Genomic DNA, 140,322 nt, shown 5'->3' on the forward strand with positions numbered 1-140,322 from the left:
CCCCCAGCCAATAGCTGAGCCTTTCATATGCATTTTCTCAGATTTCTGACACTGCAATTAGTAGCAGCAGACTGTAAGCTTCTCTAGACTTGAAAGCAACCTAATTTCTTCTGCATGATATTCTGATCCTCCTCTGCCCTGCTGATTCTCCTATCTTTCCATAAGTATCAAATTCTACCAGAAGACACCACTGTTTCTGTTCATGAAAACATTAGACCAGTCCTTAGATTCATCCCTAAGAAACATCTCTAGACCCTTAAGCCTGGTCAGTACATTCTTGTGAAATATTCTCTGCTGTCATTTCCTCTTGAGCTAGTTTTTTACCTTAATTTCAGCTCTACTGACTTCCAAATACTTCAGTTCCACTGGTTTCTCAGTGGCATCCTATCAAAATTGTATTTGAAGCATAAATAGATCTTCCACATCTCTTTTGTCTAGAAAAACAGCTGTCTTCTCAAAGAAAGATATCAGATTCATCTGTCATGATCTGCCAAGGGCAAAACTCATGTTTCATTGTATGACCTTTTCCATTTACCTCTGCTAATTTGTCCATCCTTCATAAGTTGCCCAAAAGCTTTAAATATTGCTGAGGTCAGACGTGGCCAAGTGCATGCCCAGAGAACCATTATCACCCTTATTCACTAGAGATCCTAACTTTGTTAATCTCTAATCAGGTGTTATTCACAGTTTGAAAGATGCATCAAAGCTCCATGCCAGATGCTTGTCATTTGCATGCAAGCCTTTCAGAGTTTGGAAATGCAAATTACCCACACTGACCACATTCAGCATTTGAAGTCTGCTTCCACCCTGATGTGATCACTGACTGCCTGGTACCTAATGCTCTCTCTCAGCTGGTCATCTAAAGAGGGAGAACATGCTGCTTCAAACTGAAAAGCAAATTGGGAAGGGTCAGAGTGGGAATGAGATGGCAGCAGCCTCCAGTGGCTTATGCCCAGAGGGTGCAAGATGCTCAGAGCCTCTTCCAGGTGGCATCAGGGCTGCTTTCCCTACAGGCATCACCCACAGGTTTGGTCTAGGGCTTTCAGGAGCTCCAGCACAGAAGGAGATGTTTTATTTTATTCCCTGCATTAAGAATGTTTGTGCAGCTGGCAGATGGGTAACTGTTGTGGTAAAAGGTTGTGCTAGAAATAAAGTAGGTTAGGAGTAGTAGATCAAATTAAGAGAAAAACATGCTAGTAGCTTGGCTGAGGAACAAATGAGGACAGCATGTAGCATCGACAGTTAAAATTAAACACACTGTCCTCATTTGTCCCTTCACTACCCAAGCAGGTTTCTTACATGTTGCTGCCAGATTATTTTCTATGCACACACGGAAAGCAAGTCCATAAAGTATCCGTGCAGTAATCCATCTCTCCAGAAGCTGTGTCATCAGTAGATGTCCTCGGGACACTGACTCTGTGCAGGGATTAGGTGGATGGGTATAAAAGAGGTATCTGGCACTCTGCTGAGGATATCAGAACATGACTTTATTTTACGGCTTTTTTCCCCCCTCAGAACTAGAAATCCTGTTGAGAAAAGAAACAGATTCTGATGCTTGTTCAGTGCCCGCAAAAATCTGTGTTTCTATTTGCATAGATAAGGACTCTCTTTTTTAAGTTTAAGAGCTCCCTAATGTGCATTTTTTAAAAAGTCTTTTCCTCTCCACATCCAAACCAATTTGACACAATGGAGCAGGGTGAAGGTGTTCAGATACCATTGTCTGAGTTGATACCCTGACATTCTATGAATGCCTTCTGTCATCATATCAGTGCCTATGACCACTCATTTTCCCCATCTCACAATCAGTCTGAACCCAGAGTAAGAGTTCAAGTTAACATGTTTCCCACACGGTTGAGCTAATCACTACTCTACCAAAATGACTCTGTGGACTTCCAGCCTCCCTCAGCTGCTCCTTAGGGGGCTCTGGGTCCAGTGAGAATACCCTGGATGCCCCAAGGTGCCTCAAACAGCTCATGCATCTGTCTATATTCCAGCAACTAAATCTCACTTTTGCCTATGCAGTTTGCAGAAATGCATGGCTCACTGTGTGGCATTTTCCTCCAGGCTGTGCTGGCTGCCTTTACTCCATTTATTCTGGCTGAAATGGGATTGCTGAGCTCCTGCTTGGCACAGAACAATTGGTGTCTTCTCCATCTGACTGCTAATCATTAGACAATCCAGGCTGGATCAGCAGGTTGCCTCCTGTGGAACACAGCAGATGATACCATTAAACCATGTTTGCCCCATCTCCAGACAGCACTGGACGCAGAGGTTTGACACTGCTGATGATCATGGTGTGGTTTAGATGTGCTACTAGTCACCACAGATTATCCTGTGCCAGCAAGACTGAGTTTATGCTTAGATGTCATCTTCAGACACACTCACTCAGGTCTCAGACACATTTACTGAAGCCCCTAAGTGTGACATTACCAGGAAAGGCTAGGAGAAAATTCAACAAGAGGTCACCCGAGTCACTCTCTATAAATCACCATCAGATCTGTGATTTCTGACATAGCACTTTACAGAAATAGAGAAGGCTGTTGAAAGGCAGATGCATGCGTACACAAAATCAGTATATTAAAAGGTAAAAGACCCATTTGACAGATAGTGAGCATGAGAAAATGAAAAGCAAATGGGATGCTAAAATATTTTATGCTACATACTCATCACAAAGAAAGGGAGTTGTGTTTTTAATGAGCAAAGATGTATCATTTCACTTACTGAGCCTTCCAGCTGATGATAAAGAGACTTGCTTTAGAGCAGCAGGATTAAACAAGGTGCAGATATGGGTTATAAATTGCTATGTACCAAATGTGAACAGATTGCCCTTAAATGTCATTCTTATGTAAATAAATCAATCCTAGTTGAAAAGAACAGCATGGAAGGAGGTGAAAGAAAAAGCAGTGTACCTGCCTCCCCTTATGCCTCATAAAGGATCCAGCTTTGCTAAGAGATCAGCTCCAGGCTTTATTCACCAGTGAGGTTATTCATAAGGCCTCAGCATGTGCATCATCCCTTTGTGGTGCTGAGGGAAACTGGACAACAACAGACTCTGCTAAAGCCTGACGCAGCCCATGCAAAGCTTCTTTAGCCTCCTGCAGCTGAGCTTGGAGGTACCCTGGCCCACCTCGAGCCCCCAGGAGGAAAGACTTCTGTCTTATCCCACAAGCATTCACAGCACAGCCTTTGCCCTGACTTAGGACCCCAGCAAGCCCTTCAGCCCTTCACGTGAGTGAGGCACCAAACCCTGCAGGCTTCAAATCAAGAAGACCTTTTCTTCTGTGGGGCTCTTCACCTCAACTCATGAGAATTCAGCACTACTAAAGGAAGCAAGAAACAAGACAGTGGCAGCCTGAAGACCCAGAAAGTGATGAAAGCAGATTATCCTCTCTTTGTTTCCATTGTCTGAAATGCAGATCCTGCCTTGTGACCAGCTCACAGCAGTTCTGCTGCCGTGGGGGAGCTGACATGAGGAAATGCTAGCCCCAAAAGGTTGCAGAGAACCACTGAAGTGATAGCAGAAACTCAGCCTTGAAGAAATGAGATTTGCAACAAGGCAGTTTCCCCCCACAGCCTTTGTGCCCTCTTTGAGGAAGTAAAGAGGAGTAAGGAGTGCACGCTGGCCACCTGAGGCCTTACATCTGCTGGGTACCGCGCCACCATTGAGGGACCACAGCTGCCAGTCCATGGATCAAAATGGCTGGGAAATCTCTGTTCAAGGCACTGCCAGGAGCAGGGAGCACCATCAGGAGTCAGCTGCAAAAGACAGAGAGATTGCTAGGGCAAGGAAAGACACTGCAGGGAAAGAAGGTGGTCTCTCCTCAGCATCCCTTCCAGCACACATTTGGAGGACAGGGGAGTAAGAGGATGAGGCTAGTCCAGGATCACTCTTTTTGAGCAAAATGCAAAAGGGATTACAAAGGACTGAGAAACTCAGAGAGTAGGTGCCAGAAAAACCTAATGTATCCAGAGATCAGGAAGGCACAGAGCCTCAATGCTTTATCCAGGAAGTCTAATGCTTACTATGTTTCATTAAAATAAGCTATTGTATAAAAGGAGGATTAGAGGGCAGTAAAAGCATACCTATCTTTAAAATTGGCATTAGTGATGATCCTGGGAATTACAGACCAGTGAGCCTTACTCTGAACTAGGCAAATTAGCTGAAAAGATAATTAAAACTCAAAGAATAAAACATCTAGATGACAGTGGTGATATAACAGGAACAAACCAACACTGCTTCAGCAAAAGTATTCATGCCTCACACAACTTCTAGAATGCTTTGTGCATGTCAGCAAAACGGCAGATAAAGGAAAAGTGAGGTGGTTTATTTGGACTATCAAAAACCCTCCATCTCATTCCTCAAGCTGACTGGCAGTATTTGAAAGAAAAGCAGTCAAAAGCAAGATGTAAGCAGCTATTGAAGATCAAAAACAGGTTCAAAGAACTGCTGAAACACAATCAGTGGTCAATCTGGTGAGTGATTTCACAGGTAGCAGCAGCTGTATGGGCAATAGAATTAACAAATGATCACAGCCCAAGGAGTCTTTAGCATTCTCCTCCTCCCTTTGTGTAGCTCTATTACAAGAGCACCTCTGCCACCTCTCCAAGATCACGCAAAAGTGTCTGTGTTCACCTGTCCTGGAGGAAACCATGGAAAGCCAGTTGAGCCTGTGTTATCAGTCTACCTTTCTTCCATGAATTTTATACTACTCAAAGGACAGGAAAAGGGGGAGTCTCAAATCCTCACTTCCTGGTGGCATACCAGCATCTGAGCATCTCAGCTTGTCTCATCCCTCTATAGATTTTCAAACCACATGATTACAGAAAGAGAAGCTGGAAGTTGCATTTGCTAAGCATTTTAAAAGCCCAGATAAAAGGAAATTCAGCAACAACCAAAAAAAGTATTTACAGCAACGTAACTTTGAAGCCAACTCATTTTGGAGCTGCCTCTTGCCTTGTGATGTGTTAGAGGGACCACAGCTGGGATAGTGCAGGGCTCTTAATGACAGACACAAGTGGAGCACAGCAAGCAGTGCTGATGGGAATCATCTTTCCTGCCAGATGTGGTACCCCAAAGGGTGTCCACAAGGCAAATGCCCTCTGGGCTGTGTGTTGTCAAGGTCAACACAGCATTTGGGTGCATAAAGAATGAGATACAAACAACAAAAACTGATAGACCCAGATTAGCTCTGTTGGTGGAAACTGCTACTAAAAACACCAAGGTTGTTGGTTCAATCCCATATGAGCTATTCACTTAAAAGTTGAACTTGATGATCCTCGTGGAACTTGGGATTAGTTCCAACTCAGAATATTCTGTGATTCTGCGATAATGGCCTGTGCCTGCTCTGCCACTGTGTCACCCAAGTGCAGCCCTATTTGACTCTGGGATTGAAGTATGGGACACACGAGGGTGAGTCCCATCTTCTGGCTTTGTCTATGACAGCTCTGCAAAATGACACAGTAGGAAACAAAGAGCGTAGCAAAAATGATGAGAAGACAGTAGAGCCTTCTGATGGGGAGAGATAGGGAGATTGAGGTGGTGTAATATAGAAAGAAGATGAATGCAAGGGATGGGAAAAATAGGTAGAAAATAACCCCAGACAGGCAGAAGTAAATTGTTCCCTCATATAGACTGCCCAATAATACCAGAAGAGAGGACATGCAATTAGAATGAAAGGCAATGAATTTTGAACTGATAAAAGGAAAAACTATTTTTAGACAATGAATACTTAACCTGTAAAGTTCACTGCCATGTGATTTTACTGAGGACGGAGGCTTAGCAGCATTCAGAAGAGAAAAAGCCATTGATATGAATAATGAAAATATTCACCGTTACACTTGACAGAATAAAATCTCTCTGGAAAGAATTTTAACTCCTCCAGGCCCAGTGAGAAGCTCTGCTGCTTGACTAGGAGGGGAAAGGGGAGATGTCTCCTGGGCATGTTTTCTGTTCTAAATTGTGGATATCCACCACAGTGGCTGTCACCTTCTCTAAAACTCTCAGTGCTGGAAAGAGAGAGAGGACCAAAATGAGTCAGAGAGACACCAGAGATGCTCTTGTATGATAATTCCAGCAGTCTGGTAGAAGGGATTTTAGTTGCTTTTCATTTCCATCCTTGCATTGTTCAACCATCTGCCAGTTCCCAAGGCCAAAGAAGCAGCTTAATATCTCCATAGGAAAGGAGAATTCAGCCTACTTTCTGCCAGATGAGACTATTGTTTTAGCTCTTGCAAATCCAACCAAAGGATCTCTCCTTGGCAGAAGAGTTGGCTGGTTTTCAGCTAATCATCTTGACATCATCCATAACTTCAGTATTTTCATAGAAAGACCAGTTATAAAATAATTATGCCAACCTGAAGCTGGAGAGTAAATACTTAGGAGCTAGTTTTTCTTTAAGGGATTTACAGAGGAGACTGGCCTTGTCTCAGTGCCATTTTACATTCAGTATTTACCCCTCACTCAGAAGAGCTCAGCTTCACTTACTACTGGCCACTGAGATCAGCACTGATGGTTCCCCATGAGGCATGTTGCATTATCCCTTCTTCCCAGAAGAAGAAAGTGTGGCAGAGGAATGTGGTTTGCCATCTGTCCCAAGGAGAAAATTTGTAACCAATCTCTTAGGCCTTCATTCTGCGGCCACCTTCCCCTGCCCAGGAGTGATAACATTAACTCTTCTCTCTGTGGACTATCTTCATCCCAAGACTACAAAAGATTTCATTAAGATTGCCTCAGCAGCCCAACACACCAAGGAAGCAGGTAGGTGAAAACCATCTCCATTTGGACTTGAAAAATTAACATGTGAATTAAGCAGCCTGTGTGAGCACAAAATACAAACACTTAAAACATCCCTGCAGGGCCTATAAGGCACAATTATTGCTCGGTGAGTAGCTAAGAGCCTTGCAATACATCAACCAGGCAACCCTCCAGCTGCCTGCTTCCCCTTGCTAGGCCTGCTCAGAGCATGCTGCCAGAGCCAGCCACTGTGCAGGCACAGCTGGGAGAAACTCTGCTGCTGCTGTGCCTGAAATGCCTTAGCTCAGCTCGGCGGGTACAGGCACAGCCAAGACATGGCAAGCCCACATCTGGCTTCTTCTTCTCTCCCCAGAGAAGGCCTAGGGAATGACATCAGCCTTGGTGTTCAGCCAGGTGGCTCCTGTTGGGATTTGGGCTTGATCATCCCAAGCACACCACAAGGAGCTGAACCCATTTCCCCTTGGGTCAAGAACTCTAAGAAACATCCTGAAACTGGCTCAGTCCCACCAAAGCCCATCTAGCCACCAGAAGCCTATCCAATTTCCTCCTGAACATAAGTGTAGTTTAAGCATACACAACATCCTGTAGCAAGGACTTCTACTGCTTAACTACATGTTGTGTGAAGAACACATGGTTTCTCTTTTGAACCTCCTAGTTGTCAGCACAGCTTGATGAGCTCCTGGATCTTGCATTGGACAAGTGATAAATGAAAAGCTGGTGAGAGGAGAGGCTGCCTTTCAGGCAGTGTTTCCTGCCCTCAAGGGAGGATTGCAGAGGCTGAAGTGGATGCACGAGTCCTAAAGGAAGGCTGTGTTAGTTGTGACTTTCTCTCCCCCTATCAGAAAGCCAAGGTGCTTAATCCAGGGCTCTGTGAGTCCAGGAGAGGTACCAGTCAGCTTGACCTTGCAGGTCAGGTGAGTGGCAGATGCTTGCTCACTCTCATGCACCATGCACAACTGCACTCAGTAGCCCTTGCTCCCAGGTATTTTTGAGAGATACCCCAAGTCACATCTCACAGCTACCCCCAGGGAATAAATCAAATCTATGTGATACTAGAGGGAAAAAATAGGAAAGAATTGAGAGCAGAATGCACAGCAAATAGTAAGCAACTGTTTATGATGGAGTGCTACCAAAATACTGGAAGCGATGCTGAACTTAGCATCAAAGAACAGTACAGTCTATACCAGGCATGAGGAACAGTCTGGCACCCATGGGGGTTGTGATAAATTTTCCCCCAGGAAATTATTAATCTGTCTGAAGAAAAAGGAAGAAGGAGATAAAAAAGTTCTTCCTATGGAGGATAAAGTGGATTTTTATTACCCATGCAGCAAGGTATCAGGACTGTTTTTGTGAATTACTTTAGGTGATTATACACATGGCTAAGTAGGATGAAGTCAGAAGATGGTTGATCGTCTTCTGGGAAGACATGAATTAAAGGGATTTTAGAAGATGAATAAAGAACTCCAGATAAGGCTGTAATGGATCAGAGGATACTGCAGCCATGCTGTTGCTACATTAGGGTAAGAGCTGCCTGGGGGAGGCTTTTCAGCAGCAATTAACCCATAGTCAGTCAACCTTTTTCAAACTGTAGCAAAGGCATGGTGTCAGTGAACTGCTTACAGATTGTGCCTGTCAGACCTTGAAATGCCTCTTCTTCACTTTCTTGTGTAGCCCCAGACAAAGGCAACCAGCTGAAACCTCCAGAAAGCCTGTGATTTTTCTGCAGCAATACTGAGAAAGAGCACTGCCTGCTCCTCTCCCTCCACCTTGCCTTGCAATTGATTTGGCAGTTCTTAAGGTCCCCGATCCCAAAGGCTGTTGGATTCTTTAGTGGCTGCAGCCAGGCAAGAGACAGCTCCCGGTTTCTGACACCTATACTTTACAGTCTAGGATGTGAAATAAGCTTGCCAAACTCATTTCACACAGTAGCTGCCATGCATTCACCAGGCCTTAATAACAATAATTGACAAATATTTTTCTAAGTAGAAAATACACTCTTCCAAGAGAATCTCTTCTCACTTGAATAAAGTAGAGGACAGCGAGCCTTTTCCCTGGATGAAAAGTCACCTTTACTGAACTTAGATAAGACTGCAAAAAAGTAAAATAAATAACTTCCCATCTTCCTCCTGTGTTCAAAATCCCACTGCCCTTCATAGCAGGGTTTATGTTACATCTTAAGCATACTGGAGCAGAACCCCTGGAGAACAGCTCCTGCAGAAGCAATGCTCATTAAAAAGGCAGGAGGGAAACACCAAGTCTGTCACTGCAGAGGCAAGAAAACCAAGAATAAAATGCTGGGAATATTTCTGCACAAATCATCCCAGCTGGCAGTGAGGAAACAGAGCTTAGTGGAGAGGAGCGGGAGAGTGGACTTCAGTGGCTAATGTGCGCGACTGTTTCCACAGCTGGACACAATAGAAGGGACCAGCATGAAGTTCTACAGCCTGTTTTATGCAGGTGAGATGAGCTACTGGCTTGCCAGGCTTAAAAATTACTGGCTATGCCTGTAAAGCTCTGAAAGAACAATCTCCAATGTGGCCACAAAAGAGTCATTGCCTGTGACCCATCCACACATCCCTCTCACACTCAGGCTGAAGTACAGGCTGAGTCAAACTCAGGCACACCCAATCCCACTAAAGAGCAGTGCCTGGTGACCTGGAGAATAAAGTCCTTCTCCCAGAACTCTTCCAATTAAAAGCACTCCTTTTGGTGTCTTTGCTGGGTACAACAAGGGAAATTTGACTTGCTTTTCTTCTGTTGAATGTGCTGAGTTTGTAGGCCAGTAAACAGAAGCATGTTGGCAAGTCATAATCTTCTTATGTGAAAAGCTTGCACAAACAAACCCTGGAGAGGCATCAGCTATCCAGTGACAGGGGGGCATCTTCACTTCCTCACTCCTCTTTTCTTCTTTGACCCTCAGCAGAAGATTCCAAAGCATTCTGGTAGGTACTCAGTTCAGCCTGCCTCTTAACAGACAAAAGTTTTTCTCAGTTCTGCTTCTGTCTTTCTGCCAGAGCAGGGCAGACAGAGCTACTGCAGTTCAAGCTGAGAGGCAAACAGCAAGGGTCAGGATTTCCTGCAGTCCTGCAAGCTGCTTCTGCAAACCCTGCAATGGCTGCAGATTGACCTGTCCTGTGTTCCCACATTGGCCTGCTCTGAGTGAACAGGGCTGGTTGTTTTACACACACACAGGTACAGACACCCCCACTGTGCCTCCAACCTAGTTACCTGCTGTTTAGTGTTCTCCTGGGCTCATGTAGGAAATGCCTTGTCCTTCTTCCTCAGTTTCCCCAGGCATAAAAAATTACATTTTTGTTGTGTTTTCCCAGGGAGTTGCAACCCACTACTAATTAATGCCTGCAAAATGCTTTCAAGCGCCTCAAAGGGAAGGTGCAAAAGAAGGACTAAATATCATTAACAGCTTTATTTTACACACAGCACAAAATTAATGAGGGATTGGCTTCTCATGAACTGCAACTACCATCCTGCTGAGTAAATTTTTCTTTCATGGCAGGTATTGTGCACACTGTGTTCCTGGAGCACTCCCATACGGAATATTAACCTCTGAACTGAACTGCTACCAGCTCCTGGTGTCTGCTGTCTTACCAAACCTGCTGATCTGCCATGCACAGCTTTTCCCTTCACTTCCCTGGAGGTGCCTGGGCTGCTGGTGACAGGAGATGGAGACTAGAGCGGGAGAGTCAGGAGACATTTCAAAGGGGTGAGGTGTCTGCTTCCAGGCTGCTAATAAAGGGCACAGGAAAGCAGAAATTAGCTAATACCAGTCTCTGAACTGAATTGTTCTGAGGGTTTCTCCAACAAGCTTATCCAGAGTGTTTCTGTTACCACTTTGCCACTGTCAGGGCTTTCAAATGACAGCCTGGGGTCCCTGCTGCTTTCAGGGCTCGCAGCCACTCAGGGACTGTGAGAGAAGTCATAAAAACACTGTTCTTGCTAATTTAAAAATCAGATCTCCTGTTGAGCATTTTTGAAGCTGGAAGGAGCATTGCCTCAATGCAGTTCATGGAATGGATCTTCGCTGGTGTACCTGCTGCCTTCATATGCCAAACATACGTCTGGTGGGGAAAAAGCATTTCCCTCAGCAGAGACAAGGACACAGAAGGTCCCAACCAAACCCTAGGCTCCTCCAGGCACCTGGCACTGGGTGTTAGGGACTCCTGCAGCCAGGCTCTGCAGCACCCTGTGTTCCACAGGGATCCTCTGCCCCTGTGCTGGGGAAGCACAGAGCCAAGGGGTTCAAGCCACTGATGTCCCTGTCTGTCTTTCACCCTGCCATCAGGTCACCTGCATTCTCCACTACCCCCTACAGTCCCTCAGGAGAGCCAGGGAAAAGCAGCCAGGTTCAACATAGAATTAGGGCTGCCAAAAGCTGGATTTTCTATCACACTCTCTTTCTTGCCCACACACTGGGTTACCAGTGGACACAGAGCTCTTGGAAGAGGGTGAAGAAGTGTCATGAAACAGAGCGAACAGAGCTGTCAGCTGACAGGGCTACCCAAAGTCAGGACAGCCTGCACATAAAGTGCTGCCTTCAGCACACTCCTATGGGAAGTGTAGGAAATGCATGTGGGAAATTCCAGGAGAAATGGGATCTCTTCCCAGGCTCCTTGTCTCTAGTTCTCTAAAAGCTCTGCTGCTCTTCTGCTGGCAGAGACCTTTAGAGTCCGAAATGTGAAACAGGGGAACAGCATGTTTTCTCAGCGAGGGAACCACATGACCTCCATCTTCAAATTGCCCTGAATGGGAAGAAACTCACATCACAGAAGCAAAGTGGCCGAAGTGCTCTGGGACCTCACATTTTCATGGTACTTCAACATCTTCAGCCCCAGCATGGGTCCTTCTTTAAAGGAATTTATATCAACCTTAACAGATCAGAGACTGGTGCTCCAGGCCAAGATCTCAACATGTTCCAGTAAGACACAGGTCAGTTTATCCACAAAGCCTTCAAAAGAGCATCTGCCAGTGCAAGTGAGGCATGGTGTTTGCCGGGCTGCATGTCAGACAAGAGGAAGAACTCCCTTCTTGAGTTAAACTGCAGGGATGAACATGTGTGGAAAACACCCAAGACCTCCCAAGACCTGGGAGCAAAATGTGGCTAAGCCATGTTTGTCAGTCTTAGCAGCAGCTGGGACACAAAACAGCTTTGTCGGCCTACTTGTTTCCTCTTTCCTGGTTGTGAAATCGAGGAACAGTGGAGTTCTTTTGTAAAGTTATCAAAAAGCATTCAAATCCCACCTGCATGTGCCACACACAGTTCAAATTCCAAATTAGAAAATAAAATTAGCAAAGAAAATGCAAACCTTGTGCTGTGGCCCCTTTCCCCCATGCCCTGGTCTCCCTTCTAGCTGCCAATCCCACATCCACAGCCAAGGCAATGGCTGTGAGACACAACCTGCAGCAGCACAGACCAGCTGTATCTGGCCTCATCTCCATGTGCAAGCTGCCCAGGTTCAGAGCCATCAGAAGAGCATGAAGGTGCCATATTTTTCCTGGGAGAGGAATCAGCCCAACCAGGACAGCTGCTTTATCCCTAATAAGTGAGGCTGGAGAATCAGTTTTCCAGCTGCTCTAACTGGAAAAGACAGATGACACTTAAAGCTTTTCTCAGGTCTGAGACAAAAGCAGATAATGTCAGATGAAGGATGAGATGGAGAAAATGATGCTGATGTTTCACTTCTTTACATTCATCAGACAGACAGTCTGAGAGGAGAAGGTAATAAGGTTATTAGTCTGCTTCACACAGCTACAGCCTCTGCGGTGCCCAGAAGGAAAACGTCACAGCAAAGGGAAGTCCCTTTTCACACCAGCATCCTGATGGTTGAAATGTCACCCTTGAAACAAGGCAGGAACACATCAAACTGTTCCTGAACCGCCTCCCAGATGAGTTAAAAAGTCTCTTGGTCTGTATCCACATTGGTCTGCCAGAGCAGCCTCCAGAACCAGCAACAAAAAGGATGCTCCTGCATTCCTCCAGCACAGCTTGTAGATAGGACCCCACCCAAACTTCAGACTGTGTTTAACCTGTATGCACAGGTTCACCTGGTCAGAATTCCTGGTAGGAATTACCATAATTGAACACACTTTGACTGGGCTAAAAAATATACTGTCAACCTGGTGGGTTGCTGAGAGGCTAGAATGGGCTCTCAGCAAGGGGGCTGTATCTCATCCAGGTGGGGGTTCAATTCCTGTTCCCATAGTCAGGCCCAAGGGAGAGCAACATTGCCTAGCACAGCCCACAGACAAGGGACAGGAAGACAACTAAAGCTTTGTGTTTCAGAAACACAGTCTTTGGGATTCACCCAGGACTAGTTTATCATCTCATGAGGGAAAGGGAAAACACGCAGCTCTCAGCACTGATTTCAGGAAGATGCCTATCTAGGGTGTTCCAGCCTGCAATCTTGCTTGTTGAAGAGAGAGGGTTGGGGACATTCCTCCATAGGTTGCTTTGATGCTCCCACTTCAGGAGCCTCCAAAAGCTGAAGGGGGTGCAAAGCATGTCTAAATGGGAACACTATTGCATTGCCAGGAAAAGGAAGGAAGTGGGAGCCTGAGCCTCACGGAAACACAGCCGTCCCTTCCTAGCAATTTCACAAGAATTGTCTTCATGCTGTGTAGGAATCACCCCTGCAGCAATTGACAGGGAGAATTTCAATCAGAAATACATCTCCTGTAAGGACTGCTTTGGGGTCCAAACAGAGAAAGCAACCTGCAATCTACTTCATATTGCTGAGCAATAATAGGACTAGGTAAGATGAAAAGCAGATAGAAAGAAAGTGAATAAGGCTCCAGCCACTGGGGAGAGTGGAAACAATCAGAACAGTGACTGCCACAATTCAAGATGATGGTGTTTCAACCAGCTCTGCACTAATCAGAGCCCCAGCTCTCTCTCTCCTCCAAATCTACCTCAAGACATTCAAAGAGTAAGCAAACTCCTGACCACAGATTAGATTTAAAACCACTCTGTCTGCAGCTTATCTCAACAAATAAAACACCAGGAGCTGGCCTGAGTGCATGACTCCACTCAGTTCTTTCTTCAGATGGCTTGTGCAGAGCTGCTTTCACTCTCCCTAGAGGATTAGCACCCAGTGTACTCACAGCCTGATGGATAAGGTGATATCTGACCATTGCTCTGTGTAGTGCTTAAACCAGACACACAGCAAGCTGGTCAGGCTGTTGCTGCCAGCTGATGAGGGGGAAATGAAGGGAACATCTGCAGGGAAGAAGAGAAACAAGTGGGTCACCATGCACATCCCACCTCTTCTCACCACGTGGAAACAGCAAACCTCTGTATCCCCAGGCTTGCCCTTTCGGGGCTGGCCTTGGCTCTGCCACTCATTCCTGCCTTCCTGCCAGGATATGCCCAGCTCTGGTGTCACCTCCACCAGCTGTTTACACTACAGGGAAGCCTGGAGCTGCCCCTCAGCAGGTCAGCCAGGGGCAGCATCACCCAGCCAGCTCCACCCAGGCACGTTCCAAAAGCTGCCTGGCAGACAGACTCTTGCCCTGGAATGAAGCCCAAAGGACACTGCAGCCAATGCAGGGCAGCAAAACCTGATTTTCTCAGGCTGTCAAAGTAGAGGAAGCACTTTTTTATGATCTCTGCACTAAATGGAGATATTCTGAAACTGCTTTTATTCCCCAGATCCCTGCCCCAGTAAGTTCAAGGTTCAAAGGGACAGCCTGGAGGGAAAACAAACCATAGCTAGGTTGAAGAAAGGCTGGAACATATCAAGTGAAGTAACATAGTAATGGCTTCATAGTGCCCAGAAGGATTTCTGACCAAAACAGAAGAAACACAGGGCAACTTTAAGGGCCTGGAGTATCCCATGAGGAGAGGAGCAGCATCCTGCTCTCCTCACTATGTGCTTTTCATTATTCTTCCCCAACAGGCACAGCACTTAACATGGGGTCCTCTTGAAGACAGAGCACTGGCCAGATTGGACTTCCCCTCTGCTGTAGAACATCTGTTCTTCCTAAAGAACTTCAGGAGGCCACAGACACCTCTGTGAAGGGAGCAAAAGGCACTGCAAAACTTCAGAAAGTTTTACATAGCTGTGAAACCATTTCCCAGGAAGCTGTATTTGTGCCATCTTTTTATTTTTCAAGCCTGTTCCTGTTCTCTTTTTTTTCCCCCCTCAGTAGCAGCAGCAGTGTACTTAGCCTGGTAAATAATGCATACTGCTCTCGCTGCTATGCAGATAGACAAAGGCAGGTAGTGTATAAAAGAATAAAATTGTACAGCGAATTGCAGTGTAATAGCTGTAATTTAGTGCCCTGTGGGCGATCCAGAGATTCAGAAAGTATCAGAGACCCATGCTCAGTGCTGACTGACAAGGTGACTGGAGATATAGCACAGTGTTTGACCTTTGGATTGTTTCCAACCTAAGCAGAGCCATAAAAAATTCAGGAGACCATGCTGTCTTCCAGCAAAATGGTTTGTGGGGTGGATAAATAGATGGATTTTGTGTGAACACACACACAGTATATTTATGTGGGTGCACAGAGATAATTAAAGAACCACTGATCAAGAGCCAGACTACTTATATAACAGAAATGGCTGGGGAAGCTGGGGGTGTATCAGGGTTGTTTTTTATTGTCTGCTTGCAAGAATGAAAGCAAGTCTTCATTAGGGCGCCAGCTGGATCCCAGCTCAGGAAATCTCAATTGATTACACATGCAGGCTAGCAGCTAATGATGTGTGCGTGTGTCTGTCTGTCTGATTTCAGCTCTTTGGTCATCTCAGACTTGGGGGCATTCAGATTTCTTTCCAGGTTCCCATTTCTGGAGCATTTGTCTCCACCAATCACCCAGTAAGTCATTTGAGAGAGCAGAAATGATAGCAGGAGAAATAATGCTATTTTCAGACTCCCTACTAGCCTCTTGATCACAGGCAGTGAGCCGCATGTTCCCTTGGAGCTCAGCAAAGACCTGGAAGGATCTAATCACCCTCTTTCTACCTAAACAAGACAAGAGCATGCAGGGATGCACAGGGCTGTCACCTCCCATTTGCAGACATCTTCGTGTAGGAGCAAACTTCTCTATTCTCCCTCCACAGGGAGCTCAAAGCACCCCCTGTCCTTACAAGCCTCTCGCCCGTTACCCAGGGAAAAAGAGAAGCAAAGGGTCAACTCATGTTCACCCAGCAGTACAGGGGCCTGATGACCACCAGGATGAACAAGAAGGGCTTTGAAGCAGGAGGGTGCTGGGAAGGACAGTGCTTAGCATAAATATTAGGCACTTTCTTTTCAAAAAACATCTCACTGTCCAGAAAACCACAGGACACACGAGAGGACGAGTCCCTCACTGTCCCTGCAGATGAAGATGGACTCAGTCTGACTGCACAGCAAGGTGCATGAGCCAGGGAATACATTTACATGGCTGTCCTCTCTCATAACAACTGACAGCTCTGTTAGGACTGGCCACAGCACTCAGCAGCCTCTCTGCCACATGACAGGCCTGCAGAATATGGGAAGAGGTACAGATTTGGTTTCTCCTGCCTCTGTCAGCAAGACTACAGAATCCTTGAACACTTCACTACTCTAACAGCACCTGGAACCTTGTAGGACAAGTTCCTCATGGGATCTGAACAGAGAGTATGGTGCTTTTGACAAACAGCAGATGTGATTCAGCTTTCTCATGCCTTTTACAGCACTGTCAGCTGAAACCAGAGATCTTAATGCCCCTGGGACAAGGAGATGGGGGAATGCCACACATAAAATTGAGTCAAAAAGTCAAGATGGGAGCAGAAGAGGATTTGCCACCCATGCATTATCTCCTAACAGACAGGCAAGGAAGTAGAGCAGGTGAGAACGGGGTGACTAGGGCAGGAATGGAGACACTGTGCACCAGATGACTGAGCTAGAAACCAGACACCCAGCACAGGACCACAAATGCAGTGTGTAAGCTCTGCATCACCACCAGGCCAATCTTGCCACCCTAAATCTCTGCAGCCTACTTGCCAAGTAAGTACTTTCTGGTTCCCTGAAGCCTATTCAAGGGTATAAATCTCCAAGAAAGGGCTCAGGTTCTGAACATAGCTGAGGGACCCCAAGTTAAAAACATTGTTATAAAGCCAAGTCACCTAATTTTGAACTGGCAGGGGAGCTCAGGGGGTTCTCCTCAAGAGACTCTTCAAGATCCCTAAAGCACATCAGAAACAAACTTGTCTGGGACTGTGATGGCCACGTTTTCCCTCCCCTGATACCTGGCAAATGTTAGAAGTGGGGCGCATTGTTTTACTCAGCCATGCCCTGATTCAGAGATACACAGCTCCCCATGACTTTCCAGGCAACCCGCAGGACCCTGTGCTGCCTCTGCATCACGCTGCCTGTCCCTGTGATGGATGCACCTCTGCTGGCTGCAGAATAAACTCAGGCACATTGGTTGTGGCCCCAATAACACAGCACTTCATAAAGCTGCTTGGGTCTCTCTCACTATTCTCAGATATTTATAAGGGACCCATCCCCACAATATATCTGACCACTTCACACTCAAGCAGATTTTTTTTTCTTGTAACTGCGCTGTTATCCTTGCTCAATAGATAGAAACCATGCCTACACAATTTCTTAGATCCTCAAGATGATGCAGTGTGGTTTGGTGAGGACAGAAATACTCTCATAAAGCATAGAACAAAAATTACTGGGACAGGCCCAAAAGAATGCCTCCAAACTGGTACCTGGCATAAGAACAGCTGGGCTGACATGTGCTGGGGTAATGGGCAGAGACTAAAGCAGAAGGCAATCTCCAATTTCAGTAATCCATTTGGGCAAATCTGTACCTCTGTTTCCAGGTCTGCAGAGTGGGACACATCCACTCGACCCATGGAACCCTCTTAGATCACATCTCTAAAAGCCATTGCTCCAGTTCTCCTGCTTCCTCCCCATTAACACACCACAAGTTGGAGTTCAGTTTCATTCAGCATCAAAGCAAGATCTGTGATTACACGCTGTGCCTGGCTCTGTGAAAAGCAGGACTCCATCTGTTCCCACCACAATTACTGCACTGCATGGACAGACGTGATCTTGCATGAGGCAACCCCTCAGAGCCCCTCATGTTTGACCGAGTTGTATATGACACAGGCTTTCATCCAAACAGAATCTATTGATGAGGGCAGGCATTAGCTTGAACTACCGAATCCCTTCTTGGTCCAACTCTGCATTTCACTGATGCCAGTTTTGTCTCCGGTAGGTTGTTTTGATTAATTTCATTTAATTAATTCTATCATCTCAAGCTGTTCCCAGAATGTGTGTGAAGCCCATCAAGGTAGAAGCAGAGAACATGATGCACATAAACTGAAGATGCAGTCCATTGGATTCTCAATATTTATCTTCCCAGAGGAAGAAAATATCCCACACTACAGGAGCATCTTTCAGACATCTGAAATCAGACAGTGCTTTTTGTTGCTCTTCTGCTCCCTGGTGGCATTTCATTCTACTGTCTTTGCCGGTAGGGGCAGACATGTCTGCACTGGAATTTTTGTCCCCTGGTCATCATTTCAAAGAAGCAATTTCATCCCTGCTTATAGAGCTTGGGGAGAAGGCAGGGAATTTATATGTTGGTGCTACAAGAGGGAGGTGGGGGAATAATTAAGCTCCATAGTCCAGTTCTAGCTCACGGCACCTCTCAGCTTGTTGTCTGCCTTGTTTGCACTTAGGGTTTTTTTTCCCTCAGGAGGTCAACACACAACCTCTTCCCCAGAGAAATCTTCTACTTATTCCAATGTGTTAGGAGTCATCATGTCCCAGGGATTCCCCATTCCTGGCTGCCTTCAGCATCAAGATGCTTCCCTCCAACACTTCATAGGTGCAAGTATACAGACAGAGGCCAGCTCACCCTGCCTGCTCTCACCTCTGCTTTTCTCTGCAGAGAGGCTTCTCCATCAACACAGCACAGTGATCTCCTTCCTTCTGTGCTCCCAGCGGCCAGCTGCATGCGGTACAGCGGGGCTGGGAGGGGAGAGGAGACATAGCATTGGGCTGGAGCTGGACATGCACTATGCTGGGGGACAACTGTTCTCAGAAGGTTCCTGGAAGGTCCCCTCCTGTCTCATGGTCCATTGAGACATTGCCTAACAAGCTGGGGAAGGATGTGCTTGGGACACAAAGGGCTGCTCCCCATGGTACAGCCAGAGGCTGTAAGAGGTCAGGTCCCTGATTCAGTGCTAGCCCAGCTACTTCATTGCTGTGAAGATTGGGTCAGATACTGCCTTACATCAATAAAGTGAGACATCTGGCCTCAGCTTCCTCTCAGACTTGTCAGAGGACTGATTCATTTGTCCTTACAAAGCACAGTGAATCTTGCAGATGGAGAATGCAAAAAGAGGTAGGAAGGTAGTAAATCAGGAGTGCCCAGGAACATGTGTCCTAGATACATCCTGTAAACCAGCACCAAATGGCTCACATCCATATTATTAAACTCTCTTCACCTCTGAAACCATGACCTCATTGAACAGCCCACTGGGAATGGTCCTCTGCCTATAACTCCCAAATCATGCCTGGAAATTGTCTGAGACAGTCCTAGTGGGACCAAATAAAAGCATGCCAGGGGTATGCTGACACTGAAATCTGATTATTGAGTTTGTATTCTAGGAACGTTTCCTGATGTTGCTTAATTTACTAGTAAAGACTTAATTACTAGTGAAGACTTAATGTCTGTTCTATTAAATTACCCTCAAAGTCAGCACTGCCCTGATAAAAATCAGCAAGTATTCCTAAACCTTCCTGAAAACTTTGATTCTTCAGTCATTACTTTCCCATCTCCTCAATAAATGTGGGAAAAAATATTAAATAATCAATTTGTTATTACTTAAAGATAATCAGGTAATACGAAAAAAAACACCAGAGAAAAAAACCAAGAACAAATAATGTAAACTGTTTGGCTTTGTCACAGTAACCGAAATAGTAGAGAGAGCAAGCCCAGCAATGCAGACTATCCTGGTGTGTAGTAAGGCTTTTTGAAACAATATTTGTCACAGGTATGCACTCTGAAACTAGCTACCAGTAGTTTGTCATCAGATCAGGAGGACTTACAAAGAACAAATCTATCAACTGTTTTCCCCAGGGACTTGGATAATCAAATAAAGTACGTTTATAAAATGTATAGTTGGCCTCTGGAAGATCATGCAAGACAGAAGGCACAATAGGGGAAAAAACATTTTGGCAAAATGGAGAAATAGCTCACATTCAGCTGGCTAAAATTTCATAAAACTGATGCAAAATACTGAACTGAGAAGGGGAAGAAATTAAATACACCAATAAAGAAATGGGTAACACCTACCTACACTTCAGCACTGAGGAAACATTGAGGAGTTACAGGGCTGTGAACCAAATATGAATTGCCGTTGTGAAAGTATTGTATTAAAAGACAAATCTCCTTCTTAGTAGGCTGCATTAGTAGGGCATACTGCCTATAAGACAAAGGGGATAATTTTTGCTTTCTCAATACATCCAAGTTAGATTGGATTAGTCTAGGTCTGGATGGGAGAAAAGTAAAAACAGTATAAAAGGTGCAAAATACATAGGATTGAAAGAAGAGGACTGAGTCGAACAGGAAGAAAACAGAAGAGGGCATATGATAATGAACCTCAAATACATAAGGTTGTTAGAAGTTGCTGATCAATTGCTCCCCATGTGTGCTGAGAATAGGTCAACATGCAACAAGCTCAATTAGTTTACAGAGAGGAGACAAACCTTCCTGAAAACTTTGATTCTGCCAGTCAATGAGCAGAGTAACAGGTGCTGAGGAGGTGTCAGCATTCCTGCTGTGTTATGCACAGGTACGGAAAACACCTGCTTGGGTGGCATCAGTGTATCTGATCCTGCCTCTGGACACGTAGTGCAGTGTCTCCTGAATGTTCCTTTAAGGCTGACAGTTGCATATTTTTAGTTTCTAACACCACTTTGTCACTCATTTTGGCTGCAAGGATGCAGTAGGGACAGCACAACCAGGGACACGGAGCAGGGTCTCACCAGGAATGTATCCAGCCTCATTCCTGGATATGTTATTTGGTGCCCACCTGTGTCATCACATCCTGCACCTTCCCCTTACAGGCTTTCTGTTAGACCATCCCATTCCAGAGCCCACTAAAAACTACTTCATCCTTTTCCTCCCATCTTTCTGGCAGGAGGTGTGTTCCATAATATGACTGCTCTCCAAGCTACAAACTTTTCATTTCCAGCTTAGATATGCATGTTGTCAGTAGCAGCTGCTTGATATGGAGTAGTTCAAGTTCGTACTCATGTCCGTGAATATTCTAAAACACAGAAGCTGATGTCATTGCATGTGAAAAACTTCCAGATCTGTTCTTCATGTTTCAAGAAGAAAAATGCCATAAATTTGCAGAGGAAAAGGAAGTTTTTCTTTCTTGCATTAGCATGTAGATGACGTGAATGACATTACATAGGAAATGAAGACATAACAGGGATGGATGAAGAAAAGGTGTCGGCTGAGGGCAGAACCAGGAGACACAAGACCACGTAACAGGCATAATGAGGTTATCAGCTTGATGGATTTAGGAGTGCCAGAAGGAGTAATACATAAATTGAAAACTGCTGCTTGCAGTGGTGGGAACGGTGCCTTGCTTGTGAGGGAGGAACCAGTTCTCCTTTTCTGTCTTCCCAAAAGATGTGACAACAAAGGTCACAGTCATCTGCCCACAAAATGGTGCGTGTTTGTCTCTCTGTGGAGAAGTGTATGTGAGAATTGACAGTCCTCCCCTGAATCAATACTCACCTTTGTGAAGGAGAAAATGCTTTCTGTTGAACTAATGGCTATTTCAGCCCATTGTAAACCATAACAGATGGGTTTCTTCAAACCTCTATGCATTTTTAGATTGTATTTACACTCACTAATCAAGTCTTCTGTCTAAGAGGGGAAAAATAACATTCTCCCACTTTTTCATTTTCTCCCTCCCCCTAATGCTATGCTTCTCCAGGGCTGCTGGCTGGGTCCCACTCAGCTTCTTTACTGCCTTCTGACTAGCTGCTTCTGCTTGGAAAGCAGTTATCCCACAGTGTCTCAGCTTGGAGATGGGAGTTCTGGCTCCTTTGGGTTGAGAAGCATAGACTCTGTTGCAGAGAGTCAAGTACCACACTGGGAAGCAGAAAAGAGTACAGCTGTCCCTCATTTTTCTCCAGACATAAAATGAGGGGGATGCTGTTACCAACACATGCCATCTACGACAGTAAAAATGAAGGAAGGGGGGGTGTTTGAAAGAAAAATGAAACACACCAATTAGGTATCAGTATTATCACTGCTTGTGTGGCACACATCTGCACTCCTGCCATTCCAGCAAAATTTCAGTCAGCAGAGGGTATTTAGTCAAAATGAAAATTCAGTCTGTATGCCTACTAAACGGTGCTGCTGCCCAGCCTTCCTTTTTTGCCAGCAAATAGCGCTGCTGCTCTCTGTCATGTAGCAGCCATGTCCTTCCCTGAAAGAAGATGCATTTTCGTGGTTTTTTTTTTTTTTTTTTTTTTTTTTTTTTAATACAAGATTGCAGTGTTTCATAAAAAGCTTTCTTGGTCAGAACAAGTGTTGTCATGCATATGTAACATCATGATTAGTATCTTGCACTGAACTGGCTGGCATGCACGAAGGTGCATTCCCAGGTAGATAACACAGCCAGCTTTTCCTCAGCCACTTTAACACAACGCTAGCATTTGAGTAGGAAGCCCCAAGGACACTCTGAATAAGACAATCACAGAATCAATTAGGTTGGAAAAGACCTCCGAGTCCAACCTGTGATGAAATACCATTCTGTCAACCAGACCATGACACTGTGTTCCACATCATCTTTCCCTAAACACCTCCAGGGATGGTGACTTCACCACCTCCTTGGGCAGCCTGTTCCAATGTCTACAACCCTTTCAGTGCAGAAATCCCTCCTGATGTCCAAAAACATTCTCATTTATCCCAACATGGCACAAAGCAGCCGTTCTGGGTTCGCCTGGTGTTTCCGAGGCTGCCTTCTTCCTGAGTGACGCCGGGCACTACAAGCCCAGGTTTGGAGTGGCCAGGGATGTGCTGGCTCCACTTGCGGGAAAACCAGCTGGTCACTTCGGATCTGCCCAGACAGCACCCGACGGAGCCGGGTCTCTGAGGGGCGGAGAGGCAGGACCAGGCATGACCAAGAAGTCCCATCTCAGCTTCCCGGCCTTCCCAGCCTGCTGGTCCTCCCGCAGCCATCCCTCATCCGCCACCACTACAGAGGGCACAGCAGGATGCGGCCAGCAGCGGCACAAGGCGGGAGGCGCCGCTCTGGCTGCCGCTCGCCCTGGGCTGTGTCGGAACGAGGCCGAGCGGGCTCGCAGGGCCGGCCCCGGTCCCGGGGCAGCGGCTCCATGGGCGCGGGCAGACAGCGGCACCCCCCCAATATGGCACCCGCCCAGCCCAGCCCAGCGCGCGGCCCCGCGCCACGGCGGCGGCGCGCGCATGCGCGGCGGGCGGGGCCGGACCATGGGCAGGCGGCGAGCGGGGCCGAGCGTGGCCCGGGAGGTGAGGGGGGCTTGGCGGCTGCTGCGGGCGGGCTGGCGGGGGCTTGGAGCCACATCCTCACTCCCGCCTTGAGCGGCGGCGTGCGGTGTCCTCGCTCCTGCCCAGCCCTTGAGCCAGTGCCGTGAGGGTGCTGCGGGGGCCGTGACCAGCAGCCCGTTGTGTGCGTGCGGCGCTGGGAGTCAGCCGTGTGCTGCTGCTGCTTCTTGAGAGCAGCCCAGCGGTAAACCGGCATGTGAGGGGCCCGTAAATCACAGCGAGGAGAAAGGGGAAAGGCTGCGTTTTAAGAGTATGTCTCCCTTCTGAAACTGCCTTTTCGTTGTGCTTGGGTGCTTTGTCTCTCCCTCACTGGAGATTGCATCTGTGCCATGTGTTTGAGGGTGACTTTTCTTGAGCAGGGAGGTTGGAGCAGATGACCCACTGTGGTCCCTTCAAATCTTACCCATTCCGTGATTTCCTGGGTGGCAGGAGGGCTGCTGGTAAGCTCTGTTGAAGCTTTGTCTTTCTGTAAACATCCTGAGTTGTGTTAGTTAGGATCTCTCTGAAGCATGTGTCTTTCTGGCTCCTGCACTGAACAGTGCTGTCTGGGCTCAGGTCTGAGTTCAAGTCTCTGGGATTGAATACTGTGGGGACAGCAAATCCTGAATGTACCTCACAAATGGCTGAAATGGGGCAGAATTCATTCAGTGACTCTCACTGGTCACCTCTCTGCCCTGAAGTGTTTTCAGGTAAGCACATGCACAACAGACCAAGGTAACCAGAGTGGAAAGGCACAGAAAATGGCAGGGCATGTCATATATGTATCATCAGCTAGTAACGTAAAGGTGAGTGTCACGGAATCCTTAGGGCTGGAAAGGACCTTTGGTTAGCATCTCATCCAACACCCTGGCCAGGGCAGGGTCACCTAGAGCAGGTCACACAGGAATGTGACCAGGTAGATTTTGAATGTCTCCAGAGAGGGAAACTATAGCCTGCCAGCCTGTTTCAGTGGTCTGTTTCAGTGTAAAAAGGTTTTTTCCTCACATTGAGGTGGAACTTCTGTGTTTTAGAGGCATTGCTCCTCCTACTGTCACTGGGCACCACTGAAAAGAGTTTGGCACCAACCTCTTCACACCCACCTTTAAGATATTTATATATATTGATGAGACCCCCTCTCATCCTGCTGTGTGGAATGGGAGTTGGGTTTATGGTTATGTGGTTGTTTCATTGGTTAGACTTTCATTAGAGAAACACAGTTCTGGGCACTCTAACCCAAATAACCACCAAAGGGAGTCCAGAGGGGTGTCCAGGCTTCCTTTGGCGAGCCTACCAGAGAGAATTGAACAGTGATTTTACTTTTTTTTTTTGGTTGTGGTTTGAGAAGTGGCACACAAGAAGAGTTGAGGTGGTAGGGTCTACCTTACAAAAAGAGAGGTCGCAAAATGGCTCAGCCTGTTAGGGACTTGCTGTTCACAGAATGAAGAGGGACTGATTTTAGCTGCCACAGAAAATTCCTGCAAAGTGTTTGAGAACTTGTAGTAGCTTTAGATTAAGTTTTGGGGTTTTTTTTTAGAAGTTTTCAGGACAGAACATACTAGTTTTGAAACTACTCTTTTTTGTGCGTTACAGGTAAAAATCTCCGTGCAAAGACACTACTACAAGATAAAATTCTTTCCACTTGCAGTGATGAGAACACTGCTGAAGAGAAGTTAGGGAGGAACTAAAAAAAATGCCTTTAAGCCAGAGGAAAAGAGGGCTGTGTTTCAGTTTGCATGACAACCAAGATACTAGATTCATAAGTTAAAATTACTCTGTTCAGTATTACCTTCTGAGCTGTTATGATTGTAAAGAAAACTTTTCAAATTAGTCTTAGTATGGTGTGATGCATGACTAGCTTTGAAAGGCCTCATCTAGGCAGAGTCATGCTTGTTTAACTGAAGTCATGATGCTAAATGAATGCAATTTTCTATATGGACACTTATCAGATTAGCTTGCACTTACAAATTGCAGATGTAATTGGTATGATCTGGTTTAAATAGATATAAATGGGTCTCCATAATGTTGTGTTGGTTTAATTTCATGCCACTTCTTTCATATAGCTCTAGTCTTTTGACAGGCAGCCCTATTGACAATGCTGAGCTGCATAGGAGTTGCTTGAGGAAACTCTTCAGGAAAATGAAACTGGCAAGACTGCTGGTCCATTTTCTACCAAAATAGTGAAAATGGAATTTACTCGAGAGTGACGTGGATGACCAAAGGTGTGGAGAACTTTTATGAAGGAAACTACCAAGCATTCCAGGTCCTTTTAAGCTGGAAAACCTGACTGCAAGGGCACCCAATATAGGCCTATATCCTCTGCATACTGTTTGTGGCTTTAAATGAAAAATGAACATACACTGTTAATACAAAGTTAGGGCTATCAAATGAAACCAGCAGCTGACAAGCTCAGAACAAACAGGAGGGGTTGGTTCTTCCCATAACCTCTTGTGAAACTTCTTGCCAAAGGATATTGTAACCACTAAAAATATACTTGTGGCTCAGGCAACAACTGAAAAAAATCAGAGTTCATTAAATTAAAGGCAGTGCCTGGCCAGCAAAATGTCAGGTGTGTGTTTCTATAAAGTATTGTTACATGTGTTGCTGCTTCTGACAGGGCAATGGCTGATCAGTGTCTATGAAGGAACATAAAGAAAAGGGAAAAGGCTGACACAGTTCATGCTCAGTGAAGTTGTTCTTGCAGAAGTTTTTGAAAATCTGGCTCACATGCCCTGTGGTCACATCTGTGTGTGGTCCTGCAAAGCCGCTGGTCTGCACTGAGGCAGGATGCACTGACTAACAAGATGGTCCCTGCAAAGCTGGAGGAGGAGGTGTAGGTAGGATCCAGCCTTTCCTCCTTTAGCAACACACAGGGTTGTTCTGCATGAGCCATCTTAGACCTTGCTGGTGGATCATCCTCTGCTCTGAATAGGTGGTAAATATTTCCAAGCATGCTGTGGGCAGCATGTCTGTGAAATGGTTTTCCAGCATGCAAAATGGTTCCAAGAGCATGGAGAAAATGGAAATGTGTCCATGAACAGCAAGTTAGCACTTGAACTTAAACAAAATTTGTCTCTGCTGGACTGATTTTAATAATCCAACCAAATTTGTGGATGCAGGAACCATTAATTCTTCTGTGAAAGAACAGCTCAAGTGTGCTGGCAGGTGACAAGGCATGTAAAGACTGCTCAGGGAAGGGGTTTTTTCTTTGCCCCCACCTCTTCAGCTGGCTTTGATCTGTTTTATGAGGGTCAGAAGATGAAAACCTCATTACCTAATGCTGTTGGATGTCGATGTATGTGTGATATGGCTCTTTGCCAGTATCTTAATTAGGGAATTCATAAAAGCGGAGGGTGGATGCCAGTTCTTGAAAAGCGCTTTTAGCCTTTCTGCTGAAAAGAAAGCTTTCATTAATTCGCTACAAAATGTATTAAATGGGGTCCAGCTCAATTCTATAAGCAAAGCTGCTTCTTTTTCACTTCTCTCTTTGTCTCTGCCTTTATGTGAGACATTTTGGGCTCTCTGCGCAAGATGGTCCCAACAAATAGAGTTTGTAATAAGCAGGTAAGTCAGTTTGGATTGAAATCCATTCCAGGTCTCTCTAGTTTAAAAAGGTTTCCAGATCATGAGCAAGTGTTGCCAGATTTAGCAAAAATAGCTGAATGCCTTGTCATACCTGTGGAGCAAAGGAGGCTTCTGGTCTTAGATCCCTGTGTGTATCCAAAGCTTCTGGGACTTGACTTTCTGGAGTGTCTACTGAGGAGCTTCAGAAGGGCAGCTCTGTGTGCCCAGATCTGCTGCCTGGATGTGAAGTACATGTTTCACTTCCCCTTTTTAACTGGAACTACTTAAAGAATGTTGCTGTGAGTGAAGTCCTGTGTCCCTGCTACCATGTGTGTGAGCCTGAGGATCTGTCCTGTGAGCTTTCTGCTTGCTGCATTTCAGCTCTGTCCCAGAGGATCCCCTTCAAGGAAGGGAGGGCTAAAAGGAGGAAAGGTTCATCTTTGCAACTTAGGAGGCACTGTGCTGAGATTGCCACTAAAGAGATAAAGCAGTGTGAAGTGCAAGGGTGGTTCAGCTAAATGAGCTTGGCTCCTTGTTTTCCTGTGGGCTTCCAGTGTGCACAGGTATGTACCCCAACTAACCGCATGTATTTTTTAGTGGGAGGGAAAGCTTTCCATCCACAGCAAGCTCAGGTGAGCACCTGCTTCTAGGATTGCTCTCCTGGAGGACTAGCTGTAGCAGGGAATTATGGCAAAGCCCTACAGGTTTTCTTGTGCTACAATTTTACAGACTCTGGCCCCTCCTAGGAGTTTCCTTAGCAGCCCAGAGAGTAATCAATAGTTGCCCAGCATTACTCTGATTTTTTCCCTGTGCTTATTTTCTGTTTCTTTCTTTTGTTCTGCAGTGAAGAGTTACTTGGATGGCTGAGTTGCCAAGACACTCCTGGCTTGCAGGAGCAGCTCCTAAATGCCAAGCAAGGCAATGGCATTGACATATCAAGATAATGCTCTGCCCATAGTTTGGGTCGGTGTCTTCTTATTCAAATAAGCTGCCTGCAGGAGGCAGATTATATTGTCTTAATTTATAAGTAGGGAAACTGAGACACAGTGAATAGATAACATCTGTGAATCCCCACTCTTGTCCTTCCTTATAACCCCTAATAATCCAGGCTAGCCAGAAGAAAAGAAGTAGTGAGATTCTGAAAGAAAAGTGTTTTGTTCATTCAGCAATCTGTTCCTCCTTTCTTGCTTTTTCTTTTTTTTCTGGTTATTTTTTATCCCTTGTGCCCCCAGCTCAGCACAGCTGATGGTGCAGTTCTGGGCATGTGGTTTATTAGCAAATTATTGCTCTCCAGCAGGGGACCCAAACTTGGGTTTTGATTTAAGAGCAGTAAAATCAGTTGAAACTTTAAAGTATTATGTGGAATCTGGAGATTTTTAGTCAGCAGAAAGTGAAAGCACTGACAAAGCTGGGCAGAATATACTCTTGTTAAGTCTCATGAAATGAGGGAAGTATGGGCAGAGAATATACTAGTGAGAGCAACTGCCAGCTAGGAGGAGCAGGCATGGAGGAGAGGATTGGAGTGCAGTAGCATGGATAATTTAGTGGTGGGGTTGGCAGCTGACTAACTAAAGCTCTCGTTAATTCTTTAATGTATTATTTAGCATTAGTTTAAAATACATTTCCAGAGAAGCCATGGTGCACTGTAATAATGTAACAGGCTAAAGAGGAGCCAGGTAACACATGCTGAAGAATCTTTTCCTGTGTGTGCATGTAAGGGTTTCCAACAGCTAAGGGAGCAGAAACAGCCATTTGCAAATGGTAGGAACTGGTGAGGGAGATGGTAATTCTTAAATTTCACTGGATCAACACTCCACCTCTGCTGTACCACACTGTGCTATTAAATTAACTTGCTGATATGTGTGGTCAGAGCTGGCCTGGGTGAAGTCCTTTTTTGTCCCTGAAGCAGACTGGGGCAATGCATCATGCTGACCGAGTTGTAGTGCATGACATGGTGATGAGCAGCTACAGTTAACATTCTTAACTGGCACAGCTGGAAATGGAGGAGGACAATTATCCTCATCCAGGCAAACCCAAGCATTGCCAAACACTGAAGTGCTATTCCCTGAGCTTTGGGATCAGGTGATATGCCTTGGTGCTCCCCTTGGGCTCAGGAAGCTGTACATGTGCCTCTGGGGAGTTTGGCATCTTGAGCACTGGCAGAGTTGCCTAATAGCCCAAGACTTTGAGATTGCTGTCTGATAAATCAAAGATTTATTTGAGCCTTATATGTCTGCCTCCCCAGCTCTGCTGTGCTCCTTCCAGACTATTTAACTGACTGGTTAAACTTCTTTTCATGGTCTGCCTTGTGTCAAGCCTCTTCTCTGCAGTCCTGCTTAGTTATAATGCTTGCCTGCTTTTCCTGAGCTGAAGGTGTGAGATTGTTAATGAGCTCATTAACAGGAGCTGATCAGAACAGAGCTGATCCCCAAAGCAGCAATAATTAGGGATCGCTACCTTTGATTTTGTTTCCCTTATTACTGTTTATGAGTGTGTTTGTGCTCTGGGCTGCTTCTGAGGCTGGTGTCCAGGCAGCTCATTCCACCTTTACCCGGGACTGTGCTGCCTCTTAGCGTCTGGTGTGTGAAAGCTCCCACCACAGGGAGGCCGTGCTGCCAGCCTTGGCCTTCCCTGGAGAACCAGGCACAGCAGGAGTGTTGCACTAAGTAGCTCAAAAGAGAGGTCATTGCCACCTTAGTGCACCGAGGCCATTTTCTTTCAGGCTAGGTTGTTGTGTTCATATTGCCTGATTAGTTTCCCTGCTGGAAGCAAGCTTGAAAGACAAAGTTTTCCTTGAGATGTCTATGCTGTGGTTGCCAGGCAGAAGAGAGGAATGATTCCCAGAACTGTTGGCCATGGTAGGATTCCCTCCTGAGCAGTCTGTTTGCATACAAGGAAATGAACCCTCCTGTGCTTAGCTGTGGTTACTCCCCTCCACAGGAAGACACAGGGGTGGCTGTTGGGATACTTGATGAAGAGACACAAGGAGATAACTGAATCTATAATCAAGTGGCACTGAAGCTGTGGGCAGTGACAGAGCTGATGAAGCCACTATAACCAATGTTTTTCTGCATGGAAACATGTTGGTGCCAGCACTTGGTACAGGTTGCAGGAGCCAGTGGTGAATGCTCTCTTGACTATACTGTGCAGACTCCTGTTGCTGTTCTAGATTTAGTTGGGTAAAAGAGACTGGAAGTATCCCTTTGTTCCCTCTTCACCCAACCAGACAGCTGAGGGTGCTTTGTAGATTTCTGCATCCATTCACAGTGCTAAAATAAGACCCTGTTCCTCAGGCTTTGGTTTAGGCCAGTGTCTCTCTTTTTATCCTTTAATTGCATAAAGATACCTAAGATCACACCTTTGCTTGTAGATCCACATGCAAAGAAACTAGAGCAGGCTGGAACAGGATCAGATCCTAGCAAAAGGGTGCTGGCCACACAATAGGCAGTATCAGGGCTGGTTTGGCTGTGTCTAGGGTGATGATGTTACAGTTGTCTAGGCTGGAATACAGGCTGACCTGGGAGATGATGAGCTCTCTGTGCTATGATCTCTGCACAGATCTGGGATTCTTCCCTTGGTCTGGGGAGGAATAGTAGCTGAACTACCACCATCTGAATGGGAATGAGTCCTTGTAAGCTGGGAGAAGAAATGATGGTGACTGCTGTGATGTTTTTCAGATTGATGGATTGGAGGAGAAGCTGGCACGCTGCAGACAGAGCATGGAGGAGGTGGACCTTAAGCTGCGCAGGGAGAAGCTCAGCCCCGAAGGAAGGTATTGCTGACCAGCTGCTTACACAGCTGTGTGTACACTTTAGCTTAGCTGTCATCATGCTGCAGGAGCAAACAAGGGCTCTTGAAGGGGTGGAAATGTGTGATTTCCCCATAACAAGACTCTATTCCCACAGTTTGAAGCTTTCTTGGGGAACTTGCCCCTGTGAGAAGTGCAGTGATATAGAGATAGAGCTGTATCTTATTAACAGCCTAACTCCAAGCTGTGCCACAACCAGAGAAGTAGTGCCTGACACTTGCCAGTTCATTTGCAGGCCTGGCTCCTGGCCTGTTATGAACCTGCTCTGTGAGTCTGGCAAAGGTTTTCTGCACGCTGCTGCTCAAGCCTTGCTGAAGCCACCTGGGTTCAATCAGGGAGATGTGCAGTGACTACTACTGAGGGCTAAACCAGGTTGGGATCCAGCTGCAAAAGCAGCTGAGGGAAAATATCTGTGCCTGTGTTGCTATTGTGTCTGGATATAGGGATGAATTAACACACTGGCTTTTCTTGGGAATGCTAAGAGGGATAATTCCCCTGAAATCTGTGGCTGCCATAGAGGCAGCAGTTGTTGCTTCTAGAGCTGGGACTCAAGCAAGGACTTTGGCCTGGATTTTGTAGTTGACATAGGCAGAACCTGCTGTTTCTCTTGAGTGTGAAACAAGAGATTTTAGATGTCCCAGCTGATTCTCAAATCTCTCTGCTTGAGGACATTTTTTCAGTCACTAGCATCCTACTGCTCTGCTCGAAGCAAAAAAAGGCTGGGAAGCTCAGTCATCAGCCTAGGGAGTGGTCCTGATGATCCTGGTCTTCACTCTACAGTACTGTCTGTAGAACCCCATTAGAAATGATCATAGTAATAGTGATGTCTCCATCCCCTGATATTTATCAGGCTTAGTTTAACTTCTTTGTTAAGCTCTCCTTTGCACTCCCCCCTCTTCCTTTACTGGAGTTTTATATCCCCATCCATATTTAGAGAGGGTCCTGTCTCTTTCTGTCCCTCTTCTCTGTAGTTCCTCATCGCAACAATCCTGTCCTGGCCTAAATTCCCCTTGTTACTGCTTGTATTCTTTATTTGGGGCTTAGGTGGCCAACAACCAAACCTACAGTTGTGATAACTTGACAGGGTATGATATATGATAGCTTCTGACTGAAATATAGGGCCTAGAGCTATAGAGTTATGAATTAAGATTCTTGGGGCCCTCTGTGAGTTTTACAGCTTGTATGGAAATAGAAACAGAACTTCCATTGTCCTATTCCAGACCCTTTGAAAAACCCTGGAGGGAAGGTACTGTGATCAAAATTATTGATTCAGTGTATAGCACACAAGGAGGAGCTCTGCTTTTCTACTTTGAAGTTCAGTTGTCATGGTTTCTTCATGTCTCTTTCTCAAAGCTTCTTCCCTTGACTCTCTTTACAAGGCAAATTTCTAAGTAGCAGCTCAGTCATGTTGGTAAATGTCTTCTCACTTCCTCCTGGCTGCTCTCCACCCAGTTTTCTTTTAGAGCCCTTTCCTGCTGCTCCTGATGTAGCTTGCTTTCTTGTACTCTCTTACACTTAACTAGCTGTACACATAGATTTGGATCTCTTTCCTCCTACAGGTTGTTCTTGCTGTGCCCCAAGGGGAACAACAAACTCTATTACACTTTCTGCCTTCTCTGAACCAGGATATAATTTGTTAGTGCATGTTTATTTATGTGCAGAGTCTGAAAGGACTGACACGTCCTCACTGCCATAATAGAAACACTGCTGCTTTCAGAAATTTTATTTTGGGTTTATCATCTTGTGCAGTTTAAGACAAGGGCTGTGTTGGCCTAACTTAGTCTTTTTTGTTATTATGAGTCTTCAGTCTAATGACAGGTTGTTTACCTCATTAGTACTAGGTTTGGATTCAGCTTGTTTGCTCGAGTTCACCAATTTCTGTAAATTGGATACCTCTGACAAAGGGGTCCCAGCATCAAATGTTGAGAAGAATTACTGTTCCAGCACTAAGCCAAATGTGGTGGAGGGGCAGGATCCTCCAGAGAGGATATAAGGACCCTGCCCCATCCCATAGCTGTGTCAGAACTTCCTGCCTCACCTAGGGGGAACGACCCAAGAGCCCTTTCTAGCTGTTTGCCTACACTGCTCTCCTGAAAGGAGAGATAGGAAGCAATTTAGGGGAAGAAAAAAATAATCTAAAATGCTGCATCTCTTCTCTTGCACTGGGTACTTCTAAACTGTCACCCTTCCAACAGGGAGGGGTGAGGGGCTCATCCTCTGAGCAGATATCCCCAGCGGTGGGGACAGTGTCTCTTCCATCATGTAAGCAAAGAAATAGGCTGTGTTCTGCCTCGCAGGTAATGAACTCCTCTTCTCATTACAGAAAGTCACTGGAGAGAGAGCGAAACTTACTAATGACCAAAGCTGACAACTATGGTAAGAGCTTCATTAAAAATGGTCCCTCTGGGCAGGATGGGATCAGTGCTGCAGCTTAGCTTTGTCTTCAAGCTCCTGCCACCTCTGACTTCTGCCTTTGAATTTAGCTTCTACCAAAGGGAGCTAGACTAATGGAAATGTAGTCAGCATATTATAATAGGAGTCTGCATCCTCCTACTTGAGCTGTACTTCCATAGGGAAAAAAATAAGCATCAGCTAATGAAGGGGAGAAAATGTCCCCCTCCCCATACCCCAAATTACCAGTCTTTAGATAATCATAGCTAACAGATTGGCTCAAGTAGCTTTTAACATCCCTCTCCCCAACCTTTTTTTTTTCCTAGTAGAGGCTTGCTAGGCAAGAAGGCAATTGCTATCAGGAGTGTAGAAAAATATACTTTCCTTGGGGAAGGTTCTTACTGCATCAATTTATGAGGCCACTCAGCAGAAGAGCATAGCAACTCACACGGATGTGGTCTTTCCTTGGTGCAAGTCCTACTGTAGACAGTTAGAATGAAAGTCTCTCTGAGATACCACACTTGACAGGACTTCCATTCCACTAGAGGTGCTGCTTTGTACATCTTCAGGCTCCTGGTATTGATCAGTGTTTTACCTGCTCGGCAGTACTCTGCAGATCTGCAAGCAGCAGAGCTCACACAAGGAAAGAGGCACAAGGATTGTTTTAGATCTAGAGGGTTGAAAGCTGGGGTATGGCCAGCAAATTTGTAATTATAACTTGTGCTAGAGGACTGTTTCTAGAAGAGTAACAGTTACTTTAAACAGACTGAAAGCTGTTCTCTAAGGGCCTACCACTAGAGACAGCAGAAGACTGGAAATTGCTGCCACCCTTTTACCAGCAGTCAGCCATCCCTGGTGGCATCAGCAGAGCAGTCTGACAGCAGCTCAGACAGCAGCAACAGCCTCACCTAATGGTGACATCACGGCTTTGGCCTCTGACTAAATCTTTCCTTATTCCAGCTGATGCACTTGAGTCCATGAACAGCAGCTGCTGACAATGGCATTGTCAGCATCAGTTTAAGCTGGCACTGCTGTGCATGTGCTGAGGTTATGTGACCCCGTCACCTCCTTTGTGGCCTTGCAGATTCAAGCAGATTGCTCTCTGGCTGCATGAGAATGCTTGTATTAGGTGAACAATGGAGCAGAAAGAACAGCTAGAAGTCTTTTTTGATTACCAGCACCACTTGGGGTGCAAAAGCTGGAAGCTGCTTGTGCAAACTGTAGAGACAGTAACGTGTGTGGTCTCTGCAGATGAACTCGGCAACAAAAACAGGCTGTCTCTGGACAGTCCACACCCAACCTTGCCTGCCACACACTTAGTGCTGTTTGGCCTTGCAGTCTGTAAGGCTGGAGGCCTCACTGCTTGCCTCTACCAGCCATCAAAGTTTGTGGAACAGAACTAGTAAGAGTGGGGTTCTCATCTTCGGTAAAGGGAACCAAACAGAAATGGAGATTGGCAAGACTCCATACTTGAAGTACCCACTGTCTTCCTCTCTCTGCATCTGTGGTTCTTAAGTTGCTTTCCTTCTCCCTAGTTTACCTATCTCTAAAAAGCTTCAGACCCCAACAGAGTAAGTGTCCAGGTTCAGACCTTTTCCTCATTGATCCTTCTGATGTAAGGAAATATAGATTCTGCAGCACTCAAAGGTCACTGCAGTTATATTTAAATTTTAGCAATAGAAAGAGCTACCAGGCTGTTACATCTAGAAGATGGTAGAAATAGCTCTCTGCCCTCCTGACTCCTTCGTTCTCTTAGGGAACAAGCAGTTATTCTGATGACACAGTCTGGCCTTAGTAGAGGCCTACAGCAATGTCATTTGCCAACAGGAACTGGCCTGGCACTGAAGTATTCCCAAGCACAGCTACCCCGAGTGTCAGGATGAGAGCAAATGAAAAGGTTCCTACTAGTTTGGGTAGTTACTTCCCATTCAGCACATCCTGTTGGCAGCTTTGCATACTGCTCCCAAAATTTTTGCCTATGGCCAAGGTAGCTTTGTGCTTCTAAGAGTTTTGAAAAGAGGTGTAGCTGCAACATGAAGAACCTTCACAGGCAAGTCTTTTGTTTGCTTCCCAGAGAAAGAACTGAGTGTGCTTCGTAAGGAAAATCGCAAGAATGCTGCCCTTGCTGTGGCCATGGCATTGCTGATTGCTCTTATTTACGCCTGCTGGACAATGTGATTGCACTCAAGAATTCTCCCTGCTGAACAAATGACTCCTGCAAGGAGCTCTTCCTCCTCTCACCACTGTGCCTCCCCCAAGGGTGAGGATCAGCATTTCAAATTACTGTTCTTGTTTATTGTCTCCAAGCCTTGTTGTAGGGAAGATTTTTTTGCTGCAAATCGAGGACAGGAGACAAACCAGAAATCACAGCACACTTGTGCTTGGAAATCAGGTCAAGCAGAGCTCAAGGTGGTGCCATCTTAGCCAAAACACAGTCAGGACCATCCGGCCTGATCCAGGAAGGCAATACATTCTTCCTTTTGAAGAGGACCTTTGTGATTGCAGACAGGTGCTTTCTGCCCAGCCCTGGTGGAATACACACCTTGGCTCCTATGACACAGTCGTAAACTGAAGGGACCAAGCTCTTGATGCAAAGGGTAATCTGTAGGTAACTGCAATTCTGTATATAGCTGAGCTAAAGATGCTTCCTCCTCCACCCTGACTTCCAGGACCAGAGGAATCCTACATCTACAAAAGCAGATGGGATGTAGGTATCTCTGCAAGCAGGGAGCATCCACATTGAGATATGGCTGCTTGGGCTGTGAGATGGTCTGCCTACCTCTCCAGTGCCTCAGAGCTTGGTAGCCATTTTGTGCCTTTGAGAATCAGCATTTCCAGAAGACAATTTACTATCAACCCCCAGAGATCAAAGTGCTTGTGTAGAGCTTTAAATAAAATAATTTGACCTTTTAATCTCCTGGTTTGTTTATTTGGTTGTTTTTTTCCCCATTCTGTCCTGTTTCTCAGCCACTGCTTTATTCTCATCCTACTGTTTCCCTACTGGCACACATTGCACTGTGGTAAGCCTAGACTAGGTTAGGCACTTAAGCCCCTGGTCAGTGAGCTCTCAGCAGTGGGTTACTGGCCTGTTGTGGCCTGGGGTGTACTTCCTTTGACTGGAACAGGAGCCTACCCTTGCTGCAGGAGTGCCAGAGACTGCCCCCTGTAATGCTCTCTCATTCCAATGCTCTAAACTTGCCACAAAAACCTTTAAAAGGGACTGCCTTGAATATTTAACTCAGCTGGCATTTCTCTGTTGCCACACTGACAGACGCTGCTGGCCCAAATTGTGTGGGAAGCAAAGGAAAGAAGCGCTGCTGTAAACTAAAGGGGCTGTATTGGTAATAGAACATGAAAGCATAGAAGTCAACACAAAATGATACAAAGCCTAATAACAACACATTGTGCAATTAACATACATAAACACTCCCTTCAGCAAGACCTTCCTCACCCGCCCTTCCCAACGTACCCTCATCAGCAGGGAAGCAAGTAGCTTGGTGGCTCATGCTTGCCTTCTTGAAGGGAGATTTAAAATTAAGGTTCAGTGCATCAAAAATAATAAAAGCAAATTAAAATGAGCAACTAGAGACAACTGAGTAACTGAAGTATTCATTCATACCTATTCCTGCAGACTGACCAGGTTTTTTTGTACCCTCTAAGGCCTACACTGATCCTAGTTTACTTCCTTGTCATTCTTCTGTCTGCCAGCCCACAGGAGTCAAAGCTCTGAGCTGAGGACACAACACTGCAAAACTCCCTGACAGAGGGAGCAGCATGCATTGCTGGCACTGAACAGCCTCAAGGCAGTCCACAGAGGTCCTCAGAACTCAAACTGCTGGTTGGTTTAAAAAGCCAGCTGTACACAGGCCTGGACACCAGAGGTTGAGGTACTTTATTGCCCACTGGGAGAGATTCCTCCCCATCCCTCATGGATGTGCCTTTGCCAAGACAAAGCTACTAATGACACACCTCTTGTTGCTTAGGGGGAAGAGCCACCATTTCTTTCATACATGTTTTACCAATGTTTGAGAGTGGAGAGGGTCTACAGATCAGCCAAGAGGATGCATTAACAGCCTGCAGTCCTTCAACTGCTTTGACAGACCTGTGCCTAAGTCAAAGTTTCTATGTTTTGCTGCACAGGCTTGGTCAAATCATTCATATGGATGTGGAGAAAAAGACACAGTCTAAACAACTGCTATAGATGCTAGAACTATAGCTTTCTTTAAGGCACAATTCAGACAAACCCCTAAATCATTTTTCTCCCTACTGCCAATCCATGTTTAAAAACAAGCCAAGAACAAACAAAACAAAACAAAAAAGGGACTATCTTGCTGTTTGTCCCAAAGCATTCAACTACGTGTTATCTTCTGATTTATGTGGAAGACTTGGCAAAGTGCCATGGAAGCCAGAAGTGAAGGTAAAACATGCAACAGAAGCCAACTTTGAGCCTGGCACAGAAGTGCATGGAGAAGTCTTGACACAAATGCCATACTGGGAGGAGTTTCCTGGCTCCGTGCCTTCACCTCAGATGCAGTTCCAGAGTCAAATGAGATACAGAGGATTTCAAAGCCTCTCTGATATTTTAAAAGGAAAGTCTGGTAACCTTTCCAGTGGGCACAGTCAGGGGACAGGATTGCTTCTTATTAACCTACATGGTTAAAGTCAAGATATCTTTCTACTGAAGCCCTGGGTCTTTTTAACTAAGCTAGACATTCCCATCATTTCTTCCAGAGACTTCAGCATCCTAGCTTTTCTGTGTCTTCCCTCCCACATCCACTTTCCTCTCTGAAGGCTTAGGTAATCATGTTGAGTACCAAGAATCAAGCCACTTTTGTCTCAGGAGTACCATGAAGCACATACACCAACCATGGTACATTTCCACAAATTAGCCCCAGGCTGCTGGCTTGGCATAAGTTACTAACCTGGAGAGGGGAAGTCCTTGTCACAGCAGCTTGCAGAGGTATGAGCACATCAGATCTATGCCAGGAACTGTACTCATCACCTGCATTGGCCTTCGTCCATCACATATGAATTGCCAGTGGCTAGCTGAGTGCCTTGATAAACAGAAGTGTTGGAGACGCCAACAAGAATATATAACTTTTGCCCACAGCTCACCAAAGACTTAACACCCTCCACTGGAGAGTGTAGCCTTTGACAAGGCCAAGGAGACAGCTGCCAGGAGCAATGCAGGGCCGCTTCCATGTGCTGTTGCCCAGCTCTGCCATCAAAACATCTCTGCTCCTTCCCACACTGCAAGAGAAGCAGAAGCCTGGAGAGTTCTGGCACACACAGAGCTCCACAAACCTTGCTGAATGTTTGAATAGGAGCAAAGAAAGCTGCCAGCCCCTTGGCCTCATGCATGCAGGTCAGGATAAAAGGACATTAGGCCTTGGCTCCAGGAGGCACCTTAGGTACTCTGGCACCAGGTGCTACCTGGGCTGTACTCTTATATACACTACCAGGGTAAAGCCTCATCCTGTGCCTTCAGCATACCACCCTCTGGTTCGATCATCTCCAGGAAATCAGCTCTGGAGAATATCAGGATAGAAGTTGCGGAGCCTTCCCAGTCCCATCAGTCCCTGAAGAATCCAAGCTGGGCTCAGCCCCTCCCTGCACCCTCAAGAGAGCAGGGTTAGGGGTAGTGTGCTTGGATGAAAGACAGAACAGTCTCCTTTGATAGCTTCTCTGGATCTTGTCTTTTCTGAGAGTCGTGCACTTTAACACCTTCCCCCCATTCCCAGAAGAGGCGGCTGTAATGGCAGACACTGTGGGCAGAGAGGAGAGCAAGATTAGTTTGGCAGGGAAGGGAAAAGAAAACACTTCCATCCCAAGTGACAGACACCTGCCCTTGCTATGGGAGCCACATAGAAATACTCAGAACAGGTGCCTTAGAAAAGACCAGTGCATTTATTCATTAATTCATTCACCTTACAAACTCTACAGCCCTCAAAGTACAGCAACAGCCAAGCCTAAGAGATTTCCATGGAAACAAACTTGTTAATTCTAGCTTCAATCAAATTCAGTTCTGTATTTTCTGGAAGGAGTCAGGTCACTAGGGAAAAACCCTACCTCCTCCTAAGTTTCTCAGAGGATGAAACTGTCATTGCAGGCAATGGAAAGACCTTAATGAAGAATTCAGAAAGTCTGCCAGGAGCAGCAACCTAATCCCTCACCACATATCTACTATAATCAGTAACAGCTGTCCTATGGAGCTTTGCAAACAAACAGCACTTCCCACAGCACAAAAGCAGCTAGGATCATTCCCTCTTTCCCCTCATGTGAAATAACTGAGCCCTGCTTTGCTGCTGAGAGTTCTGGTCCTACAATGGCATCTCCCACTCCATCCATCAAGCACAGCACTCCCTCACTGCATCAACACAGTCCCAGCCATAATGAAATCAGAGCTGCTAATTACTGCCAACACAGCAGCCTTTAGTTTTGTACAATTACTGACACTTAATATTCATAGCTTATTTAATGCTTCTGTTCTAACAAAGCAGTACTAGCACAGCGACAAGAGCACATGTCAGTGGCTAATTATAGACATATTAGTACTCACTAACCACAACACATTCTTTCTGGAGTCTCACACAAGCACTCCCTCCACCTCCTCAGCCATTCCTGTAGGTTCATGCTGGCCTATTTCAGAGTACATAGGCAGAACTAACCCCACCCTGACACATGGAGAGAAAAAGCATCATGTGCCTCTCCTTTTAAGCCTGCTCTGCCATTCACCACATGAAGAAAGGCTTAAGGATTCTTGAAAGTGCTGCTCTAAGACAGGTAAGGAGGTTCAAACTGAGAAAATCAGGAGTGCTATTTCATGTGAAGTTCTTACTCAGAGGCACAGTCCTGGGTAATGGTGGTAGTGCAGAACATCTCCACCCAGGAGCCCTGAGGCATCAGACTCAGGATTTGCTGTACTTAGGTAATGCCCTCAGCTTTATACTCAGTAGATACAGATGGTCTTCAGCAGCCACAATGTTAATGATTGTCCAATGACAAGCCACTCCATCCTTTCCCAAGAAGCTACTGTTTTACTGTCTCACTCTCTTTAAAAAAAGCTCCCAGCTTCCCACAGGTTATTCCAGAGCCTGGTCTAAATGAACTGGGATTTGCTTTTAAATTAACAACTTCCAACCATACACGTTAAATTCAGAGATGCAGCAAACTACAGTTGCTGGGCTCAGTTTCTACTTCCCTGCATGTAGGAGGTTCAGTAACTTGTAGTCTGCTGCAGACAGCAGAACGAATTTGTGACATGTTCGTTATTCATAGCCATTAATTGCAAAATCCATGATTCCACGTCAGCAGTTTCCTGAAAGCCTGACAAGGTGCCAGCTCCTGCAGCACACCCTTCTGGTGACCAACTGCACTTGCACTGCAAACGACTGCAAGGACACAGCACTGCAGAGCTCCCTTCCAAACACCCAGGCGCGCACACACACACGCTGGCAGACACACACCTGTCCACAGCCTCAGCTCTGGCTCATACTCACTGAAAGGGTGCAATGGCTTCAGGAAGGAGGTTGTATGTCGCTACATTGGTCATTTTGTTGAAGAAGAATTTCTTCTTGAATTTTTTGCTGTATGCCATTGTCCAGGGATCTAGCAGAAGGGTTACAGGGATCAGGTAGAAAATAAAAGGGGCAGGGGGGGAAATCACAGAAGAAATAAATCACTTCTGTGATTTATTTTATTTACACATACAGTAAAAGTAGGAAGGAGGAATCTATAAAGAATAACTGTGATCCTTCCATTACTCCTTTTTCCTTCCTTCTCCCAGGATAACCTGCTTCCCAAGCTGTTGTCTATTCACTGAGAAAAATCCCTTCTCCCTCCATTTAGAAGCTGACATTTAAAACAGGGTATTTCCATATTCTATTACTCTGGAAAACTTTATGAAAAATTATGATCTCATTAAAAAAGAATGTAGTCAGTCATGTAAATAAATGGAATTATCCACACGATAGTTAATCAACCCACAACAGAAAAACTAACATATAACAACCTAAACCTCACCCTAATCCAAGCTACCCTCATTATATGCAAATTAACCTCATTACTTAACCATTCAAATATTGACATTAATTTTTTACCAAATTAAGATGAGCAAGCCTGGCCAGTACTTTTTACTTGGAGAGACAAAGAGAAGTTGAGAGGGAGCGGGGACTCTCTCTTCCTACCGTTCATAGTCCGTACGATGTAGAGTCCTGTGGGCACGAAATGCCGATCATCTCGGCCAGTGTAGGACAGCCGTGGCATTCCCCCTGAACTCTTGATGACTTTCATCTCTAACCTAAATGTTGAGAGAAGGCAATGATAGAGAGTGTTTCTTCCTTTATTGTGCTTGTACACACCTCGTACCACCTGCACCCCCTTCTCCAGAGTGTCACAGTGAGAATTGACAGCACTGCACAGGACAGGATCAAATCATCACACCCTGAAAAACTGAGGTTTTTGCTTTCCCACACAGGCCAAGAGAAACCAGTCAGACCTGTCTAGATCAGGCTGCAAATTGAGTGCTGTGGTGAAAAATCTGTGATAAGCTACCATAATTAATCAAATGGGGTTCCTATTTCAAGTGTGAATTCTTGACCTTTCAAGCTACTGAGAAGCCACTGATACTTCTGCACCCAAACTCAGGCACTGCTGCTACTCCAACTGTTATGAAGTGCATTGGCCACATCTACGGCATTAGAATGCAGCAGAATGAGGCTCTGAGTGAGCAGCATCTCAGGAGCAGCAGCCACCATGAGCTCTAACAGCTCTGTCTCCATGAACCCACTAGCACAGATCAGAACATCCCTCCCATTCCTGTGCACCAGTGGCTGATAACCTCAGTGGGCCTTGACATTTTATTTGCACCAATCCCTTACCTCACAAAAATCTTGTCCATTTCTTCCAATCTGTATACTTCCTTCACTCTGGGAAGAAAAGACAAAAACATTATTTCAAAAAAGTTTAAACTGCAGGGTTTCTTCTGCCCAGCAACAGGGAGCAGACAAATGGTTGGTTTTATACAGCATGAGGTAGGCTCAACTGAGGTTCACCCTTCTTTATCTCTTCTATCTTCATGCTTCAGTGCCTAGTTTTTCCTGGCTTGAGAAAACCTGACACCTGCATGCTCATGGCTGGATTGCTGTAAGCAGCAGATAAATATCCTTGCTACTAAGGAAACTGTGCATTTTTACCTCAGGTTGACTATACAGAAAAGTAAAAACAGTGAAAGTCAGGTGCTTTTGTTTTCCCATCAGATAAATTGACCAAGGTCAGTCCCAGTCATGTTCTGGCCTCAGCACGCTGGCCTCACAGTAAAATTAACAATCTGATCTTCACCATTACTATCCTCAGAGATGCAACAAACTTGTTAGTTACCCTGGAGTAAAAAGAACTTTTTTTCTAAATCAGTAAAGATTATTTTGAGTCCTCATTCTGTCATTACATCAAACTGGTTTTGTGGTTTTGAGACACAGAAAAACAATCAGCAAGTTAAAAAAGCACTGCCTCTGACTGGGCACCCCAACCACTCATTTCCCACATGCTGCTACAAGCATCAGGCTTCAAAGAACACAGCAGGAACACTTTAACACCTTTCCACAAAAGCAGCAAATGACCCCTCTACAATCCATTTCCCCAGCTCTCCTTCTCACTTCACCTTCAGCCTTCCCCAGCATTTTGTGCTCCTCCAATTATTACAACTGTCTGTTTGTCATTAGGCAGAGATTCCACTCATTACCTTTCATTAAGCCATCAAGGAGAAGATCCTCTTTCCCTTCCTCCAGATGTTTTCACAATATTGCTGCACTTCAGCTTGTGAATGAGAAGCTGTTTTGTCCATGATATGTAACTGATGCCTTCACAGTGATGCTCTTATGCTACACTGCATTAGAATTAATGAAATAGAAGGCCAGGAGAAAACCAAAGCTGAAGCCCTTTATCAAGAACTTTCCTGGGGGTTGTAACTAAAGCCTCGTCCTCAGAGGTGCTGGTCAGTCCTGCATTTACTAAGTCAGCATCACTGTACTGCTGCTGACCCTTCAGGGCAGGCAAGGACAGAATTCTTTGCAATGATTAAGCTCACTGGGTGCTAGACCTACAATCACACATATTTGGAATCAACACCAGCCAATCCACCTATAATGAAAATATGACTGTTTAACATGTGAAAGGAGGGCACAACTTCTCCATTAACGGTATTTACCTTAAATACATAAAAAGCTTGGCGCGCATTTCATAACATAACAGAACATAACAGAACTATGAATTTCAGCCTGTAACTTAACTTCCCTTCATGTCCTCCAACACACTGACAGCAAAGCGAGCGAGGCTGAGGGGAAGGAGGTGTCACTCACCGGATGGGGTTCATATCTGGCCGGCTGGGTTTAGAAACAGCTTTGACAAACTTCTCTGCCAGCCGAATCCTGAATGAACATGGAAAGAGAACCCAGCAACTTAAGGAGGCCTTTGGCACAGAAGGTAGGTAACAGCTTCAACAGAGTAAGTGATTTGACAGCTCAGGACATGCAGACTGCTTGGCAAATGGGTCTAGCAAGACTTCTTCCCACCCCATCCTCCCAATTCAGTGCCCAATGATACTGCCATTACGAATGAGTCTCCATAGCTTACTCTCTAAGTCCACATGCTGTTGAACACTGATATATTTATCAGGCTAGCAGGATTAGCAGAGACATTATATCCCTGAGGAAGGAAACAGAGGGGCTTGTTCCTTTTCTCTCAGCTCATTCCCAGAATGGTCAGTTTACCCCAGCCGTGCCTGGCTCACCCTAGGCTAAGAAAGAACCTAGAGCTGCCTTCATACACAGAGAAGATACAGTTGGAAAAGCCTGTATGTACTTCAGTTCAGAGCAGCTTCATTCACAGTTCATCTTTATAGCAGTCTTTCAGCTGAATGCACTTGTCTCCTTGTGCTAAGCATTCTGCTTTTTGTCTAAACACTATTTCCTAGTCACTCCTACACATGTACAGAAAAAAGCTTCTCCAGAACCTACATACCTCTGGTTGAAATGCTGTGTTCGAACATCATTGCCATTCAGCACCAAGACATCAAGGATGTGGATGGCACTGATTTTTCGCTGGGCTTTCCCCTAAGAAGGGCAGTACAGAGATTTATTATTTACACTGTTGATATTTCAGCTTTGATTTATAGCCTGTTTTTTGACAGAACATCTCTTCTAGCAAGAAGGCACCTTTCCAGATATTAGAAACACACAAATTCCCTGCTGCCCGTTATATGGGAACATGGCATCCTCCAAGAACTGGTGCATCTCAAATACTCAGTTCTGTCTTAGGGGAGGGAGAGAGGGCATGATCACAGCTGCCATCACCAGCTATCTGTGCCTTATCAGGTATCACAAAGCCCAACACACTACAGTATCCTTGTGTGAGGTGCAAGAGGGCAGGGAAACTCCCAGGCAGCTGGGATTTTTCACCTTACACTGTAAATATACCACAAAGATCTTCTCCCCATAGCCTGCAGTCACTACAGAGCAGTTATGTATCCACAGAGCCACAGACACATGAAGTCATGGTGGCAATGTCACGTGCAGCTCCACTTAGAACAGCAACACATCAGGTCCAGAGTGTTTTCAAAACAATGTTGAAAGCTCATATTTCTAGGACTGGACAGAAAGGAGAATCCAAAATAGTTACTCTTAAGATCACATACAAAAAAACCCACCTTGTACCCAGCACAGATGGAGCAGTTATTCTGCAGTATCTTAGAGAGATTAAGGGAAACTACTCTTTGTAGCACAATAGTAAGATAGAGAGTAGGCTCCTACCTCTCCTTTCAGCTCATGAACAATCTCCACAGAGAGAAGAGTATCTCGTGGCAGCTCAGTTTTCAAATCCAGCTTTGTCCAGCGGTCTGACTGGCGACCACCCCAGGTGTAGATCTGTGATTTCTGTACATAAAGACAGAGTCAGATTCAGCCAAGACTTCCTGAGGGAAGGGGTGGAGAAGAGACCTCTAACTGCAGAGCAACCCTCAGAGAATCTTTTTGTCCTAGGCTATCACAGGCAGTTTCTTTGTCATAAGTTTTAAGGAAGAGCCTTAACCTCGACAGCAAAGGAACAAAACCACCAATTCTAATCTACCAGTGACTTTTCACACCCACACAAAGAACCAGAAATAGAACCTTTAAAAGGACAGTGAAGATAATTAGAGACACTAGCAGGAGTGCAGGTCTCTGTGTAGGCTGAGATTACAGAAAAAGGGTTAATTAGTGTGAAAGGCAGTGACATCAGGAGTAAGAAACATAAATAACTAACAGTCTCAGGTACTGCTGATGAGGATGGTTTTAGGCCTTTAGGGACAGAAAAGGATGGGATGAAACTGCAAGGCAGAATAGCAGCATTGAAATGAATCAGCAAGACTCCCAGACTGTTCTTAGCACTTACCCCTAACCCCAAGAGGAACTTCTGCTCACTTCCAGACACCATACACCGGTAATCTAACACTTGGCGCATTTTCTCCAGTGTGCTGGAATTCAGAGGCGTGGGTTTATAACTGAAGGTATCAATGTCTGTGCCCTAAAGAGCAAAATATGGAAAAGGCAAGATAGACACAATACATCAACAGTCAGGTAAACATAACTTCTACATGAAGCAATAATCCAGGACTACCTTCTTCATCCCTTAATTCCAATATGAAAAAAAAGTTATATTTGTATGAAAGGACTCTAGGCAAGCTCTCACCTGAATCAGCTCAAAAAACTTGGACTTGGGATCTGAAGATGAAGGAGCAACACGAGCCTGATCAGGAATCTGAAAACAAATCCAAACAATTGATACTGAGTGTTATTCTTTGGCACATTCAAAGGAACATTTCTGGTTTCAATAGATGACAGGACATTCTGCCCCTGAAACACCTGCTCTTGGGATTTGAGATCAAGAAGAGATGTCATGTTGCAAATAAAATGTCTCACGTTTTGTAAATTTAATGTAGGCATACCACATCTCACAGAAACCAACCAGCAACTCCAGAAAGATTTAGTCTAAACCTTGATGTCATGCATGTTTTGATGAAATATCCTTTCATCAAAGACACACCATCAGCCTGTGAAAATAACTGCCATATCTATGGCCCCACTGCAGTCAAAAGCTTAGAAAACACAAACTGCAGACTCATAAAACAAGACCATTTAGAGAGCTCTGCTGCTTGGGATCTAGGTGCTGAGTTCACTCTGTGTACAGTGAAATATTCTCAACTGCAGAGAAGCCTGCTCAGTTGAGCCATACACAACAAATCAGGCACATCCTGTTTGATTACATAACAGCTTGAAACAGTTTCTGACTTTCCCACAAGACAAGATATTAAATCTCTGTCTAGAAAGTCCATCTTTACTGCAACTCCACTCTTGTTTCACTATAGCAATGACACCTTCACAATTTGCCTGCTTGACACCTTACTTACCCCCCATAGCTGAAGACACTCCTTTCGGATTTCAGCCTGCCGTGGCTCAACCAGCGTTCTAAAGAAAGACAGCAGACTGTTAAGATGGTGAAACCTCCTTGATCTTGCAGCATTATATATCCCAGCCTTATAAAATGTGGAACTTTCAGCATCTGGCTTGAGAACAACAAACATGAACTGCTCCACAAAGGGTTCTATGAAAGAGGATGCTGTCTTCCCTCTCCACCCTCCAGTTCCTGTGTTTAGCTTAGGTCTGCACTACTGACTATCAGCCATCACTTCATTCCATGAAAGTACCACTGGGTATAAACGTTTTCAGTAAGTTATGTATTTGTACAAACTTATGCTAATCTCCAAAAGCTGGGTACACAGCCCTACTTAAGAATAACAGTGAAAACCTGCTGAAGGCCATACAAAAAACAGTGTCAAGGTAGAATCAGCTCTAAGACAATTTCTAACTGCCATATTCACTCAACTTTCTACCACATATTATGCCTGAATAACACCTGAGCAGAAAAAGTATAGCAGGGAAACATTGCAATGGCTTTAGTTTTATGCAAGAAATTGATGTCAACCTTTAGGTAATTCTAGGTCTGTAACACAGATGTTTTGAATTGCAAATGGAAAAATGAACAGCTATGAACCACACTAAACTTGGATGGTCACTGTTGAATTGAAAATACCAGCTGCAAGTTACTTTTCTTCTTACATTCCTCCTAAGAAGCAAGCTCACTTATGGCAACTGGAAATCATCTAATACATGGAAGCCTTCCCAACAAGGATGATAATAGACCACCAATTTTCAGGACTCCTCCAGACACCCACACATCTCTGCAAATAACTCAGGTGGAGAACAAACTGAGCTACCTAAAAGCACTTTTCACTTTCCTATCTCCAAAGGCCAAAACAGATATTAGCTCAAATCAACAACTTATTAAACAAGGGCAAAACAATTCATTAATAGTAGGTTAATTCAGTCTTCACCAAAAGGCAGAGGAATATACTCACGTGTCTTGAACAAAGGCACGAATTTTGGCTAGTGCCTTTATCTGAACTTTGCAGTGGCTAAAAGAGAAGAAAAGTTTTAGTCAGGGAGCAAATTAATCGCCATCAACATTGTTCTACTGTTTAAAACAAGAAAGAGTGCTGAGACAACAGGGGGAAGCCAGTCTGATTCACAGAGCAATGAGGGATCTTAGCCAACATGATTCAAACTGACAGGAAGATCACTGGAACAAATTAGGCAGTACTTTCTTTTCTACACAGTGCTCTGAGGCCAAACAGTCACTGACAGTAATACAGAATTTCTGTTTGCACAGAGTCCCCCTGCTCTGCTCAGCCTCTCAGAGAACGAAAGCAGAGCAGTGTGGCAGCATCAACAAGTACTTCCATGAGTGCAGGAAGTTACACCCAAAAGCCATGTTAAATGAATCTGTCTACAGCCAGCAGCCTTCATCACCCATAGTAACTCACTTTTCATTGGACTGGACAACATAATTGTAGAAATCCTGGTTGTCTTTGATCACGTTCAGTGGGACGATAAGATTCACATCCACGTCAGAATTGCGCAGCTGGTTGAGTCTGATGTTCACTGTGAAGAGGTAATCCCGCACATCTTCAATCCCTGACTTCAGGCCTTTGCACACCACGTACCTGCAGAGCAAGGCAGAGAGATCAGTTCTTTCACACAGCAAACTTTTCTGCCACACTCCCATTATGAGGAGAGCTTCCCAAACCCCAGGAACTCTTTCCTCCTAAATATCCTTACAAAGATGCAAACTGACCTATCACTGAGTCATCGTACATCTTCTAAGCTCTGAAAAGACAGGGAAATGCAATCCTATGTAAACCTCCCATATATCTCCCTCAAGTAGCAAACCAATTCTGCTAAAATTGACAGGTACAATGAAAACACAGATAGTATCACAGAATCATAGACTGATTTGGGTTGGAAGAGATCTTAAAGATCATCCAGTACCTTCAAGTACTGGAAGGCCCCAGTTAGGTCACCCCTAAGCTTTCTCTTTTCCAGGCTGAAAAATCCCAATTCTCAGCCTTTCCTCATAAGAAATGTGCTCCATCATTGCAATCATGTTGGTGCTCCTCCTCTGGACTTGCTCCAACAGATCCATGTCCTTCCTTGTGCAGGGGACCCCAGAGCTGGATGCAACACTGCAAGATGGGTCTCACCAGAGCAGAGTAGCAGGGCACAGTCCCCTCCCTTATCCTGCTGGCCACACTGCTTTGGATGCAGCCCAGGATACAAATGGCTTTCTGGGCAGTAAACACACAGTGCCAGCTCATGTCCAGCCTCTCATATATCCTCTGGATTCACTGAAACCATAGTTGTTTCATGCAAAACAAGATTTGTTACATATCCAGTTCCACAGCTTCCTTCCCATAACAACAATTTGGCAAATATAATCTTTACCTTGTACATAATTTACTGAACATCTAAAATGTTTCCTCCTCCAAGACAGCTGCTAATTGAGGCAGGTCACAAAGCCTACACTAGGCTTACCCAAATCCATCTTTCACTGTATTCAGAGGACTGTTTTCTTTAGTAAACCCTCATGCTCAAGCATCTCACCTCTCCGAGTTAGCAGGGCGGCTTGTCACAGGTTTAAAGATGCAAACTCTCTCAAAGCAGCAATAGAGCAGATAAACAAGACCCACACTGAATGGAGTAAACAGGTCAAAGGTTTTGCAGACAAAATGTCCTCCTGTAAAAAAAAAGAGGAAGTACACTGATGCCAGCAGATAATAGGGAAACAAGGAGATACCAAGCACCTCAATCCTTCTGCAGAACTAGTAACAGAATTTTTGTGCAATTAAACAGCATCCAGAATACAGCTATGAAGTGAGCCAGGAAGACTTCATGAAACATCTTCCCTATGTCTCTGCAGAAAAGAGAGAAAAGCATTCCTTTGGCAAGAATCTAATCAGCATGTAGGCTGTCTCACAAGCAAACCTTCTATCTGCCTCTCATCCTTCCCTTCTGGCCCAGCCTGTGCCCTACGGCCTGGCAGCATGTATCCCAAAGCCTCCAGGGAAGAGGAGCCCTGATATATGCAACAAGGAACCTCAGACTAGAGGAGAAGACTAATAGATGTTACCTAAACAGAACAACTTGCCATCTAGAGAGAAAAGAGTCTGTGTTGCCCCTCTCCTTCAAACAATATTCCCAATTTCCTCAAGCAAAATGCAGGCATTTTTTCAGAACTATCATCTACCCATGTAGGAAAGACTTAAAGAAAGCTGCCCTTTCATCATATCACATGTGAGACTAGTAGATCATTGCCTCAGGTTCTTCTAAACATAGGGCACAAGATACAAATTATCATTTTGTTACAATTTGTCTTTTATATCAGTGCCAAGGGCTAACTAAACTCAGTGGAAGACAGGAGCCATCAGAATCAGACACAGTGTAAAGTTCATCATTTAGCAACAAAGAGGGGCAGCTAAGACAGGGTAAGGCATCATTAGCTCTTATCACACAGATGGCAGATTTAAAGGAGAAAAGCCTTCAGAAGCTAGAGGAAAGAAATAACTGGATAAACACCACTGTTCCAATCAGCTGGGATATTGAGGAAGTTAGTCCAGCTAGTGCCAAAAATCTCAGGCAGACTGTCCAGTTATCACACTGCATGACCTTACCCCAAGACAGCTACATAACCCAACAAATTAAGTGCTTTAAATTCATGTATTTTAGTCATATTTTTAATCAAAAGCAGAACAGATATAGATTAGCTTATTTTTCTCACCAGATATCTTAGCTTTGTGACAACCATCTCAGGACTTATGTGTACACATTCAATTCTGTGCAACTCATGGCAGAGCAGACTTCAAGGCACTAATAAAAATTGTACAGCAACATTCCCCAGTGCCACCCACACCTTAGAGAAGGAGGAAGATTAATGGACAAAACATACCTGTCCGGACAATGGACAGTGCTGTGAGGAACTGGCAAAGCATAAGTTGTTTGCTTAGGATTTCTTGCAGATTTTCCTGACCCTCCACTGAGAAACCCTGCAAAGTGCATAGCAAATTATTAGTATCTCCACAAATCTGTTGGTCAAGCAAAGGATTCTGAGGAACTAAATCAGGGAATCACGATCATTTCTGTTTAAAGTAAAAGAATCAGCACCAGGAATTGTAATGGCAAGGCCTGTAGAATTTCATATTGTAGCTACACATGTCAAACACCCTATTGTATGCAAAGGTGTCTGTTTTGTTGGGTTTGTTTTAGTGCAGGAAGAAAAAGAAATTAACTAACCCCATCAGCCATTAAGAAATGCACTCCCTTGCGATCAGTATTATCCAAAACAAAATTCTGGAAAGCAGTAATGTTCTCTGATCGAGTGATGTCTCCATCTCCATCAATCCCACCCTCTCCTAAAGAAAAAAAGGAGACAATCAATAATACATTTGCAAGTACAAAAGATCAGTATGTGCACATGATCTATTGTATTCAATCTACATTTAGCCAGAAATTACAAAGACATTGATAGGTGAAATAAACATTAACAAAGTCCCTTGTCCATCACCAAAGATGCTTTTTAATTCAGAAAAATTATTCAGATTGAGTGGTCAGGGGGCTGAAACAAGAGCATACAGTAACCATGCTCAAATGATGAGTTCTACATTACCCTCAGCACAAGACAAATAAAGACTATTTGACAAAATAATATTCTCATCCAAGCAGGAGTGGCACATAGCTGAATCTACTGAAAATGTAAGAGTCAACTTCACTGCACAGTTCACCTGTTAAAAACACATTATTACAGACAAGGCAAAATTCTCTATATTGTGCATTTGTAACCTTCTACTAAGAACACAAATAATTCCAATGAAACATAATAGTCTATTTTCAAGCACAGTGTAATTTGGGCTTTACAAAAGCAAACCCCCCCCCCCCCAACAAAAACAGTGAGCAAATTTATGAAGGGAGTAGGGAAAAAGACGTAGGATTTGTGCACAAATACTTGTACAGTTTTCCCGTATGGCTCTTTTAAAAGAGAGCTACATTGTCCCCCAGCTGGTGTTTTAGAAAGCTGACCTTAGGTGTATTCTAGAGCTCACCAATTGTGCCTCAAGTAAGGCAGAACTGTTTAGTATTAGACCCTGTAAATCTTCTACAACTACAGGTTCTATTACCTCAGCTGGAGGACTAGAAATCAGAAGAGATCAGGATGCATGATATGGTTTTGATAACCAAACTCCTCACAGCCATCCTGTCAATAAGTGAAGTGACACTGGAATTTTTTACCATTCTTCACAACAGAAATATCATGTCAGGCTACTTCCTTCCCATCAGTGGAAGAGAGTCTGTACATACTTCACTAGACTTTACAGCATAACAGAAAGGGATCAAGAAAATTAATCAAAATCATTGGGCTATTAATTTCTCCAGGTATCTCCTCCTCTCCATAACACCAGTTTCCCGTGAACTATGAAGATCCAAACACCATTAGAACAAGGTGTTTATCTGCCTTGCTGCCCTTGCCATGAACTTTAACTAAGACCTAATCCTCAAGTGCTACTAACCATTCTCTAAGAGTTCATAGTCATATGTCAAGAGTGTTCATAGTCAGTGTCAAGAGTGGCAGCCAACAAGAATCAGTGGTGGAGAGGGAAAAAACCACACAAAGTACAACAACAGAAAAGCACACCCTCTACAAGACAGTTTCTTTTATACAGTCTGAAATAAGAAGCACGAATACTAGCAATCCTTGGATTTTCCCTCCTAGTCCTAAAGGCAAGGCAGATAGAGGGCTCAAACACATCAAGATTAACAAGTTACAATGCACAAGATGAGATGCAGCAATTGTCTGTGTACACCTGTTTAGTCTGTCTCAAAGCAAGGTAAAACATGCTAACATAACAAACCTCCTTGGATTAAGCAGCTCATTTAGTCACAGTGATTCAGATACAGCCTCTAGCCCAAATCTGTTTTATTTATCTTTACTAAGAGCCCACAGTCAATTATGAGAGCACAGCTAGGAAGGTCTGATACAGAAACATGCTGACAGTCAGGTAAATGAGGTGTCTAACTCTGGCTCTGCTGATAGATCTTTGGGCACATTGGGAGGCTGATGCACATCTCCCATAAGGAAAGACTGAACACTGAGGCTGTTTAGCCTAGAGAAGGCTCTAGGGAGTCTAAGCACCCTTCAGTACCTAAAGTGAGCTAGAGTAAAGGTGGGAAGGGACTTTTTATCAGGGAGTGTAGTGATAGAATAATGCATAATGGCATTAAACTGAAAGAGGGTACATTTAAAATAGACATTAACAAGAAATTTACTCAGAGTGATGAGTCACTGGGACACATTGTCCAGAAAAGTTGTGGATGCCCAGTCTCTGTTCACGGCTAGCTTGGATGGCGCTTTGAGCAATCTGGTCTCATGGAAGGTATCCCAGTTCACAGTAGGGGAGTTGGTCAACTATCAACTGCTACAATGAAACATATTCCCAGACCAGACTGGTAATAAATGCAAATGACTTTGAAAAAATGAAAATTACTTGTCAGAATTACTTGATATGCAAACTCACCAATCTCAACCCTTTCTTCCAATGACAGCCCTCTTCTACCTCGCAAAATGGTTCCCTAGATTTCTTCTAGATCCCCCTGCTGGAATCAATACCAGTCCTGCCACTAATACAGAGGCTGCAGCATGAGCAAAAACATCCGGTTACACTCATGGGTGTACTACATACCATAATAAGGTTCAAAGAGCTCACTGGAAGCAGAATAGAAGTCCTCCAGTTTAAAATCATTTGGTCCTTTCAAGGTCATGCCAAATCCTTTCGCATGCCACTTCCTCCTCCACAAGACGTATTCAGAGAAGCCTCCGGGACCAGCACACACATCAGCAAAGTAAAGCAGCTCTGCATCATACTCCTTTATCAAAGGCACCTGCAAAAGGAAACTGAGGAAATTCTACTGACCCATAACAGCTCCCATCAGTCAAACCACATAAACCATAAACTACACTGCCCAGAGGAATCTTTCAAGGACCTGTTTTCCCAGCTAGTATCCTAAAGATTCTCCTTTCTTCCCATCTTCCACATTCTCTGAGAAAGCACTGCTGTTTGAAAGTTAGAGGAACTCACCCCGTGGCAGTCCTTAGGGTTTGTAAACATGTAGTCAAAGACGTGGTCCATATTTGCCATCTTCATTGCAGCCCTGTGAACACATAAATATGGCCTTGTTAAGTTTCATCCTTGGCTCCCACAGCTGAAAATGGACATACATGGGAAAGGGATTACAGTACCAGACATTCTACAAACCTGTTCAGGAAGAAAGCTCCACGGATCATCTCATAGGGGTTAGACCTTGTTCGGGCTCGACGCATTTCTTCTCCATCCAGCTCATCAAATACACTCTGCACAAACATAAACAAAGCTCAGCTGGACCTGGCACAGGCTGGAGGGATAGGTAGGCATCAGCAATTCCTATCTGCTTGTTTCTCTCTCCTTAGACAGCAAACTCCATGCAGGATTTGGTTCACCAATACAAAATGCTTTTCTGTCTCACAATGATATTTACTCTTATTCTAAGCCACCTCAGCTCTTAAGCAAGTTTAATAACACTGAAAAATTCTGTACTGATAGCTCCAGAGCCTGATAATATGGTTAGCCACTTCAAAAGCAGTCCCAGCCTAAAGTATTTCTTTCACATATATATACACACACACTCTACTGCAGTATACAAGGGCATGATAAAATTGAGGAGGGAAGACTGAACAGACAAGAAAAGAAGGGGAGCTCATTTCCTCAGTTTATCCAAGCCTTCAGCCTTTCAGTCGACTAAGGGAGGGTGACTGCTGTCTATCATCTCCGAGCTGGTTTTGGCTGGGGTAGAGTTAATTTGTTTCATAGTAGTAGTTTCATATTAGCTAGTATTGAGATACATTTTGGATTTGTGATGGTAACAGTGTTGATAAGATAAAGATGTTTTTGTTACTTCTGAGCAGTGGTTGAACAGCATTGAGACCTTTTCTGCTTCTCATACCACTCTGCCAGCAAGTAGGTGGGGAATGCATTCTTGTGGAGTTTAGAGGGGACATAGCTGGGACAGGTGACCCCAACTGTCCAAACAGATATTCCATACCATACCCCATAATGCTCAGTATGTAAAGCTGGGGGAAGAAGGAGAAAACTGAGGACATTCAGAGTTACGGTTTTTGTCTTCCCAAGTAACCCTTGCATCTGATGGAGCCCTGCTCTCCTGAAGATAGATGGCTGAACACCTTGTCCATGGCAAGTAGTGAATTAATTCCTTGTTTTGCTTTCCTTCCATTGAGTGGCTTTTGTTTTACTTATTAAATTACCTTTATCTAAACCTATGACTTTTCTTCACTTTTACCCTTCCCATGCTCTCCCCAATCCCACCGGTGGGAGAATGGGTGAGCAGCTGCAGGGGGCTCAGCTGCCAGCTGGAGTTATACCAAGAAAATCTCTCAGAAGGCTGAGGTTCAAAACAGGCTACTGAACAGATAATAAAAAACAGGATGCTAGGTCATCCCAGTGACATCGAGGTGACAGAGGACATTCTGAGCTCTTGTCAATTACCTAACTACTCATCCTCTTTATTTATCTCACCTGCTTCCCCAAAATTTTAGTTCCTCTCTAAAAAGGGGGCTCACCTTGCACTGCAGGACATTATGCAAAAGCTCTTCATTACAGAACTCTGTTTCATCTTCAATCATCAACTTCCTCTGCAACAGGACAAGAGCACAGGGAGCAATTAGCAAGCATGATATTGTCATTTCAGAGTGCAGCATGTACCAATAATGGATGAAGGCTGCCAATCACATACTAGGCTGTATCAGCAAAAGCATGGCAATTAGGCTGAGGAATTTTCTCCCATGTTAGGCATCTTGAGATCACATATGAAATACTATATCCAGTTTAAGCACTCCCCAGTATAAGAACAGACATGCTGGAACAAAAGCAGCAAAAGGGCCACCAAAATGACAAGGGTCAAAAAGCATCTGGTGTATGGCAAAAAGCTGAGAACAGTTTGCTCAGAATGCAGAAAGGGAGATCCTATTGCTGTACCTAGCAAAGGGACAAGTCCCTAACAGGAGGCAAAAAAAGATTGACTTAGGCTCCTAGAGATGTACAGCAACATGACAAGAAACAATGGACAAAAGCCACATAAAAAAATGCGAATTAGCCATATATAAATTTTCTTTTGTCAATTGGGTTGTCAAACACTGAACAGATGCCCAAACAGACTGTGAAGCTTCCATCCTTGAAAATACTCAAAACTCCATTAAACAAGACCTTGAGCAACCTGATCAGATCTAGCTGGATCTGCTTTAAGCAGGAAGCTAAACTAGCAACCTCAAGAGCTTGTTCACAGTTCATGCTATTTGACACGGCAACTGTCCCATCCCAGGCTGAGTACTCCTGCTTTGTCTTAGTCTGGTAAGTACCAATATACAAAAAATTACCTTCCCCACAGTCATCCACTCCTTCAGCTCCTGAGCATCTGGGATCTCCGTGGTACACTCAGGGCACCAGTCCACCTTCTCATAGGCACTAGGCTGCAAACACAAGTCATGGGAAGAGCCAAAGATGGTTTTACTAGAAAAATATAAAAACTAATTGCTCCCCAAAAGTTTGTCTCCCAATGCTAGCATAAGGGGTTATGCCATGACTTCAGTGCCAACTGTAGAGTTATTTCCTCCTGGACTGAAACATGTCTTCTTTATTTTTAAAATGAAAAACAACCTCAAACACCTCCACCACAAAAGAAAAACAAAAAAAAAAACCTCACCACATTCCCCTTTATTAGAGTCTGATAATCAAGGCAAAACAGAAGTCAAGTACTCAAAGCACAGTTTAGAGACACCGGAAAAGATACAGCTGCCAAGAAAAAACACAGTTTACACATTCTTTCTCACAGTTTTTGCTGAACACAACAAGAGAAATGGGACTTAAAACAGAAAGTACTTACCTCTGGCTCATCCTGCCAATCAATATTGAGCTCCCCATCAAATCCTTTGAGGGTCAAGCCAAAGCCTCTCCTTCCCTTCTGATTGGAGGCCTCAACAATATCTTTCCTGCCTTGGCCATATTTTCCCAGACCTTCTCCTTCCCGGAAGCCCATCTTGGCCTATAAAGGGAGCAAAGGGAGCACTCTGAGGCAAGCAGACTTAAGTTTGTGTACTACTGCTAAGGTCAAAGAGTAGTGCAGAAAATGGCACATCACCCTGAAGTGACTTGCAGGCACTGAGCATTTTTAATCTCAATTGTAGCTTTTAGGACTTTTAAGTGAGTTCACTTCACTGAGGCAAGATACAAAAAAATTAGATCTGAAGAATGATGTTTGAGATGACAGCAAATTACAGAAGGTTCAGTAAGGCGGGAAGAGCCTGCTCAGAGAGAAAAGTAGTGAGGAGTCTGGAGCCATTCATCACAGGGTTCAGTAAGCATGGATGGCTCATAAAAAAAGGTGTTGGTATAGGAAAAAAATCACATTGTGATGATATTCTTTGTTGTGAACATGTATTCACATACATTTCAAATACCAGTTAAAAATCCATGTAAAACTCAGAGGAGGAATGCAAGACGCTGCTCCTGAAACACATACACAGCTCTTAGGTTAAAAGAACTATGTTCATTATCTGCTAGTTTTTCAGGCTTTTCTCTCAGTAAATTTTAGCAATAAGAGAACAATAACAAAAAGCGGGGATGCAGTCAATTTCATGTATGTACAAGACAGTAAGGAAATAAAAGACAGAGAACCCTGCTACAAAGAGGATCAAAATCAAAGTATTTTTTTATAACAAACTGGTCTTTTCACTTTGCTCTCATCAGTTCTTAACAATTTTATCCAAAACTATTTTGACCTACCATAAGCTTTTGGGAGACACTGTTATACATTGAGTAGCGAGATGAAGTACCCTCCACAAGAGAGTCTTGTTTGAACTCATTGCTGAAGACTGGTCTTTTTTCATCATTCTCACTGTCAGACCCACTGGTGCTACTGGAAGATTCTGAAAACAAGCAAAAAAGTGAGAATGAAAATAAAAATCAAATGGAAGAAAGACATCTCAGTAATCACATTAGAACATAGTGAGACTCGTTAAATCCTCCAAACACACACAGAGGACACTTCAGTGTCTCAAATGTGTTACAGGAAGCATGCAGGTGTAATATAACACCCTGTGCAACCAACACTTGGTTATCTTCCCTGTTGCCTCAGGGACACACACAGCCTCTCTGACCCCATGGATTCCAGGCCCCACAAAGGGCTGGGCAAACCCCATCACACAGCAGAGCAGCCACAGCATGACCACAACAGTACTGTGGTGTGCCTGACCTTCACAATGATCCTGAGGAACTGAGAAGGTCCCTCCTTAGAATAGTGACAATTACACCCTGATGAAACATTTTGAATTTTCTTCCATATGCTATCTAACTACAAGTGCAAATCCATCCCTAACTTAGCCAAAAACTCACATTGAGTACACAGGCATCTACCAAATGGCCAACACTGCAGAAAGAAGAGAAAACTAGATTTATTATACTTCAGTTAGACCCCCACTATCCAGTTAAATAGCAAGGATCCCCAAGTTCACTACAGCAAGTGAGACAGTTTTTCACCACTAGAGTTTGCAGATACATACAAACTCAAGTGAAAGATAAGGCCAGAGGACACCAATCTTCTCTAAAATACCTTGAGAGAGGTTTGAGAATGAAATTAAGTCAATGGTTCAGTCAAGGTAATACCAACAGACATAGCAAGCACTCAAAATAAACCTTCCTCAGCAGAAACTGATGCACCACAACCTCAGCAGAAACTGATGCACCACACCTGATGCACCACAACCTTCATGGGCACCAAATAATGAAGCTCTGTCTGTGCCCAGTTCTACCTTGGGATCTAGTTGATAAGAACCTAGGCCTGTATGAGCTGTATAGTCCTGACTGCTGCTCTCCAGCTGTGAGATGCCCAAATCTACTTGCTCCAGGCAGGATGTAACTGGGATCTGGGCAGGAATCATGGTAGTCTCATTTGTCTCAGCCTGCTCTGTACCAGCTGGGTGCCCAGGGAGGCCCTACAATCCAATGAGTCCTGTTTTTCATGGGGTAATATCACTATGAGGATGAAGCAGTAGCACAAGTTTCTTACTACAGCTAATTCATACAGACTACAGGAGCAGCAGTCCACAGCAAGCACAGCCATGCTCTGTGTTGGCCCTCTGCCTCTTGAGCTCCCCTGTTCGCCAAGTGCTAGAAATAATTCTGTGCTGCTTTGTACAAATAGGGGAAGTTGAACTACAAAAGTTGTCCTGATGTAAAACAGAGGGTTGTTAGCAGAGCTGATCTTTTTCTGTTTATCTCTTAAGAAGGAATAATTTAGCACCACAGAAGAGCTAAAAAATCCAAAAGATATTATAATACTTAAAAAGAAGGATTAAACTTTTCTTAGATTTGTCTAATTTAAGAAAAAACACAGACTATTTCTCTCTCAACTCACAGATCTCTGTATTTTCCTGCTCTGGAAAAATCAGTGAAGTAACAGGAAACTACTGAAAAATCAGCAAAAAAAGGCCATTACAAGAAAGTGAAGTAAAAATGAAAGACACCACCGTAAAATACACAAGTGCAGTTAAAACCCTTTCAGTGTGCCTTCAGTGCTTGTTGCTGAGCAATCAGTTTTTAAGATTCAGCACTTGTGTCCCCACACAAGTACTACATTAGAGTTTTACAGTATCAACATTTGAGGCTTCCAGCTCGAGACAAGGAAGGTTATGATTCAACCTGTGTTTGCAACATTCTATATCCATCTTGATTTTCAAATATCTATCACAACATATATTCCTGTTTCTTTCCCAGAGCTTTTACCTAAGAACACACTCACAAAGGATTTTTGCTTTAGGGTCAGTTACTGCTTTCTGCTTCTTCAGCACACAGTTTCAGTTAACTTTAAAAGCTACCTGCTTTTTAACTTTTTGCTAACTGCTACCTATCTTATTTTCTAGATACTCATAAAGTGCCTTAAACACAATTACCTACTGCATAAGTTTCATTGGAGTCCCTTTACAATTCTTCTTGTTTTTAAGATTTGCTAAGCCATGCTCAGCTGAGATTAAATCTCAAATCACTTCTTTCCCCAACCTCCCTTCTTTCATTAGAAACCACAATGGGTGTAACAGACTAATAAACAATTAACTCTACCCAAAATATTGTCCTTGAACTGTATCAATTTGTTTCTTAAACACTAAGGCTTACACCTGTTTTGATTCATGTATGAACTCAATAATCACAAGGGGGGGAAAAATGAAAAAAAACCATCAGTTTTAATTTTTTAGCTCAGCCCTAAGTGCACAGAGCATTCCCTACCCCAGCTCTCACATTCTGCACCTCTGGCCTCCTCCCTCACCTTGGGCCTTGTCAGACAGGTACACACACTATACCCTGCAACTGCAGCTACTCCCACACCAACCCGCTCATCTTCCACACACACCCCCTTCCATTTTCACAAGGGAAGGCTTCTTTATGTGTTCAGGCACTTGGACACTTCATGACCATGAGAAATCCTAAGACTCTGACATAGCAGGCACGGCAGTGAAGTAACCTGACGTACCATCTTGCGAGAGTTTAAAGTGTCCCACAACAGTGACACCAATTGTATAGGTCACGTGCCTCATCTGTGGTACATGCCAACTCCAGGTGAGAAAGCACACTCCAAGAAAAAGTAGGCAATGAGTTAACTCTGAAATAGATCTTTCTGAAAAGAAACACCTGTGAGCTCACAACTCTGTCCCCTGGCAAAATCACACTGAGCCACCACGAGAGATGGTCCTACGAAGTAGAAGCCCCAACCAACTGGCCCCATTGTATTCATCTAAATTTCTCCTGTCTGCAGAAATGTGGTAAGACTACTGATTTCTTTCTTCCTTTTTAAACAAAATTATGACGCTTCTTTATGGTGTAACACCCACAATGCCTCAGTACTGAGTTTCCAAACCAGAAATAACTGCTGAGACTGAAAAGATCAGTATGACAAGGATGTTTAGAGCTTTGGATCATACACGTCATCTACTTCAAATCCAGTTTTCTACACCTGAATTCATACAATTCCCAGATTAAAAGGTTTACCTAAATTTTTTAAAAAGCCTAAAAGAATTCACACCAATCCAAGGTTGTGAAAAGAAATAATGTAGCTTTTTTCCCAAAGAGAGAGTACACCCTTGAAATTCAGGCTATCAATTAGGATTCAGGAGATGTAGGTTCATTTCCTGGTTATTATTTACATCCCCTGCAGCAGCACATTCCAGATCTCCAGCCTTACCTTGAGTAGTATGGTTACTAAATTGATTTTCATCATCTGAAGTAGAACTGAGGGTTAATCCCAAGTCTTCTATCCTCTTCTTTTGTTTATTTTGGGTGCTGCTAAATTCGGGTTCTGTCCTTCTCTTCATGTTTTCCTGAAATGCAAGAAGAAGAAGAAAGAAGAAGAAAAGGAAGAAGAGAGAAGGAGGAGGAGAAGGAGGAGGAGATGATTACACTTGGCAAACATTAAGCATAACTTTCTGTAATGCACATTCGGGTTCTGTCCTTCTCTTCATGTTTTCCTGAAATGCAAGAAGAAGAAAAGTCCTCCTGTAGAAGAAGAGAGAAGGAGGAGGAGAAGGAGGAGGAGATGATTACACTTGGCAAACATTAAGCATAACTTTCTGTAATGCACAGCAGCATGGCACAGATCACATTATGCTGTTCAGTATTAGGCTTCTCAATTTAAATGTCTTTAGGGAAAAGTCTTAGCTTCTTTTCAACTCGCCTTAGTTAGACACCTAGTCTAACTAATACAATGGGAAATTGATATGGAAATTTCCCTATAACTGATGAATTTCAAATCACTTCTACAACCTACTTATCCCCAAATGCAAGCAGATGAAGTCAACCCAGATGTACACAGTTAAATAACTTAAATATAGGGCAGTTCATTACTACTATTGAATCAAAGATTCATTTTATCCAAACACACTGAAAAAATGAAAAAAAAAAAAAAAAAAAGAAACTGTACTTTGATTAGTGGTTATTATTCTACATAGGATTGTTGGGCTATAAAAGATGCCCCAGGTCACCAATTCAAACCTTTAAGTTATAATTCAAACCTATAAGTTATCAAACTTATTTCCACCAACACATACAATGCAGCTTAAGGCCAAATCCTTTATTTATCCCCACAACTGTGACTGCAAAATGATCCCACAACCTCATTGCACTATGGCTAAGAAATCTTTTCACTTCCACTAGAAGTCCTATTACTGACAACTCACCTTTATCAGCTCTTGTCTCAGTTGAGGGTTTTGGTTTTTTACCCTTGTTTATCTCTAACAAACCAGCCATTTTATATTTCTTCTGAGAGAGCCAAATGAGAGACCAACACTCTCAGCTCACTCCTGCCAGCTTCCTATGAAGACCCCCACCCTCCAAACTCCACTAAGGGTCCCTCAGTGCACCTGCCTTCCCGACAAATTTCAAACCATGCAAAATTAGTCGCAAGTTAGGGACACCCAACCCCCCAGGAGCCCCGCAGCTGCGAGGGAAAGCCCCTCCTCATCCCCACCCATGCCCCACAGCCCCCTTGCACTGCAGCACGGGCCTCTCATAGAATCATTTAGGCTGGAAAAGACTTCTGAAGTCACTGAGTCCAACCCATGCCTGAACGCCACCATGGGAGCTAGGCAATGGCACCGAGTGCCACATCCAGTCTTTCCTTGAACACCTGCAGAGATGGTGACTCCACCACTTCCCTGGGCTGTCCACTCCAGTGTCTAATTACCTCTTCTGTGGAGAAATTCCTCCTGATGTCCAGTCTAAACCTCCCCTGGCGCAGCCTGAGGCTGTGTCCTCTTGTCCTGGTTGCCTGGGAGAAGGGGCGAGCCCCTCCAGGCTACGAGCTCCTTTCAGATGGTTGTAGGAGCGATAAGGTCTCCTCTGAACCTCACCTTCTCCAGGCTAAACACCCCCATCTCCGTCAGCCGATCCTCACAGTACTTACCCTCCAAACCCTTCACCAGCTTCGCTGCCTCCTCTGCCTCTCACCGCCGTCACACCGCCCGCCGCGCAGCCCCGGTCCCAGAGGCCGAGCCGAGACCCCCCGCAGGCGGAGGGCGGGCAGCGGGGAGACGGCGGGAGCCGCCTGCGGCCGCGCCCCGCGCTGACCCACACACGACCGGGCTCGGCGGACAGCACCGTGCTGGAGCGGGCGGCACTCACGGCGAAAGCGGGGCAGGCGGCCGGCTCCGAAGGGCTCGGGCTCGCAGGGCGCGGCGAGGGGAGGACGCGAGGCCGCCGCCGCTGCCGCCGCTTTCGTTTCCCCGCTCTGACGCGGCGCCGTCACCGCCCCCGGCCCGCCCCTGGCGCGGGGCCTCGCCGGCCGCCGGCGCGCGGCAGTGACGCACCGCCCGCGGGCCGGGCCCCTCCGGCGGGCCCCGGGCGACCCCGGCCCCGGCTGAAAACACCGGAACTGGGTGGGAAACGCTGCACTGACTTAATAATTTGTAAATATATGGATATGAAAATGTTTATCGATCGTGTAGCGTAGCGGAAGATAGGAGTGAGGAGTGTTTTTAGGCTGGAGAAGAGGAGGCTCAGGGATGACTTTATCGCTCTCTACAACTCCCAGAAGGTCGCAGCCAGGCGGGGATCGGCCTCTTCCCCCCGGCCACCAGTGCCAGGACAAGAGGACACAACCTCAGGCTGCGCAGGGGAGATTCAGATTGGACAGCTGGAGGAATTCCTCTACAGAAAGGATGACTGGACATTGGAATGTGCTACCCGGGGAGGTGGTGGAGTCACCATCCCTGGAGGTGTTCAAGGAAAGACTGGATGCGGCACTCCCAGTGTCTAGCTCCCATGGTGGCGTTCAGGCACGGGTTGGACTCGATGACCTCAGAGGTCTTTTCCATCCTGATCCTGGGAGCTGTCTTGTACTTTGCATTAAGCTCGAAGCCCGGGGACATACAGCTCAGCACACAAGCCTGAATGCTTAGTCTCACAAAACCAAAGCGAACACGGTAGTATCAGAGACAGGAGGAGCCTACATGGGAAGTGTAGCTCATGGTTATGTAGTTGCTGTAAACTGTGTGTCTAAGTAGGCTGAGTTATGACAGGACAGGAGGATGAGAAGTAAAACTGACTAGTCAGAGCATAGCTTTGGAAAAGAAAACCTGCACTTCACTTGGAGGAAGGGGGGCACAGCTGGATTATTGAAGTGCCTGTTACACATTCTGCAGTTAAATTTGACAGTTGTTGCTAAGGCTCTGTAGCAGGATGCTTGTCTGGAATGGGAAAAACAATCGACGACTATGGGAAAAGCTATCTGTGGTAAATGAAGAAGGGATCATCATGCTGTTTTTGATAGTAATGCTGAAACCAGTCTGACTCATTAGTCCCGAAATTAAACATCCTGATAGTGACATGAAGATGTGGTAGACCTGGTAAAATACCCAGAACCAATAAGTGATATTACAGATAATTTATCCAAAGTTGCTGAGCTGACACAGCTAGCTATGACTGTCAATAACTTCATGCTATAAAAGCCCAGTCCCAAATTTTAAGGGCAGAGTCTTCTAATACACCCTTTCTTGAAGTGTATGTGTGGAGATTTCTCCCTTGACTGGGGATGCTGCTCAAGGTTAATCCTCATGACTGAGCAAAAGAAATTAGTCCACAGTCATGGGTGAATAACATTATCTCTACTTAACTGTTTTTTTTCCTAGCTTTAATACAATTGCTTTAAAACAATTGCTTCAATATTGCATCAGAGTGCACTGTAAGAGCTGTTCTACCTCCTATACTGTGTAGCAAATAATTCTGATTAAGATATTTTTGTCCAATCATTATCATAATAAATCATACATATTTATATATCTGGTTTGCCATCCTTACATCATCCAGGACCAAGTTGTATAAAGATTCATTTACACTTATATAATCCTTTACACATGAACCACTGACAATCTGGGGCTAAGACAGGATCCAGCCACATCCAGGCTCCTCTGAGGATTTTAGAAAGCAAGAGGGCCCTGTCTGCACCTCGTGACTCAATAGGAGAGCTTCTTTAAACTGTCTGAAGCCCCCACTCTGCCTGTGACAGGCTCACCACACATGTGCTCTATTTCACTTGCACGACATTGTCAGATTGGTCTTGGACTCCACAGATCCGTATGAGGCAAACATCCCTCTGCGATGGTCCCCTTTTACTAGCACCCCTTCCCAACTCTTCCACTGATGCTGACAACGTATTGCCCTGAAAGTGTCTGATAATATCACACTACCTGACAGCTGTCTTTCAAGGGAAAACAGCAAGTCTTGAACCTGCCCTGCATCATCTGTGACTAGCTCAGTTGTAACCTGACACCTGGAAGCACTTGATGCCATCCCAAGACAGGTAACAGTTCAGGGCATAACATCTCCAAGGGCACATCCAAGTGGAACCAAGTAGACAACAAAGCAGAAGAAAGGATCCAGACCTTAGAGCAAAGGAGAGCACACTGCAGATATACAGATCTGCTTTTGTCAGTGAAAAGCTTTTGTACGTGGATAGTATTAATACTTAACCTTGCTCTGTGGATGTTTACACAGTGTGCACCTACCAGTAAGAGTGAAAATAATTTAGAATACACCACTTACATTCTTCATGTTCTAGTGAAAAGAGGACACACTCAGAAACCAAACCAAAGATTACCACTCTGTTACCAGGGGAAGTATTCTCCTTCTCTGCAATATGCATAAACACCAACATAATAAAATAAATATGTATTTTTCAAAATTAAATGAGAAAAAAAGCACAGCAGTATGGAAGAGATACAGAGTTGAAGAATTCACAATCCTACGTAACCAGAATATTTTCCTTCTACTCCTCTTCATTGGAAATGCCTGTTCCACATCAGCTTACCTCATGAGCATTTTGAGGAATGCTCTGCTCTTGATCATTCTAGAAAGCATCTATTCACAAAAGAAACTCTCAAGAGCACATACAGAAAGTGAACATTAAAAGAGAAAGACTACAGAAGACGTAATGTCTCCTTCACAAAAGAAACCTTACACTAAAGTTTTAAGCAAGCTGCCTGGCCCACAGATCAGGCCTCTCCTGTTTGCATCCTACTGACCAAATTTGTCAGAATACACTACTTCCTTAGGACATCATTCATGCACCTTTTTAAAGGGATCTTTCTTGGGGGAAGCAGGTAAGAAGTATGATTGTAGCTATTAAATTAGCATTAGGGTAGTCACAGTCTTGAAAGATTGGACTGTCTTTGATCAGTTCCTGAATACAAACGTCTTTCAATTAACTTTACAATAGTCACACTGCATACAGCAATCAAAACATGAAGCAAAGTCATTAGACAGTCTGTTTTCTCAAAAAAGTCTAAAGACAACTAGAAGACATCTCAGTGGCTGAACCAAAGAAGACTAATGCAGAAATGGATTTGTATTTTTGTTCTTAAACAAAATAAACATAGAAACAAAAAGGTATATACAAAAAGCCAAAGAAATATTACAGATGAGAAGGGCTTCCCCATCCTGTTCTCACAGTGTAAGCGTCCTTTCCATGTAACAGCTAAGTCAAAAGCGTAAGTCACTAGAAAATGGAACTCAATAGACAAATACATGATAGGATGAGGCAAGACGTGATCAATCTCTTACGAACAAGTGATTTGGCATGAGGGTAGTGCAACCCACAGCTCAACAGTTATGACTTGTAAACAATAAAAAGAAGTGCTTCATTCTGTATCTTGTGGTTGTCTACAGATGCTGCTTTCCTACCCTGCCAACAGGAGATTTCATTAATTTGGTGAGTAGCACACCTGAAGATGCAGAGGTTCCTCTCTTGCTGCTGCTTATATGTTTTTAAAGTCATTGCTAAAAAGCTCTGGATGTGCTGCTTCCCAGTTCTAAAACCCTTTATGTGAAAGCCTGAAGAGGGAACAAACCAAAGACACTATGTGACAAGACTTCTGGAGATTTCATCTCCTCTATCCCTATCTAATGGAAAATGGGCTACATAAACAGAGCAAGCCGATGGCCAGCAGCTAGCTTACAATGCACTTGCAGCCAACAGTGTCTGTATCCCACCCTTTATCACCTTTAATGCCAAAGGCCTGGGATGACTCTAGTTGCCATATGAAATTCAAGAGGAAAACCCACACTGGCACTTTTTCCTGCTATACCTATCTCCTACTTGCTGGTGGGGATGGCCAAGTTCTCAAAAGGCCTGGGACATTCCCTCTGCTGCCTGAAATAAGGGATGCTGATGTAAATATGTAATTCATTAAGGAAAGGGCAATGATCCAATACAAACTCTTTCATTACACTGAGCAGGTCACAAGCTAACGAAGAAGTTTAGGGTTTGTAAGTCAATTAGCCAGCATAACGGCAGTCTGTTCTCTCACAAACCCAATTTTGTTTTAGAGATCAAGCTTCTGTGCATTCATTTGGAAAACAAGATCCTTCTTCCAAATGCTGCTAGTACACAGCTCCAGCCTCTTCACAGGTCCTTCCAGGTGCCGAGTCCCCTCCTCCAGCAGCAGTCAACCAATCACCATTAGGTTGGTTCTAGGCAGCACAGGGGCAATGAGTCTGCACTAACAATGTTCAGATAGCATAGTAGGTTTCACTATAGGAAGAATCCTCCTCAGAGTTCTCACTGTCACAACTTCTCATTGACAAGATGGAGTAGGTGGTAGAAGGGACACCGTTGTCACTGTCTGTGGCTGGTTTCACCATCACATTCTGTTTCTCTGCATTCAAAACACACAGATAAAAAAGTTAGCTGTGACCACTGCACCCACAAGTGCTAAATTACTACTTGTCTTTGAAATTATATTTCAGCTTCTCACTGTCAGTTTGCAATAAGTCTTTCAAGCTGCAGGACATAGGTCTTTTTCATTTCAGTTTCCAGCATAAAAGAACAAAGTAATGGGAGTTATTTGTTTGCTTGTTTTCTTAAGTGCTCTGAAGTGTTCTGTATGTCTTTTCCTATTAAGGTAACACAGATGAGGAGACCTTCTCCACCCCTTCACAGGGACACAACTGGCAGTGAAAGTGGCTAAGTATTTCAGTGTCTTGCTGGGTAAGAAAAGGAAAAAAATGTGGTAAGGGGCTCTCAAACAAGTAGTGATTGTTCAGGACATTTATAGCCTCATCAAAAGCTCCATCTATTTAAGACTGCAAGCTGTTCTTCTAGTGCCGGGGTTACTAAGACTCCTAGAAAGGTTTCTTGGAAAGCCTTGACAGCTTCTTAAGTGCCACTTCCAATATTATTCTTCTTTTAACAGGTATATTTCTTAGGAATTAATTTTAAATAGACAAACGGTTATCTTCACTTCAAAATGTTTCCATCACTGCACAAAAAGAGGCACAGAAACAATTTCACCTTCCAGCTGAAGTGTGTCGCAGTAAATTTAAATTATTTCCTATTGGTAGTTATTTCTGAAGGTAGGCTATGAACTCATTTCCTTTTTGTTTGAACAAGGACGAAGACCACTGGTGTAGCACACAACGGGCTGCAATGAAGGCATCACTTCAGCTAGTGCCCATCAGCTACCTGACCAGACACTTAGGAGCACTGTGGCACTCTGCAGATGCACGCATTGCACAAGGGCTGCCTCGGTTCCACAGAGGTAAAAGCAATTCTTGTAGCTGAGCCGGGCAGCCTCTCAGCAATGCAGCACTTCCTGAGGGAATCAGACTGAAAGGGTTACATAGGTTATAATTTCAGGCTTGAACTAGCACTGCTCGGTGATGTCATTTCTATGTCACCATGGCACACCTGAAAGGTTTCAAAAGCACCTTTCTTTTGGTAAAAATACAATTTGATACACTGCAAAATTAAGGATCATGCACTCATCTCTATGAAGGGAAAACAAAACAATTACTTAACACAGCAATAGAAATTTAAGGGGTAGCAGGAACAGACATCTACATTTCAGCACCTAGATACCAATGTCAAGGGCTCTAGAAAGAAATTTAGAAGGAAGCAGACTAAGAATAACCCATATTGGGGTTTTTAATAAAGCAATCACCATCATGCACAGTATTTTAACAACGACTAGGCAAGATGTGATGCCTGTAAGCCACAGTGGCTCTAATTCCACAAAAATAAACATGTCAGAGCAACTGTCTGCTCAGCCATACTTACATGATACACCAGTGTCTCTTTCAGAGATTTCCTACATAAATCTAGCACATAGAAAAGAATTCAGAGCTTCTTGTCAGGTCTGCTGACTTTCTGTAATTATGTACTCCACAGTTTAATCAAAAGTGCCTGGTAAATTTTTCAAGGACCATTCTAAGTATTTTTGCTTTTATTAGTGATCTCTTTGAAAGATCATAACCTTTAGCATGGTTAAACTAAGTTTTCCCACCAGACCATGGAATTCATACTGAATTATTTTTCCAAACTTTGCACTAATTTTATTTTACTGTGCAGTAAAGCTAGTTAGTTGAGAGATTTCATTATTATTTTTTTAGTGTTTCTGCAGCATTCCCTGAGCATCTTCTTGGTATATAGGTGCCAAAGAAAGTTGTGCAAAACAGATGGAATAAGAGATTGTACTCATCATGCCACATCCACCCACCTCTCACCTTTCCGCCCTCTGATAAGGCTTAGGCGATGCTCTTTCATTCCCACATCCAGTTTTTCTACCATCCTGTTAATGCAGTTATCCAGCACGAGAGAGCGTGTCTTTGATTTGATCTCCTGCCTGCAGATAGGGCACTCCACTTTACGTTTTGTCCACTCATTGATACAGTAGGAGCAGAAGCTGTGTGCACAGTTCAGAGTGACCGCCTGTGGAATGCAGCAGAAAGATACCGGTCACAGCGTGCTTGCACAGGCACTGTCAAGCAAAAACATACGGAATACAGGGAAACATTAGATGAATATTTTGTACAGGGAAAGGGACTGGAGAGCCCAAAGCCTTTAGGGCCTTCGCAGGAGTCACACACAGACTCCCCCGTACCAGAGGTCAGGCCAGCATTACAAGTCAGTAAATGGAGTCACTGTAAGTCATCACAAGTCAGAAACAGAAGAAAGTAATTCATTTTATTACAAGTTACCCCAGTTTGAAAAGGATAAATTATGGAAAAAACTCATATACTGCAAAATGGCATCTTAATGTACTGAGAAACCAGAAATTAAAATTTCAGCTAGCTCTTAAGCCATTATAACAAGGCTAATACATCAGGTTTCCCACAGTAAAAAAATAATGTAATGAAACTGACGTTCTAGCAAAACACGAACAAAAATAACAGTCTACACAACAAGCATAGCCTATTACTTGTAGAATCAAATGAAAACAGGCCAATTTCTCAAAGAGAGTTTATCTGAACAATATAAACATCCCAGGACTTGATTGAGTACTGTACCTCTCTTCCTTTGCTAACCTCTCCATATATCTAAACCTCAAACAGTCCAGCTCTAGTCAGCTTAAAGCATGGTCCTCTACAAAATAATTCTTCCCCAAGCAGCTGTCAGCAGCAACTCAGAGCACCAGCTCAAAAACCTACACAAGTGCTCCAAACTTATGTGCATTTTAGAATTAAGCACCTCATGTCTAAGCAGACATTAAAGCTGAATTTGCTGTCAAGCAAAGAAGAGTCAGGGCAGACAACAGACCTTTGGATGAACTCTTTCCCATAAGAACTCACTGTGGGTCTGTTTGGACTGTTAAACAAGTGAAGTAAAGAAAAGGGCTTAAATATTGTGTTACTAGAGCTATGGAAAGCTTCTCAAGTCTCTTTTTTACTGGCAAACCCATACAGGTTTAAACATACCTCGATAAAGTGCTCAGAACAGATTGTGCACTGCAACTCATTCTCCAACACATCATTCATCTGATTCAACACCTCTTCTTTTTGGGCTCTCACCTTTTCCTTCTCCTCCTGGTGGAAAAGTACATGTGGTTGTGTATCAACAAAAAACAATGGTTTTCTCAATTGGCAGGAAGTGTACGTGCAGGGGAAGAAAAACATACTGCAAATCTCCACATGTCAAGTGGAGTAGATATCTATCACATACCCAGATCTGTAATCTCTTTCCTCTTTGTAGTCTCAGCAGAATTGAGAATATTCCCATCCACTACAGAGAACTTAGAAGAGAGAACAGCCATTACCAAAATTCCCTTCAGCCTAAAGGAACTACCAGCTGATCAATCTTTTCGGAATCTTTTTCAGCCTGTTCCTAGCAAGAGTTTGACTTCAATCAGTATTTTTTTTTTTGATGTCTGATATAAAAAGCAGAACACCCAACAGACTAAACACCTCAAACACTAAAAAAAGGAAGCAATAAAGTTTAAAACATTCACCTTCATTTAACAACTTAATAACTTTTTTGTTTGCTTGTTAAGAGTTAAATTAGGCTGATTAGGCAAAGTATCTGCTCTATCTTTTAAAAATAATAGGAAAAGTCTTCTAATTTAAGCTATAATTGAAACAGCAACAAATTTCCAAAGATGACATTAAAAAAACAAAGCAAACTGTCAGTGGTGGGTAATGTGATAATTTCCAAAAGTAAGACACAGGAAAGGATCTGCTTAATTATTTTCCGCTCATCACTTTGTGTCAAGGGCAGGAAGAACTGTGACTTACCTAATTGATTATTCAAATTCCATGTTGCTTCAGTCCTACACTCCCTTATAGAACTGCTGTCACAATGCAATTTTACTTGAATGCACTTTAAGTGAAAACTAATTTTTCAAACACTTTTGGTTTGTCGGTGGATTTTTTTTTCCTTTTATTTCTGGTTTTATTTTTTTGTTTGTTTTTCAAATAAAGGGTGCAATGGGCCCATTTCTCTTCCAAAATGCACTGTTCAGGTGCTTTGGGCTTTCTTTATGATTGGGAAAGCTCTAATAACAACTGTTCAACACCAATTTATAAAAAGGGCAAGGTGCCTCCTCCCCCAACGTCAGCTGCCACCTCAAAACACAGAAATTTTGCACTATAGGAGGCCAGGCAGAGCCAAGACAAATGTTAAATAAACCATTTCCTCTGCTCATGCAGCACATCATATTTCACTTATGAATAAAACTAAGAATGCAGTTACTCCTTACCTTGGTTTCTTCCAGTTCTTTATTCTTGGCTCGAATTATCTCCTCAAAATCTTTTTTATTTCGATTCAGTTCTTCCATCAAAGCACGATGCTGTAACAATACCATTCCAGAAGTTATAAGAGTAGCATTATAAGCCATCCTATTAAAGATACATGGTCATAGTCATAAGGTTCAGCACACTATTTCTCCTATTCTCCTCCTAGAAGAGCAACACATATAAGTTGAGGTGTTAAGGCAGTTTATCCTTAACTTAAAATTGGAAAGCACTGACAGTTATTTATGACCTTCCCAGTGCCACCACACTTTGCATTCCCTCTTCCAGTTTATTCTTTCACTTCAGTTAGGTTTTTCAGTCACCTAAAGCAAAGTCCTTGTCTTCTATCAAGAGGCCACAACACTTGGAAAGACTTAAATATCTGAGTTACACAGTTAGACCAAACCTAGACTCATAATCACTTGCCTCTTGCAGGACCTGGGCCAGCTGCTCCTTCAGATTCTCTTCCCCTTGTTGACACTTTTCTCCCTGGGTGGGATAAGAAGTGGGGGGAAAAAAGAGACTTGAAGAACATAAGAGACAGAAAATTACTACTCTGCACACTCTCTTTAGAGGATATGCTTAAACAAACAACACTGATTTTCAACAAATGGCAGGATGTTTCACTCTAGGATTACATGTGTACAACAGAAATTAGAGCTATCATGTAACTGTGATGAGTTAAAATGGATATATCATTTACAGTTTCATATTTGGAATACCTCCACATTATTCTAGCTCTAAAGGCACCAGCCTTATATATTCATAGAAGCAAAGAGATCATCAACAGTTTAAAAGGTGCAACTCTGTCTTTGAGTACGTTCAAAGACTTCAGAGGTACCTAAAGATCCAGGTAAATGTCCCATTGTTTCTAAGGACACAACTCTAAATTTTCTGTACTTCTGTACTGGTATCTTGCCTTTAGCAGTAGACTTTAAGAAAGCAACTAATAAATTATTAGACTCACTCCAAGATGAATCCTCCCTTTCTTTAAACCAGACTTTGAGCAGTCTCAAGTTCAAACAGATTTTGGTCTGTTACCGAAAAAGCAATTTATCGGATACACTTACTGCTTAAAGGTACTTACAGATGGCAAGAGAGGGTTTTTTGAAAGTAGGAAAATAATCTCCTTCCCTCCAGGGATTAAGGCATGCAGTATTTCATTGACTGTAACAACAGTGCACTTGCCATGCAAACTGGTCTTTATTTCAGCCATATACTGGGAGAAACTCACACTTAAAGGGATTACTTTTCAATTTGTCCTCTCTATAAGCAAGAGAGATCAGGCAATGACTTTCACTTTTTTATTTAAAAACATGCTTCTTTACCAACTGAAATGCTTTATTTTGCACCTTTTTCTGAACTCCCTATGCAGCAAAATCTCTTCTGTCTCTGCACTTTCTTTTGGTACATGCACTGTGCTAGATTCTAAGTTAAATACTTCCATGAAAACTTTAGCAGGGGTAAATCACATAAGCACTATTTTTGTTACTGTATGGTTCAAGAGCTATTTTGGATCAATGCCTTATACGAGGCATTCCATCAAAGTGAAGACACAGGCCAAAATTACTGCCACCGTTATACCTCTAGCTTCTGCTGCTCTTTACAGAATGTCCTCTCCAACTCTTCCACCTGCTGCTGCTGATGCTCTTGTTCCATGCAGAGTTGGTTCTGCAACTCCTGCAGCTCCTGTTCCATTACTAGGATCTCCTTCTGATCACACTTCCTGCGCTTCTGCTTGACATTTAGAACTGCAGTCTGCTTCTCCTGCACTTTGGCCTTTAATTTCATTGTATCTTCTAGAGATTTCCTCAGCTTTTTCAAGCCAGTCCATGACTCTACAAGATCAGAGCCTTTCTGGTCCTTCTGGGGGACAGTCACAGCTTTCTTGGAGTGAACAGGGCTACCATGCACTGGACCACTATCCCCCTCACTGGGTCCAGGAGAAGGCAGCTTGACATCCATCTTCTCTGTCAGCCGTTTGGCCTCTTCTGCCTGTCGCCATGATTTATCTAAAGGTTCATTGCCACAGGACATTCTGTCTCTTTTGCATCTGGAGTCTGAAGGGCCTTCTGATTCACATGTCTCCAACTCCTCCAAACTAAATTTACGTTTAGGTCTTGAACTCTTAGCTTTCCCCAGGTCACTTCTTTGAGCTAAAAAGGGTTTAATTTTCTCCCATTCATCTCTAATTACTTCATACTCATATTCAGCCGTCTCTCTGTTTTCCAAAGGCACTCCCAACTCAATACGGTCTCCTTCAGCAATAGGATAGACTTTTGATGGATCCAGGCGCTGTTTATTAAGCCAAACTCCATTTAGACTCTGCCAATAAACACAGAACACCAAAATTTAATATGTAGTTACAGCATCCTCTGAAAGTTATTTCTGGCAGCTGTAAATAAACACAGCCAGCCTCTTCAATGCTTCAATCAGAACAAGCCACCTCTTCAAATAAACCTTGCAATATCCAGTTTATTGGCTCAGCGTTGAATTTATTACAGTTACTGCACTGCATTATCTACTGCACATTATTCTTTTACATTACAGATTTTGTGTACAAGCACCAAGAACAACATTTTGACATATGTGCTTGTGAAGAAGGAAAACAATGAACTCTGAGGGGAAAAACCTGCACAAAAGCTTCAGAAACAAGAACTAAATAATAAAATTACTCCACAATAGATCATTGTCAGGAACATAGAATACTACAATTATTCTTGACAATTAATGTTACCTGAAATTCCAGGAAAAAAAAAGTAAATAAAAAGAAGCATTGGCTATACTCCTTGAAGAAAACAAAGTTTTCCATAAATACAAGGAAACTGTAAAAAAGGAAAATCTTCTTCTAGATATAATGTTCAAAGCACAAAAATGGTTTCAAAATTTCAAAATTCAAGAAATAGTTTTCAAAACCAGCAAAACTGGTCTGTGCTCATAATGAACTGCAGAAACACTAGGAACTGACATATCTCAATGAGATTCAATGAAACAAGCTGACCAACTGGTCAACAGTGAAAACAGACAGGACATGTTAATAGTTAATCTATGGTAGATGTTTCCTATCATGCACTAACATTAGGTCTTCAAGTTTATACATGTACTACAAGAGGGTTTTGTTTAGGAGCAGTGTGATTTCAATAGTAGCCACTCCATTCCTTTCTGACTAATCTGCTGTCAACCCAAACATCCTTCTAATCTGCATGATGTGTTGAACATTTTGGTTCTACCAGTGCTGTTTTAAAGCAAAATACTCATTTTACAGTTTTCAGACCAAATGAGAAAGTGGAGAGATCATGATGTAAAAAACAGAGTACTGAAGTCAAAGTGAGACCCAGTTGAGGACTCTGACATCAACATTTTATCCTCATCAGCTGAGAAGAACTTTCAGGAGAAACTCATTTGAACACAACATGCAGCATGGTTTTTCTAACACTAGATTCTTGTTGAAGTTGATTATAATTAAAGCAATTGTGTCACTACAATAAGGAGGTGCACTTTATCTTTTTATTAGCACTACAAGAGTGTTATCCTTTTGAAAGGATAAAATCCTATGTCAAAATTCATATAGGATATCTTTTAAGAAAGCGACACCAAACAGGTTCACAGACTGCAAAGTGCCCTTGGCCAGGCCACACTGGTCTGAAAAATGCTAAACCAAAAGGTGGATCTACATACAGAAACTAATCTAGTTTGCATCCCGACTGCAGCAGACTGAAGTTTCCTGCTGGAAGTGCACAACAGGCAAGACACATTCCCATGGACCTTCTATCGCACTTATGCTATATCATAGCCCATAGATTGCTAGACCCAAAACAATGGATTCTATTCCATGAATCTCAGAGTACAAGGTCTTCAATTGGTCTCTGTACCTTGTTATCCTTGACAGTCCACTGCCCTTCTGCATTCTGCTGGAAGACACAGTGCTTACGAGAGATCATCAAGGGACAGGTTTTTGACACCAGCTGGTACGTGATATCTAATCCTCGGCCAATAGTCACCTAAAAATAAAGTACTGTAGTTACTGCAATCAGTAATGGCATGGTAAATTCAGTTTATGGCATTTTAATTTAAGTACAGCAAAACTCTAGATCAACATCTTATGGTTATTACAAAAAGTTTGGCATAATATGATTTTTTTTTCATTTCAATTTAAGAGTATATAGAAAATGGAAGCTTACAAAGTTTGAAGTATTATCTTTCTCTCCCACTGAGGAAATTTTGATTTCTCTGAGGCACATTACAACCTTGGTTTCATGGAAATCTTCCTCAGCACCAAAGCTGCTCAAAGCCACTCACAAACCATCTGTGTCCTACCTCAGTCATTACCTAACCAAACACCATTTCTTCAAACTAGCACTATTGTGTGTGGGTCTCAAGATTACTTCTTACCCTCTTATTTTGCTAGTTGCATCTGTTCAACCATTTGTGAACAGGAAAGATACAGGAAAAAAAATAGCCCAGAAAACTGCCATCAAAAAAAGCACACACTCAACACTGCCCTAAATACACAATTCTTTTGTAAATCACACCATCTATCTTATGTCTCAGAATCTAAGCTACACGCAGCTCATAACCAGCAGTAAAAGTGATCTAAGTAACTGGATTAGAGTCTAATAGTATCTTCTGGAAGAAGGGACATAATTTAATTGTACTATTGCACAGTATCTTATTAAATCTCATCTAATTTCAGATTGCCATTTAAAGCCCATCCTTGCTCTCCCTCCCTCAGCTGCCTCCTCTGCATACTTCTCTTAATTCATGTGTGCACTGCATTACCTGAGCAGTTCTCATCTTGAGTTTAGAGGAAAAACTCAGACCCCCATGTCATAACCAAAGGCAAGGAAGAAAACTAAGATGACAAAAGCAAACTTAACCATGTTAGTGCCTACCTCTTGAATGCTTCACATAGCTTTCTGTCAGCATGGATTGCATATGTAAGAGGTACAGAGAATCAAATGGATAAAGACTCCCCTCTTCACAAGGATTCAAACATAAAATCAGCTTTGCATTTGTCCCTGCAGTGGTATCCTCACGGCCCAGTCACACACATCTGCAGGATCTCACATACCAATATGAGTGAGAGCAAGCAGGGCCAGTCACAAAACTCCCCCCTGAACAAGTTCATTTAGCAAACAGGGTTCCAAGATGTTACCACTCACCTGCTGGAGTTCAGTGCTGCTCACAGCAGACTGGCAAATCACACCTCATCCCCACATATCAGCAGTGTCCTTTAGCACCAAAGTGGTCAGAGCATCAAGCCTGACAGGGTTCAAGAAGTGTTTGAACAACACTCTCAGGCATGTGATGTGATTCTTAGGGCTGTCCTGGGCAGAGTCTGGAGCTGGACTCAGTGATCCTTGTAGGTCTCCACCTACTCGGGATATTCTATGATTATGATTTAAATCTCTAGCAAAAGCAGTTTGTGCTCTGTGGCCTGGCACACCTACAGCACCAGAATGCTATCAGCCTCCCTGCTGCAAAAGGCAACCACTGCGCAGACAATCAGAGCAGTAACATCCCATAGTGGATTCCCTACACAATTATCAGCACCTAGCTGCAAGTTGTTACCTCCAGTCCGAGGAGATCTGCACATCTCAGGACTTCAAATCCATGATGGGAGAATAACAAAAGCATACGTTTGGATGGGTGTCTTTTGCAGTGTGTGAGCACAAGGCTTTGGCCACAGCATCACCCACACCACCTGATTTTGACCACCAGAACAGCAAACCTTTCACACTGCCCCGACGTCATCACATGTCTTTGCCTGCTGGGTCTTAGGAACAGTACCAGGGCCCATTTTTCAGTTAAAAAACACAATCGCTAAGAAAACGGCTATTCTGTTCCGTACCAAAACATAACCAAAACAATTTAAACGTGACCTCGTTTACAGCTGAATACCTTATGCCTTAAGTACTGGAAACCTCGCCAAAGGCATCGCCTTGTTACTTAGGCTACGGACTCCCTTCGTCCTCACTTACGTTACCATCACACGAACAACGCTATCTAAATACAACATAAGAATTTAAAGATATAAACAAGCGAAGGCTTGGCCAAGGCGACTCCAGCGCCAGGGTCCGCCCTCCCCGTCCTCGGGCGTTACCGGGGCTAACAGCGCCCGCTCGGGCGGCCCGGCGGGGCGGCCGGGCGGCCCCTCCCAACGGCCCCGAACAGAGGCTGCTCGTTAACCGGGACGAGGCGGTGCTTTTTCCTCCTGCGAAACGCTGTAAGAAACCACGAGATCCCACCAACCTGCGCCGCGAGAGTCGTGCCCACCCGCCCGCTCCGAGGGGCCGGAGCCCGGCGCGGCTCACCTGCGTGCCGGCCTCCAGCAGGAGCCAGTCGCCGCTGGCCCCAACTCGGCGGAGGCACCAGGCCAGGCATGGCACCCCGCGCACCGCCATGGCGCCCGCCCGCCGCGACCGGCGGGAGCGATCGCTGCGGCGGCGGCGGGGACGCGCTCGCAGGTGACGGGACGGGGTGGGACGGGGCGGGACGGGATGGCCACCCCCGACCGAGCCCGGGCTGTGACCGGAGTCCGCGCGTGCGCCGCGGGGACGGCGGCGCAGCGCTTTCCCACTGTCCTGCGGTGCTTCCCGCAGTCCCGCCGCGCTCCTCCGCGTCCCGCCTCCCCTCGCACCGCCCCTTCCGGGCGCCCCGGCGCTGCCGTCCGCCGTGGGGCACCATGGCTGCGGCCGCCCGGCTGCGGCGGCGGCTGCTGCTGGAGGTGCCGTGGCGCTGGCGCTGCAGCCCCCGCCGCGGCGGTGCCGCCTGCCCGTCAGCGGGGCAGATCCGAGCCGCCTTCCTGCGCTTCTTTGAGGAGCGCCACGGCCACCGCCGCCTGCCCTCGGCCCCCGTGCGGCCCCGCGGCGACCCGCGCCTCCTCTTCGTCAACGCGGGCATGAACCAGGTGCTCTCCCCGCTCCCGCACCTACCCTCCTCCGGCTCACCGGCGCTTCCCCGTCTCAGAGGAGCGCGGCCCGGCTTGGGGTGTCCCCCACCACGGAGATGTCCGGCGGTGCTTTGGGCTCCCCGCGCCGCCGTCCTCCCGGGCGGGCGCTTCTCGTAGTGCTGTGGGAGTCTCCCTCGCTGGCGATAGTTAAGAGCCATCTGAACACAATCCTGTGCCGTGTGTTCTAGAACGAACTTGCTTAAGCAGGGAGGTTGGACCAGATGACCCGCTCTGGTCCCTTCCAGCCTGACCCACTGTGTGTGTCAGGAGCCCCAGGCGCAGACCCCTGCGCTGAGTGGCACCTGTCCACAGCGGGTGTCTCTCATTTCCAGTTCAAGCCCATTTTCCTGGGCACGGTGCACCCCCGGAGCGAGCTGGCCCAGCACCGGCGCGTGGTGAACAGCCAGAAGTGTGTGCGTGCGGGAGGGAAGCACAACGATCTGGAGGATGTGGGCCGAGATACTTACCATCACACGTTCTTCGAGATGCTGGGGAACTGGTCCTTTGGAGATTACTTTAAGGTGAGGTGATAGGAGTGAACCCTTTCTAGGGGAAAACACAGCCTGCCATTCGGAGCTGTGTTGTAGTGCCATGGTACTGTTTGCAGAAGGCGTTTTGGTAAGATCCAGATTAATTCGTGGGAGCTCTGTGGCTTGGAACAGAGGTAGTCAGCTCATGGGCTCTGTCGCTGAATGTGTCCTGCAGACTCTCAAAGCACTTCAGCCTGTCAAAGCTGTGACCAGCATGTAAAAATCAAAGTTCTCTGTGAGAATGCCAGTGTTGACCACTTAATGTGGTGAAAAGAGGTTACCAGTTCATTTGATGCTTAGTACTAGAAAGTTTGAAAAGGGAAGAAGGATAAAGGATGGTAGGTTTTTTAGGTGGCAAATACATTTTTTCTTTCGAAAGAAGATAATCCATGTAACTGACAGTAAGCTCATAGATGCATACAGATACACATAGATGTGAGGGTCTCACAACATTTTAGGAATGTCAGATTTCCACCAGCAGCAGTGAGCTATCTCACGCTCCTGACCTGCATCCTGTTCTTTGCAATACACCTGAAAATTAGGGAGAGAAGCAGCTGAAATTAACTTCTTTGTTGTTTGACTCCCATTCTAAAGACCCTTCCTGAATTACTGTGCTTCATTTATGTTCCCTACCTGCTCAGGAGGAGGCATGTAGCATGGCCTGGGAGCTCTTGACAGAGGTCTATGAGATCCCCAAAGATCGTCTCTATGTCACCTACTTTGGTGGAGACCCCTCGCTGGGGCTGAGCTCAGATGAGGAGTGCAGGGACGTGTGGCTCCGCCTGGGGTAAGCGTGTTACAGAAGAAGTTCTGAGCAGCAGGTGCTGACGTTTCACTTTCCACAGTTTTGCATTTGCTTTTTAGTTGATCAGGTGTAGGGGCCAGAGAGTGTGTTTTAAACCCATTTTGTTTCTGGTTTCTTTGGGCTGTTAAAAGTCAGCTGGGCTCTGAGCTCACTGGGTCTCTTGAACTTTTGGTTCATTCTCAGATAGTATTTTGGGGTGGGTGTGTACCTAAAACTGGCTGGCCTGGATGAAGTGTGTACAGAATCTCCAATCCTTTGCTTCCTCTCCATCATGAGAGTACATTCTCTGAAAGCAAGCAATGACTGCTTCAGTGGGAGGGTGCACCATTGCAGAGAGCATTGCTGTGCTTTGGGAGCTTGTTCCAGGCTGTGTGTCAGCTTTGAACCCAAGGCAGCCGTATCTGTGCCACTGATGATGTTCAGGCCTTGTCTCTGCTCCAAGAGCAAGATGCTCTGCAAACCCAGTGAAGAGCCTGTCTTGGTCAGCAGGGGCCAGGCTGTGTTTGCCTGTCATTCTGGGCTGAGACTAGGGTCCTATATGGTTTGGCTCACTTAATATCCCTAAGGAGAGTAATTCTGTGTGAATAGAAGGAAGCAGAGAAGCAGAGGAATTCTGACGTGTTTGCTTATTGAGTCTGTAGTAGGAAGAAAGGATTCCTTTCTTCCAACTTTCTCTGTGATCTAGGCTACTGTGTGGTTTGTGTGCATGCCTTAGCACTGCCATCTCTGTTATTTGCCTTTCCAGGGTTCCTGCCAGTCACGTGCTTCCTTTCCCATTGAAGGATAATTTCTGGGAGATGGGGGACACAGGTCCCTGCGGTCCCTGCACAGAGATCCACTATGACCACGTGGGTGGTGGCAGAAATGCTGCAGCACTGGTGAACCAGGGTAGCCCCGATGTAGTGGAGATCTGGAACTTGGTTTTCATGCAGTACAGCAGGTACCAAGCGTGTCATCTGAATTCCAGAGCCTTTTCCCCTAGCCTGACTCCAAAATCATGTGTATATTCTCAGACTTATCACTGTTTTCCAGAAAGTGGCAACACCAGGAGCAAGAGAGAAGCTATGGAGATTTGTCCAGCATGGCTTTTGGCCCCCTTTGTTGTATTTCCCTGTCTTCTTCAACCTTCACTTCCTATTCCCCCTTAATGCTGCATTCCAGAGATTTCTTGAGGTCTGCAGCAGCCTGGAGGAGGAAGAGGAGGAGGCCTTGTTCCTTACATTGCAGCCTATCCTGATTGTGTGATGGTCAGATCCTGGCTGCCTGACAGGGCCGAGGCAGGCTGCTGTCACTCTTGTCCCTGAGCTTCCTTATGCTGGGTCACCCACTTTTTCCATCCCCTGTCACTTCCCCCATTCTCTTTGATTCACCTGTTCCTTATTTTTGCCCATGAACTGATCCTTGCTTGTCTTTTGCCTTTTATTTTTCCTGCCTGGCTGACAGAGAGGTGGATGGGAATCTCCTTCCCTTGCCACAGCACCATGTGGATACAGGAATGGGTCTGGAAAGGCTGGTGACAGTTCTGCAGAGCAAACGTTCCAACTATGACACAGATCTCTTCACTCCCATCTTGGATGCCATTCACAAGGTGATGGTGCTTCTGCTCATAGTCACAGCTCAACAAAAGTTCCTCGCTGGGTAGCATAGTACAGCCTTCTCTGAGCAGTTACTGAGCGGTATTTTGAGACAGGAGGTTATGTCCTTCGAGGTCCAATGCAATGTTCTAGAAAAAAGGGAGTATTCCAGATGGGAAATCTGCTGGAATATCAGCACTGCCGATTCATTTTTCTGTTAAAGAGTCTTAAGTTTCTCAGTGCCAGGGCATTGGCTGACCTGTGTTGGGTACGGAAGTCTTGGTCTGTAGTGCTGTGGAAGGATTTAATGAGTACATCTGAGATGCATGACGTTCAAAGGTTGTTGAAAAACAGGATATCAGGCGTAGCTGGCTGCCTCTTGCTTTGAAACTTCTTCTGCAGCTATTACTTTCTGCTGACTTGTCTCCCTACTTTCTCTTTTAGGGCTGCAGGGCACCCAGCTACCAAGGTTTGGTCGGGAATGCTGATGTTGGGCGTGTGAACATGGCCTACCGCGTGGTGGCAGATCACGTGCGCACCCTGTGCGTGTGCATCACTGATGGCATCTACCCAGGCTTCTCTGGAGCAGAGTAAGGACACAAGGAAATGGCATGGGGTGGAGGAAGTTAGGTCTAGAAAGGAGTATGAACAGCCAGGGAAGAGGTTCTCCCAGATAGCGAGTGCATGAGCTTTTGGAGAGACAGGAAGATGAGAGCTGGGAAGGGGTGCCAATCTGCATACTTCTCCTTGGATGAGTGTAGAGTGTTGGAAGCAGCTGGCCTATGCTGATGAATCAGACCAGATGAGCTGGGGGATGCTGAATGTGGCAGCTGGGCAGGGGTGCTCACAAGGTTGCCTGAGGAATCCTGCTCTGTTTTCAGACTGGTGCTGCGTCGGATCCTGCGCAGGGCTGTACGCTTTTGCTCTGAAGTTCTACAGGCTCCACCTGGGCTCCTGGCCTCCCTGGTGCCTACTGTAGTGGAAGTGCTGGTGAGTAAAACTGTTGGCTTGGGGGAAAAAGGTCATCACACATCCTATTCAACCCCATGTTTGTTTTCTGCACACTGTCAGGAGTCAATCTTGGGAAGGGTCCAGGAAGGTGTACCTGATGCTATGCATTCCAGCATTAAAAACCTCTTGTCCCCATATCACTTGTGATGGGAGGGAGGGGGCCTAGTGTCATCAATGGCATCAATGGTACAGTCAGCACAAGCATGTGTAAGTGTATGCAAGTAACTTCTATGTTTCTGACGTGCTGCAAGATCCCCTGAGGAAGATGCTGAGGATGTTATCACTAACTGAGGCTCACTTCCACAGGGAGATGCTTATCCAGAGCTGACAAGGAATGCCAACCAGGTGAGCAATGTGGAATTCCCTCATTATCTCATTATCTTTGTGATACATTGCTCTCAAGCCTAGAAATCAGCCCGCCCTTGGGACTTGGCTGGAGGAGTTTGCGTAGCCTCCTCCACAGCCATGTTCTCATGGGTGAACTGAGATGTTCTGGGCACAAGTATCTGTGGCAGATTTCCATATGGTCCACTAGGTCCTTACTAGGGACTGCATGTGCTGTGTAAGGCGGCTGTTGCTCTAAAAAAGCTACAGTAGCTTTTTTGGTTGAGTGCAAGTACAGCCTGTCCTCGCCCTGGTACCCTTTGTCTAAAGTGGAACGATGATTTAAGGCTAGTCCCAACTTGCTTCCACTGACAGCAACTTCTCTGGCTGTTCCAGACATACACTTGTAATTGGGTCACAGATATGAATGCCCAATAGGGAACATTTGTCAGCCTAAAGCTTTCCCCACGTGGATGGTCAATATTTCTTTGACAGGAATGGTGACAGGAGGCACAATGACTTTGGCACTGTTCAATAATGCGTCAGAGCCATGTTGTGATGGATACGTGCAGAACAGAAAGGCTGGTTGATATGCTTTGAGCTGACTGAGCAGGGCTGAGGTGATCTAGGGAACTCCCTGAAAAGTGGGTAACCCTTCTGATCCTTGGGCAGATCAAGGATATCATCAATGAGAACGAGGCCGCATTTCTGTCCTCCCTGGAGCGTGGGAGGCGCATCATCGAGCGGACAGTGCAGCAGATGGAGCCCTCCACAAATTTCCCAGGTGAGTGTCCTTCCTCTGATGAGCTGCACTTTGAGACAGTTTGCTCCAAGTCCTCACAAGCATTGCAGTCAAAACTGGTGGATGTTTGCCTCCCCTGCATTTTCTGTGACTGTCTAGCCCCAGACAGAGGAGCAGATGTTCTTTCTCCAAATTGCAGTTGTTTTCTAGTACAACAAACTAGGTACCAAGTTAGAAGCATTCCCTTGCTGTTTTATTGACTGATCAATGAGGTCATTGTAAGACACAGCTGGGAGGAGTAGCACAGGACCCAGCCAGTGCAGCTGCCTGTCTAGATGTGCTGCACTGAATTTTAGCAGGAAGGGGGCTGTGGAGCATTATTAATACTCAGTCACATGCAAGAAGAACTCCAAGGCTTCTCTTCCCCATTAACTGTACAGCTGCACACAGTACACAGGTGGATCCAGTTACCAAAGCACACACTAGATTGATCCCACCCAGACAAATCTTCAGATGCCTTTGTTTTCTGTGTTCCCACTGAGTTCTTGACCTTCTTTTTGTCTTACAGCTGAAGTAGCCTGGTCTCTCTATGGGAGTTTGGGATTCCCTCTGGATCTGATTGACTTGATGCTTGAAGAGAAGGGAATCAGTTTGGATTCAGCTGCTTTTAATGAGCTTGTTCTAGAAGATGCAAAGGTAAGAGGGAGACTTGTCGTAATAATTCAAAGCCTTACCTGTCTCCTGTGAATGTGGAAGCAGGATCCCGTTCACTGCTGAGGCTCTTCAGAGCACCACAGGGCTACATGCCTTCTCTCTGAAGGGGAAGTGAGTCTGAAATAGCAGTGTCATCACAATCCTCTTGTTTCTGAAGGTGGAACTGAAGTATTGGTTGGTGATTTTTCTTCAGGTATTTTATGATGCTGGAGTGAAGGTTATGAAATATTTATATAGGTTAGGACAATCCTCTGCTAGTCATGTAGTCTAACTTCTCACACATAGTAGAATCAGTTTAGACAGATGAAGCAGCAAATTATTTATGAAGAGTTTACAAAATCTCCATGATCTCTGTAGTGCTGATATACTTGCACTGCCCACCTGCCACCACCACCCCCTAGTGCAGTAATTGGTTTGAGGCCTTGCTCTCCTGCACTTTAATGGCCTGGAAGCTGTGCCAAGAGGGATGTATTTATGGCCTGGCTCAAGGCTAGCAGAGAGTGGTATTCAGTGCTTGTGAAGTTTGAAGGGATGGGGGGTTAGTTAGCAATAGCCTACATCAGCCTGGATCTGAGCAAGCCTTTTCCATGGAGGTGGAAGAAGCCATTCCTAGTCTTACAGCTCCAGTTACCTGTTTGCTTGCCCCCAGGGATCTCCCATCTAACTGTGCCTTTGCTCTGCTGCAGCGGAAGGCTGGTGGCCCACAGGCAGGACAGGCAGGGAACACGAACACCCACCTGGATGTGCACTCGCTGGCTTGGCTGCAGGGCAGCAGCGTGCCTGCTACGGATGACTCTCCGAAGTACGCGTACACGCTGGGGCAGCACGGGCAGTACGGTGAGTGCCTGGCCCCCCTGCAAAGCAGGCTCTACTGGAGTCCCTCACATGGCTGCTTTTGCTGCCTAACCCCATGCATGCACAACGTGTACTTCGTGGTCCAAACCTGTCCACCTTGCTACCATGTCTCTTCCCTACCCCTGACCTCATCCCAAATGGGCTGCTTTTCTTAGTGCTGTTGGTACATCCCTAGGAAGGCTCTGGGCTGGTGACAAGGCTGAGCTCTGGGTTGGCACCACTGGGTGCAGTGGTGAAACAGGGACTGTTGATTTCTTCTAGAGATAAGTCTGTCTCCAGCAATTAGGCTTCTGGGTGTGTGCTCGATAGAAAGAAGGATAATTATGCAAGGGTTTTAGGTGGTTGTGTGAAACCATGCCCTTGCTGTTTCCGTGGCAGACCGCTAGGTGCCAGCGCAGGCTTTTCATCACCTGGGGTAACTGAGGCTGCCCGTGCTCTGCGGAAGGCAGGAAGATAAGCCACAGGGAGCAAGAGGTGGTGTGGCTGTCACAGACAATTAGAGAAGGCTGTGTACAGCCAACTCCCTTTTACCCAGTGTGCTGGTTGGCAGCCCACGCTAAGCAGAAAGTGAGGCAATGCAAGCTATATATACTACAGCAAGAACACAACAGAGGAAAAAAGCCTAGCAGTGACATTGGCTCAAATCCCCAAACTAGAACTGTCCCACCTTATCAGCTTCTGAATCATGGAATAATTGGGTTGAAGGGGATCTCTGGACATCCATTTCTTGTTAAAAGTAACATTGAGTTTCACAGTTGGATCACATTGCTCAGAGGTTTTCAGTATCTTCAGGGACAAAAATCTCACAGCCTATCTGTTCCCTGTTCTTTATCGCTCTTAGTGTGTAAAGGTTTTTTTCTCTATGTACAGCCAGAATTTCCTGTACTCTAGATGCACTCTCCCAAATGCTAAATAGGGATGAATAACCTCTTTCTTTGACTGTTGGCTATGTTTGTGCTCATACAGCTCAGCAGGCAGGCAGCCTTCCGTGCTGCAAGGGCACTGTGCGGGCTTGTGTTCAGCTTGCTCCCGAGAACCTAAGATTTCTGTCAGTTCGTTTCTGTAGACTGCTCAGATGCCTTCAAAGAACAGTCCAGTTCTTCAGTGTATTAGCCAGTCCCTGCCAATTAAGTGGGATATGGGTACATCCCATTTTGTCATGGATAGTCATTAGTGAAGATGTTAAGTGGTGTTGTCCCTTATATGAGCCACCAAGTAGTGCTGCTTGTAGCTGAATATCAGTTGAACATTGAACTACTGAGCAATTCTCACTGGGGCCCTCTGCCCTGCCAATTACACACCCAGTTTATGGTCCTCTTGTCCACAGTGCCCAAGTTTGGGTTCAAGGAGCCTACAGGAGAGCATGTTAGAAGCTTGCTGCACCCAGGGATGTGACATCCCTGCTGTCCCCTATCCACAGCATCTTCATAAAAGTCAGTCAGGTTTACCAAGCTTGCAGTGTAGCAAGATGCAGATGTGTCTGTGTCACATTTTCTTCTGCCAGGCTCATGTGGAGCTGGATTGGGTGTCCCTGCCTGCTTAGCTGCTACTCTGCAGTTCTGTTGTTAGGAGAGTGAGGGGTGACTTAGTTCCAGTCCTTTGTCCCTTCTGCCAGTAGCTGTTCCTCTCCTACCAAGGCAAAGTGCCAACTTTCAGTGTAGCCCAAGTGTTTCCACGGTTGGCACAAGGAAGTGATCCCTCCTTTCCTGTTGCAATCTGACAGGCTGTATGCACTAACAGCTGCTGTCTTCTTCCCCCTGACAGAGTTCAGCCCGTGCCAGGCCACTGTCCTGATGCTGTACAGAGATCAGTCTCTCCACAAGGAGGTTGAGGCAGGGCAACGCTGTGGTGTCGTCTTGGACAGGACTAACTTCTATGCAGAGCAGGGAGGGCAGGACTCTGACCGAGGCTACATGATACGTTTAGGACAGCAGGTAAGGCCTTTTGCTGCCTAACCCAAGGCTGCCATGGGTCCTGAGGCCAGGCAGAATTCTCCAAGTGATGGGTTGGGTTGTTCTACTGTGTTAATTTGCAAGCTGCTGACTCTTGACAGTTCCCTTGGCATAGCATCAGAGTTGGTGGGGTAAGGCAGAATCAGCAGTAACTTCACAAGGGCATTCTTGCTGCTCTGGTTGTCTCTCACAGCCCTTTGCAATTTCATCTTGCTGAGGAAGGCTAAAGTCTTCTCAGGTCTTCCTTCAATGTGCTGTGTTCTTGCCAGCTGGGGTTGTAATGCTGAGAGAGGGCAAACATTGATCAGAGAGTCTGTGAACTGAGTAACTTCTCTCTGGTCAGTCCTGGACAGCTGCAAGTGCTGCCCAACATGAGACCCAGTGCAAAAACTCTTATTCCTCCCAAGAGCATCAGGGAGGACCTCCACTTCTGCAGCATGTTCCTTCAGCCTTGCCAAAGGGAGAGCTTTGACCCTGTTCTGGGAAGTTACACAGGGTGCAGCCTTTTCTCCTTTCCCTGTTTCCAAGTCTTGATAATCACCCTTGGGCCTTTTTAGCCTTGCAGAGGGTTACAGTGCCTTGCTCAGTACCTTGCTCAGCACTTCTCCCCAAGCTACAGTGGTGGTCCAGTTTTGTTGCCATCGCAGTGAGGCAGAAATGGTACCTTGGATGCCAGAGACATGCCTTGGGAGATGTTGTTCATTTTTTCATGGATGAGTGCAATTGTTAAGAAAATTTGTCAGCCTGGATGGTGTTACTGCCCCTCCACTGCAAGCTGGCAGCCTCAGCATACTGTGTAGTGAGTGGCTGGGTACTGGTGAGGTGTGAGACACCTTGGTTATGTTTGCAGTTAGCTTCTCTCTGCTTTTCCCACCCCATCCCTGTGTTTTAGGGATCAGTGGGAATTGTGTTTCCCGGTAGGACTGAGCAGGTACATAGCACAGATATTTGGATCTTCCCTGTGTCCTAACTCATTTTTCTGTCTCTTTGCTCAGGATGTACTCTTCCCTGTAGAGTCAGTTCATCTCTGTGGTGGCTACGTGATCCACGAGGTCACTGCTGTGGAAACCCTGCGTGCCGGTGACCAAGTGCAGCTCTTTGTGGATGAGGTGATAACTTAATGCTCTTAACCTTTTCCTTGTGATGTCCTGAGAAACCCGGTCACAGCAGGTCTTTATCCCTTGTTTCTTGAGACTGTTCTTTATCATAGGGTGCAGTGGGAAGGAGATATCACAACTAATTCTGTAATCTTTGTGAGCCATTGGTCTGTGCAAAAGTATCCAGCCTACCCTTTACTGTTTTACAAAGATGATCCCATGAAAAAAGGCGTTAGATCTGCCCTGTCACATAACTCATCTGACAGCTGTACTACCCGTTTTTTTCCCTCCATCTTCTCCTGTCACCTGATAGGAGGGGATAGGAGCCTTTTCCTTATCTCTTCGTGCCATCCCCTGCTCCCCCGAGCTGTGGAGAGCCAGCACTCCGTGCTAGCTGGTGTGTGCTTTCAGGCGCAGCGCCTGGCCTGCATGACGAACCACACTGCCACCCACCTGCTGAACTTCGCGCTCCGGCGTGTCCTGGGTGACAGCACCGAGCAGCGGGGCTCCCACGTGACAGCAGAGCGGCTGCGCTTCGACTTTGATACCAAGGTGACTCTGAAATCCAGTTCCCTACTTCTCAGCAGTACCAGCATTCCAGTACAGCTCCTCTCTCCAGGGATTTTCCCCCTCTCCCCATAATCACTCCTTTAGAGACAAGTCACATTTTATCTGAGTAATGAAGCTTGGTCCTCTGGGCATGACTGTGTCCATTTGCATTGAATTGACCCTGAGCAGGGCTTGCTGAGGGGATGAATGGGGATCAGAAAGGAAAGGACTTAGCAAGGCCAGTGGTCATGGACTGACACAAAATAGTGTAAAGGAGTCTTTGAGAGATGGTGCTTGGCTGTGGCACATATCTGATGTCTGCACTGGGCATTCAGGTGAGAGCATCTGTGAAGCTTTGGGTCAGGCTGAGTGCTGGCTCTGGTAACCTGTCACTCATTCTAGTATCTCTTTTGAAGACTTTGGCTGGTGCTCTTGCATCAAAAATCCTTATGTCTCATGGGAGGAGAAGGTGGGAGGGCCATGATGTTCACAGTTCCCTTTTACAAGCCGAGAAGATGAGATGCAGGGAAAGAGTGGTGTGCCCAAGCTGAGTCATCTGGTGGCTGTGCCCCAGATCTCCCTCCTTCATTCTGTACCTCTCAGGAGGCTTCTCCTGAATGTGGCTGATTTGCTTCCTCAGGGCCATGTGACTGTGGAGCAGCTGCAGCAGGTGGAACAAGTGGTCCAGGACCTGATCCAGAAAAATGAGGTGGTGCATATGGCTGAAGTCCCACTCACACTGGCAAGAAGAGTTCAGGGACTCCGTGCAGTGGATGAGGTATGACAGGATGGCAGCACACATCTTCATGAGCCTTCTCCTTCAGCAGGAATCATCTGAGACACAAGATGTTGACACAACATGTTTCTGCAAAGGAATTGTCTCCCAAAACTCAGATGGGAAGATAGAACAGAGATGAGGTCTCAGGACACTGTTGTAAAACATGGGAGACTGGTGATACACAGGCTTTCTGTTTATGCCTGTGGACCAAAGCCTGTCATGTCACCAATTGTTTCTTTCTCCCACTGGTTGTGAAGGAGAAGTAGTGCCTCCCCTGACTCAGGGGCTCCTCTAGACTAGGGGGAAAATGAGGCAGATACCTGAGGCCATCTAGTTTGTCTGTAAGTGCCCCTGAAAAACCATGTTGTTAGCTGCTGACCCCTGTCTCCTCTGTCAGGGGTATCCAGATCCAGTGAGGATAGTGTCCCTGGGGGTCTCTGTGGAGAATGTGCTGACCTGTGACTCCAAGGCTGCAATGCAGACCTCTGTGGAGCTCTGCTGTGGGACGTAAGTGACTTTTACTTGCAGCCAGAAGGCGTGTGTGCGGGCACTGGTGGCTGAGGTAGAAACATCACTACAACAAGCTCACATCCCTGTGAAACTAAGTTTCCTCACTGGAAAAATATTGTGAGGACAGGATGGGCTATTTACAAAGCTTTGGAAGTTCCAGGGTGAGCAAACTTTAGTGAAATGCACAGCATTTTTCGTTACTTCGTAGTCTGAAACCAACCTGGAAGCCAGAGTGGACCAGCAGAGTATGGGGAAGCTGTGACTCGTGACCAGTGTTGTGGTGCTTTGCCTTTGGGGTTACAGAAGGGCTGGGTACCTGGCTGGAGAGTCCAATTCAGCTTGTGAGAACTTGAGACTGCTGTGATTATTTTAATTTATTGTCTTCACCCTCTTCTGCTTTTAGAACCAATGAGAGTAGAAGAAAAATTAATCGATCTTAGGAAGGTGCTTACACAAAAAAAAAAAAAAAAAAGAAGGAACAAACTGTCCTTAGAGCAGATTAAGCTGGAAATGAGCAATTTTCTACCCATGAGATCTTCTTGTGGGAGTAGTGGGACAAGAAAGTGCATGGGAGATGATCAATTCTTATGAAGATGTCTAGAATGATTGCTTGTGGTAACAGAACCCAAGACACTGTAGTTTTCTTATGCAGCATTGAATAAACAAGAAGGAAAAGGGATGTTGTCAGTGTCCTGAGATTGCACAACTGTCCTTTGTCTGGAATCTACTTGCCAGGCAGTGGAGCTGGCCTGACAAGAGAGTGGTGGAGTAGAGGAGCTGAGTAGAGGAGAAAAACACCAGTTCCTCTCACTGCTGAAGGAGAGGAAAGGAGGACAGAACTTGGCTGCATCATTTGACTGGAGCTTGCTGGGCAGGTAGCACAGAGGTTCCTCTGGGGTAGCCTCAACTCTGCTGTCTCTTGCCTGACAAGGTACCATCAGGATTTTAGGGATGGGAAAGGATTCAAGGTACTGGGATTAGGATTAGGAAAGGGCTGCTGGACTTCAGAGTTTTTGAAAAAGCAAGCAGGTTTCTTGATTTCTGTTTGCAAAGAGCAACTTGCTTTCTTTCCTGTTCTCTGCTGACGTTCTAGGCACCTTCTCCAAACTGGATCAGTGGAAGATCTGGCCATCATCAGCGAGCGTCAGCTTGTCAAAGGGATTAGCCGTGTCATTGCAGTGACAGGGGGACGAGCCAAAGAGGTGAGAAAGATGGAAATGAGATTTCTGCCATGTCAAGGCAGTGCCAGAAGGAACAACCTTTGTAGGTTCCTCATAGACAATTAGCTCCCCACTGCTTTGGTTGGAGCCTCCCTGCTGTGCCACATCTGGCTTCCTGCTTCAGCCTTGGACTCCGCTTTGCTACTTTACCTCACTTTCACCTCCTTTCCCTCCCATCTTAGTTCTCTGTCTCCTTGACCTTCATTTCTCCCTTCAGACTGCCTTTTCCAAGATAAAAACTTACACAAAATATCAGGAAGCCTCTGGTCTATAAATTTCAGTCCCCCAGTAGGTATTTTAAGGTGTAATTCTTTGTGCATTGATTTTGCCTCCTGCTTATCACAGCTGGATTTACACTTTATGATTACAGGGTTTTGGCCTCATTCTTACAGCCCTTTTGCTTCCTGTCTTTAGTCTTTCTCCTGCTAAACTGTGATTCTGGTCTGGCTGGTTCTGTATAAAAAGTAAGCAACCTACTATTGTGTTTGTGAGATCACTCTGTCCTTTGAGTATTCGGAAGCATCAGGTGCCCCATAAGCCTCCCCTCTTCCTTTGAGGCTGCTGTCAGAGGAGAGTGACTCATAGTCACTGGAATTGGAAAGACTAAAGGCAAAGCCCACCCCTGCAAATCTGTTCCTTTTTGGCTGGCCATCCCCTGTGCATCTGTGTCCCAGAGAGGCTTTTCTTCATGCAGAAGAACAAAAAGCTGCAGGGCACATCTGCATGCTTGGCTGGAAGTGCTGACCTGGAGAGCCCCTGAGAGGAGCTCTGTGCAAGTGTTAATGAGACAAGGGAGACTGCAGAGAGATTTACTTGAAACAAAGGTTGTGTAGCCTAGCTAGGCAGAGCAGTCCTCTGCTGTCCTGCTCTAAAGTCTTGCAGGACCATCGTGGGCACAGAGATCTGGTAGAGAGGAAATGCTCCAAAACATAAGGATTTTCACTGGTGAAAAAAGCTTGTAACAGCTTTTGTAAAAAATTATTTATAGTAGCATTGTTGGTGAAAACAATAAGAAATATATCAGGATAGGTAAAATCAGGAAATATGCTTCAGTGGCTGATGAGGTTTCTTTTAGTGTTAGTGTTTCTTTTGTTTCTTCAGTCAGCAGTTTCAAGATTGCATTTGCTAATGGAAGAAGATTTCTAAGATGCTCCACAGAGCTTCCCAGTTTTCCTCAATGAAATCCTAATGATTTTGGTGCAAATTTTTGAGGAAACATTAATTTCAACCATAAATATCACCTAAAGCTCAACAGCTTGTTCTGCCTGAGTGTGACCATCTAGTGTTGGTTGTAAATCTAGAGAGGAATGTTTTCTTTCAGAGTCTTGCAGAACAGTCATTCCTAAACCATCTGTAGGTGTCTTTGTACTGGATTCTGAGCAGCACTTCAGTGTTCATGACCCTGCTGTCTCCCTGCCTTCTCCATCCCTGTGGACTGTTTCTGTTGCTGCATTTGAAGCACACATTCCTTCCATCTCTGCAGGCCCGGGAAGTAGGCCAGTGTTTGGCTATGGAAGTGGACTCTGTCTCCCTACGGATGAAGCAGAGGATCACCTCTATTCCTGAGATGCAGAACCTCTCCAAAGAAGTGGGCCAGTTGACCAAAGTAAGGGTTACACTCCTGTACAGAAAGCCCAGCATGGGCACATGAGACACATGACTCTTTCCTTATCAGGTTCACTTCTTACCATGGTCAGTAGCAAGGGCAGGTTGCTACCTGCTGTTGCCTCTTTGGTCATAAGGATTTTTGCCAGTGTCCAAGTGGCTGTGTTGCAGATGGCTGAAGAGAGAAAGCTGCTCAGCACAGTGACTGGCTGCCCTGGTCACCTGGTTAAAGCAGGGTCTGGGAAGAGGCCGTGCTGCAGCCTGACCTCCCAGAGAGCTAGCACTTCATGTCTAGGGGTACAGTTTAATGTTCTTACAGAGAAAATTGTCTTGCAGGTGGTGGCCAGCACTGCAATGCCTCAGTGGCAAAGAAAAGAACTACAGACCATCCTGAAAGCACTACAGCGAACAGCCAACACAGCTATCAAGAAACTGGAGCTGCAGCAGGTACTGAGGCAGCAGCACACTGACTTGCAGCCAGCTGATAGCACACACCAGCGGACCTGATGTTTCTGTCACACTTCAGAGCCACTCAGTCACTAGAGTCTGAGAAGGCAGAAGAAAACCAGTACAATCACGCACGGTGCAACACTGGCCCCGTGTTGGATTGGTTTCGCTGGCCATTGTTTATGGGGCCCTTGGTTGAAATGCAGGGAATGACTGGCTGGGGTTTTAGCACCTGCAGAATTCCCATGTCTCCCTGCTGTGAGAACAGACCCCCATACCAGCACTTTTGGCCAGCATCAATAGGCACTGGGCATCACCTCCGTGTTTATGCATGGAGAAGATGTGATGGTCCTCACAGTGGGCTTAACAAAGCTACACAGTCAGTGACAGGACAGAGTCTTTCCTACAGCTACATGGATTTTGCTGTGCTTCCCACATGTATTTGTCTTCTGCCAATTTACGTTAAAAGCAGATTAGAAATACTTACTGGTAACTTAGAAATCTCAGGAAGAATTGTCCCTTTTTTCAAGTAGGAGCATCTTGCCACCAAAGCCTTCCTAAGGCATGTGGCACTGTATAGGTCTAGGAGAGAGGCTGGGGACTGAGTGAGTCATTCTCTATTCCACTTCTGACAGGGGTTCATCTCTGCTTGCTTTTGGGAAAGGGGGGGCTGTACAGGTCTCCACATGGAGATTTCAGTCTGTTAGTCTTACTTTGACTTCTGCTATCAAACATCTCCCATCTGTCCCACAGAGCAGCGCTTGCATTCCCTTTGCATATATATTACATGGATATATCCCCATGCAGCCCACCCTGTGCCACCTGTAGCCCTTCAAAGTGCTCTGTTTTTCTCTCTCCAGGCTGAGAAGGTGGCAAAAATCTTGCTAGCAAAATACTGCAACCAGCCTGTCATCATTGATACTATCCCAGCTGATTCCCTTTCTGTGAGTAGTCCACATTCTTTGTTGGCCCAGTGGTACCTCAGGTGCTTCAAACAGCAAGAGGGAGTTTCTGGGCACATTTTCTGTTGGTTGCTGCTCTTCTTTGCTGCTGCCTGACCTCTGTTCTCCCTGCCTCTCCTAGATCCTAATGAAAGTAGTGAACCAGCTGTGTGACAAGTCTCCTGGCACCTCAGTCTTGCTGCTCAGCCCTCAGGCTTCGGGTGAGGTGCTCTGTGCCTGTCAGGTATCCAAGGTAAGCAGAAGCCTGATGGAGACAAGGGGAACCTGCCTGCCAAGGGGGGCTGGACCCACTGCTCAGCAGGTCCTGCTGGAGGCTTTTCCTGGGGTTTTGCCCAGTGTTGGTGGTTAATCACATAGGGGCAGGACTTGAGATGACTGTACTGGGATCACATGTGCTTTCAGTCTTTGCTGGGCACAGATATCCCTGGATCCTCCAGGCTGTGTTTGCCCAGGGGCAAGACACAGCGTTAACACATAAGCTCTGCCTTTGTAGTCCTCAGGGTCATGGCTGCCTCAGGCTGGGTGAGGAGAGGATGCTGTTACCTTTCTTTATTCACAGACTGCAGGCTGCCCCACAGTACAAATAACTTGGCTGTGTCTCTTCCCCAGAGCTGCCTCCCCACGTTCTCTGCTGCTGACTGGGCCGTGGCTGTCTGTACACAGATGGAAGGGAAGGCAGGAGGCTCTGCCATCGTGGCTAAGGGCAGTGGAAATGCCAAAGGCATGCAGGGAGCCCTGACTACGGCACTGGAGTTCGCTCAGAGCAAACTGTGATGCTTTTGGTGCCAGGACAGCTGTATGCTGGACACTTGATACCAAGCATATACTCTGCCCATCTGAAAGGATTAGCAGCTGAACATTGCTGCAACCACTGCCTTGGAGCACTGGACTTCTGACCATCCAGGATCAGCAGAGAGCCTGCTGACAGAATGATGCTGCCTGTTCTCAGCACAAGCATGTGGGGATGGAGCCTTGGAAAACACGAGTCGCAACAGCAGATCCTGCTTCTCATGGAACAGTGCAAATCTTGCCACAAGACCAGCACAGAGATTTTGTGAGAACGTGGGGAGTTGGCACTGTTACCTTAAAGCCATTAAAGAGTCGAGAGAATCCAATCATGATGTTTCTTGTAACTGCACCTTTTTTTTTCCTGCTCTGACAGAGGGGTTCGTTCTGCCCCTGCAGCTCCAGAAGTCAGCATGTACTCTTGTCTAAGCAGTTCCTTCCTACTGCAGAACTCAGGATACCCTTCTGATTAAAAATGCTACTCTAATTTAGAAATTAGAGAAATCCCACCTTGCTTGCGGGCTCAGGCTTGTTAGGCTATGAATGGGTAGAGCTGAAGCCAGTCCTCAGCACTGAGGGAACAAAATTGTCCCACTCTCCACATCTTTGCTTTGGATGAATGTTCTTATCTCTGTTTCTTCCTGCCACTCCCTTGCAAGTCCTTCCTTCTGGCTTCTTACTGGCTCATACCTAAAAAGCAACACTGATACAATGAGTTGTGAGAATGAAAACTGTTGCTGTGTTGCAGCATGGAAGTCCCTGCAGCAGGACTGTGCCCTGCTTTGTCTTGAGGTGAGCACGTCTCATAAACTGGTTATTTTTCATAAGCAGTGGTGGACCCAGCAAATTCAATTCATAAAGACATTTCAGAGTTCAGTGTTAGAGTGATGTTGAGAGCTCCTGGCCAAAGCATCATTATTTTAGATACAGTATTGACCTAAATAGAGATCATAAATGGTAGCTGAGCCAAAAGTGCAACAGGATAGTGATACAAGCAGGTTTTCACCCTGTAAGCAGCAGGACTAGCCTGACACAAATGAATTTCACCATCAGGTAGGGTTGCCTGTTACAGTGAAGGGAGATGGACCAGTAGCTGCTTTTGGGGAGGGAGGAGGTGTAGAAGCATAGTGATGCTGATGGAAAGCACGTAGCAGGAAATGGCTGTCACATAGATACAGGTTACTGAAGAGGATGTAGTGGGGAATGGCTGTGTCCAAATGAGAGGCTTCCCACTTAACTGCCTGAGGGAGGGGGAATAGCTGCTGAAGGGAATAGAGCAGAGCCTCATTTCCCTTCAGTGAACACCTTATCTTAGGGGGAAAAGGGATGTGGACTTTGGGGGGGCATCATTAGCAGACAAGGGGTTTTCTTCCATATCCCAGTGGTTGTCTAGCAGAAAATCTCATATGTGGTCCCTATGGCTTAATGTGGCTTCTACTCATCTTTGCCAGCAGCTGGTTTTGCATTGGAAAGTGCCAGATATAAAGGTGAGGACTCAGAGGCAGAAGGAATGGGGAGCCTTTAGAGGCTGATGGTGCTCCCAGCTGTCCTTCCCTTCTCCCCAAAATCACTGACAGCTATAGCAAGAGTGCAGACCTTAAGCCTGTGGTTCAGTGAATGCTGCTTCCAGCCAGGAAGCTTAAAGCAGGGCTTATTGCAAAGCCAAGGTCTTGGGCATCTGCCCCTGCTGCCAAGAGTTCAGCCATCAGAGGGATGCACAGGCCCCTTTCTTTGATCACTGTCAGTAGGGCAGGTTACTGCTCGTCCCAGAGCCTGCCTGCATTCACTGTAGCAGAACAGCTTGATGCCTTTTCAAATTCTTTCCATTTCTGGATGCAGAGGTGCTAGTGGTGCTCCTAACATTCCTGCGTCAGAGCACTGGGGAGAGCTGGAACACCTAGCCCAGTGCTTCAGGGCCCTTGTGACAAGGCTGGTAGGGTGCTGGAGAGGTGTGTGGAGTTCCAGAGGATGGTTCATGCCACCAGCGGAAAGCAGCATCAGTGCCCAGTGTTCACAATTCCTGTTTCACTTGGGCCCCAGCAGCACCAGGTGGAATGGGAAGGGGTGTTCTGTGTTACTGGGAAAGCACTTTCCCAGAGTGCTGTTGTGCTACTTTATTAATAGCTGCTACAGGAGATGATGTCTCCTCTCGGTGTTGGAGTAGGTGTGAGGAGGAGGAAAGGAATGCTGGCTTGGGCTGCTCCTGCATTATGCTCCAAAAGCAGAGCCTGAGCTTGCCAGCAGCAGCCTTAGGGAATTAACCTGCTTTGACTTGACTGTTAGCATAAAAGCCACTGACCTCATAGACTTTTGCCCAGCCCCTTAAAAGGCAGAGGTCTGGGTGCTGCCCTTCCAGGTACTGCCTTTACTGAGCCCCTGACACCACTCCCGTGGAGGGCAGAGGGCTGCTGCTAGAGGCACCACAGAGGAGCAGCTCTTAGAGCTGTTGGAAGCTGGAAGGAGATCCATCTCCACTGTGGTGCTCTTGGGCTCTCAGCACTGTGTGTGAGTGAGCAGCAAAGACCTGATGCCTTGGCATTTCAGATCTGTTCATCCCCGCCTGTGTTCCATGGGAAAATAACTCTCTGTTCCCAGGGTATTTGCAGCAGCTCCAGCACCTGCCACACACAGGGCTGCTGCAGCTCCTGCACCACCTATAAACCTGAAGAACCACGTGGTCTATAAGCAGGGCTGAGCTGCTGCAGTGGTGCTCCTCTGCCTCATCTGGGGCTGTCTTTGGAACCCCATTTTCTTCCTCCTCCTTTGCTGCTCTTGGCTTTTATAGACATGGAATTCAGTATTTCCCGTATCCTTTCTGAGCTTGCAAGAATCAATGATGTCACAGCATAACCATATCCTGATCTTGTACGTGCAGTAGCACTAAAAGTGTTCTGGAATTGAGGAAGAAAATGGATTTTATCCTACCAAAGAGTGATTCTGTGGCGTCATCCATGGTGCCCATGTCACCTCAGGCTGGTAAAGTGGGTCACTGCAGTAGAAATGCTGGAGTTGGTGCTGCGGCCATGCCAGGCTGCTGATTCCAGGAGAGGGCATTTCCTGTCGTTCTCCTGGTGAAGTCCTAGTGCACAGACTTACATCCCCTGCTCCAGGAGGACAGGACATTCCCATACTGTGCTGCAGCTGCAGTAGCTGCCACATTTGTGCCTGGTGTGCCCTGCATGTCAGCACCAGGTCAGGCACTGCTTAGCTGGGAGGGCTTTGGGAAATGAAACACAAATTTGAAATAAAGTTCTCTGGCCAAAATTGCAGCCTACATTCCCTTACCAACATCAAAGATCTAAGGTGTGAGCAGTATCCTGGGCACACATTTGCACCTCCAAACACATGCACACAGAAGGGATGGCAGGAAGTGGGAAACTAATTAAAAGACAATGGGGTTTTTGCTGTGAGCCGGTGCTGTCAGGTTGGCAACACCTTCACAAGGCCAGATGGACCCCGAGGTCCCTTAAGGGCACCTGCAATGCAAGGGTTTGCCAGCATCAACCCCAAGCAGCTACCTGACATTGGCAAAAGGGGAGCAGAAAGCACTTGCATGTCTGTTCTCACACACTTTGCTGCAGGAGCTTCACTCTCAGTAGCCTGGGCTGCAGACTGGGAGGCTGGCACACCGTGTCAGGGAGGAGCCCAGCTCTCCCTAGGCACCCCTGCCACCCCAAGCCTTGGGACAGGCTGCTGCAGGATCCTTACATGCTGCACCTTTAGTGCCATAGGACTCACTTCGGGAAGGTCCTGGGATTGTTGTGGTAGTAGCAGAGCTGAGCCATGCAGAGGATGTTAAAAGCGTGCTGGGCCAGAGGCTCAGAAGCTGTGGGGCTTGGTCCATCAGATCTGGTGCTGAGCCATCTCCCAGCAACACTGAACATGACGTAGCATGTCCAATGTGAGCCCCGCAGGGAGAGAGAGCACCTCGGGGCAGGGAACCAGAGGTGACCTTTAAAGGTCCTTGCCAACCCAAACTGTCCTATGATTCCGTGATTCTACATGCACAGTGATAGTGTGCACTGAACTGGTCACACCACACATGTACATGTGTAATCCAGGAACCCAAGCATCCACATATCTGGAATTCTGTGTTACACTTGCAGGCTCTCTCCCTGCACCACAGGCTCCCTGTTCCTGCAGCAGCCAACACCCACTTGTGGGCAGCTGCTGCCCAGCACACACGAGGCTCTGGAGGGGAACCATGGACCCAGCAGCCATGGTGAGGCGAGACTTCTCATCCCTCGGGAGCAGCTCAGGGCCATGTCCAGCTGGTGCTGCTGCTCACCTCCTACATCCCAGATGCTTGGGAAAGGAGAGGAATGGTTCTGTGCTAGAGGTGTTCAGCTGTGGGACAGGCAGTATGGGCTGGGTAGGAACACCCCACGGCTGAATCACTCCTTCAGCTCTGGGTCCCCAGCTTCTGGGGAGCATTTTTGGGGAAGAGAAGTTTCCAGTGCAGGAGAACGCTGTCCACAGCAGCAAGCTGAGAGCCCAAAGAGGCAGGAGAGGCATTTCCTGGGGAATCCCAGCAGCCCTTTGCCGTGCCCTTCACGGCCAGCTGGTTCCCTGTGTGAGAGCACTTTGCATTCAGCTCCTCAGCCTGGATTGCAGCTGGCGTTTCCATGCCGCTTGCAGAGAGGCGTGACTTCCTCAGCTGCAACCCAAAGCTCCTCTCTCCTCCAGAAAGCACCTGGTGGAACCACAGGGCTGGGAGAATGTTTCTGCTTCCCCTTACATCTCCTCCCCATCACCATCCTGACTGTTGTCAGGAGCACCCTGCTACTGAGCCCACCCTCCTGGCCGGGAGCAGCCCATTTCCATTGAGGGCTGAATTTTGATTGATTGATGTCATTCTGGGAGGCTGGAGGGTGGCTGTGGGGTCCCAGGGTGTCAGCACAGAGGGAATGCACTGAGGCTGTCATGGTGATACCCAGTCTGCATCCAGAGAGCCAGTGTGCTGCTGCATCCCCCGTGCACTGCAGAGCTGCTCGTCCTGCAGGTGTGTAACCATTGCAGGCTCCAGTGGAAAGATGAGCAAAGCTGCACCCATGACCAGCCCCAGGCACTGGGGTGCTGCTGCCCACCACATGCAGTGGCTCCCTTGAGACAAGGGGGATGGGAGATGACCCTGTGGAGTCTGTGTGGTGTAGACTAGAAGGAGCTCCATTGTGCCCGAGTCCCTATTGCACCCAGTGCCTGTGTGTTCGCTTCTGTGAGCTGGAGGGCTTCAGAACAAGTTGTGAAGTCCTACCTTGCACTATCACTTAAGATTCCTGTGGAGGCTATCAGCCTCAAAGTACTGGTGTAATTCCAGTCCAAAATCCTAACCCAAAACCCTTCCTGTGTTTTCAGCTGGCTGTGGGATCCCTATCCCAGAACTATTGCCATCAGATAGTCTGGTTTTTCTAGGACACACCACCCTGAGCCTGCTGCAAAAGTCCCTGAGGCTATGCAGACACTGGGTTACTATTCCAGTCCCCAACCAGGATCCCTGCATCTCCTTCTAGTCCTTGCCCAGCCTCATGTCACGCACTTTCCTCTTGCTTTACATCAGAGGTTGCCTGGGCTTGAGCTCCAGGAACAGGAAGATAAATCTGAGCCTACGTAGACCTTCTTTTCACATGGTGAAAAATTATTTACACTCGGGTTGGGATTTGCTGCTCTACTAATTTCGTTGTCTCCTCGTTTGCCTGTTTGTCCCACATTCCACACAGTGTTTCCTCCCTCCCTCCCTCCCCCTTCTTTCTCTCACTGCCCTCACGGGTGTCTTTCCTCTCTCCTCCTCCTGGGTGGCCAGGTTAGGCAGATGCAAGAAGAAGATGCACAGGGAAGATAATCCACCAACTCAAATATCACTGAGTTTTACAGAAAAAAGGGGAAACAGAGGCAAAACTAAATGACCTTTAAAACAAGCAAGTTCTCAGGTTCCCTCCCCCACCCAGAAGTGGCTCCTCTGCTCTGTTATAACCTTCTCCTCCCTACCCCAGCATTTATTTATAAGCACCATCAATAATTAAGAAGCTGCCTGCCTGCCTGCTTGCCTCAGCTGCAGTGTTGACAGAGGCATTTCTGACGTTTCCTGGCTCAGCCTGGCTGCTTTGCTCACTTGGGCTTTTAATTTTCTTTCCCAGCCTTGTTAGAAACACAGGAATCACCCACCTGGAACAGACTGGACATCCAGAGAGCCAGGAGAACTTCCTGCTGGAGCTGGTTGCCCCAAGAGTGACCCAAGAGTTGCTGGCTTTCACAGCACTGCAGCAGCAGGATGAGCTGGGATGTCTGGGGTGTCCCCACCACAGGCACAACCCCTCCCTACCAAAGGCAGAGTCTGGGAGAAGAGACCTCCTGCTGTCCACATCTGAGGGCCTTGGAGCTTGCACATTGGCATTTCTTTGTGGAAAAGACAGCAAGTGAGGGCTCTGCAGCCGGGCTTCCCAGCCCTGGGCGAGCAGCATCACCCTGGGCACCCAGCCAGGGAGATGGAAGGAGAGACCCACCAAGCAGTGCAGCCAAAAAACACAGCTGAGCGGGATGAGTTGGCCCTAGCAGGCAGAGCCAGAGGCCTTACAGTGGAGGGGGACAGCTGGACTTCGAATCAGGGATGGAAAGCTTTACACTGGTCCAGAGGAAGCACCACAGGGCATAACCCAGGGACAGACCAGGCACAGAGGCAGCAGCTGGCCTTGGCACATTGCTGGCATGGCAGAAGTCCTTAGGAACACTCCAGGTTGCTTCTTGGAGGTTCAAAAGCACCCTGTGGGCATCAGGCAATCTCTGACTCTTGAACAAATCCTCAAGTGTAGGGTTTCCAGAGAGCCTGGCACAGCCTGCAGCATGTCAGTCCAGCTCCCTCTGGCAGTGTAACCTGGATGCAGCAATGGGGCACAAGAGGGAAGCCCAGTGATTCTCCCTGGGCTGGCCTGCGATGCTGCGGACACGGCAGAGAGTTTAGGGAGGCAGTGGCAGAGAGCTGCAGGGGGGCATCTGGCAGCATGCACCCAGCTCCCCCCAGCACACAGCACGATGCTTTGGGGCCCTGCTCCACCAGCTGAGCCCTGAGCACCAAGGGGACCATGGCTCTGCAATGGCCCCGTGCCCTGCAGTGAGGCCAGGGAGTGGCCGGGAGCTGGGCGCAGCAGCGGGAAGCAGATCTGTCACAGAGCATGGCTCTGGAGGGACAGTGATGGCAGCTGGCAGCTCCACAGCTCTGCCGGTGCTGGGCTCCGCTGGGCTGGGAAGAGGGCACCAAAGGACAGTGTCAACTCAGCAGCCCTTGGCGCTGGCTCCCAGCCTGTCCTGTCCCATCAGCGTCCAACTCCCACCACAGCGACTGCCCCGACGTTGTTCTTGCTGTGATGGGGTGAACATGGCCCCTTCTGCTCCTGCAAGTTGCCCTGCACCAGGCTCTGCAACTCCTGGTATAAGATATATATGGAGCTGCTCCTGGGAGACACCTGGGTCTGAGAGATGGAAAATGTGCCTCCTTCCCCATGTGCCCCCACCTCCTCAGCCCACACAGCCCAGCTGACCCCCTCCCAGTCCTCTCCTTCTTCTGTGGGTCAACCTCCAAGGGAAGGGGTGTCTGCTTGTGAGGGGTGTTGGTTGTTCCCTTTGCAAAGGACATCACAGGCCAGCTGGCCTTGAAGGTAAAAAAGGCAAGCAGGAAGGATGCCCTCATTTCAAATATAACAAGGACCATAGACCTCTGAACTGCTTTCTGGTGGCTACACAAGGGAAGGATGATGCACTGCCTCCTCTGGGATTTTCAAAATCTCACAATGCACTGCCTGTGCTGTAGGACCTGATCCTGCTTCACATCCCTCTAGAGCACCTACACTGTTGCAAGCACTTGGATTTATCTAAATACAGCACAACAAGGAGAGGTGGAAATTGGGGCAGGGAAGGGAATGACACAGAGTCACAAGCTAAAATGCAAATCATGGACCATCCTGTGGAAAAAAAGAGACCAATGTAAAACCAATGGATCATCTCCATGAGAGTGCTAGAAAACAGCCTCCCACTAACTCTCATCCCCAGCCTGGTAAGGGAAAAGCTTCACACCTGCTCTGAATGTCGTGAAGTCTGCAACAAGCCCAGACAGGAATAGAAGTACTGACTAGAAGCTTTCCCTCCTCCATGCAAATATGCAGCCAGCTCTCTTCTCCCGCATGGCACCCCAACTTGGCTCACATGGCCAGTGCCAGAATGGTCGAGCGGTGATGCCACATCTCCCTGTCACAGAGCCCTGCAGCCAGGTGGACAGGGCAGGGCAGAATGTGACAGCATGGCCAAGGGAAGCTGGCCACAGCTGGCATCCTTGGCAAGGACACAATATCACCCCATTCACCAGGAATTGAGGAGGAGGGCTAGCAAAATCTCAGTGATCAGAGTTTCTATATTAATTACCTCCCTCATGACCAGCCCTCTTGCAGCAGGATGCATCTCCTATCTTCTGTGCATGTTTCCTCCTGGACTCTGCTAAGGGTCATGTCTTCCTCATCCCTCCACGGAGCTGAGTGACAGCAACCTGGCAGTGAGGGGACACATGCTCCAGAGACAGGACCTGTGGGGACTGCTGTGACACAGTAGTGACAGCAGAGACCCTAGAGCTGAGGCAGTACTAATGGAGATGCCCATCCCTGAGCATCAAGAAGAGCCAGCAAAAAGTCTCAGAGTCCCTCCAGGAAAGGAGGGTTTATTCGAGGGGCCAGCCAGTTCTGAGCCAAAGCAACAGGCCCTCTGATAACGCAGCTATCTGGAGCAGAAAGGCTGGGAATCTGATCACATCCTCCTCAAGTTCCTTCTGCTGTCCAAACACAACCCCATGCTCCCAGCAGGACTCACAAACAGGATGTTTCTTCTTCCCACAGTCTCTGTGATCCACTTTCTGGCAGGGCAGTTGCTCTGCTTTTCCTCTCTTCCTCCTCCTCCTCGTTTCAATATAGGGGACCTGGGCGCTTGTCCTGCCCAAGAGGAGCTTGCTAAACCTTCAGACCTGCAGACCTTTGCAGGCAGTTACCCAGTGCTGGTCAGCAACCCAGACAAACAAGAAATTTTCCAACAAGAAAAGAAGGAAGCAGGGCTGGGGGAGCATGGAGGAAGCAGTGGCTGTGGTTGTGTCCTCAGCATTGGTTGTTAATTATAACACAGAGCTGGGCACAGAGGGGAGCTTCAGAGTACATCCTCTCTTCACTGGCACCCCTTGCTCCAGGGTTGTGCCAGTACCTCCCATGTCAATCCCACCGCAACTGGGGCTGAAGACCATGGAAGCTGGCACAAACATGGCAGCCTGAAATCTGGCAGGGCTGTTTCTCTGTCTCTTTTCCCTAGATTGAAGGGTGGAGAGAAAGGGAGGGGAGCCTGGCACAGTTCCTTCTCGATCCTAGAGTGCCATCTGGCACTTGGATGCAACACAAGGGGCTGAGTGGGAGTCAGCAGAGGGACTTGAAACTTCTGGTGTGACGTTGGAGGGATCTCAGAGAGAGGGGAAAAGAGAGGGCTCCAGAAGCAAGGAGGCAGGGGTTTGCAAATGGGAGCCAGTAGGTCCCTGGGCACAGATCACACATCCTGCCTGCAGGAAGGTTTTTTTGATTCAGCCAAGAAAACACATGATCTGAAAAAAAACTAATTAAAAACTAAGAGGCAAATAAACTGTCTTGCCCGGGAAGTTTCAGCTTGGCAAGATGGGGCGGCCTTTTACCCTTTGCCCTGCTGCAAGCAGTAAGGGTCAGTGAAGGGAAGGGGTCCCCATGGTGGAAAGTGTTAGCAGCTGCCAAGCTGAACCAAGAAAGGAAAAGTCAGTTTTCAGGGAGTGGTAAACAGTCATTGAGGCACTGTGGCTGTCCAGTTGGGAAGGCCAGCACAGAGGTGGGGTTGTGAAGTGCAGCCTTACCAAGCATCTTGGGCAAACACTAATGCAGAGGATATCCTGCCCCAGAGCCAGAGTCTGGGATGTACAAGAAAGATTTAACATTTGCATCCATCTACTTGGAGGTGATTCCTAGGAGGCACAGCCTCCCAGTGGATGAAGAAAACCTCCTGCACTATTTATGCAGTATTTTTGAAGCAACTTGAATGAAAGAAACCTTCCTGCTTCAGAGTTCAGGTCAGAGGCTCGGTGGTGTGACAACAACAAAGCCATCCCCCTTGTGCAGGTCATATCCTGATTAACCCTATGGCAGCTAGACTGTGCCCTGTGGAAGATGGGGGGCAAGTTCAGGAATATTCTAGGGCTGGTTTTGCACCAGTAAGCGAGGAAGGATGCCCCTTTTCACAAACCTTGGTGTGATGCATGATGATGGGGATGCCAATCATAGCAATAGGTCAGATTCCCTGATTATTTGTTCCCCTGTTTTGTTTCTTTAATTAATCTCAAAGAGAGAGCATCCAAGCCAGCTGCACCCTCAGCCCGTGGTGGGACCATTTATCTCACCCCCCACGGGGCTCCCGTGTGCCCTGGAAAGGCCAGGCTGAGGGGAGCTGCTGCAGCCTGTCAGCTGGCAGGCTCTGCCTCCTGCCCTGTGCCCAGCATCCACGAGCAAGGCCTGGGGGATGTCCTGGGGAGATGAGCCTCCACTCCTGCTGTCAAGCTCTGCTCCCCACAGAGGAGTGCAGGCAGCAGATGGGCTGGTCTCTCCCTGCCAGCACAGGCAAGGGGGCTGGAAGGTAGGAGGCAGAACCAAATCCAGTTTCATTAAGGGTAATTACCATTCATCCCAGGAAGCAGTAGGAAAAAGAGCCCACGTTCTCCCCATCTATTAATAGCTGTCAGCAGCTGCATGGTTCCTGCTGCGACCCAGGGAGAGCAGAGAGCTTTGGGAGAGCAGCACCACAGAGAGCATCCTGCTCCCCCATCCTTCAGCGCTGGCTGTACAGGGGCAATTTTCCTGCTTCCAGGATGTCATTTGTTTTGCTGCTTCCCCCAGGACTCCAGGAACTGCTGGCTGATTGTAAGCAGTGTTTTCCAGCAAGAGCTGCAGGGAGCCAGCCAGAGGAGGGCCTGGAAATAGAGCTTTGGAGCCAGTCCCTGCTCCTCAACATCCTCAATTTTCTGAGTCCTGCCCAGTTTTAGCAACTTTCTGTGCTCCTCATTGAAAGGGTAGAAGCCACTAATGAAAGAAGACTCCGGTGCTGAGGACAAACCTCACTGGCTCTTACCCTAGTGAATCCCTTTGGTGTCAGGCAGACATCAAACACCAGTGGGCTCCTCTCAAACCTGACCTTCAGCTGTGCCCACGGTTCTCCCCGACGGAGACATGAACCACATCTGACAGATGGAGGCTGCCTCGCTGCAGGCATCAGCTAGAGAGGCTGCCCCACACGGAGCACAGGACTCAAATGAAATTATATCCTGGACTGGTGTGGGGACTTCTGGCCATCACGGTGTGACGTGAGGACACTGCAGGCTGCAGGAGATGCACTAGCAGAGCTGACCAGGAGGACACAGAGAGGGGTTTTTTTCACTCCTTCTACCTCCAGTTGCTACTGCAAACAAACAGCCTGCTACTTGCTGTGGGCAGAAAGCTCACCAGATGTGTTCCTGCAGTCCCTGAAGAGACATCTGGCACTGGTGTAACTGGAGAGAAGGAGAGGAAGAGGAAGATGGTGAGGTAGAGGAGAAATGCTTGGCTGCAGGAGGTGTTGGTGGCTGGGCAAAGCCAGGGAGGATAATGTTTCTAGTCCATCATGCTGGGACACTAAAAAAGGTTGTCACCCTACAGCCACAGCTTTGTTTCCAGAACAGCACCTGAATCTTCACATTAGCAGCAGAAGATGCCCTGTGGGATGTGTTCCTCCCACACAAGGCACTGCAGGACCTGGCTCCTGTCCAATTTATTTGTTGTGATTTGAGGTTGGACTGTTGTTACACTGTCCTCCAACTCCAGGCAAAGCTGGCAGAGCTGATAATGCACAACACCATCACAGGTGCTGCCTAGGGGAGATCTGAGACCTGGTAGCTGGAGGGATACAGAGGGCACCTGGGGTCTGCTGGTAGGACAGTGCCTTAGTCACTAGGGCTAGGAAGCAGCACCTGCCCTCATCCTCACTCTCAGCTATCAACAGTGGGGATGGGAATGGGAATGGATGCAATGTTTTACCCTGCATTCCCGCTTCACAGCATTTAAGGAGCAACTGCCACTGCACACCCCACTGGGAACAACACCAATGTCTGCATTCATGAAAATAAATGCTAAGGTACAGAAAGAGTTAACATAGCTATTTCTGGACTACCACTGTTTCTTTTCAGCATATGATTCAACACCTGATTGCATCCATTTTGACAACTGACTGCAATATTGGGCACTGGTGTCTCTGGGAATCAATGACTAGGTAGACACAGCTGAACTCTATTGTACTGTGAAGTCTCCAAAACATGACATTTGTATTATATTGTCCATGAGGTGGGCTAAAAACCTCAGTGTTGATGGCTTGCTGAAGGCTCAGCTCAGAAACTGATCACTGTTATGCAGGCAACTCAGGGATGCTATTTCTGTGGATCTGGTTTGGCTATCTCCTTTGCAATTCAGGAGTCTGACTGAATGTGTGCATGGAAATCAGTGCAAGAGAAAATATCCCTGGCTTTATGTTGCTCTCCTTTCTGCTTTTCAAGGTCTCAAAAGCCCTGGAGATGTGTTCCCAGGAGTAACATGGTCAGTGTGAGGCCAGCATTTGTGAAGGGCTTTGCAAGCCTTCTGACTACCCACTGTGCTAAACACCAGCTTGACTCACAGGGAGTGTCACTGTCTTCTGGGGAGCTGAGTGACAGAATCAGGCCACACCTAGAAAAAGAAGTACATTGCTGCCAAGGTCTAACTTTCCATCTCTGCAATTCACAAAGAAAGCCTCAGAGTCTTGATCTCTTTTTTTTAATCTATGCCTCTTTGCATTTATTGTTTTGTTGCTGAGCCTTTGGGGTGATCTGGGATCATGCTTTTAACATCTTCTTCATGACCAGAAGGTAAATTTTATATGAAAGTCAGCACAGCTTCCTAAAACTGCCAGCTATTATGGGACTTGCAGGACTATCATGAGAGCTGGCACCAGTGTTATGTATGCTCCCACAGGGCACAGGCTGGCTGCACTCCTCTTGTGCCCGCTACATCAGCATTCCAAAGGAGTGAAAGAAAAACCTGTCTCAGGCTGGAAATGCCCTGGCAAATACTGCAAGGCTTAGATCTGAGAAATGGGAAAGAAGAGATGCATGTTTTCATCCCCTTGTTTACTCTTTATATTCCACAGCATGATATGTGTCTTGATGAGGATTCTGGTCTTTCCCCACCTCTGTAGAGGATGCTTAACAGCAGAATGAAAAACGAACAGGTCAAGGAGAAGAAATGAACATGCAGCGGATGGACCAAGATCTTCTTGCCATCAGTGGATTTCTCAGATTTGCTTTCCTCCCCCTCAGACCTGCCTGTGATATCATTCTGCCCCAAAATATGAGGCTTTGAAGCAAGCCCATTTCAGGCACAGACAGCATACCTTTAGCCGTACAAACATTCAAGGAAACAGGTATCTTGAGGACAGCGATATATTCATGCTTTGAATATTGACTGGGTCCAAACCATTCACACTGCACACCTTGCCCCATTCTTTCCATGATGCCACAGTAGCAGCTGCTGCTGCAGGAGTGTCCGGGACTTAGGCAAATTTTCCTCCCCACCCAGCACTCGTGGAGCATGGTGGTGAGCTCACACATCCCCTCGGTGCTGGAAGAGGGGGCTCCTACTCACCACGGCACTAACTCTCAGCAGCTGCCCGGGGCGGGTGACGCGGGAGCGCCATCCCGAATCCCGTCCCTCTGCCTTCCTGCTGGCTCTGGCCGCCCCGCATGGCCCGGCAGCGGGCAGCGCTGTGACACGCCGGCTCGGCCGCGAGCAGCAGCGCGCTGGGAGCGGCCCCGCGAGCCGCAGCGTGCCCGGCCGGGGGTCGCAGCCCGCGGGAGCCGCGCCCCGGCAACGGCCGCGTCCGTGGCGACAGCGGCGGTGGCGAGCGCGGGGGCCGGGCCGCTCCCGCTCCCGCTCCGTTCCCTGCCCCGGCAGCAGGACAGAGCCCTCAGTCGAATCCCCCAGGCCCCGGTGTGGGGAGGGACCCGCGCGTCTGACGCCCCGGTGCCCCCGGCGCTGCGGGGCTGGGCACAGCCAGCGCCCGCGGCCGGGCTCTTCCCCGGCCGTTCGCAGGTCTGACTCGTGACGAAGCGGCCGCGCCGATGTCTCCGTCCCTCTCGGGGCCTCTGGAGAGGAGCTTGGCTGGCAGGGGGGAGCGCAGGGCCGGCATCCCACGGAGCTGGGCTGGTGGGGCTGGCGGGAGCACCCAGGCGTTCTCCTTTGTCCCCTGGGGAAGGGACCCCTCTCGGAGCCTCCGGGGGCTGGCACGGCAGAGCCAGCTGCGCGCAGTGGCCGGGGCTGTGGTGGGCAGTGCTCAGGTCCGAAAGGGCTTTTGGTTTTGTGACATCCCACCAGGACAGTGGCCCTTCCCAGGTCGTGCTGACAGAGATGCAGGAGGACAGTTTTGGCCCTTCACAGCGCCAGGATTACAGTGGTGACATGAACCAAATTCCCCAACGGCCAGCTGCCTTCACTCTGCCCAATCTCCTATTACAGACAAATTTCATTATATCTGAAGCTAAATAGATTCCTCATTTGGCACTTTTTTCTTTTTTTTTTTTTTTTTTTTTTTTTAAACTCCCTTAAAGCCCATTGCAGTGTCTCAGGCCCTGGATTAGCCTGCAACACGGTGTCCAAATGCACACTTTGCATTAATTAGCCTTTGGAAGTGCCAGAGAGCATAGCAAATCCCCACAGGTGTCAGTGGGATCAGTGGTGTTAGGCAGACTCAGGATGACTTGCCTGCACTGCAGGTAACAGCATTAAGGTCAGCACACCTGCAGAACAACTGGCATTTGCAGGGTGCTGCTGCAGTGGCATAAGAGCTTCCTCAATTAATGGGCAGACATAGCTTCAGTGCTAATGCAGTCTTGGCTGGGGCATAGCCATCCTCAGAAATAATTCATCCTGCTCTTACAAACTCTCCAGTAAGCACAGTGTTTACTGTGGTTCCATTTCTTGGATCTCTGTAATCCTAGTAGGAGCATCAGCCAAAGGTCACCAGTTTCCATGCAACTCTTCTTTTTTGGTCTCTCTGGGATTTGGTGTGAATGAAAAGAGCAAAAATCTTTTATTTCCAGATCAAAACAGGTTTAGCTAAAGAAAGTTTGTAAGGCATGTTAGTAGCAGCATAATTTGGTTGTGTGAGTAGATTTCTGTCAGTTCCTCCTGGGGAAGGAAAGTGTGATTTCCTTTATTTTTTTAAGAAGTTCAAGCATTATTTACTTTTCAGTCTAATCTGGGTGTTAAATGATAAACATTGGGAATTTACTACATGGTTCTGTTCACTGTATATTGTCTAATAAAGCCTTTTTAGGATAGGTGACTGAGGTGTATGCAGAGTGGGTGGGAAGGAGCGTGCATTAACAGTGTGGACTTGGTTTATTGATAGTGAATTACGGTGCTACCCCTGTTTTCAATAGGTGCTTAGCAAACCCGTCTCTGGAAGCTGGCTTAGAGTCTCAGCTCTGGCTGGGTGAGATGCCCACAGCTGAGGCAGAGGGGGTGAGCAGGGAAGAAGTCCCTTCCCTGGTGGAAAGGACACGTGGCAGTTGTGTTCACCACGCAGGCGTGGTGGGAATGGATGTACTGGGAGCAGTGGCTCAGGATCAGACCTGGCACCACAGGCATGGGGTTGCTTTGGATGCTTTGCAGTCTTGTTGGCTTTGTAGTGAATGACAAGTGGGCATGGTGGAGTCAGCTAGGATGACTTGCTCTGGGGCTCAGATGAAGGGAAAGCCTCTCAGCAGCCTGGGCAGCTCTGCCCAGGGCAGCTGTGTCTCCTGCCTGGACTCTTGGAGCCCATTCAGCAGCCCTGCATGTGCCATGGGTTACCCACCCTCTGAAAATCAACCTGCCATCGGTAAACAGGCAATCCCATTGTCTGCTGGAACAGACAGGAAATAATCTTAGGCCACAAATGTTGCACTGGCTTACCCCAACAGCTGGCTTTTAATGATTGTTTCCAAAAGATCAGGAAAACCATCAGAAACTCCAATCAGCTGTGATTGGCCTGGGGGATAAAATGATACAGATGCTTTTCCAATAGGACAAAGGACTGAGCAAGGAGAAAACAATTTTCCCAGTCACTTCTATTAATGCCACCTCACTGCCTTCTAGCTGTGTTTTGCCCTTCCATGGAAGTCCATTGAGCACCAGGAGTTGGGTCTCAGCTGGGTTAGTGTGCTGTGGAGAATCAGGTCTCTTCTTTTCCCCCTGAAAGGTGGCCCATCATCATGGCATCTTCCTTAGGCACAAGGACCTTTGCAGGGAAAGGATTCCCAGCATTCTCACAGCTGCCTAACACTCATTCCTTCTCTTTCCACTTCCACCCTTCACCAGAACAGGCTCCCTTTTTCTACAGCCTTTACCTTTGTCATCTGTACACTACTGCCTCCCAGGAAATATAGCTTCCCTGTCCTTGGCACCCTTCATCCTCCTGCTTTGAGCCAGAGAATGCCCTGCCACTGCCATCTCCACCCTTTCCTGACTGTCCCTCTCAGGCCTGCCTCAAGTGCATTTGAAGAAACCTTTGCTGACATATTTGCAACATGGATCATTTGCTCCTCTCTTCTAGACCTCAGCATTTCACAGATCTCCTCTCTTCCCTCTTTTGCAGGCCCCTCCTCAGATGCCTTTTGGAGGGGGAAGGAGCAGAGGGAGTAAGACTAGCAAAGCCAGCTCCAAAGCTTTTAGGAAGAGGGCAGTGCTGGCAGAAGCAGCACCAGCTGGGAAGGCAGAAGTGAAAGGAGCAACCTTGTGCAGGGAAAGGAAAGACTAAATGGTTCATCTGTGGACCACTGTCTGGGTCACATCCCTCACAAAGGAGGAGCTGGTTGGGATCAAACCACCCTTCAGGTGAGGGATATGGTAGCCAAAGACAGTACATGGCAGCTATCCTTCCACAGGATCCTTTGACCCTGTGGTGGTGCAAGGCCACCACTGCCCTGAGATATCCTCTTGGTCATGCAGGAAGGTGTTTTCACCTCTGACATTGCCATCCGCCTCTGCCTCATGCTTCTTTTAGGTGTCTGCAGCCTGTAACTGCCCAGCCCTGTGCTGCAGCCCTGTTAAGTCCAGTTAGCCCCAGGACTGGGGATCAGCATGGGTCTGTGTGCCCTGGGGGATGCTCACCAGACCTAGGTGCTCTTGTGGAACCCAGAACCCAAGTGGATGATTCCTTCCTGGTGTCTTTTCTGCCTCTTTCAGACTGGCTGGTTAGAGAACCATTAGAACTTCCAGGCAATAACCATACATGTGGGATTCTGAGAGTGCTGGCCTTGAGGTTGGAATAGGAAACAGCAAATGGAAAACTTTGGTCTGGGAAAGCTCTGCAAAGTTAATAGGACCAGGCATCCTTCCTTCTGCTCCAGGCTGGTTCTTTTAGCTCATATCTGCTTAGGCTCAGTGTGGTCTGAACAGGTCTGACCCATCTCATCATTTAATGGATGTTTGGAAGGAGTTCAGCCAGAGAATAATGGAGAAAAGCAGGAAAAGAATACACTTATAATGTATTCATCTGTAAAGCATCTGTCTGTCTCTAGAGAGTGATAAGAACAGGCATACCGGATCAAACCAGGGGATAGCTGGCCCAAAACCCCATCTCTGACAGTGGCTAGAAGCAGACACCTGGAGAAGAGTAGAAAAACAATGCAAGTGTGTGTTCTTTTCTCCAGCACTCTGCCCACCCCCAGCTGTGTTCAGCTGCTCACACTGAGCCACATGACTTCTGTGTATTTCATCCTCAAAGAGTTTCTCTACCACGGACTTTTCTTAGAGTCTGCAGACCCTTAACATCCACAGCATCCTGTGGCAAGGAATTCCCCAGTTCAACTGTGTGAAGAACTCTTTGCTTTAAGCCTAGCTTCTGCCAGCTTCCCCTATTACTTTTATTGGAAAAGACAGTAAACAATCAATTCCTGTCCATCCTCTTCAACAGCACTCTGAATTAACACCACGTTATTATCTCCTTATTGCATGTGGTGCCTAGAGACCTCTTTGCACAGGGCAGGGTATAAAGATGAGGTTGAGTAATAGTTGTTTGGCTGCACTGCTTCCAGTCCAAAGCAGAGGAGGCAGGCAAAGGGCAAGTGTGTTACAGGAGAGTAGTGTGAGCTGACCATTAATATTGCTACCTTCTTTCTAGAGCTGCCTTTTTATTTTGCAGGTAACCACATAGTGGTGACTCTCAAGGAATTTTCCCCTCGCTTCTCCTGAAGGAGAAGTAGGTCCTGAGCAAGGATGCAGCAGCCAGAAGCTGGTGACAAGAGCAGAGCCATTCCCTCACCATGTTCAGCTCAGGGCAACCTCACTGATGACTCATTCTACACACGCCGCTGCATCACTGAGGATCTCAGCTGGTCCCTGGTCACTGTCCCCCAGCTCACTGAGCTCTGCATCCAGCACATAGCTCACAATTTCGAAAGTAAGTGGGAGCACATTTACTCCAGGACACATGGAGAGAGGGTCAGCCCCAGAGAGCAGAAGGTCAACAAGGCAGGCAGATGCATCTGAAAGGCAGTGTTGCACCCAGCCCTGCCAAAGGAGCAGATGGGGAGAAATATCCTCTTGGGCAGCCAGTTAAACAAACTGTTTAGTTGCTAAGTATGTATTTGTACACTCCAGGGATGATTGTAGTCCTCTGGGCTGCACTCCAGGATGTGACTCTGTACTGACCTTGTTCTATCACATCTTCTTCCATCCGTGCTCTTCTGGACTCACCTCAGCCATGACTGGGGCTGTGCAGTTGCTGTTTCCTGCTCTTGATTCATAGAGAGTTAGGGCAGTGCTCGAGGATGGAGCCCTGTTGTACTGAGTGCTGTACAAAGAGATGCAGAATTGCTCCCTGTCCAGAGGAGCTATCATCTCAGTATTGTACTCACAGGCTCAGCCCTCCTCCATGGCTTTTGGTGGTGATGTGACAAGTTATATCCTCAGGCAGGCAATGTGCTTTTGAAGCAGGTAGACTGATGAAACACAGCAAAACAGAAGAAGCATGTCTCATCTGAGAACTGACTGGAAGGGGGAAAAGAATGCCCTGTCTTTTTGGCTGACTCAGTGAAGTGGCAGCAAAGAGCAAAGATAGTTTTAAGGCTATGTCCACACTGGGACTGTAAGACAGTACAGAGGAGCTCAGTGCTGCCTTATGCCAGGAGCTGAAGGTACTTGAGGGTCTGACCTGGGACAGCCTTGCAATCCCAGCAGCCCGATCAGTCAGTTTGATGCCAAATGCATTGGATGTGCACTGTGCACGCGTAAAAGCAGTGAGCTCCTTTTCATGGGGACCCTCGTGCTGTCACCTGAGCTGTGAGGCTGCACCTTGCCCTGAGTGGGGCCTGAGTGAGCCTGAGTGAAGCTAGCCCAGCCCTGCCCATATGTGTCCCACCTCTGCTTGAGTCGTGGGACTTTGCAGAGAAGGTCACCGCAGTGTCAGCTGTGGGACACTGGAATATAGACTCCAGGAAGAGACAGTGGTAAAACTGTCAGTGTCCTTAGGAAGGGAATGTCCCAGAAATAGGGGAACTATAAAGCTAACACCACTTTGTGTTTCATAATCTGGTTGCCCATGCACAGATAGGTTTCTTCACTTATGTTACTCAACACAACTGCGTACACATGCCCAAATATTCATGGTGTGAGTACACATGGCTTTTCTCTGGCATTTCTGGGCACAAAGAACTTCCACCAGACAGCACAGCTGAGACTTAGGGCAAGTATTGGGAAAGAGACTCTGGGGAAAGAGTATCTGGGAAAACAGAATTTTTATTTAAACAAGGTGGACCTAAAAGCTAGGAGTGTGCCTCAGCAAAAAGGAACAGGAATCAATTTGAGGTAAGACCGATGCTTGAATTAAGATAAATAGGCACGAGGACCTGCATGAAAAGCACACAGCTGTTCTCAAATACTGTTCCTCAATATGCTTAGAAACCAAAAGGGAGAAAGTTCAGCAAATGGCAGGCCAAGCTCTCCCATCACTGTAAGGCTGAATTAGTTCTCTTGGGAGCAGAATTCCTGCCCTGAATATAAACTGCGTTCAAACCAAGTTTAATGGGGAGCTCAGTTTCTGGCGCAGTTCCCAAATATTACGAGAGTAAACCAAATTACACTGATGTTCCATTGTAAAAGTTAGAAATCATGTCTGGAAATGTACAAAGGAATCCTGCATGTGTTCTGCCAACTTAGCACTGTGCTCCAGCTTCTGGCAACCAAGGAGAGAGCCAGTATCAGCAGGGGAGGGCATGGGCACACAGCTGGGGCCCGGGCAGAACCATAGTGCCAGCAATTGTTCCTATGCCCAGACCACTCTCTCATTGTTTTTGTCTCTTCCAGAGAACCCTATTTTGAACAATCTTCTGCCTGAGCACCAAAAGAAGGTGGTGGACAGGCTCTCCACCAGCCTTCCACTCACTGTGACTGCCAACACAGTAAGCCATGAGGAGTACTGGAAGAGGTGCTGTATGGAGCGCTGGGAAGTGTGTGACGTCTCCAACTACGGAGACAGCTGGAAACGGATGTTCTTTGAACGTCACCTGGAGAACATTCTGAAGTTTTTCATCCCTAACACCACAGACCCCCAGGAGGTCCTACAGCTCATCCCACTCTGCAAAGGCTATGTGCGGAAACTGGAGATCAATCAGTTCCTGCCACCTTTGCGGGTGGATCAAAAGGAGGAGACCAGTGACCTCTCTGACACAGAGGATGATGCTGAAATTGGTGAGGTCTACATGCATCACTACGACCTGAGAGATCTCATTACTGATCTCCCTCACCTTGAAGAGCTTCATCTCATTTATGGTGTGAAGAGCTGTGGCATGAACTTTGAGTGGAGCCTCTTTAACTTCACTGAGCTGGACTGCTCCAACTTGGCTACTGCCGTGAAGATGTGCCGTAACTTGAAAGTAATATACCCCAAACTGAACCTTACTGCCTCAGCTAGATCTTCAAATTGCCTGTGGATAGAAATACAGGGACCAGTTTTGCTTGCTGGTACCACCCTTTCTTTTGCAAATTACAGACTCTGAGAGAGTGCAGAGATGTTAACCTGCTGGCCTAGCGCTGAGTATCTTGTTCTGACGTGTCCTTGTTAGAATGGGTTGTCAGGGGATCAGTGAGAAAAATATTTGCTCCCACAGAACTTGTTGCCTGTAGCGTAAGAGGCAGCAGCACTCCACTGTTTTAACTCCTCACATAGTTCTGGGAGGCAGGAGAGGAAAAGTCCAGAGGGAAATTTTCATTAGGAGTTTTTGGTAGTAAATGCATGTCAGCCTCTCCCAGAGGAGCAAAGACCCCCAAGAACAGCATGGGGAAACACTCACACTTGCCTTAGAGCAATGAGGGATTTTCCTCCTAAGAACTAACAGTATCTTCAGCTCTGTGGCAGCTGCAGTGCAGATAACTCAGCCCCTCTGAAACATCAGTGGGCATTGCTATCCAGAGTAGAGCCAGAGTGAGCTGGATGAACTCCCCACAGACTGTCATGCTTTGGGAAATATGGCTTCCAGAAGAGAAATTACCTCTCTTGTGGCTATTAAGATGCCCCAGGCACAGAGGACATTGTACCGTGGTTATCACTGTGCACGTGTTCATTCAGACAGGTTTGACTGTGATCTGGGCTGGGTTCTGCTGCTAGTTGCTGCAGATGTTTGGGCAGCTTTATCTTGCTTTAATTTAGCCCCCAGTTAGATAGAGATCTTGTGCAGTCAGAGGAGAGGAATAGGCATTCCCAGGAAGCAAACCCTTTTTCCCTAAAATAGGCATGGGACATCAGTGGCATGCCCTGCTTGCTGGAAGTATCAGCCCACTAGGAAAGCAAATACTTGAGCCTGCTAGCTAAAGGTGTCTGAAGTGAAGGGAGATGAATCCTCTCTGGTGGACCATAGGTTTAACTCAATGATGATCTTGCACAAAGCTCAGTCCAAAGCATTGGCTGTTGTAGTGACCCTGGTTTTTATGTCCACAGGTTTTCAAGCTGACACGAAGCAAAGTGGATGATGACAAGATCAAGCTCCTGGCCCGTAACTTGCAGCATCACCCTTGCTTGTTGGAGCTGGACTTGTCCCACAATCTCATCAGGGACCACGGGGCACAAGCTCTTGGCAAGCTGATCAGCCACAGCAGACTAGAAACCCTCAATCTGTGTAACAACCAGATCTCTCACCTGGGGGCTCAGGCTCTTGCCCACGGCCTGGCTGAGAGCTCCACCCTGACCTCCCTGAATCTGCGCCTCAACTTCGTGGAGGACAAAGGCGGGGAGGCGATTGGCCGTGCCCTGCTGACCAACACCAGCCTCAAGTCCCTCCATCTGGGAAGTAATAACCTGTCAGGGCCAACCGCGGCAGTGTTCTCCCAGGTCCTGGCTCAGAACACCACTCTGACGAGCATCAACTTCTCATGCAACCACCTGGGGCTGGTAAGAGAAGTCTCTTCTGCCTGCAGTCTCTGACCCTGTGTGGTGGCCTTGCAAAATAGATCCTGAGCCTGTCTCAAAGGCACAGAGGCAAATGCATCCCTCATTTTGCATTCTTGCTATGATGACAATCAGTTGTGAGCAGGGAAGAGACTGTAGCAGATGTCAGGAAAGAGAATGACACCTTCTCTGCATGAACATGAATTTACCTCACTTGTTACATCTAGCTCTGTTCATAGGGCTGAATGTGTCTTTGAGGCTTTGGACTTTTGGGCAGAGAGGGATTTCCCCCCCAGGAAACTGAAAATCAGGAAGCACGTCTGGGAAAAATCACAGATGCCTTGCACATGTGAGCGTAGCTAATGATAGGCGGCATGAGATGAGGGTCTCATGCATATCCTCTGTACTTTGGATCTGCTGTGCCATCTGTCACTCAGCAGCACACAGATAGTGTCACCCTTCCCAGAATTTCTCCTGTCCATCACACACTCAGAGGAGACTGTTAGAAAATTGGCTTGGTTGTTGAGCTTCTTTAACTCACCCTCTGGGCCGGGAGCGGTGCAGTGGGTCAGGAGTGTCATGTCTGTGTGCTTGTAAGTGGCTCCTAAAACACAGGCTTACATTTTCTAGACAGAAGAGCACCCACAGATCTTACTGCATCCCTAAGAGCTGCAGTATGCAACATGCCCGCAAACCAGACCGCTTCTCTTCTGCTGATTAAAAAGAGCTTTAGAAATCTGAAACTAGACAGCCAAAAGCAATCATGCTGGCTTTTAAACTTTCTGTGCTGCCTCGATTATTCTCACTGTCAAATAAAGAGACAGCAAGACCAGCTGTCCCTGCTGGCAGGAATATTGGCATCAATGTGTTTGACAAGGGTTTTGAAAGGATTTGATAGCAGAAAACCTTTTGTGAGTTCTGAATTTTATGGTCCTGGATGTGGAAAACCATTTGAGTTTAATGATAGAAGGGGGCAAAGGTTGGAAAGGATAGAAGGATTTTTGTTTAGTAAATAATAATCTCTGTGCTTAGTATCTTCCTTCTGATGAGCTCTCCTGTTAGCCATTTGTGAAGTTCCATGGCAGCCCAAATGGTGTCTGGTAGTGTTATCTTAGGGAAAATTGAGGGTTTTGCTAGAGATGCATCCAATTCTGACCTCTGTAGCCCATTAAGAAGAGACATCTTCCCAGTCCTTTTTGCTCTGCCCTTTTTGGCAAAAGGGCTAAAAGGCAGGGTGTTGGGATCAGGGGACCATCTGGATGGAGGAGAAAAGGGGCAGGAGGTATATTTGGTATCTGGAAGAGAATAGCAACCGCAGAAAAAATTTCAAATTGTCACATCCCTAAATACAGTGCTTCATGTAGTGGGGGGAAATGCCTCTGAGTGGGTTGCCTCCCTGAGACTACATCACATTTTCTGTCTCATGAAGGCTGGTCTTCAGTTACATGAGATAATTCCTCTCAGGAAAGCCAACCCAGCCTGGGAAATGGCATCCAGACAGAAAACTGCCAGTTCTGGGCTCTCACAACTGCCAAGATGAGGAACAGCACTCTAATCCCTTTGTCTCCAGCCAGCAGTAAGCTGGGAACCAGGGGACAGGGGGGAGCAGACTCCTCTCAGGTTATCATTGCCAGATGTGTTATTAACCAGCATGAGCTTGAGAACTCCTGACATGGTACCCAGAGGGAGTCATTAGTGTCATGTCACAGAGAGCTGCATAAGGTTACACTCTTCCTCTGCACTTCTCCTGTGAGCAACATTTCGCACCTGGGTGGAGGCCTTTATCCCTTTGGCACAATTCTCATGCACCTCCCACTGGCAGCAGCAGAAGTTGCCCTGGGGAGGAGGGAAAAGGAGCAATACACTTGTGTTTTGGGTGTCCTCCTTTAACCATCCCCTCTCATCCTTTTGCAGGATGGTGGGAAGAAGCTGCTTGAAGGGCTGGCAAACAACAAGACTTTGACTGAGCTTGATCTCCGCCACGCAGAGGTGGAACAGGAGACTGATTTCCTCATTCACGAAATTGTGTGGGCCAATCGGGAAGCAGTGAGGCTGGGATCTCTGCAGCACCCCACCACTGAACCCCTCTGAATAAAGTGCTCCAGGGAGCAATGGGCTTTGGGTGCGCACTCTTGGAAACACTTTACTTCAGGATCTTGGTTTTATTTGCTTTTCTGAGAAACACTTAACTTGTGGCCATCACCGCAGCCTTTCGCAGACCCCCATCATCCAACCTGTGACTTCCCTGGAGACAGACATTTGATCTCAAGGCACTGTAGTGGCACCACAGAGCAATCTGCCTCTTAAGCCCTCTCTCCCACTGCACCCTAAACCTCACCTCCTGTGATGCTTTGATATGCTCCAGCAGCAAGATTAGTTCAGGCAACTGAATATTGTTTCACCTGTAAAGCAGCTAAGACGAAGTCTCTGCCACCTAAATGATCCAGTCCAGACCTAACTTTAAGATTTTGCTGAGGAGGATGTGAGAGGCATAGAGGATTGAGGGAATGTTGTTTCTAGCTCCTCAGCAGCTTTTTCTGGCTATTGCTCTACTCCATCATCTATTTGAATTTATAGTAAATCTCTCTGGAGTCTGATATGCTTGGTGAAAAGTAAATAGAAATAAATTCAATAAATCAAGAGGTCTCACCACCGTGGTTTCCTGCTTTGAGTTGCTCTGCTTTTAATCAGTGCTAACCTGCCTTGCAACAGGTGAATTCTTTACAACCAGATGCTTACCTTACCTGGTAGTGCTCTTCTGTGCAAACCTGCCCAAAACAACCTGTGTTTTGCATAACTTCAAGCTAGAGGGGTCCCTTCAGGACTGCTGGCCCACATAGCTCACAAGTGTGAAAACAGTGCAGCTTCCTGGGGCTTGGAGCAAAATGGAGCAGCTTCCTTTTGCTCTACAGGCCGGTGTCACCTGAGGACAGGACAAGGCACATACTTGAGAGAGTTGGTCCACTGACCATCCTGCTCAGGAGATATCAGGGAATTAAGCAAATGGGTTAACTTCCATCCCCTCCCACCCACTGAGCAACGCAGGAGCTTCCCATGCCTCCCAGCCCTGCCCAACACCAGTGCTCACAGACCCACTGCTGGCAACCACCTCAGTGAATCATCTGAAACTTTTATTACACCGATTTGGTTTACAATCTTTGTACTTTGATATTTCCAACAAAAAAGGCAACATTGTGATATACTGTTTGTACATATATAGAGAGACAGACAGAGCTAGATCATATTGACAGAGTTGAAAAGTAAAAACCATTTCCCAGTGTTCACAAAAGAATTTATTCACCACGTACCCGCTTCTGCCTTGCCCTGCCTGATGGATACAGACACCGAGGGTGCCACTGGCCCCTGGCCAACAGGACCTTTGCCTGCACCGTGTCTGCCCATATAGATCAGAAAGGATGGAGTGCAAGGCTGCCCTGGCAGCAGGGGTGCTGACAGGGCTCAGCCCCAAGCCCTCACAGGTTTGTGTAGCTCCCTTCCCAACTATTGATGGATGCTCCAGGGGCTACAGCCAGAAGAATTCCTAACCAGCAGCAGCAGCTGTGAAACCTCCCTACCTGGGCAACTCCCACTACTTGTTTCCCATCCTCGAGACCGAGGTATTGAATATACTTATTTATTTTTATTTGCATTTACAAAATATTTTCACTGGATGACACACCTCAATGAGATGAGAACTCATGTTCAGAAACAGCAGAAAAGACCCAGATCAGCATCAGGCTGATGAAGCAACAGCTCCAGCAGTGACGGGTGGGGGTTTAATGGGGGTGGCTTGGTCCTAGGCAAGCCTGCCTGTAGCTCCAAGGACAGGGCTGCAGCTGGTCAGCCAGTTGTGCAACGAAAGCTCATGCTTGGAGGGCAGCAGTGAGATCCTGCAGACATGCTAGCACACACACGAGGAGGAATTAGCCACCAGAGCCAGTGAGGACAAGGGATGGAAAGGCCTTGGGAAAACACGTCATCACCAGAACAACTTCTGACTTGCTTTTCATGATATTCACTGCTCATTTTCCTGGTAACAGCTTGAGACTGTTAACACCACTTAAGCACCCTTCAAACCCACTCCCGGGCTGCCACGTGCAGGAATGCCTGAACAGGTAGCTGTTGCCTGGAGAACTCTTTGCCCTCTCTCCCATCCACCTCTTGGCCAAAAAGCAAAGTCCAAACCAAGCAGCCTGCAGCACTTGCCCACACCCAAGACCAACAGTCAACTATCTGCCAATCTGCAAGGGTTGAAACCATTTCAGGTGCCACACATTCTGGCCAGACAGCAACAGCAGATTGTTGGAGTGTGAACATTGCTGTGTTGGTGGGTCACTTGTCAGCTCCAGGTCCAGCCATCACAGGGAGGGTAACTAGCTGGTCACTGTGCTGAGTGCAGGGCCAGAACAAATACCTCAGCTTTCCCAGGAGATCTATCTCCAAGGAGTACTGACAGGCCCTGAGGAAGGGGAGTCATTTGTGGGCCTCTGTCTGGAGGAGGGAATGAGCTTGGGCACTGCCACCACCCCCCAACACATCATCAGCAGCACCCAGCAGAGACAAGCTGGGAGCATCCCCTCACCCATGGGTCTGTGCCAGAGAGATGGTGAGAGACAGGGGTGGCCAGAAGGTAAAGAAGCGGGAATGACACAAGGGAATGACACCCCCTGGCTGTGTGGGGGGTGTCCCATCAGGCCGGAGCCGGGGCACCCGGCTGGCTCCCTCCCACAGCAGATGGCGAGCCCGGCTTCCGCTGCTCTGAGCAGAGCGCACACGGCAGCAGGAGACAGTGGCCAGCTTCCCAAGCCTGGCGGTTTCTGCTCACAGAGACCCAGGCATCGATTTGCAAGGTGTCACACTGGCATATGTCACAAACAGGATGGCAGGTTGATTTCGAGCACCGACTTGGGGAGGAAGAGCAGGCTGCCACAAGGATGAGCAGAGGCTGTGCACAGAAATGGTTGCTGTGTTCAGCCTCCCTTTGCTCCCATGGAACTAAATTTGTCTAGGCTGAGCTGTCCCTGCCTGTTTGGTACCTACCCTCTGCACAGTCAGCCAGAGTGCTGGTGGCTGGGGTTCACACAAAGGGGGTCCTGAAAATGGGGGTGCTGTGCACCGCCTGTGGGACAGTGCAGCGCGGTGAGGAGGAAACAGCATGCCTCTAAAACATAGTGCCAAGCACTCTTGCCCTGAAACACACCCAGACAACTAACACAAGCTCTCCCAGTCACTGGGGACCCACCACTGTATTCCATCACCCCTACAGCACGTGTGCCCTGTGTCCAGCAGCTTCCCTCCAACCTCAATCACCTGCTACCCCACGTACCACCCTGCTGACAGGGCACTTTTGGCTAATCTAGATCTAGATCCTTTTGTGCTTCTTCAGTTGCAGTGAAGAGGGATGAAGCCTGAGCTTGTGTGGCTGGGAAGATGGGAAGTGGCGCAGAGCCAAGCCCTGCATCAGCTTCCCTACGTGGAGGGGACAGCTCAGAAATTAAGCGTTCCTCCTCACTACAGGGTACGCCTGAAATAGCCAGGCTTGTCAGATCCCTGTCTCTGGCTTTGATGGATTAGCCTCTCCAAGGCACAAGGCAATTTATTCATTAGTGACATTTACACCTTGTGGCTGCATTAGCCATCGTGGTTGATGACACGTGCTCAAGCTGTCACTGCTGGGCTTGGAGGCGGCATTGCTGCTCCAACAGCACAGCGAGACACGGCCTGGGCACCTCAGCTTAGGAATACCTCCTGCCTTTCTCCTCAGCCAGAGCATGCACAGATTGCCTTGAAAGCCCACTCTGTCTGAGCTTCTCTATCAAATGCCTTGCTCCATTTCCCCCCCACCCTCCCTGCCTTGCAGCACCGTTGCTCCAGCACCGCATCCTCCTGCCCCATTTTACCTTCTGTCTCCTGTAAAAACCACCACCTTTGCAAAGCCTTTTACAGATGTTCTCAACCAGCTCTCTTCCTCCCATGTCTTGCTGAGCATTCACATCCTAATCTGCCCTTTGTCAGCTGCCCTCAGCCCCAGCAGAGAAGCATAGAGCCCATGTTTGGAGACTTCTCCAGCAGATATGCTGCTTTCGCCACGATGCTGTCCCCTGCTCCCTCACTGCCACAACAGCTGACCTGCCTCTCCTCTCCTCCTTGGTCTGGAGACCAGGATCACCAAAATGTCAAGGCTTTCTGTTTTCTAACTTAGGACAAGTGCTGCGAAATTCTCTGGGAAAGCACAAAGTGATGCCAAAGTGATGCCAGGATGTGCTGTGGTTGCTCTGCAGCAAGCAAGCAGTGGGCACGGCAGGGAAGGGAGCGCTGCTGGAAGGCTGAGCACAGGCAGGGTGTGCTGAGGTCTGGCCACCAGCATGCCTGTGGTCATCATGCATCTGCTGGCATTTCATGGCACCCAGCAGGGAGGGGACCAAAATGATGGGAATGCATGGCCTCGGAGGAGTTCAGGGGAGAGGAGTGCTTTGGCTAGCTCAGAGGAATGACAGTCTGCACATCAGGCTTGGGGAGAATGAGAAGAGCTGGAAAGCATTGTCCAGGGAGCAGATCCGGCAGCTCTCCAGTTTCAGACAGGCAGCAGTGGATTAGCTTGTTCTCAAACACAGCTTGCTCCATGCTTTTATCCCTGCTCCCTGCCACTCTCTGCAGCAAATGTGACACTTCACACCGTCTCCTCACAGAAACCGGGTCAGGAGTTTCCTCTCACGAAGAACAAGCAATGCTCTGTCACCCTGAAAAGCCCTTGCTGCAAGAGTGGATGGGTGTCACCACACCACAGCCACAACATATCAACCCTCCGCAGGGCCACGGATCCCGGCTGTGCATGAGCACGCAGGACCCCCCCTGCCACATCTGGGTGGATGGCCATGTCACACCTCCAGGGGCAGAGAAAGATTTTAAACTCTGGCCTCCATTCCTGATCAACCTACCCCACTGCAAAGCCCCACGGCCACCATCCTGATCTGCCTTGGGCATTCCTTCTCCACCAGCACAGCACCTTACTAACAGAGATGGAAGGAGTGGAGAGCTTAAACTCACATCATCACCAAAAATATTTTTTTTTAAGCAAGGAACAGCAATGTGAAACACTTCTCACAGCTGTTAAGGCCTTCTTGTGGCATTTCAGTTTGAAAAAGCCATTGGCATTCCCAAAGTGAAATCTCTTATTTTGGGGTCTAGTTGTCACTGCTGTTTCCCCAGTGAGCTGAGCAGTGCTGCTCCATCAGACACACTGCTGCTCTCGCTCTGCTCTGCTCAGCCCCTGGGGACAGGCTCTTCCTGGGGGGCAGCTGCAGCACAGACAGAGCCCACCAGCTTCTGCCGGGGCTGAGCAGGAGGTGATGCCTGCTTTCAGCTGATCCTCCCCCTGCATCTGCTTCTGGAAATGTGCATAGATTCAGGCTTGGGATTTTCCAAATTTTCACCCTGACTGGTTCATGGGCTGCCATCCAAAGTCTGAATTCATGTCACGGCAGCTGACGGCACTGCTAATGGACGTTGGGACCATGGGACTGATACAAAGTACTGCGTCATCTCACCACATTCTAGATAGGCTTTTTCTTTCACTAATGTGAGTAGCTAAGATTGCAGAAGCAGCTTGTGCTGATGGAGAGTGAAAGAACCTCATGTGTCTGTGTGTGAAGTTATTTTGTTCTACAAAATCCACTAAATTATAATCACAGTAGGTGATCCATCCGTTCACAGAGTTCGAAGGACTGGGGAGGATTCAGGATGGGCACCAATATCTCACAAGCTTCATTTCCCCCAAATAAAGTTTACAAAAACCAAACAAACGAACAAACAAACAAAATGGCCCAACAAAAAAAGTCTTCCTGGGGAATGGGGGAGGAATAAAACCCACTTAGCTTTCCAGCAGCCGCTGTGCTTATTCTCAGTGCTGGATGGCCATGCTGCACACTGTAATGGGCTCCTGAAAATCTGGCAGCTTCTGGAAGAGTTGCATAGGTGGATTATATACCTGTTAGTAGAGCCTGTTCACGAGCCGCAGGAAGAGGAGCTTGTTGCACTCCACAGGGAAACTGTCCCTCCCCCAAGACTGACATGAGGTAAGGAGGGAAGGAGGAAGGGCAGGCCACGAGGCCATGGGTCTTGCAGGTTCAGTTCTGTCCTTGGGACCTCTTTTACCTCAAAGGCGGAAAGTCCTGTGGGAGAAAGCTCCTCTCCCGGTGCTGTGGAGGTGCTGTGGAGGTCAATTTGCTTGTTAGCTTGCTTTTGAGGGAGTTGAGGAGATCACATCCATGGGCATAATGTTCCCCTTGGCAGAGCAGCTGTGAGGCAGTAGAGCAGAAGAATTCAACCCACTGCTTGTGGAAACTACAGATATTCAACATTCATTCATGTTGGCCAAGTCCCAACACAAAATGCAACATCAAAGCAACACTGTGACAGATCAATTTTTCTGCACTCAGGGACAGACCCCCCAGAGGAGCTGCTAAGCCAACCTCACATTAGTATAATACCACTGGCTTCAGTAAAATTACCCTAGGAATGAACATAGCCCATTAATTTCTACCTGAAGTGTGACTATGACCCCTTTCCACTTTTTCCAGAATGCCCACAGGGAAACAGCCCTAGGCAGGCTCAGCCCCAAGTCCCCACTGGGGTCCCAGGTCCTGTGAACCAGCCTTTGGTCTCCATGTATGCCTGGCTCAGTGGAGAGTGCAGGCCCAAGTGCATCACAGGGAGCAGCAGCACCAGACAGAGCTATCACTTAAACTATGTTTCATTTCTGACATTACCTGGATCCAGATCATATTCCTACAGACTTTATTCTAACCACTGAATAGGAATGAAACACGATCAGAAGGACACATCCCAGCTCGAGACTCACAGCTCTTTGGTAACACAACATCTCGGTGGCGGTGTGGCACTTCAGACCCAGCCCCTACAGCGACTGCAGCAGAGCAGGAGCACACTGCAGCAAAGTCTGTCCCCTGCTAAAGGCAGCACCCTGGTGACATTAGACAGCAGTACTGAAGCCGTGGTTGGAAAGACTGGAAGGAGAGCTTAAAAGGCATTATTTGTCCCACCTGCTAATCAGCAGGTGCTGTTTTACTGGCATCGATGCTACCTATCTTTCTTAACCTTACACTTAATAAATCTTTTCCTGCAGTTCTCACCCCATGGGCATCCATCAGTTATTAAACAACTCTGCAGCCTCTTGAGTGAAGAGACAACAAAGAGGGCAGGGACCAGCTGGATTTCTAATGTGCATTTTAGGGGGAGCAGAAAGGAAGAGGGGTGCATTTGTTTGGCAATAGATGAACAGCAGCTTCCCCAGCCTTAATACTGTGTATTTGCCTGGAAGGCCTGGCCTTGGCCATAGGCTCAGATTCCCTCTCACCATCCTAATGAATGCCCCTGCAGCTGCTCACCCCAACAGCCCTCTCTGAAACCCCCCTCCTTGGTGTGGAGTGAGACATGACACGCAGAGGTCTCAAAGTAGTACCACTTGGCTGGCTGGTGTCATCAACTGGTTCTGCACAAGCAAGGTGCTAGGCACTACTTGGGAAGCTTCCAGTGTGTTGAAAGATAGAAAAATGGGTGGTGATGTGTCTTGAAGATCAGGTAATCCAGAGCTTCTCACACACTTCTCTCTCTCTCTTTTTCTCTAGTTCAGAAAAGCTGGAGAGCTTTTAAGTACCTGACAAGTATATTGAAGAGCAGGAAACACCAAATAGCCCAAACTAATTCTCCAGCCTTGCAGCAGTAAGGACTGGCCCTCTTCTGGGTTGCATTAGCACCATGAAGGGCCAGGAAGAGCAGCTTCCTGCCTCCCTCTTTCTAGTATATGAGGAAACTCCACTGCTAAGTGCAATGCTGAGCCTGACTCAGCCCATGGAAAACTGCAATGTTTGAATGATGTATGGAAAAAAACAATCTGACTGCAGAGATCCTCCTAATTATTGCCCCCATCATGCTGACAAGCACCCAGCTCTGACCTTCCCAGAGGGTGAGGCGTGCTGTCCTGCTTTCCTTGTGTAAGCGGCCAGCAGCTCTGTGAGCTCCGCTCACTTCGAAGAGATCTGCACCAGAAATGAGGACACAGCCACCCTGACAGACCATGGCACTGCTTGCACCTTTGGCCCTCTTGCCGGGGACAGGCTCAGAGCAGGAGTGACATATTCACTACACAGAGAAAACTTCTGCACCACCACTCAAGCCAGGGTCCGGCAAGTGAGATCAAGACTCTGGGCTTGGTGAAGAGAAGGCTACAGATAACAGGCCTGCTTGTGTCAGGAAGGCCATGAGAAAAAGGAACAGAGCCAATTAGACTCACCAGTCAATGGAGGAGAAATAATGGGATTAAGCTAAAGCAGGGGGAACTCAGGTTAGATATAAGGGAGAAGGCTATCCTGAGAGGAGCCGACTGGGCCATCGAATGACCTGCCAGAGGAATCATCATCACCAGCGTGGATACGGCAGAGAGCAGACACAAGCCTCAAGAAGAGCAGGCACCTGACTGCTGCACAGCCCAGAGCTGTGGTGGGGGATGTGTATGTGCCAGGAGATGGGACCACTCCACCATGGAGAGGCCGTGTGCCAGAACAGGGACAGGCCATCTCTGGGATCTGTGCTCGTAACCTGAGCCATAAGGAGAATTACAGCAGCTGCCCTTGGCCCAGGGCACTGCAGGAGGAAACCCTCTTTGTTGGTAGTGTCCCATGCCAGGAGACAGAAAGGAGAGCCCAGTTTTCTGCTCTGAACTTTCCTGACTGACTGACATGCCAGGACCAGCCCTAGTTTCAGTTTCTCTTCAGCTCCACCACTTCTCTGTCAAGCCACCAGGCAGCTCCTGTCCCTGCTGCCCAGTCCTGCTTCCCTACCATGTCCAAGTGCACTATCCCCCTTTCCTGAGCCTGAGTCATGTCTCCACCCTTGAGAAAATGGAATGGGATGGACCAGGGGGGCAGTTCTACCAGGTGCACTGGGGTAGCACCAAGAATATGACGGATGGGATGTCTGAGAAATCCTGGCATGCAGTGGGGAATACTGACTAGAGAGGTCCCACTTCTCAGGGTGCTGTGGGTCTGGACCAGCCACAGACAGTAGCACTGGGACCTGGCTGCAGCTGACAGCACGTAGATGGGGAAGGTGTTCAGCAACAGGAAGACCGTACGGATCCTGTGGGTCAGAAGAACAGCCGTGCCTCGAAGATCCACCTGGACAGACCACCTCCAGAATAAGATTTCACCTGTGAAAATGGGGCCAGAGGAACAAGGCCAGGCATTCTCATGGAAAGCTCCAGAAAGAGCCAAGGACATGGTGCCTGAAACTCTGCTGCAGGTGTTAAAAGCTGGGGGGCACAGAGACCCTGCTAATCTGTCCCTGTTGTGAAGACTGTCCCTGCCCCAGGGAGCTAAAAGGCCTGCCAAAACTTAGATAAATCCATCTGTCCAAGGCACCTTGGAGGCTGGAGATAGAAAGATGAGCCATTACAGCCTAATTTAAGCAACAGTGCAGATTTCAAAGAGAACATGTCAGGAAGGACAAGCGGGGACCTCATTCCTCACTAATGACCCATTGCAGCTCCACTGTCTCAATTCACTGGGACACACAAGCACACACCATTACCTCCCTGGAGTCAGAGAACATCCATATTGGCCTTGGCTTACATTAGGCCTTTGCAGAGAGAAGTGGAGTGCACAGCAAGCCAAATGTCATTACTAAGCAAGGAAATCCCAGGGCTGCTTTCACCCAGTCTGAATCTACGCCAAAAATAATGAGAACAAAATGCAGAGAGGGATGTGCCTACGCTGGAGACCTTATGCTTCTCTGTCCTCCAAGGGACTCTCTTCTTTAAACCAATGTCTAGCTCTGGTAGTGAAAGTAAGGGCAGATGCTAAGACAGAATTATTAACAGAGTGAGATTTTAAGAGACTTCTCGTTCAAACCACTGCTGTTTGTAGTTTAGCACTCGAGATCCAGAAGGACAAGCTGACTTGAAGGGCAAGAGACACTAACCAGGATATGCAGGGCATAAAGAGCAGAACAGACTGCTCTGGGGGAATGAAAGGTGGAGCCCTACAACACCCACAGGTGCTGACCACTCCAGGCTTGCCAGCAGGAGATGACTTTCAAAATAGGACCAGTGTGGTACATGGGTGCACTTGCAGCCTGCTTGAGACCTGGGAGGCAAAGCAGTACAGCAGCACGATGAGAGAGCCAGACCCGTCACTAATAGCTGGCAGGAGGAAGATGGCTGGACTGAATACAGGGCCTCACTGTTCGCCCTTCTGCGACATATGGGGAGGCAGACACCAAGCACAAATGCCCAGGTGCCAATGGACTTGCCCTTGTCACCCAAGATGTGCTGCTCTTAGCTTTTGTTTGCCACAGCTGATGAGGGAAGCGGGGTGAAGCTGAGGAGCAGGGCTGTCTGGAGAAATCGCTGGCTGATTTGGCATGCACTCCCCAAAGAACTGACTGAAAAGGAGACAGCTTTTCTGAGAACAAGGACACAAGAGATCCGGGGATGTGTTGCTGGAGGAGGAAAAGCTGGGTGTCTGCATGCTGCAAACACTGTTGCAGCTTCAGTGACACAAACGCTCTTTGCCCAATGTTGCTGAGATCCTTTCCAGCAGCGTAGAAGGGGCAGCACAAAGCTCAGAGCAAACCTTCCCTGACAAGAGCAAGGCAGAAGAACCCAGTAGCTAATGACCTACACAGAAGTCACCTCACTTCTGACAGCCTGACACCTCCCTGCAAAAACCTCTGTTGTGCAAAACATTTGGTTTTAATCAGGTTTTCCTCTAACATATCCCCAGCCTCTGTTCTGCAGAGCATCCCTCTTGGCAGATGCCTCCTGCACAGGTCCTGCACCAAGCGTGGGGTCACACAGAAACAGAATCCTTTTGATCCTCCTTTCCCCAGCCAAAGTTCTCAATGCTCCAGCACAGTTCTGCATTTGTCCCTCCTATCCCCTCAGAGCTCTCTGCCAAAATGAGGCTTCCAGGAGCCTGCAGCTCAGAGTTCACAGCCAGAGCCCAGCTGGATCTTATGCAAAATTCACTTGTGCAGACATGCACCAACCTGCTGCTCCATTATCAATAAGTGAACTGCAGCTGAACCTACCAGAGACTTCCTTGATGCTTGGCTGAACCAATTAGGACTTACTTCAAAGCCAGGAAGGGTCCCCAGCCACTTGATGTGCCACCTGATACCACGATGTCTGTTCCAGTGCCATCCTCTTCCCCTTCCCCAGCTCACCAGGGGCCTCCTGTTTCCAGCTCCTCTTTCCAGCTGAGCCCTTCTCCAGCAAACACACCAGTAGCGCTGCAGATCTCCACTCCATCTGGATTTGCACATTCATCCCTTCCCTAGTGCTGCATGCCCAAATAGAAAACCCTTTACCAAGGGGATGCTGACTCACAGCTGGCACACCGAAACTTCCGAAGGAGGTGAGCATGGGATCCTCTGGAGGCAATGCCATTCCCAGCAGTGAGAAAAAAGTAACAGTCGGAGCATGGTCTAAAAAAAAATGGGGAGGGTGGGGAATGGCCAGGGGGAAGGGGAAGAAGCGGATTCGTGGCTTTCAGCCTTTGCTCTAACCTGCCATTTAGCTCCACGTGCCTGGGTACCCATGACCTTCTGTCACAGGCAGCAACACCCTGCTCCAAGGGGCCTGTTCTCCTCCACCCTGTGAGGGGTCTCACTCCAGTGTGGGAAGCAGGGTGGGCAGAGGTGCAGCAGGGTGCTTTTTGGTGGCTGCTGGTTCCTTGGAGCACGAGCCAGCCTGGAGCCAGGGTTGGGAGCCAAAGCCACCCCCTCCCTGCATCAGGCCTGCCGTTTTATTCCCCCGTTTGGGTCTTGATACCATGAATTATGGTTTTGCTGTTGGTTTGGTTGGGTTTTTTTTTTTTTTTTGCATGTGGTGATCGGTCTAGAGTTCTGTGCCATGTCAGGGGGAGCATCTGCATCCACCCCCTCTGGGAGGTCAGAGCCACAGCAGGGGAAGCCTTTGCTGGCTGCCGGAGCAGGATGCCATGTCCACTCCATCCTGATGTCCTCCTAGGCTATCCCCCTTGTGCTCCTCTCCCCAAATCCTGTGCTGGCTTGGCCAGGCAATGGACAATGAGATCTCACCGCCTTCTGCTTTCACAGTGAGGTCTCCACGCAGGACCCATTGCGATGGAGGTGACGGTGGTCATGGTTCAGGCAGCCTTCGTTGCGGTGTACAATGAGGACAGGGAAGTAGAGGGCATCCTGATAAGGAGGGGGGTCTTCCTCCTCCACAGTCACCTGGCTGGAGAGGCGTGTCTGCTCAGTGGGGCAGCTCTGCTCGTTCAGGCTGCCACTCCGGCTCCGCCAGAGGCAGCTGCGGCGCGAGCCGTACAAGCGGCCCAGGGAGAAGCGGCTGCTGCTGAAGGGAATCCTGGGACTGCCGTTGCAGATGCTCAGAGCACTGCGGGAGAAGATGGAGGAACTGCTTATAGTCCTGTGGCAGCGCTCGCAGTTCTGCCGGTAGCCCCCGTAGCGGCAAGCAGAGTAGCTGGTGCAGCCGGAGAGCCCCACCAAGTCCATCAGGACCGCTTCCGAGTAGCTGGGCACCAGCTGCTGGTTGGACCGTATGTGCCACTCCAGCTCGGTGCTGTCCACCGTGTTGACACGGGGCATCCTCCGGCAGAAGGAGCGCTCCTCGGCCGGTGTCACAGCCACGTAATCGAACCCAAAGAGTTTTTCCACGTGGTAATGGACATAGGAGGTGCGGTACTCATTTAGCACCCGCAGGGGCCAGGATAGGGTCAGCAGAGCTGCCACCCAGAAGACATAGTGAGATACATACCAAGGCAGGTTGTCTGGGTCAGAAAAGGCCACCATGTATTCCTTGAAGTCCACATTTTTGAGGTGCATCCCCTCCCTGGCCTCCATGTAATCGTCTAGGCCCTCGTTCTCCGTGAAGAAGCGGGCCCGCTGGGTCAGATAGGAGTTCTCGGACTCCACGTTGGCAAAGCTGAAACACTTGGTGAAGCGGAGCCGTGTGGCTGGGTAGCTCTCCAGGTCAATGAGGTCCTTGGAGATGTCCTTAACTCCACAGTTGGAATAATCAAACTCGGCCTCTGCCACGTGGGTGTTGACCCGCTCGTGGTACACTTGGGTGGTGGTGTAGGCGTCCCCGTTGCGGTAGCGGGTGACCTGCCGTGTCCTGCGGACGTAGTGGTAGCTGATGGCCTTCCACCAGATGCAGGGGGTCGCCTGCTGCATCCGCTGCACACGCTCGTGCACGCTCTCCACGTCCACTTTGTACTGCAGCTCGTTGCGCGTGTAGCAGTGCCAGCACTCCACCAGGTACACCACGTAGAGCATCACCAGGAAAGCCAAGGGGATGTAGACGTAGCCGTTGGAACAGGGGCTGTCATGGTACATCATGGACTTGCCCTTGTAAGCGCTGTCAAAGGTCAGCCGGGTCACCTTGGTGACGTGGCACCAGGTCATGGCTCCCATGCAGCCATACATGAGGAGGGACAGCAGCAGGCATTTCCAGTGGGACTCTCGGCACAGGGACTTGCTGAGAGACTGCTTCACTGGCCGCTGCTGCTCCGGGGGACCGGGGAGAAGGAGAGAGAAAACAAGAGAGGAGTCAGTGGGCTGCAGCGGCAGGGGAAGGGGCACAGGCAGCAGGGTGCTGTGGTAGCACCTATAGTTCTGCAAACAGAGACCAAACAGCAGATGCCATGGGCCTCCTGGCCTCAGCGGGCAGGGCAGAGGCTGGGATCTCTCACAGGATGACAATCATGCAGTGCAGGCAACTATCACCCCCACCTCCATGTCTGGTGCTCTGCCCCTCCCTGGGAGACAGACAGTGCCCAGCTGGACATGGTGGAGAGTGGTAGAGGACAACTCAGTCAGCCGCACCCTGAGCACCTCCCTTCTCCAACAGGGAGTAACCCCTAACATTGCCACTTCCCAGGGAGAGCTATTGGAGCACCAGGTAAGAGTCTGAGTGATCTCCTCCGCATTCCTCAGCTTTTGCACCCACCCCACCAGCACAGGCAGCTCTAACTGATGTCATCCCACCTGAACCCCTCACCACAGCTCATGCCACTGCACACGAGTCTCTCCCCCGCTTCCCAGTAATGACCAACAGCAACACTCCAATTCCTCCACCAGGGCGGCACAAGCTGCCTGGTGCGCCTGTAAGATGGAGAAACAGACCTTCTGCAGCTGGGAAGCTCTGTGTTTGGTAATGACAATTCCCACTACAACACTTGGCAGCCTAAGGAGCTCTGAAGTGCTTCTCAAGTGCTTTATAAACCATCCCAATGAGAAAGTACTTTTCCACGATTGAAATGGAGCCATCTCCGGTAGGAGAGAAAGCAAATATGGAGTAACACCCTAAAAAGTGCTCGGGCTGGAAGGGAGGAGCATCCTAACAATCTGCAGCAGCAAGGAGGGCAAGAGGCCACTCACAGCTGCTGGCAAATGTGCCTGCTTGCATTGGGATTCAGATGTGACAGTCCACACTTCTGAAAAAACTGCTCTTAGGTCCTTCATGGTGAGGAAAAGGCAGAAATTAGCAACACGACTTTTTAAAGGGATTGCACTGGTGCCTTTACCACAGTACAGTGCAGGGTTTCACACAAACCCATGAAAAAAACTTTGTTAAGGAAACCTGTGTTACTCTGCAACACTCTGAAGTCTCAAGTATTGATCCATTGTCTGTGAGATCTGACATCATCCTACCCAAAGAAAGAACAGACAAAGTAACTATTTGCTTTCTTATACAGAATATTTCATCCAGCAATCTCCAAAGGGGCAACCTGAGAGAAGGGGTCAAGAACCCCAGCCTTGTGCAGACGCCACCAAATTCACTCAGAGGATTCAAGCTTTGCTCTCCCTCTGCACCTGCAGGCAGCAGCAGCTCCTGAGCTCAGCTCCACCGTGGCAGGGGCCAACTCCAGCTGTAATGACACTGCTCATGGCACTGCAGTCCAAGCCTGGCTCCATTATTCTCCACTCCTGAACATGCTGGGCTGGAGAGGTCTCTCATCCAGGAATCCCAAACAACTGATTGGGCTCACACTGCTAGAAAGCAGGAGGGGCACTTTCACTCTGGCATGAAAAGGAAAATTAAAGCAAGAACCAGCAATCGCAAGGCCACTGGCAGGTCTAGGGACAGCCCTGGGCCTCTTCTTTCCTGTAAGAAATGCTTCTTGCTCTTCTGAAGAGCCCCTCATTCCTGGCTTGGTGCTCTGGAGTCCCACAGGCCAATCTTTCCTCCCCACCCTTGTCAAAGCCTGCCAGTGGGACTTCTGTCACTGCACTCAGGGATCCTGCCCAAATCTCCAACAGAGGTTTCTCTCCTAGAGGCACAGAGCTCCCCTGCCTGCCCACCCCAGCAGCCAGTCCATGATGAGCAGAGCAGGCAGCACATCCAGAGAAACCCCTGCTGGCAAGGGGAATGCTGGTACATCCCACTGGCACTCGCCGCTATCAGTAATGCTGAGCTCCTCTCTTTGAAGCCTCTAGCTGAGAGCAGGACCAGGAGACAGACAGACAGCCCAGGGCTGGTAGGTGGGGTGGTGCTGGCCAGCAGGCAACTCAGAGAGGTGCAGGATGGTGCTGCTGGCAGTGCTGGCATGGACACATGTGCAGCCCAGTCTTCCCAGTGCAACTGACCACTGCAGCAGCCTCACAGTCACGGGGCAAGAAGGCAACCCCAGGTAAGAGAAAAGGGAGTGAGGAGAAGAAGGGAGGGCCTTTCAGGAGGCAGAGCCACCTGAGCTGTGCTCTCCCTCCTGAGGTCAGTGCTGCAGTTACAAGGGCCTGCTCAGACCCCTCTGTCTTTGCTTGGTTGCAGCACGGTTCTACCATGCTGGAATACTGTACCACTACCCAGGCAGCTAAAAGCTTCCTCTCTTACTGCTGCCTTCTGCGTTGCAGGCTTTCCCTGGCAGCGGCAGCTCTGTGAGGATGTAAAGGAGCAGCTCAGCCAAAGGAGGAGCATGGGGAGGGTCTGGACAGGGCTCTTGGAGTGGTACATGCCAAGCCTGGGGTGTCTGTGGAGTGTGAATGCTGAGAAACAGCACCTTGTTTAGGAGGCAGAAACACAAACAGAGCACAAGGAATAAAGCAAAGCATCCAGCTCATTCATTTGCCAGCTGGGGAAGGGGCACCACAATGACAGGTCTTTGGATACGTCTGTCTCAGAAAAGCAAATTCCACCTCATAGTCAACCCCCAGCCCTTCACATTCTGCACTGCCTGTGTCGCAGGAGAAGGGAGACGCTGGCTGTCACCCTGCAGAGATGTAGGCAAGCCCCACTGCGGTTACCCACCCAGGGCAGGGAGCACGATGCAGCCCAGGCTTGGTTCCAGGAACTGTGTTAGCAGGGCTCTAGTCCATGCATTAGTCTCCTCCTAGGACTACGCAGCATTTAGATACTGCAGCGCTTTTCCAGGGTCACACTAACCCCTGCTGTAAACTGTTTACAACCCAGCTCTGTCCTAGGCTTTTGAGGTAAAACACATACACCTCGGCTGCACCGGTGGGGTTTCCGAAAGCTGATCAAGTGCCAGTGATGGGATACAACCACAGCAGAGACAGAGGAGGAGCCAGATGCAGAGTCTAATCCCAGTAGGAACTGCAGCATCCCTGCTCCTCTCCCAGGCTGCAAAGGGCTCACAGGAGCAAACAATCAGCTCCACAGATTCCTCTGCAGAAGCAGCTGAATAAGATTGTCTCCCTGAGCTCTTAACCAGCCTTGGATAAGTCCAGCATAGCAAACAAGCAGATGAAAAAGCCGGGGAAAGAGAATTCTGTCTCAGAACAGTGTCACCAGGAGGAGAGCAGGCACTGATATAAATGCCATCGTCATCTGCCCGCTGCAGTCTGATGGAATGAGGCAAAAGACTTGCCCTACTTCACTGCAAACAGGGTTTCCCTCCACCACCGGGAGCCTCCCTCTGCTCAGGCTCCAGCACTGGATAGTGGTAAGCAAATCTGCTATTGCAGGTGCACTGGAACATCTCTGCAGTGCTAGGGGGCAAGGCTGGCCATAGCTCAGCCGAACCTGTTGTGGGATCCCAACCAGCTCCTTTCCCTGTGCTTCAGTTCACCTGGTGGAACGCATGGGGCAACCCTTAGCGGGCACTACTGAGACACACCTCGGGAAAGGCAGGGGGTGGGCTGCTGCTTGGGCCTCCCCTCTCTCCTGCGTGGCACTGGCCTCTGACACCGCCCTGAAGTGAACAGAGATGGAGCCCCACACCTGCAGTTGCTGCTCGGGATGCGTAGGGAGGGATGGAGGGGATGACTCACAACCAGCCCTGAAGCAAAAGGAGACACCCACAAGGTACAGGGCAGAGGCAGTACAAGAGGGGACCCCCGACACTGCTTGCACTAAACTCCTTTGAGGTCTGGGGGATCCTCTTTTAAAAAAACAGCCTCAAGGAGACAAACATGCCCAGCACCTCAGTGGCCAAGCACATGGGTCAAAATCCCTTAATCACCCCTGCAACCTTGACCCTGCAACTTTGAATACTAAAACCCTTCAGGTTCTTCAAGCCACTCCCAGTTACAGCCTGGCCCCATCCACTGTCCCCCTTTTTAACAAGTGTTTCCATGTCATTACCTCCCACAACTCTCACCTGCGTCTCCCTGCAGAGGCCGCTGTGAAATCTCTGATTCACCTCCAGAATGCTAAACCTTCGTATTTTGAGACAACCTGGGGTTCAGAGAGTTAGGTGTCCTAGAGACAACCCTCTAGAGGGCTGAAAAAACAATCCAAAAAAATCCCCAGAGCAGCAGCCTGAAGGCCCAGGTAGCTCCCGAGTGCCAGGTGGTGGCAGCAGCTTGCAGGGGACTCCAGAGGGACTCCTGAGCATCAGTTTCCATGGCTCTTCCCCAGGATTCACTTACATCATGCAAGAAATGAATAAGCCCTGATTCCTTTGACCTCAGATCCCCAGAAAAAGGGAGGTAGGGAGGATCCAGTCATTTCTAGGAATTACCGCTGTCTTCGAAGGCTCTGGACAAACATTGGCAACTTCTGGCCAGGATGGTCCCAGCAAATACCCACATCACACACCCCATGCCTACACCCCAAGCTCAGGAACCACCTGCCTACAAGAAAGAGGTGGCTCAGTCCCAGGCTGGCAGTGTTGCCAACTGCAGAGGACAGAGGAAGGCTGAGCATCGACAGGCCAGGGAATCCTGCCAGCAGTCAGCTCCTGCAGCGGTACCAAGGTCTCCATTTTACACAGGAGCTTGGAGGAGGACTGGTTCCTTCCATCAGATCCCACCTGAGCAGCAGGACAAGGACATATTTTTGCTTGTTCCCAGGTTGAAAAGCTTGTCCCTTGGCATCTCCTACCCTCCAAGTATGCACTGATGAGTGAAATTCAGTTCACCACCACTAAGTGTAGGTGTAGGCATGTGATGCCAAGATGGAACAAGAGCTCAGTCAGCTCTGGCTAGTACCTCTTGCTACTTGCCTGGGACAAGATGAGAAGCACCTGAAGCCCTGCCTGGCTCCTAGATGCAGCAACCTGAGGTATCAAAATGAGACACCTTCAAATAGGACAGGTCAAGTCTCCCATTTTCCAGACATCTCCTGTGGCCTCCTACTCACCCTGGCCAATGGACCCTGACATGTGGGATTGAGCCACACTGCGGGGACACTCGACAGTGCTGGCACCAGCAGTTGGTTCTGACAGAAATGAGGACATTGCACAGCCCGTATGGCATTACATAGGCACTAGAGGGGAGGAGGAACATTGTCCTCTCCCTCTCCTGACAGCTGTGAAGACAAGAGGATTGCACTAGGTCAGTCCATGAATGCAAGCTCACCACTAAAGTCTCTCCTCATTGCATCAGATGAGACACCAGCAAGCATGGCACCATCACGAGAGGCTGCAGCTTCCCTCTCCTCCACCAGCTGCTTCATGCAAGTCTGTGATAGCTTCTGGCCAAGGAGGATGCCCTTAGCCTAAACAGAGCAGGTCATGGACGACAGCCTTTCTGCCTGCTCCCATGGAGTATTATACTGACACCCTCGCTGGCAGCCACCACAGAGTAACTGAAGCTCGGACAATCTTATAATCCCTGCGAGCCAGGGGGCACTGCAGGTGAGGGAAACTCGTCTGGGCACTGCCCCTGCTACACTTCTCTCACCCAAACTGGCTCTTGCTCTGGCTCCTCTGAAAAGTCTGTGCCGTGTTGAAAGTAGAACCAGTAGAACCAAAGCACCGGCAGTAAGAGACCACATCACAGCAGGGCACAAGCATGTCCTCACGCTAAAAAAGCCCCTCACAGTTTGGCTACCCTCATCAGTATCTGTTTGAAGAGCTGGGCTCAGATCATCAGGAGTTGTTGAATGCAGGCAACAAGAGAGGAACAGACACAGAGTATACAGTATTTGTACAGCTTCCCAGTCCTTGAACTTCAACATTCCTCTCCTGCAATTATTTATATCTAAATATAAGTCTGTATATATAGAATAAGTGTGCATGGGCATGCATGTTCTGCCCAAGCCAAGGAGGCAGAGAATACCAGGATTATGCAGCACTCACAAACTGCAGCTCCTCATCAGTAGAAGGGGAAGTGATGCACCAGCTTCTGAGTATCCCCCCAAGCTGCCCTTTGAGCTGTGGTCTCACCAGACAGGGCAGCCCACCACCTGCAGGAGAACACTGCCCTTCCTACACTGCCTGGTTGCCCTCCATGGGTCAGCAGCCCCATGGCATAAAGTGAGTCTCAGCAGTTGCCTTCTCTCTTCTTGGGAAGCGCAAGCTGCAAGCAGGATCCGTAGAGGCAGACAAAAGGGCTGGCACACCTGCCTCCCGGTGGTGCTCCCAAGGCACAGGGCACCCTGCTCTTCACCCTTTCTGGCATCTGCTGCCTGGACTCCAGAAAAGTCATCTGCTGAGGGAGACTGCAGCACACCTGGAGGCAAGGCTGTACTGGTACCTGGCCTGCCCCAGTCTGCACCTTCCACTTCTCTAGCTGGGAGCAGCCACCAGCAACAGTCCCTGGCTTTGCCATGTCCCCAAGCCCTCTACCCTGCTGCCCACCGCGTCTTGCCTCACAGTGACCCAGGCAGCTGTGCCACATCCTGGATACCCCCAGAAGCCAGCGCACAGCAAGGCGGGGGTCTCCATGTCCACTTCTCCCAGGCATAACAAGCTCTGCCCGCGGCTGTAAGCACAAACGGTGCCCTGCGCTTCTCGTTTCTGATTTTTCCCTTCCTCCTCTATCCCGGCCACTCCAGCTCCGGCCCCCGCTCCGGACGGCGATGGCTGCTGCGTCCCTTCCATCCCCGGAGGCTCCGCAGCGATGACGGGCGAGCGAGGGAGAAGAGGTGCGCTGGGGCAGCCCATGGGCGGCGCGGACCGACGGCTGGGTATCCTCGCCCCCAACCCCCCTCCATCCCCGCCGGCCCGCATCGCATCCCCGGGGCCGGAGCGGGGCGAGAGGGGCTCCCAGCGAGCGGGTCCGCACCTGTGCGGGCAAAGCCCGGCCCGGCCCGCGGCGGGGCGGCCAATGAACGCGCCATGCAAGGGTGGTAGGGGGCAGCCCCGGGCCGGGGGCGGCCGCTCTGCTCACCTCCTCTCTGGCCCCCTCCGCCTCCTCCTCCGGAGGCACCGGCGTGCTGCTGCCTCCCTCGCTGGCGGCGGCCGCCGAGGCCGGGGGGGACATGGCGGCGGGGGCGCCCCGCTGGCGGTGCCTGCGGGCTGGGCAGCTGCATTATCCCGCCCGCCGCCGGGCGCTGCCTCGCCGGTCGCCGGGCGGGCGGCGGGGCGGCGCGGCGGGCGGGA

At 47.5% G+C, this 140,322-nt stretch overlaps 6 protein-coding genes across 11 annotated transcripts; 3 read left to right on the forward strand and 3 right to left on the reverse strand.

The window, feature by feature from the left end:
* The first annotated feature begins 23,216 nt into the window (after window positions 1-23,216).
* Window positions 23,217-35,957, forward strand: CCDC167 (coiled-coil domain containing 167). Of its 2 annotated transcripts, XM_041476880.1 has the most exons (5): window positions 27,393-27,408; window positions 27,690-27,808; window positions 30,523-30,617; window positions 32,977-33,029; window positions 35,119-35,957. In XM_041476880.1, exons 2-5 carry the CDS (start codon window positions 27,752-27,754, stop codon window positions 35,220-35,222), a joined length of 309 nt encoding a protein of 102 aa, XP_041332814.1. In that variant the 5' UTR covers window positions 27,393-27,408; window positions 27,690-27,751; the 3' UTR covers window positions 35,223-35,957. The 2 variants fall into 2 exon arrangements, with proteins under 2 accessions (XP_041332815.1, XP_041332814.1); XM_041476881.1 differs by lacking the exons at window positions 27,393-27,408; window positions 27,690-27,808 and adding an exon at window positions 23,217-23,269.
* A 405-nt stretch (window positions 35,958-36,362) lies between these two features.
* On the reverse strand, window positions 36,363-62,869 carry CMTR1 (cap methyltransferase 1). Its single transcript, XM_041476879.1, has 24 exons — window positions 62,513-62,869; window positions 60,797-60,932; window positions 57,349-57,491; window positions 56,450-56,608; window positions 55,944-56,036; window positions 55,131-55,202; window positions 53,773-53,867; window positions 53,596-53,668; window positions 53,200-53,398; window positions 50,759-50,877; window positions 50,415-50,511; window positions 49,073-49,205; window positions 47,956-48,135; window positions 47,491-47,547; window positions 46,483-46,540; window positions 45,765-45,833; window positions 45,468-45,599; window positions 44,849-44,971; window positions 44,061-44,152; window positions 43,400-43,468; window positions 41,924-41,971; window positions 41,231-41,343; window positions 40,544-40,652; window positions 36,363-38,809 (listed from the first exon to the last, which is right to left on the reverse strand). The coding sequence occupies exons 2-24, from the start codon at window positions 60,924-60,926 to the stop codon at window positions 38,677-38,679; spliced, it is 2,496 nt and encodes an 831-aa protein (XP_041332813.1). The 5' UTR covers window positions 60,927-60,932; window positions 62,513-62,869; the 3' UTR covers window positions 36,363-38,676.
* Window positions 62,870-65,259: 2,390 nt separating this feature from the next.
* On the reverse strand, window positions 65,260-78,056 carry RNF8 (ring finger protein 8). 4 transcript variants are annotated; one of them, XM_041476771.1, is made up of 9 exons: window positions 77,922-78,056; window positions 76,770-76,981; window positions 75,480-75,608; window positions 73,192-73,932; window positions 72,034-72,096; window positions 71,574-71,663; window positions 70,297-70,404; window positions 69,106-69,310; window positions 65,260-67,259 (listed from the first exon to the last, which is right to left on the reverse strand). In XM_041476771.1, the coding sequence occupies exons 3-9, from the start codon at window positions 75,546-75,548 to the stop codon at window positions 67,114-67,116; spliced, it is 1,422 nt and encodes a 473-aa protein (XP_041332705.1). In that variant the 5' UTR covers window positions 75,549-75,608; window positions 76,770-76,981; window positions 77,922-78,056; the 3' UTR covers window positions 65,260-67,113. The 4 variants fall into 4 exon arrangements, with proteins under 4 accessions (XP_041332705.1, XP_041332702.1, XP_041332704.1 ...); XM_041476768.1 differs by lacking the exon at window positions 76,770-76,981 and having other exon boundaries at window positions 77,922-78,050; XM_041476770.1 differs by lacking the exon at window positions 76,770-76,981 and having other exon boundaries at window positions 69,099-69,310; window positions 77,922-78,050.
* AARS2 (alanyl-tRNA synthetase 2, mitochondrial) lies at window positions 77,080-95,347 on the forward strand. Of its 2 annotated transcripts, none has more exons than XM_041476767.1 (22): window positions 77,080-77,833; window positions 78,892-79,080; window positions 79,731-79,876; window positions 80,640-80,834; window positions 81,338-81,482; window positions 81,913-82,058; window positions 82,350-82,458; window positions 82,786-82,824; window positions 83,476-83,587; window positions 84,114-84,241; window positions 84,946-85,096; window positions 86,879-87,048; window positions 88,062-88,175; window positions 88,575-88,715; window positions 89,353-89,490; window positions 89,888-89,997; window positions 91,094-91,202; window positions 92,704-92,826; window positions 93,162-93,272; window positions 94,133-94,216; window positions 94,356-94,466; window positions 94,844-95,347. In XM_041476767.1, the coding sequence occupies exons 2-22, from the start codon at window positions 79,045-79,047 to the stop codon at window positions 95,006-95,008; spliced, it is 2,583 nt and encodes an 860-aa protein (XP_041332701.1). In that variant the 5' UTR covers window positions 77,080-77,833; window positions 78,892-79,044; the 3' UTR covers window positions 95,009-95,347. The 2 variants fall into 2 exon arrangements, with proteins under 2 accessions (XP_041332701.1, XP_041332700.1); XM_041476766.1 differs by lacking the exon at window positions 77,080-77,833 and adding an exon at window positions 77,990-78,517.
* An 18,008-nt stretch (window positions 95,348-113,355) lies between these two features.
* Window positions 113,356-119,626, forward strand: TCTE1 (t-complex-associated-testis-expressed 1). The gene is made up of 4 exons (XM_041477243.1): window positions 113,356-113,554; window positions 115,459-116,027; window positions 117,089-117,538; window positions 119,450-119,626. The coding sequence occupies exons 1-4, from the start codon at window positions 113,371-113,373 to the stop codon at window positions 119,624-119,626; spliced, it is 1,380 nt and encodes a 459-aa protein (XP_041333177.1). The 5' UTR covers window positions 113,356-113,370.
* A 12,036-nt stretch (window positions 119,627-131,662) lies between these two features.
* Window positions 131,663-140,231, reverse strand: TMEM151B (transmembrane protein 151B). The gene is made up of 2 exons (XM_041477190.1): window positions 140,111-140,231; window positions 131,663-133,099 (listed from the first exon to the last, which is right to left on the reverse strand). Exons 1-2 carry the CDS (start codon window positions 140,201-140,203, stop codon window positions 131,663-131,665), a joined length of 1,530 nt encoding a protein of 509 aa, XP_041333124.1. The 5' UTR covers window positions 140,204-140,231.
* Between the last annotated feature and the right edge of the window lie 91 nt (window positions 140,232-140,322).

This window comes from Pyrgilauda ruficollis, unplaced genomic scaffold (genome assembly GCF_017590135.1).
Source record: "Pyrgilauda ruficollis isolate IOZ18807 unplaced genomic scaffold, ASM1759013v1 scaffold4, whole genome shotgun sequence".
Classification (NCBI taxonomy): Eukaryota; Metazoa; Chordata; class Aves; order Passeriformes; family Passeridae; genus Pyrgilauda; species Pyrgilauda ruficollis.

Excerpts from the sequence above, each read along its gene's own strand:
- CCDC167 (XM_041476880.1), top strand. The coding sequence starts at position 27,752 with ATGCCAAGCAAGGCAATGGCATTGACATATCAAGATAATGCTCTGCCC. Across the intron at positions 30,618-32,976 it reads AAGCTCAGCCCCGAAGGAAG|AAAGTCACTGGAGAGAGAGC; the intron begins GTATTGCTGACC and ends TTCTCATTACAG. Across the intron at positions 33,030-35,118 it reads GACCAAAGCTGACAACTATG|AGAAAGAACTGAGTGTGCTT; the intron begins GTAAGAGCTTCA and ends TTTGCTTCCCAG.
- CMTR1 (XM_041476879.1), bottom strand. The coding sequence starts at position 60,926 with ATGAAGAGAAGGACAGAACCCGAATTTAGCAGCACCCAAAATAAACAA. Across the intron at positions 53,868-55,130 it reads ATAATGTCCTGCAGTGCAAG|AGTGTATTTGATGAGCTGGA; the intron begins GTGAGCCCCCTT and ends ATGTTTGTGCAG. Across the intron at positions 40,653-41,230 it reads CATCGTACGGACTATGAACG|ATCCCTGGACAATGGCATAC; the intron begins GTAGGAAGAGAG and ends CCCTTCTGCTAG.
- AARS2 (XM_041476766.1), top strand. The coding sequence starts at position 77,990 with ATGGCACCCCGCGCACCGCCATGGCGCCCGCCCGCCGCGACCGGCGGG. Across the intron at positions 79,877-80,639 it reads GACGTGTGGCTCCGCCTGGG|GGTTCCTGCCAGTCACGTGC; the intron begins GTAAGCGTGTTA and ends TTGCCTTTCCAG. Across the intron at positions 94,467-94,843 it reads GTGCCTGTCAGGTATCCAAG|AGCTGCCTCCCCACGTTCTC; the intron begins GTAAGCAGAAGC and ends TCTCTTCCCCAG.
- RNF8 (XM_041476768.1), bottom strand. The coding sequence starts at position 78,011 with ATGGCGGTGCGCGGGGTGCCATGCCTGGCCTGGTGCCTCCGCCGAGTT. Across the intron at positions 73,933-75,479 it reads GGACTGTCAAGGATAACAAG|AGTCTAAATGGAGTTTGGCT; the intron begins GTACAGAGACCA and ends GTTTATTGGCAG. Across the intron at positions 67,260-69,105 it reads CCTTATCAGAGGGCGGAAAG|AGAAACAGAATGTGATGGTG; the intron begins GTGAGAGGTGGG and ends TTTTGAATGCAG.
- TCTE1 (XM_041477243.1), top strand. The coding sequence starts at position 113,371 with ATGCAGCAGCCAGAAGCTGGTGACAAGAGCAGAGCCATTCCCTCACCA. Across the intron at positions 113,555-115,458 it reads CATAGCTCACAATTTCGAAA|AGAACCCTATTTTGAACAAT; the intron begins GTAAGTGGGAGC and ends TGTCTCTTCCAG. Across the intron at positions 117,539-119,449 it reads CATGCAACCACCTGGGGCTG|GATGGTGGGAAGAAGCTGCT; the intron begins GTAAGAGAAGTC and ends ATCCTTTTGCAG.
- TMEM151B (XM_041477190.1), bottom strand. The coding sequence starts at position 140,203 with ATGTCCCCCCCGGCCTCGGCGGCCGCCGCCAGCGAGGGAGGCAGCAGC. Across the intron at positions 133,100-140,110 it reads CGGAGGGGGCCAGAGAGGAG|CAGCGGCCAGTGAAGCAGTC; the intron begins GTGAGCAGAGCG and ends CCCCCGGAGCAG.